The sequence below is a fragment of the Heptranchias perlo genome, chromosome 28 (assembly GCF_035084215.1).
Source record: "Heptranchias perlo isolate sHepPer1 chromosome 28, sHepPer1.hap1, whole genome shotgun sequence".
In the NCBI taxonomy this organism is placed as follows: Eukaryota; Metazoa; Chordata; class Chondrichthyes; order Hexanchiformes; family Hexanchidae; genus Heptranchias; species Heptranchias perlo.
In genome coordinates, this window is record NC_090352.1 from 39,772,466 (window position 1) to 39,913,775 (window position 141,310).

At 52.1% G+C, this 141,310-nt stretch overlaps 4 protein-coding genes and 1 long non-coding RNA gene across 7 annotated transcripts in view; 3 read left to right on the forward strand and 2 right to left on the reverse strand.

The window, feature by feature from the left end:
- Positions 1-1,405: 1,405 nt before the first annotated feature.
- wdr81 (WD repeat domain 81) lies at positions 1,406-27,271 on the reverse strand. The gene is made up of 11 exons (XM_068008574.1): positions 27,194-27,271; positions 19,889-23,470; positions 18,801-18,908; positions 16,192-16,379; positions 11,530-11,711; positions 10,788-10,953; positions 10,273-10,423; positions 9,313-10,008; positions 7,801-7,946; positions 5,684-5,863; positions 1,406-2,482 (listed from the first exon to the last, which is right to left on the reverse strand). The coding sequence occupies exons 2-11, from the start codon at positions 23,412-23,414 to the stop codon at positions 2,159-2,161; spliced, it is 5,667 nt and encodes a 1,888-aa protein (XP_067864675.1). The 5' UTR covers positions 23,415-23,470; positions 27,194-27,271; the 3' UTR covers positions 1,406-2,158.
- A 9,208-nt stretch (positions 27,272-36,479) lies between these two features.
- Positions 36,480-62,828, forward strand: si:ch211-167j9.5 (tyrosine kinase receptor Cad96Ca). Its single transcript, XM_067967959.1, has 12 exons — positions 36,480-36,624; positions 41,028-41,159; positions 41,920-42,025; positions 45,149-45,332; positions 47,361-47,499; positions 50,712-50,810; positions 51,207-51,367; positions 51,849-51,980; positions 53,246-53,360; positions 54,925-55,024; positions 60,028-60,127; positions 61,261-62,828. Exons 2-12 carry the CDS (start codon positions 41,069-41,071, stop codon positions 61,384-61,386), a joined length of 1,353 nt encoding a protein of 450 aa, XP_067824060.1. The 5' UTR covers positions 36,480-36,624; positions 41,028-41,068; the 3' UTR covers positions 61,387-62,828.
- A 6,064-nt stretch (positions 62,829-68,892) lies between these two features.
- On the forward strand, positions 68,893-91,963 carry tsr1 (TSR1 ribosome maturation factor). Its single transcript, XM_068008575.1, has 15 exons — positions 68,893-69,038; positions 73,638-73,741; positions 74,758-74,974; positions 75,762-75,896; positions 76,661-77,079; positions 78,172-78,319; positions 79,682-79,839; positions 80,951-81,156; positions 81,705-81,864; positions 83,160-83,270; positions 83,961-84,093; positions 86,104-86,220; positions 86,907-87,047; positions 88,280-88,354; positions 90,291-91,963. The coding sequence occupies exons 1-15, from the start codon at positions 68,918-68,920 to the stop codon at positions 90,467-90,469; spliced, it is 2,424 nt and encodes an 807-aa protein (XP_067864676.1). The 5' UTR covers positions 68,893-68,917; the 3' UTR covers positions 90,470-91,963.
- A 7,564-nt stretch (positions 91,964-99,527) lies between these two features.
- smg6 (SMG6 nonsense mediated mRNA decay factor) overlaps positions 99,528-141,310 on the forward strand; it is a 323,207-nt gene continuing 281,424 nt past the window's right edge. For both annotated transcript variants that reach the window (XM_068008576.1, XM_068008577.1), the window contains exons 1-8: positions 99,528-99,623; positions 101,345-103,235; positions 104,866-105,058; positions 112,938-113,048; positions 114,384-114,490; positions 117,419-117,497; positions 126,245-126,355; positions 135,332-135,553. In XM_068008576.1, the coding sequence (XP_067864677.1) occupies positions 99,536-99,623; positions 101,345-103,235; positions 104,866-105,058; positions 112,938-113,048; positions 114,384-114,490; positions 117,419-117,497; positions 126,245-126,355; positions 135,332-135,553 (2,802 nt within the window). In that variant the 5' untranslated portion in view covers positions 99,528-99,535. The remainder of the gene's footprint in view (positions 99,624-101,344; positions 103,236-104,865; positions 105,059-112,937; positions 113,049-114,383; positions 114,491-117,418; positions 117,498-126,244; positions 126,356-135,331; positions 135,554-141,310) is intronic.
- The window catches only part of LOC137345112 (uncharacterized), a 78,117-nt gene continuing 72,997 nt past the window's right edge, over positions 136,191-141,310 (reverse strand). For both annotated transcript variants that reach the window (XR_010968550.1, XR_010968551.1), the window contains 2 exons: positions 138,334-138,531; positions 136,191-136,274 (listed from right to left, as the gene is read on the reverse strand). This is a non-coding gene — a long non-coding RNA (uncharacterized lncRNA). The remainder of the gene's footprint in view (positions 136,275-138,333; positions 138,532-141,310) is intronic.

Here is a 141,310-nt window from a genome sequence, read left to right on the forward strand (position 1 = left end):
GAGTAACGGGACCAGAGGAGGAGTGTAGAGAGCACACCGGGAGTAACGGGACCAGAGGGAGGAGAGAGTGTAGAGAGCACACCGGGAGTAACGGGACCAGAGGGAGGAGTGTAGAGAGCACACCGGGAGTAACGGGACCAGAGGGAGGAGTGTAGAGAGCACACCGGGAGTAACGGGACCAGAGGGAGGAGAGAGTGTAGAGAGCACACCGGGAGTAACGGGACCAGAGGGAGGAGAGAGTGTAGAGAGCACACCGGGAGTAACGGGACCAGAGGGAGGAGTGTAGAGAGCACACCGGGAGTAACGGGACCAGAGGGAGGAGTGTAGAGAGCACACCGGGAGTAACGGGACCAGAGGGAGGAGAGAGTAACGACCCAGCCTGTTAATGTGTTGTGATTTGCCTCAGACTGGATCCCCAGGAGATTGGTTCTTCGCCCGGTGACCAGTTTGATATTTTTTTTTTTAAACAGTCGAGATGTTTCACCTTCCAGAAAAATTCAGATGGACCTGATTCAAACTACACAAAAAAGAAACTCTTGAGAAGGCAGCGTGATATGAAATGGAATATAATGCAATCGATTGTGTTAACAGGGTTAGTGAACCCAGGTGCATCATCGACTTACACAACAGAAGGGGCAGATCCATGGCTTCTGGGAAATACCCTCGGCCTCACTCACCTCGCCCCTCCCCGCCCTCAAAAATAACCACCACCTCCTTACGTCCCACGTAACAGTGGGTCGCGGCCTGAAGGTCAGAGGTCGTCCAGTCCATTACTGATATCCCGAACTTGACCGCCTCGCATCTTAAGATCTTCCTGAGATTGTCTGGTTCCCGTTTCTGCTGAGATTTCTCTCCCAGATATGGCGGCTTCTGTTGGTTTTGGTTTTGGCCGGACAGGCTGGCACAGGGCCCAGGGCACGTGATGCTTCTCCCACTCCCACCCCCTCCCCGGCACACCCAGCCGGTTCCTCCTTTGCATCGCCGGGTAGCCGGACTCAGCGGTGAGCTGGGTCCCCTCCTGCTCCGCCCGGTTAATCGCCACCCCTGGGGCTGGAACCCGGTGCTGCCGATTGGCAAACCTAAGACTCTGTTGCTGTTAATTTCCTTTTGCCTGCCCAGCAATGGAGCGAGTGGTGATGGGTACAACGCAGGACCCCATAACTGGCCTCCCCCCAACCAAGGAACCCCCCCAACTAAACAGGCCAGGTACTGTCCCCCCAACCATGAAACCCACAACCCTCACCCCTAAACTGGCCGGGTACTGCCCCCCTAACCTTAAACCCCACGACCCTCACTCCTAAACTGGCTGGGTAGTGTCCCCCTAACTGTGGACCCCCCCAAACTGACCTGGTACGGCCCCCCCCCCACCATGAACCCCACAGCCACTCCCCCCACCCCCCCATCCCCCAAAACCTCCTGGTTTTACTTCACCCGCACGAGCCTGCTCCCTGTGATCAGACGCCAATCAATATTCGAACTGCGGGGTACAGACAAGATAGATCCTGGTCGGGCAGTGAGTCTCAGGATCCTCTCGGCAAGACCAAGGCACCATGATACGCAATTCAATCCTTTACCCAACCAGCAGGCCACACCGGTGAACATAGGGACATCCGAGAGAGGGGAGCAAGACTCAGCAAAGAGCTGACACCAAGTCTCGGGGCTCAGGCCGCCTCCTCCCCTCGCTGGCCATTGGCCGACTGAGGATTCAAAGTCCCAAAAAAAAGGCAGCGTGGGTATAAACTTGTTTTTTTTTTGAAGTCCCAGAGCTGCTCAATGAATCTGTTAAAAAATACTGGGAACGGCTCCACTCGAATGGAACTGAACAAGGAATCGGATTTACAGATTCATTATACGGTATAAAAAGGAACAGTCTGAAAACGCCAAAGATTGGCTTCATCCATGGAGAGGGGAGACGCTGGGTGAGGGGGACGGGGGGAGGCTGCTTGGCCATGGGGGGCATTGCTCGAGTAAATCTGTGTGCATCACTGGGACCTGAGTGTGTTTGATCGAGGGGCTGAGCGTTCCCTATTGCTAATCATTGAGGGTGAGCTTATCGAGTGAACGTATATATATATATATATATATATATATATATATATATATATATAAAAAGTGCTTATTTTGGCCTTAGTTGTTCTTCTGATCCTGGGACGCTGGACTAGGCCAGAAGCCTAATGACCCCGTTGTCAGAGCCCAGCAGGAGCAGGCGTTTGGTGGACAGGACCCCCAGGCTGGTCAGTGTCCCGCGGAAGTTTTCCGAGCTCAGCTTGTTCATGGCGACGGGGACCGAGGTGTCCAGGAGCGAGTAGATTCCAATGCGATTGGCCACAGTGCCGGCCACAATCTCGTGGCCATGGAGGTCAAACGTGTGCACGGGGTCAGAGGGCGACCTGTAGTGGTGGAAAGGCTTCTGGTCTGACTCCTTCCAGATGGTGAGGGAGTGGTCGGTCGAGGAGCTGATGATGATGTTACTTTCCGCAGTCTGACGAAAGGGAAATGAAAACCGAGTGAGCAGCAGGAGAGCAACACCAGCCTGCATTTATATAGCGCCTTTAATGTAGGAAAATGACCCACGGCACTGCACGGGAACATAAATCAGACAAAAACTGACACCCAGCCAAAGGAGGAGTCGTTAGGACAGGTGACCAAAAGCTTGGTCAAAGAGGTAGGTTTTAAGGGGCATCTTCGAGGGAGAGGAGGAGGAGAGGTTTAGGGAAGGAATTCCAGAGCTTAGGGTCGAGGCAGCAGAAGGCACGGCCGCCAATGGTGGAGCGAAGGAAGCGGGGGATGGACAAGAGCTGGGAGAATGCAGAGATCTCGGAAGGTTGGAGGAGGTCAGAGAGAGAGGGAGGGGCGAGGGTCATGGAGGGACTTGAACAAGAGGATGAGAATTTTAAAATAAAGGCATTGCTGGACCGGGAGCCAATAAAGCCCTCCCACCCTATAGGCCCCCCCCCGGCCTGGTATAAAAATGGTTACGGTCACGGAAGGAGTGTTCACATCGCGGCCTGTCAGCCTGTCAATCAGCCTGTGAATCCTCCCACTACTTCACGCTATTCTCTGAGGGAAGAGCATTAAAGATACAAAACAGCAGGTTTATGTCTGTCAATGATCTATCAGCCACTGCTGATGTCCCAGGTATCCGGGAGGTTACACGATGCTGAGGGAAGTGAGTAGAGCTCCCTCACAGGAAGCTGATCCAAGCTGGCAGCTGGAGTGGGATAGGCTGGAGAGTGAGGGCAGTGGACCATGTACTCGGGGACAGTCACCGTCAGACTCCCACTGCAATGTTTACCATTCTGTGAAATTTTAGCCAAAAAACACACTGCTCACCCCTGCACAGAACTCAAACACAACTCACTTAACCCTGGTCAGCCCACAACCCTTCAAGCAATAATCCCACCCTGCATAAACCTCAGCTCATCCTAAACTCTGCTGCCCGTACCCTAACTCGCACCGAGTCCCGTTCACCCATCACCCCTGTGCTCGCTGATCTACATCGGCTCCCGGTCCAGCAACGCCTCGATTTTAAAATTCTCATCCTTGTTTTCAAATCCCTCCATGGCCTCGCCCCTCCCTCTCTGCCTCTCTCCTCCTTTAAAACCTACCTCTTTGACCGAGCTTTTGGTCACCTTATGTGGCTTGGTGTCAAATTTTGTTTGATAGTCGCTCCTGTGAAGCGCCTTGGGACGTTTTACTACGTTAAAGGCGCTATATAAATGCAAGTAGTTGTATCTATGTATGTATTGGGTACGGTGGCCCAGGGGTTCTGGTCCTGGATGAGCAATCCAGAAATTGGGAGCTCAAAGCCCACCATTGGAAGCTTGAAAACCGAATCCAATAAATCTGGTGATTCGGGTACTGGCATTGGATAAAATGACCATCAAAACTGCCGGATTGTTGTAAAAACCCAACTGGTTCACAAATGTCCTTCAGGGACGGGAACCTGCTGTCGTTACCCTGTCAGGACTACACGTGACTCCAGTCCCACACCAACATGGTTGACATTTAATGTCCTCAGGGCAACTTAGAATGGGTAATAAATGTGGCCTTGCCAGGGAGGCCCAGATCCCCAGAATGAATAAAATAAACTCCATTTCACTGAACTTTGTCCATTTTCCCTCTTCAGCCCCTGAGATAATCCTCAGTCTGTGCCTCTTGTTAGCGATTCACCCTCTCAAAGCCCGAGCTCATTTTGAAGACCTTATCAGCTCCTCAAGTATATTTTTTCCAATTCCCTTCCAGGCAGTGAATTCCAGCCCGGACTCGGAGCAAGGCTGACTGATTCACACCAGGACCAATCCGAGCTCAAGTCCATCAATTAAACCATTGCCCCCAGTTTAGTGGGAGTGAGTTTAATGGAAAGTTTTGGCCCGGCCCACTTGCTAACTGGAACCAACACTCCCTGGGGTTTGTTGTTTGTCACATCAGTGGAGTCTGGGAGTGGAGGGGGAGACTGCCAATCGGACAGTTAAGTCCCATCTCATGGGCCGAAGCCTCTCTCTCCCCCTGCCCCCTCCCCACAACCTGATCAGCAGGCAGGGGGGGGGGACACAGGTTTTTAAACCACAAGACTTCAGGCTCTTACTTCTCACAGGTTCTGGTCCAGATGAGTGAGGTCAGAGAGGTCAAGTTGGGTAAACTTTGTTTAACCCCACAGGTCAAGGACATGCCTGGTCCAGTAAATAGGAGGCCTCCCCACCCCCACCCCGTGTGTCTTTCCCCTCACTGACACACCAGCAATTTCTGTGTAACTCCCTGGGATGTGCTGCAGGTACAGAGCTCAGCACAGAACCCCCCCCAGGTGCATTGGGACTGATATGTGGCAGATCCTGGGCAGATCCTGGTGCCAGGCAGATACTGTGTCTCGGTCATCAGGTCAGTGCCACCCTGCGCTGAGGCTCGCTGACCACTGCGCTGGTCGGTCACGTTACTCCACGGTGCCAGGCACTCCTCTCACTGCAAACAGCCCAGAGCCTCCTGCCCAGGATCTGCCACACAATCAGTCTCAATGAACCATAAACCTCTCCTGCAACACCGAGGTGTGGCATGGAGTCCCATCACCCCCACATAGTCCAAACAGTGGAGACCAGTGAGCTAAAACCAAGCTCACCGCATACCCAACAAGCAGAAGCATTTAGGAGACCCTCTCCACCCCGCCCCCTCCCCGCCACACCCCCCTCCCACCGCCTCCGTCACACCCCACCACACCCTCTCCACCCCACCGCCTCCCTGTCACACCCCTCCCCCCTCCACCAGAATACAGCAAACGGCAGGTTAAGAGGTGGCAGTGGGTCTCGCTGTGAGCTGGCAGAGGCCAGGGTCTGAAACCCAGGAACGGCACCAGAATGGGAGGGGTTTCCAGTGAGAGAAGGGACTGGTGGGGGATGGGGGCTGTCGGGGGGGAAGAGGGTCAGGGGAAACAAGGGGTCGGTGAGTTTGAGGGCTGCCGTGGATAGGTGGAGCTTAATTTTTAAAAATGGCCTCATCCTCTTTTTAAAAATATTCTCCCTGTCCCATAATGAGCTAAAACCGCGGCAGTCGGAGCCCCCCCAGGCCCCCCGAGCCCCTCCCCACATCACGCTCTCACATACAGCCCTGCAGCATTAATCGCACTACTCCCCGGACCGAGTGTGCGTCTCCACCCGATCCCGTGATGCGGTGACGGAGCCCCGAGATGTACCTTGAGCTGCAGAATGTCACTCTCGTGTGCCTGCCACACTCTGATGATCAGCCCTGTCCTGGTGTCCAGCAGGTAAATGTAGCCAGAGGAGAAACCCACAGCAACTGACCGGCCGCTGGGGCTGACCGCCATGCAGCGGATTAATCCTGCCGTCGCACTCGTGTTCAGTTTGAACTCGTGCTGCAAAGTAAAGGAAGAGTATGGAGGAGTCAGCAGCTCCGAGACCTCAGCCCCTTTCAAACATCCCCTTTCCCCAAAAGGGAGGTGGGGAGCAGGGTTCACAGACACTGTCCCTCACTGAACCTCACCCACAGGGCGATCTCCACATCGTATATTAAGAAAGGGGCAAATCGCAGCCGAGCCCAATGCTGCCCCTCGCCCGAGACCCCCAGATACAGTGGGGGGGGGCGGGGAAATCGACCGGGCAGTGATCAGGAGCAGGAACCCTGGCTGATGTTCACACTGAGGACAATGACTGCTCAGGCCCGCGATCAGCCAACTCTGCACGGGAACTCGGGGCTCAGTTCCACCCTGGGCTGTGCCCCTGTCCACAGGTGGACCTGTGCAGCCCAGGACAGGGGAGGGGAAGCTGTCCTCAGTCGGGTCTCACTCTGCTCACTGTACCATTACACAGTGACACATGGCCGGGGCAGGAGGGGATGGACAGAAAGACAGACTTGCATTTCTATCGCACCTTTCATGACCTCAGGACGTCCCAAAACACTTTACAGCCAATTAAGTAATTTTGAAGTGTAGTCACTGTTGTAATGTAGGAAACGCGGCAGCCAATTTGCGCACAGCAAGATCCCACAAACAGCAATGTGATAATGACCAGATCATCTGTTTTTAGTAACGTTGGTTTAGGGATAAATATTGGCCCCAGGACACCAGGGAGAACTCCCCCTGCTCTTCTTCGAAATATTGGCCATGGGATCTTTTACATCCACCTGAGAGGGCAGATGGGCCTCGGTTTAACGTCTCATCCGACAGTGCAGCACTCCCTCAGTACTGCACTGGGAATGTCGGCCTGGATTTTGTGCTCAAGTCTCTGAAGTTGGGCTTGAACCCATGACCTTCTGACTCAGAGGAGAGTGCAACCCACTGAGCCACAGCTGACACTAGAGAGGGAGGGGAGGGTAGGGTGGGGGCTACGTTCACTGCCCTGTCGGAGGAGCCTGCTGTGTGGAGACCGGGCCGGAGACAGCACAGTGCACCGAGGGTCAGAGGCCTCGGGCTCTGCTGGACCCTCAAGACTCACCTGGGTTCCCGACACAATACCGTCCCCGTCACTGCGGTTGGTTCGTTCCCCTCCCCGCCCCCACCTCTGACCCAACAATTCTGCAGGCGGAGGGGCCCCAGGATTCGCCCACACTGCGCGGGGGTGTGGAGAGCGAATCACGATGCCGAGTGTGGGGAGCGCGACTGAGACGATGGGGCACCTCAGCACTGCACGTAGACCGAGGGGGAGGTCACGGGGCTGGGGCTGTATTCCCTCGAGTTTAGAAGATTAAGGGGTGATCTGATCGAGGTGTTCAAAATGAATAAAGGATTTGATTGGGTCGATGGAGAGAAACTATCTCCTCTGGTGGGAGAGAGTCCAGAACAAGGGGGCAGAACCTTAAAATTAGAGCCAGGCCGTTCAGGGGTGATGTCAGGAAGCACTTCTTCACACAAAGGGGAGTGGGAATCTGGAACTCTCTCCCCCAAAAGGCTGTTGATGCTGGGGGTCAATTGGAGCTTTCAAAACTGATGATTTTTGTTGGGTATCGAGATACGGAGCAAAGGAGGGTAAATGGAGTTGAGGTACAGATCAGCCATGATCTCATTGAATGGCGGAGCAGGCTCGAAGGGCTGAATGGCGGCCTCCTGTTCCCAGATGCTGCCCCATAATGCACCCCACTGGCAGGTGAACCTCGACCTTCGAACCGTAAAGTTTGGAGATCTGGTAATCCAGAACCTTCTCCCCAGAGTAGGGACGACCCCAGGGGATTGAACGGACCGCATTACTGAGCAGCAACACGGTCACCTCCAGAGGCCCAGGTCACCTCTTGCTGGTCAGGTCGAGTGGTGCTGGAAGGTCCCAGGCCCTGGTCTGGGGAGAGATCCCTAGGATTTACCTGCAGCCCTGGCTTCCTGGGATCGATGAAGCGAAGGATGGCGTCGGCAGTCCCGGTGATGATGCTGGAGTGAGGAGCTGGCATTGAGGTGACTGCGGTGATGGGATTCCGGGAGTCAAAAGCATCAAATATCCGGATAGGTTCACCTGGAAAAACAGAAACCGCGTCAACCGGCAACAGAAGCATCTGGGGGCAGGGCGCCGGCTGTGGGGGGCAGGGAGGGGGAGGAAGGGGGGGGGGGGGGGGGGGGGAGCGCACGTGCCGGCAAAGGTGGGGGGGGGGGCCACAGTGAGCAACGCATAGAAGGGGTTCAGGGTCACCAACCCTCTCAGATTGTCCGGGAGTCTCCAGGAATCATAGATTAATCTCCCTGACGCTGCTGCGAGCAACACCCAGGAGTAAAATCAGAGGCACCTTAAAAATATCAGCGATGGGAATAAAAGGCTGTTGGGCCGACAGTCAAGAATCATCCAATCAGGTAACCAATGGGGCTGCTCGTTTGCCGATTGGCTGGGAGGCGAGGATGGACGGGTCAGGCGTCCAATGGCGTAAGTGTGGGGGCGGGAGGTCATGTGATGAAACCTCCAGGAATACGTCCAGAGTTGGCAACCCCAGTTGGCAATGGGGGCAAAAATCCTGGAACAGTTCAACATGGGATGGGGAGGAAACCTGGTTTGAGGGGCTCAGATGGGCTAAATGGCCTTCCTCTGCCAATTTACCCTGAGTAAGAGACACTAAATGACCCATCCCTACCCCTCTCTCCTCGCTCATATCTCCCCTCCCTCCCTCCCTCTTCCTCCTCCCCCCCACCTCTCTCTCAATCCCCCCCCCACAGTGGAAGGCACACTGAGGGTCTCTAGTGGCGAGCCCCAGTCCAGCAACTGGCAGAGCCCAATGTGATTCCGTGTGATATTCAGGCAGACTGAAGCCCCTCAACCGAACCCCAGCCAACCTCGTCCATTCAGAAAATCAACGCACAGGCACCGGCCAAAGGGCCGACTGAACACGCAACACAAGGGACGGTGAGGTGTTGGAACTCTGACCCTCCCCACCCCCGAAACACCACCACGAGAAGACAAAGGTCACTGACCAGTGATAAACTGCCCCCGACTTGCAAACTACAGTCTGAAAAACATCCGTCAATTTAAAAACCACCCACCCCCCCCCCCAACTCTCCTGAAGACCCTGCCTCAGGCTGGGGTACGGGCTGCACAGAACTGTGGCACCGACCACTCTTACTGTGTGAACCCAGACACACGACTGTCAGCCGGCTGCTTGACTGTGCAGGGCGTCACAGTTCAACCTGAACCTGACCTCAACCACGAACGCACGCCCGCCGCCCGCGCGAATCACGAGCTGATTTTCCTCTCCATGCTCTGGGGCACGAGGGGGTAACTATAACTCCCGCTGCCGCCTCAGCTAATTGAGCACAGACCAGGGATGGAGCCGGGTCAGAGCGAGCGGCGTGTCTCAGCACTAAGCCTGTGAATTGCACGGCTCTCCTGCCCTCACCTGTGAACTGGTCCCAGACGTGAATGGTCCCGTCACAGCTGACCACCTGCTGCAGGGTCTCTGCCTGATGTACGTAGAACACAGACTTCCTGTGCTCAGCGTAGGTCAAACGTGCTTCCATCTCCCTGGTCCCATCGCCATAGTTGTAGAGCGGCCACAGACGCACGGTCTTGTCCCGACTGGCGCTCAGGAAGAAATCCTCGCCGCTCAGTGCGGAAAGGCACTTGACGGTGCCAGAGTGCCCGGTGAAAGTCTGCAGCTTGATCTGATGGAAGTAGAAGTGAGAGTCCTGCTGACTCAGGCCGATCTCATACTGCCAGTATGCCAGCCAGTTCCCACACAGCATCCGCGAGCTCCTGGGCAGATCCTGCTTCAGGGCCCCACCCTCCTGTGACCCCCCAAAGGTCAGGGCGCTCGGGCACTGCTTCACCTGGGCAGAGCGAGGACCCTCTGACGTGGCACCGGGCGGGATCTCTATACGATTCCCCACCATCACGCTCCCGAACGTCCCAGTCACTCCGTCATCTCCCGCCAGACGATCCAGCGGCGAGAATGCAAAGCCGTTCTCCCCATCAGCTTCCGGGGAGAGCAGCTGCGGCAAGTCAGGACCCTGCACACTGACCATCTCCTGGTACAGGGTCGTCAGTCTCCAGACATGCTCATGGTTTCCGAGAACCTTCTTGATGATTTTATCCCCTGGGAACAGGAAACAAGAAGGCGGGGGCTTTCATTAAGTGTTGTGGTAATTATTAGCACATTCTCCCTCCCAGAGAAAGAGCGCGATGGGGGAGAGCGAAAGAAAGAGACAAGCAAAGCAAATTGGAAGCACAACACCCAGGTGGTTATCGAGTCTTCACCCACCTGCTCTGAGGCCCATTTCCCACCCAGCAGGAAGACTCAGTCCAGCAGTCCTGAGCCACACGGAAGCATCTCCCCTCCCCTCCCCTGCGGGCTCCTCACCGATCAAGCAGTTGAAGGGGACGTAGGCAGAGTAGGCCATCTCCGGACTGAACACCTTCTCCAGCTCTTCGAGGGCAGCAAGATCCCAGCCCGGCTCGTTCCCATCAAACGGCACCGGACATCCAGCCATGGAATCGGCGGTCACTCCCATCTACAGAGAGCAACACAAATCACAGGGAGTGTTCGGATTCGGGGGGAGTGGGGAGGAAGGGGCCTGGGGGAGAGAGAGTTGGGGGGGGGAAAGAGAGAAAGAGAGAGTGAGCGCAGGGGGTGCTGCCAGGAGAGCAAGGGGGGTGGGGGGGTAGGGAAGGAGCCCGGGAAAGAGGTGGAATTGGGGGGGGGGGGGAAGGAAGAGGAGTCTGGGAGAGAGGGGCCAGGGGAAAGCCTGGGAGTGAGGAGGAGTCCAGGAGAGGAGGAGCCCGGGGGTGGGGGTGGGGGGGCGCTTTGAGACAAGAATGCAACCAAGTTAGCCCAGCTGCTTATTAGCGCCACACGGAGTGCACTAAACGGCCTACCTGCTCCTTCAGGCCAGGAAGGACAGAGAACCCCTCGAAGAACGAGCGGAGAGTTTCGCTCATGTGCTGAGTCACCATCTCCTGTCCGATTCTCAGGCACACCAGAGCAATGAGACTGAGTGTCTTCACACAAAGTACAGATCGAGCCTGCGCCCCACTGGGGAAACTGAGACAGAGACACTGGTTACAAACATAACCCACAATTCACAGAGGTACATTCGAGAAAAACAACCAGTAAGGATCCCTACACTGTCCCATCAAACACTCCCAGAGCAGGTACAGGGTTAGATACAGAGTAAAGCTCCCTCTACACTGTCCCATCAAACACTCCCAGGGCAGGTACAGGGTTAGATACAGAGTAAAGCTCCCTCTACACTGTCCCATTGTGCCTCTACCCGTTTACTTTTTTCCATTTCTCACTCCAGCCCATGGCTCCTTGGACGGAGGTTTCCAATTCCGTGCCAAACTGCTGAATTGGGGGAAGTTTGTGCTTTGGGTGCATGTTCACTGAAACTGCCCAGACTCATTCACATTGGGACTCTTACAGACGACAGACAGACGAGACTCATCCATCAGTCTGGGCTGGAGTTGAAAGGTCCCAGAATCTGAAGGCTGGTGTCTACCTCACTGCACCAACCCCGGCCCCTTTAGCTAAATCCTGTTGGTGGTCGATCAATTTTCCCTTGAATGAAAAGATCCCAGAGGTAGATTCCCGCGTGTGTCTCGGGGATGTTGGACGAACCTGGTGTTGGGAGAAGTGAGCACCTCCAGGACTGGCAGAAGCACCTCCTGGTTGATCTTGGGCAGGACGTCCATTAGCGTGGTGTCAGACATGTAAACGATGATCTTCTGCATCAAGACCACCCCCGACAGCAGGCCCGCCTCCCTCCGACTGTTCAACCGCCAGCTGTTGTTAGGGGCAACCTGCAGAGGAAAGAACGTTCATGGTCAGAGGTCAGGCTGACATTAACCCCCTCAGCAACACCAACTCCACAGCAGGTTCTGCTCCTTCTACCGTAATACGCAGCCACTGGCTGAATTACCTTTACCCAGTGTCGTCCAATACGTTGGCCACATGGTGTATTGGGAGTCCCGCTGGGGCTGATTGGCGATCCAGATTGTGATTCGTTACATTTTTGATTAGCAAATAAAAAAATGAGTGATAGAATCATAAAAAGTTAAGGCACAGAAGGAGGCCATTCGGCCAATCGTGTCTGTGCTGGCCAAAAAAGATCCCACTTTCCAGCACTTGGTCCGTAGCCCTGTAGGTTACAGCACTTCAAGTGCACATCCAAGTACTTTTTCAATGAGTTGAGGGTTTCTGCCTCTACCACCCTTTCAGGCAGTGAGTTCCAGACCCCCACCACCCTCTGGGTGAAAAAAAAATTTCCTCAACTCCCCTTTAATCCCTCTACCAATTACTTTAAATCTATGCCCCCTGGTTACTGACCTCTCTGCTAAGGGAAATAGGTCCTCCCTATCCACTCTATATGGGCCCCTCATAATTTTCCACACCTCAATTAAATCTCCCCTCAGCCTCCTCTGTTCCAAGGAAAACAACCCCAGCCTATCCAATCTTTCCTCATAGCTAAAATTCTCCAGCCCTGGCAACACCCTTGTAAATCTCCTCTGCACCCTCTCTAGTGCAATCACATCCTTCCTGTAATGTGGTGACTAGAACTGTACACAGTACTCAAGCTGCGGCCTAACCTCCCTGCTCTTATATTCTATGCCTCGGCTAATAAAGGAAAGTATCCCGTATGCTTTTTTAACCACCTTATCTACCTGTCCTGCTACCTTCAGGGATCTGTGGACATGCACTCCAAGGTCCCTCTGTTCCTCTACACCTCTCAGTATCCTCCCATTTATTGTGTACCCCCTTGCCTTGTTTGCCCTCCTCAAATGCATTACCTCACACTTCTCCGGATTGAATTCCATTTGCCACTTTTCTGCCCACCTGACCAGTCCATTGATATCTTCCTGCAGTCTACAGCTTTCCTCCTCACTATCAACCACACGGACAATTTTTGTATCATCTGCAAACTTCTTAATTGTGCCCCCTACATTTAGGTCTAAATCACTAATATATATCACAAAAAGCAAAATAGATCCAGTCATTTGATCTCAATGCTCATATTCATACGGTCTGTGCACATGAACTTTAACCTTTTTGTGTGTTTGTTAGTAAAATGGAGACACAAAGAGCGGAGTGTGAGAGAGTGATTTTGACCATTGACTGATTTACTTCCTTTGTTACTGAACGGTGAGGGATTTGTTTAAGTAAATCTCCAGGTGTGAGGGACATTTACCTGTCGAGTGCGTGAGGCGTTTTCTATTAAAATTAGTGCCTGATGCTAAGACAGTGTTGCTGTAGCCTCACCTATGGCTGGTCAGTGATTTCTACTGAACAACACTGGGTTAAACTCCGCATCCTGCTGATAAAACCAGGCCCAGGTTTCACCATTTGACGTCACAGTCCGTGTCATTCAGGATCACACTGAGCGCACTTACACCACGATTAAACCTGTCGGCCAAAATGCGTTCAGCTGATGTTTAATAGCCTGGAATAAATGCGACAGGCCAGCGTCTGACAGCACATGCTCAGTCAGCATTCTCTCACAAACTCCTCATGCATTCCAGGCCATTAAAAATGAAAGACTTCTATTTCTACAGAGCCTTTCACCACCTCAGGACGTCTCAAAACACTTTACAGCCAATTAAGTGCTTTTGAAGTGTAGTCACTGTTGTAATGTAGGAAGCCCGGCAGCCAATTTGCGCACAGCAAGATCCCACAAACAGCAATGTGATAATGACCAGATAATCTGTTTTAGTGATGTTGGATGAGAGATAAATATTGGCCCCAGGACACCGGGGAGAACTCCCCTGCTCTTCTTCAAAATAGTGGCCATGGGATCTTTTACATCCACCTGAGAGGGCAGACGGGGCCTCAGTTTAACGTCTCATCCAAAAGACGGCACCTCCGACAGTGCAGCGCTCCCTCAGTACTGCACTGGGAGTGTCAGCCTGGATTATGTGCTCAAGTCTCTGAAGTTGGGCTTGAACCCACGACCTTCTGACTCAGAGGCGAGAGTGCGGCCCACTGAGCCCCGGCTGCCACAAGCGAAGGAGCTGGAGTCTCCCGTCCTGTGACCCGAGGCCTTTGCTCTCAGGCCTCGACCAATACCTGGGATAACTTGCCTTCCCTGCATTGAAACAATTGGTCTCCATTCAACTCCCGTGTATCTAAAATGATTGATTCTGAACAAACTCTCGGCCTCTTCCAGCCAGGGCTAACGTGTCTACACCCAGTACAGAATTATCTCGTCACACCATGGCTTGAGGTCAGAGCACAGGATGTGATGACTCATTGCAGAAGCCTCCGAGGAACTGGAGAAACAGTCCTGAAAACCCACACAGCACAATCATACCAGCAGCAGCCTCGAGACTCCCTTCCTCAAGCATTGCACCTGGGACTGACTGCACAGGTCCGCCTGGTGCAGAGATATGTACGACGCACTCGGCTTTATAGGAACAGGAGGAGGCCATTCAGCCCCTCGACCCTGTTCCACCATTCAATGAGATCATGGCTGATCTGTACCTCAACTCCATTTACCCTCCTTTGCCCCATATCTCGATACCCAACAAAAATCATCAGTTTTGAAAGCTCCAATTGACCCCCAGCATCCACAGTCTTTTTGGGGGAGAGAGTTCCAGATTTCCACTCCCCTTGGTGTGAAGTGCTTCCTGACATCACCCCTGAACGGCCTGGCTCTAATTTTAAGGTTCTGCCCCCTTGTTCTGGACTCCCCCCACCAGAGGGAATAGTTTCTCTCTATCTACCCTATCAAATCCTTTAATCATCTTAAACACCTCAATTAGATCACCCCTTAATCTCCTAAATTCAAAAGAATACAAACCTAGTTTTTCACAACCTAGCCTCATAATTTAACCCTTTGAGCACATTTCAGAACGATTCACCCTCAGGTTTCTGATCGGACGAAATCCATTGGTCCATCCAGCCTGTCCCATATAATTGTGATGCCTTATGCATCACGATACAGACATCCCCCCTCCCCCACCCCCACCCCCCCAACCCCCCCCTCAACCTCCACCCCAACCCCCCCCCTCCCTCCCCCCTCCCCCTCCCTCCACCCCAACCCACCCTCCCCCCAACCCCACCCCCTCCCCAACCCCCCCCCCTCCCCAACCCCCCCTCCCCCTCCCCCCCCCTCCCCAACCCCCCCTCCCCCCTCCCCCTCCCCCCCCTCCCCAACCCCCCCTCCCCAACCCCCCCTCCCCAACCCCCCCTCCCCAACCCCCCCTCCCCAACCCCCCCTCCCCAACCCCCCCTCCCCAACCCCCCCCTCCCCAACCCCCCCTCCCCAACCCCAACCCCCCCCCCCCAGTGAGACAGGCTGCCCGATCCCCCAGACCCATCAGCATCGCCGTACAACAAGGGGAAACTGACCCTGGGTCCTGCCCACTCGCTGATACGGCCATGACAAGGAAAGAAGCACTTTTTCTAAGTTTGCTTATTTAATTCTTGCTGGTTACAGCACACCCAGGCTCGGTTACTGCCCGCTGGCTTTACAAGCTGCACAGAATATACATTCACAATCTGGCTGATATTCATACCTCAGGGTACAGCAGAGACCCGAGTCAGTCAGGAAAGATTTCAGCCCGCTGTTGTACCAGGAAATACTCGGCACAGATCAACCAATCAAGAGATCCCAAGCAAAGCCTGTGAATGACTGACCAATGCAGTTTGTAATATCCTTTGTTTCAGTGTCTCTTTCAAGGACTTTGAATGACAGAGGCTGACTTTCCCCCAGTCAGTCTGAAGCCAGGAGATACAGGGTTGGCTGGGCTCAGCGTTAACAACCCACCGAGGAGCAGTTTCACGCTGAGCATTAGTGCAGGAGTCGAGTGTTTTCTGTATTGACATTTCAAGATTAGTAGAGTTGGTAATTATTGTAAATATCTCTTTGTACTAAGTACTGTTCTTTCACCTGTTTTACGTTCAATAAATTTGTCAGTTGGTTTAAGCGCCTTGGGATGTTTTACTATGTTAAAGGCGCTATATAAATGCGAGTTGTTAGATCTATTCCAGTAAACCGAAGGTTCTCTGCTCATCCCGGAGAACTGGCAGGTAAAGGCACACTCTAGATCGTAAGGGACACGAGGGCTGCTTACAGGAGTGGCCTGTGGCGCCAAACACAAAGAAAATATCTCACGCAAAAACCCCAAAAGGGACAAACAGGTTAGAATGAGCACCAGTAACACTGTCTAAAGGCAAAGCACAACGTGCCCTCTCCCTAACTTAGAACTCCCACAAGAACACGTGCTTGTGAAAATCGGGTTTGCGACAAGACCAGAGTCTGAAGCCTGCCTGCGTTCAGCTTACCAGATACGCGATGTAGGTGAGGCACTGGTAGGTAAGGACAGGCTCCCCATACAGCTGTGCCACATACATCAGGCACTCCAGGACTGGCCTTGCCATCACATCTCCCACCACTGGCCGCCTCTCATAGATATTACCGACATGAGTCAGATCACACTCGCCCATCGACACAAACTGGTGCTTCTCTGAACCTGAAAGGGAGGCGGGGAAAGAGAATTCAAATTAATTCCATTCATTTAAGCTGGAAGAAAAGTTGAGAGTTAAACTTTACTAAGGAGTGCCCCAAAGGTTTCTGATTCAATATTTGCCCGCCTGCATTCAGTATTTAAGACAAAACACCTTAAATCACATTCATTATCACCACCTGAGATTTAACAATCTGGGTTCAAGTCCCCGTCCACTCATTGAGAATCAGTCATCACTTTACAAATGGAGCTGATTAACTCCAGTCAGGAGTGATGCAATACACCCCACTCACATGGACAGTGCAGTTGCAACAACACTCAAGAATCTCATCAGGACAGAGAAGTTCCCTCAATCAGTGCCCTGACATTGGACTCAGTACCCAACCCTCCCCCACCGTGGCCACGTGTGTTCTATCTGCAGGATGCACTGCAGCAACTCCCAACCCTGTGGCTCCCTCCACCTAGAAGGACAAGAGCAGCAGGCACATGGGAACAACACCACCTGCACGTTCCCCTCCAAGTCACACACCATCCAGACTTGGAAATATATCGCTGTTCCTTCATCGTCGCTGGGTCAAAATCCTGGAACTCCCTCCCTAACAGCACTGTGGGAGAACCTTCACCACACGGACTGCAGCGGTTCAAGGCGGCTCACCACCACCTTCTCAAGGGCAATTAGGGATGGGCAATAAATGCCGGCCTCACCAGCATCCACACATCCTGAGAACAAGTACAAAAAAGGAGCTGGTTGCGAAGGGATTGGAGGTTATAAGCAGATACACAGACCGAGAGGTACAATGGTTCGTGCGCTGCCGGGCCGGGGGAGAGTATCTGTTAGATCAGGTTAAATAGTGGAGATGTGAGGATGGATCAATATTCTGGAATCCCTTTGGGAATCAGTGAGTAATTATACCGAGCTTTCTCAGGATATTAAATAGCAGAATCATCATCAAACACTCCCAGGACAGGTACAGAACAGGTTAGATAGAGTAAAGCTCCCTCTACACTGTCCCATCAAACACTCCCAGGGCAGGTACAGGGTTAGATACAGAGTAAAGCTCCCTCTACACTGTCCCATCAAACACTCCCAGGGCAGGTACAGGGTTAGATACAGAGTAAAGCTCCCTCTACACTGTCCCATCAAACACTCCCTGGGCAGGTACAGCACAGGTTAGATACAGAGTAAAGCTCCCTCTACACTGTCCCATCAAACACTCCCAGGACAGGTACAGCATGGGTTAGATACAGAGTAAAGCTCCCTCTACACTGTCCCATCAAACACTCCCAGGCAGGTCCAGCACGGGTTAGATACAGAGTAAAGCTCCCTCTACACTGTCCCATCAAACACTCCCAGGACAGGTACAGCATGGGTTAGATACAGAGTAAAGCTCCCTCTACACTGTCCCATCAAACACTCCCAGGCAGGTCCAGCACGGGTTAGATACAGAGTAAAGCTCCCTCTACACTGTCCCATCAAACACTCCCAGGGCAGGTACAGGGTTAGATACAGAGTAAAGCTCCCTCTACACTGTCCCATCAAACACATGCACTCCATTTTGGGGTGGGTTTCTGTCACCGTTGCGGATTTGCTTGGGTTAAACGTGGTGATGAATTTCTGGGCCAGACCAAAAAATAAATTGAGGAAGTGGAAAAGAGGAAATAAAAACCAATGGAAATATTCAGATTTCACTGTCTAACGAGGCCCGGGGTTCGTCCAGAGGTTCCGTTGGAACAAAATTAGAATCGAGGTCTTCTGCCAAAAGTCTGGCACCGATACTCCAACAGGGGTAAACGCTGGGGAGTTACCTCCATCTGAACCCATCACAGCACAGCGAGTGAAAGAGCCATCGGAGGGGGTTATGATCAGAGCCCCTTAGACCCCTGGAAGGGACCCCCTCCCCTTGTGTCTGGGTGGGGCTGAACCTTCCTTGGGGACAGTCCCTTTGACCAGCAAAGTGAGTCCCACGTTCCTCCATTAGCGAGATCCCGTCAGCCTGTCCCACGATGGAACTATTACATTCTGGAGTTGTAATCTGCCATGACAAATTAACCCAACCGCTCCAGGTGTCTCTCCGCCCTCTCCCGCACCAGATCGCGATGCTGCAGCAACGTAAGGTGCAAAGAACCAGTCGGAGACACAATTCTGTCCTAATGATGACGGGACAGTGGGTCCCACAAACTTTAAAAGGGCCACCAACAGGATTACAGGGTTGTCTTTAAATAACCTCATGGCACAACCTATTCCCAGCTACCAAAAACATAATCTGCAATCACCATGGTTACTGCGGGAAATTCAAACACACCCGGGAACAATTGCGAGATTATAGGAAGACCATGTTTAAAGCAGGTGCTCCACTCATCACTGGTTTTAAACACCCAGCTCCATGGGACGTCTTCAGCACACAGGACGTGAAAGGGTTAAATTACCAAAGTAACAGGTGGTGAGCAGACGCAGGAGGTTCCGCACAACGTATCGCGAGCTGACAGTCGGGCCCAGTTTAGCCGCCAACCATTTCACCGTCTTACAGGCCGTGTCTGGAAGAGAAATCGAAGAAAAACAACTTCATGTGCAAGAGTGGGTAACAGGATCGGGCCAGTCAGGGGGCAGTGCAGGAACACTAACGCACACTCGCCGCGCCCCGCCCGCGCACACTCGCCGCGCGCTCAATCTCGCCGCGCCCCGCCCGCGCACACTCGCCGCACGCTCAATCTCGCCGCGCCCCGCCCGCGCACACTCGCCGCGCCCCGCCCGCCCGCACTCGCCGCGCGCTCAATCTCGCCGCGCCCCGCCCGCGCACACTCGCCGCACGCTCAATCTCGCCGCGCCCCGCCCGCGCACACTCGCCGCGCCCCGCCCGCCCGCACTCGCCGCGCGCTCAATCTCGCCGCGCCCCGCCCGTGCACACCCGCCCGCACACACTCGCCCCGCCCGTGCACACCCGCCCGCACACACTCGCCCCGCCCGTGCACACCCGCCTGCACACACTCGCCCCGCCCGTGCACACCCGCCCGCACACTCGCCCCGCCCGTGCACACCCGCCCGCACACACTCGCCCCGCCCGCGCACACTCGCCGCGCCCCGCCCGTGCACACTTGCCCGCACACTCTCGCCCCGCCCGTGCACACCCGCCCGCACACACTCGCCCCGCCCGTGCACACCTGCCCGCACACACTCGCCCCGCCCGTGCACACTTGCCCGCACACTCTCGCCCCGCCCGTGCACACCCGCCCGCACACACTCGCCCCGCCCGCACACACTCGCCGCGCCCCGCCCGCCCGCGCACACTCGTGCTGCACTCCCCGTACTGTGATCAGGTAGTATGTAGGGCAGCAGGTGTGACCCCCTTGCCCACAATGAGAGCCACAGCACTGTCCACACAAGCTCCCCCTATAACGTCCTCCCCACCTCTTCCTGCCCCCTAAACACGGAGCACAATTGCCAATCCTATCTGCGGTTGTGCACAGAATAACGTGCAGCTTTAGGAGGAAGCACAGTGTAATCCAGCCCAACTTACCGAGTAAGATCTTCCGCTCCCTCCCCTCGGAGTCCTCATTAATCTCCTCCTCCTCATCCTCCTCCAGACTTCCCCTCTCGTTGAATGTTTCGGCCTCCCTGGGATCGGAGGCTGTCGGAGTGCAGAAAGCCGACGATTCTGGAGCCTCCTCCTCCTCGTCTTCCTCCTCCTCCTCCTCCTCCGTCGCCTCTTCCTCGTCTCCCGGCTGCGGAGAGCCCTCAGCTAGTTTAAGGTCCTGATTGCTGTCGAGCGAGCGGAGGCTCAGCCTCTCCCTGGAGTCCGAGTCGCGATCTTCAATGGATGCCTCGCTGTTGCTGCTCTTGTCACTCAGCTTGCCCACGCTGACTGACTCCTGTTCCCGCTCACTCAGGTAGATCCCGCTCTGGAAGTCCTCGTTCTCAGTCAGCTCGGCCTGGTCACTGAAACTGATTCCCGAGAAGTCAATAAGGCTGGTCGAGCCGTGCTCCCCACCACTCTTTATCTCACTGCCGACATAGGAGCTAGAGGCCGGGCTGATGGAGGGACCCTCCTCGTCCTCCACTGCTCCCACCAACACTCTGCTCTCCTCCTCCGCCCCATCCACCCCGGTGAGAACCTGCAAGATGTGAGGCAGGAGGTAGCTGAGGAACGGCTGGAGGCCCAAACGCACAATCAACTGAACGATGAAGCAATCCGTGTACAGGTAGAAGCGGCCACAGAGGTACCCGGGCTTCTCGTAAACCCCGATCAGGGGTTTCAGCAGGTAGCGGTACGTATTGCGTGGTCCCAGGGCACGGGCTATGGGCTCAAAGAGGTACCAGGCCGCGTAGACGGCAGTCAATTCATTGGACATAAGGCCAAGGATGAACGGGAGCAAGATCTCCAGGCCTTCAGGCTGGATCTCCTCCAAGAGTTTGTCCAGCTGTTGCCAGAGGCAGAAGACAAAATCCCGGCCTTGGTCCTCGTCCTCTGCCAGATGTGACCGGTAGCTGCAGACAAATCGGTGAAGAGTGGTGAAGTAAGAAGGGAAGGGGATGATGGGGCAGCAGGGGCTGAGCAGTTGGGCTGCGCTGGGCGGAGGCAGGCCCTCGAAGACTGGCTCATACTCAAACAGGCTGACCTGATTGGGATCCACCCGGGTCTTCAGCAGCTGCTCGGGAGTCTGGTGAAGTTGCAGCAGGGTCGCCACAGCGTGTTGGAGCGGGGCTGCGATCTCCTTCAAGTGGTGAAGGCACAGTTTCCGCACAGCCAAGAAACGGTCAAGGAGAGGAGCGTCCTGACCCAAGGCCCTCAGTCGGTGAGCGAAGAAGATCTCAGCGACGAGGACTCCGAAAGCTTGCATGTCCCGTTGTTGGAGCTGGGAGAAGGAGAGGTGGCGGGTCCCATCTCCCTGGACGCTCTCCACCAGCTCGCTGTACAAGCCTCGTGTCAGGAAATTATTGAGTTTTTCCAGGTCTTCCAGTGCCTGCAAAGGGTTAAAACCTTCGGGGAGGAAAATCTTGGAATCGTCCAGCTGGTGAAGGTCGGCTGCCCCTCGGTTACGGCTCGCTCTGACCAGGGGAGCCCGAGGATCTACAGCCAAGAGGTTGCAGACTGGGGCAGGAGGCGACTGTTCCAAGAGTTTATCAGAGGCAGAGAGTGAATCCAGCGCCTCCGTGCCCTCCTCTAGATCCTCCTCCTCCTCCTCCTCCTCCTTAGACCGGTCCCCCGAGACCCGGTCCGCTGGCCATTCCCTCTCTGAGCCGGCTGTCTCCACGACCATCCCGTTAATCGGGCTTTGGAAGCGCTGCTCGACTGTGGCCGTGTCCCTGGGGCTCCGGGCGATGAAGGGGGCCTCGAGGGGAGCACAGCTACTGCCCACAAGCCGCTGAGGGTGAGGCTGGTCAAACAGCTGCACCACCCCGTAACTGGTCAGGTGGGTGTGACCATCCACCAGCTGTAAACAGACATTCTTGGCCTTGACCGCGTCCTTACCGGTCAGCTTGGAGCCAAAGGTCAGGTCTACCCAGTGATGGAGGTTGAGAGACACCTCCTTGGACTCCAGCAGCCTGCGGTGAACCTCGATGAACTCCTGGTAGGAGCTGCACCAGGCTGGGATATCCAGGTCGGGCATGTCAGCGTGGATGGATTGGAAGATGGTGGGATCAGTGTAGAACTCCGGGATGCATTCGTCCGGGGTCCAGGACTGCATGCGTTCCATACTGGCTGGGTACTCGTTGGGCTCCCACTGGGACCTCACGTGACTGCACAGCACCGCGCGTGGAGTCCTCCGAGCCTTGTAAACGTAGTAGGTGATGTCGGACAAAACGTCAGAGATGTGATGGGGGACGTGGAGCTGCTCCCCTGCCTGCCCTCCGGCCACAAAGGCCTCCTTGGTCATCTCGTAGGTGAAGTCCAGCTGCTTGTCCCCTTTGTTGAGGCGGAACTTGGACTTCCTGAGGTCTCGGAATTTGCCGTAAGGCAGCGTGAAGTCCACTACCCAGGGCAGGACTGGGTGATAGTTGGGATCTCCAGCCCTGCGGCCAGCCAACCTGTTCAGCCCCATCAGGTAGCTGAAGTTGCTTATCCGGCCGTGCACCCAGTCGGTCACCAGCCCAGGCAGCTCTGCCTGGTGCCCAGCGCAGTCCGTCCGATCGCGGCCCCGTTCCGCCGTCTCGCCCCTCGCTGGCTCAGAGTCCTCGGCCCTCTCATAGTCGGAGAGATTCACCCGCAGCTGGGCGCAGAGCCTCTCGTCCACCGCCAGGTGGCCCAGGGACAGGCTCCCACAGGCCAGGCCCTCTCGGTGACAGGCCCGCATGGCCTGCAAGACCTGGAAGAGGACAAAGAGCACCTTGGCGTGGCTGCTGGCCAGCTTGGCCGGACTGTAGGTCACGGCATCCCGCAGGGTGTAGCGGGAGAAGGGCTGGACTACGTAGAGCATGTGGGCCGATTCCAGCAAGGCCTCAGCTCTCAGGAGGTTGGGGTGAGTCTCCCCGTTCGCCAGGGCAGGTCCGGCCTCTTTGGGGAGCAAGTTGTCTCCACCGACCTGCACGAATCCACAGCCCAGCGCCCGGCTGAGTGACCTCTTCACGGCTTCTAGTCCGGAAGTGCCCGGTTTCTCCGCACTGCCCACGTGCGGGCGGACGTATTTCCCATGAGCCTTGCGCCACAGGTTCCTGTAATTCTGGTCAGCGACGTGTTGCATGAATCCGCAGAACGAGTCCAAATCTGGGGCCCCACCCCCTCTCCCTAGGTCGTCTGACCGGCCAGGGGGGGAAGCCCGTCTCCGAGACATGTGGTAGCATAGACGGCTCTTCCTCAGGGCCTGGATGGAGACTCTGGTCCAGCCAGCTGGCAGCTTGTGCACCGAGCGCTGGAGGAAGGTGGCGACTTCGGCCTCGCTGACGCCCTCAGGCCTTGGGCAGGAGCTGGGAATGGTTTTTCTCTCCTTCAGGCTGGTCAGCCACTTCACTGGGACGTACGCCGCCACCTGGCATCCTTCCCCCACCGCCAGCTGCTTCCGATCGATGCCCAAATCCCTCTCGATGCTGGCGATTAGCCATTCCATGGTCTCTCCCTAACTGCATCAGTCGGTCTGGAGCTGGGATGGTCTTTGGTCAGCACCTTAAAATATAATAACGGCACTAAATAAAACTTTGCAAAAGGTCAAAAAACAATCCCTTGCCCAGGACTGACACTGGGTATAACCGTAAAAAGAAAAGAATCCTGGGACAATCGGCACAGGCTGCTCCCGGGCACTAAATGGGGAGGAGCCAGACAACAGCAGACATCAGGGCCTAGCTGCAGGCTCTCAGCCTCCGTGACCAATGCACTGGAGTTGACCCAAGAAATGAAGAACTTGCATTTCTATAGCACCTTTCACATCCTCGGGATGTCCCAAAGCGCTTCACAGCCAATGAAATACTTTTTGAAGTGTAGTCACTGTTGTAATGTAGTAAATGCAGCAGCCAATCTGCGCACAGCAAGATCCCGCAAACAGCAATGTGATAATGACCAGATAATCTGATTTTAGTGACGTTTGTTGAGGGATAAATATTGGCCCCAGGACACCGGGGAGAACTCCCCTGCTCTTCTTCGAAATAGTGGCTGTGGGATCTTTTACATCCACTTGAGAGGGGCAGACAGGGCCTCAGTTTAATGTCTCATCCAAAAGATGGCACCTCTGACAGTACAGCACTCCCTCAGTACTGCACTGGGAGCGTCGGCCTGGATTATGGGGCGCAAGTCTCTGGAGTGGGGCTCGAACCCACGAACCTCTGACTCAGAGGTGAGAGCGCTGCCGACTGAGTCACATGATACTTGATTCTAAATATCGACTGCAGCTCAGGACGGAGCAAAGAATAAGATGCTTCAGGGCTCAGAACCGATCTTGTCTGGGTTACAACACACTGACTCCTTCTGCAAGGCAATGTCACCCCCACACTGCGTTAAATTCACACCATTTTAACCCCTCACCCATTTTCCCCCCTCCTCCTGGTGCTGTTGACAAACACCGGATACGGGCTCCGCAGACACCAGGTACGGGTCTGCCCAGTCACCAGGTACGGGTCTGCCCAGTCACCAGGTACGGGTCTGCCCAGTCACCAGGTACGGGTCTGCCCAGTCACCAGGTACGGGTCTGCCCAGTCACCAGGTACGGGTCTGCCCAGTCACCAGGTACGGGTCTGCCCAGTCACCAGGTACGGGTCTGCCCAGTCACCAGGTACGGGTCTGCCCAGTCACCAGGTACGGGTCTGCCCAGTCACCAGGTACGGGTCTGCCCAGTCACCAGGTACGGGTCTGCCCAGTCACCAGGTACGGGTCTGCCCAGTCACCAGGTACGGGTCTGCCCAGTCACCAGGTACGGGTCTGCCCAGTCACCAGGTACGGGTCTGCCCAGTCACCAGGTACGGGTCTGCCCAGTCACCAGGTACGGGTCTGCCCAGTCACCAGGTACGGGTCTGCCCAGTCACCAGGTACGGGTCTGCCCAGTCACCAGGTACGGGTCTGCCCAGTCACCAGGTACGGGTCTGCCCAGTCACCAGGTACGGGTCTGCCCAGTCACCAGGTACGGGTCTGCCCAGTCACCAGGTACGGGTCTGCCCAGTCACCAGGTACGGGTCTGCCCAGTCACCAGGTACGGGTCTGCCCAGTCACCAGGTACGGGTCTGCCCAGTCACCAGGTACGGGTCTGCCCAGTCACCAGGTACGGGTCTGCCCAGTCACCAGGTACGGGTCTGCCCAGTCACCAGGTACGGGTCTGCCCAGTCACCAGGTACGGGTCTGCCCAGTCACCAGGTACGGGTCTGCCCAGTCACCAGGTACGGGTCTGCCCAGTCACCAGGTACGGGTCTGCCCAGTCACCAGGTACGGGTCTGCCCAGTCACCAGGTACGGGTCTGCCCAGTCACCAGGTACGGGTCTGCCCAGTCACCAGGTACGGGTCTGCCCAGTCACCAGGTACGGGTCTGCCCAGTCACCATGCGTGAGCCCAGACAGAAAGTGCTGCCAGCGTATTCCACCGAGACAGCATCACACCTGAACCTGATCCACTCGAGTCCAGCCACACACTTTCCAGTGCGGGTTATTCGAGGGATCAGGAGCAGAAACCCAGGGTGAGCCCTAACCCAGGAGCGGAGAACCATTGTTAAGGCTCACTCCCTCATCAAAAATAGTCTAACCCAGCACAGAGCAATTTACAATCCATCTAACCCAGGTTAGATACAGAGTAAAGCTCCCTCTACACTGTCCCATCAAACACTCCCAGGGCAGGTACAGGGTTAGATACAGAGTAAAGCTCACTCTACACTGTCCCATCAAACACTCCCGGGGCAGGTACAGGGTTAGATACAGAGTAAAGCTCCCTCTACACTGTCCCATCAAACACTCCCAGGGCAGGTACAGGGTTAGATACAGAGTAAAGCTCCCTCTACACTGTCCCATCAAACACTCCCAGGGCAGGTACAGGGTTAGATACAGAGTAAAGCTCCCTCTACACTGTCCCATCAAACACTCCCGGGGCAGGTACAGGGTTAGATACAGAGTAAAGCTCCCTCTACACTGTCCCATCAAACACTCCCAGAGCAGGTACAGGGTTAGATACAGAGTAAAGCTCCCTCTACACTGTCCCATCAAACACTCCCAGAGCAGGTACAGGGTTAGATACAGAGTAAAGCTCCCTCTACACTGTCCCATCAAACACTCCCAGAGCAGGTACAGGGTTAGATACAGAGTAAAGCTCCCTCTACACTGTCCCATCAAACACTCCCAGGGGCAGGTACAGGGTTAGATACAGAGTAAAGCTCCCTCTACACTGTCCCATCAAACACTCCCAGAGCAGGTACAGGGTTAGATACAGAGTAAAGCTCCCTCTACACTGTCCCATCAAACACTCCCAGGGCAGGTACAGGGTTGGATACAGAGTAAAGCTCCCTCTACACTGTCCCATCAAACACTCCCGGGGCAGGTACAGGGTTAGATACAGAGTAAAGCTCCCTCTACACTGTCCCATCAAACACTCCCAGGGCAGGTACAGGGTTAGATACAGAGTAAAGCTCCCTCTACACTGTCCCATCAAACACTCCCAGGGCAGGTACAGGGTTAGATACAGAGTAAAGCTCCCTCTACACTGTCCCATCAAACACTCCCAGGGCAGGTACAGGGTTAGATACAGAGTAAAGCTCCCTCTACACTGTCCCTTCAAACACTCCCAGGGCAGGTACAGGGTTAGATACAGAGTAAAGCTCCCTCTACACTGTCCCATCAAACACTCCCAGGGCAGGTACAGGGTTAGATACAGAGTAAAGCTCCCTCTACACTGTCCCATCAAACACTCCCCGGGGCAGGTACAGGGTTAGATACAGAGTAAAGCTTCCTCTACACTGTCCCATCAAACACTCCCAGGACAGGTACAGGGTTAGATACAGAGTAAAGCTCCCTCTACACTGTCCCATCAAACACTCCCAGGACAGGTACAGGGTTAGATACAGAGTAAAGCTCCCTCTACACTGTCCCATCAAACACTCCCAGGACAGGTACAGGGTTAGATACAGAGTAAAGCTCCCTCTACACTGTCCCATCAAACACTCCCAGGGTCAGGTACAGGGTTAGATACAGAGTAAAGCTCCCTGTTCCTGTTACCAGTCCTGCCCTCTGCCCTCTCGAGCTGACCCCTAATGATGCCCCCGGTGCTGCCCTCTGCCCCTCTCCCGGTTTAAGGGGCGGGGGAGCTGCCGCCCGTGAGCCGGGACAGACCGCCCGCCGGCCGGCCCCGGGGCACAGCCTGAGAGAGGAGCCGGGCTAGGCCCCGGCCGCCGGGCCCTTCCTCTGCCGGGACCCCTGAACTCACCGTCCGGCGGCCGCCGCTCCTCCACCGGGTGAAGCCGCTACCGAGCGGCGGGTCAGCTGATCAGTCACATGATCCGCGCTTTGGATACACTGGGAGCACGTGACCCGGAACCCGGAAATAGGGAGAAAAAGAGGGAGAGAGACACAAAGGGACCCCACCCCCAGGACAGAGAACCCCACCCCCAGGACAGGTGGACCCTTACCCCCAGGACAGAGAACCCCACCCCCAGGACAGGGGGGCCCCAACCCCCAGGACAGAGAACCCCACCCCCCAGGACAGGTGGACCCTTACCCCCAGGACAGAGAACCCCACCCCCAGGACAGGGGGGCCCCAACCCCCAGGACAGAGAACCCCACCCCCCAGGACAGGTGGACCCTTACCCCCAGGACACAGAGAATCCCACCCCCAGAACAGAGATCCCACCCCCACGACACAGAGACCCCCGAGTCGAGATCCCCACCCCCAGGACAGATATTCCCCCCCTCCCCCCCGGATGGATAGAACCCAATGTAACTGAAAGATGACGATTCCACCCAGTTCTGACTGGACCCTCCTGTATCTGACCTGCTGCTACACAACGTCAGAGTCCACGTGTTCGCTGATGACACCCAGCATACCTCACTCTACCTCACAACCACCTCCCTTAACCCCCCCCCCCCCCCACTGTATCTCATCTGTCACATTGCTTGTCCCACATCCAATACTGGATGTGCAAAAATTTCCTTAAACTAAATATTAGGAAGACCGAAGCCATTGTCTTTGGTCCCTGCTGCAAACTCCGTTCCCTACCCACCAACTCCATCCCTCTCCCTGGCGGCTGAGGCTGAACCAGACCATTCACAACCTCGGTGTCCTATTTGACCCTGAGCTGAGCTTCCGTCCACATATCCGCTCCATCACCAAGACCGCTCGCTTCCACCTCTGTAACATCGCCCGCCTCCACCCCTGCCTCAGCTCATCTGCTGCTGAAACCCTCATCCATGCCTTTAGGTTTGACTATTCCAACGCTCTCCTGCCCGGCCTCCCACCTTCTACCCTCCATAAACTTGAGCTCACCCAATACTCTGCTGCCCGTATCCTAACTCGCACCAAGTCCCGTTCACCCATCACCCCCTGTGCTCGCTGACCTACATTGGCTCCCGGTCCGGGAACACCTCGATTTTAAAATTCTCATCCTTGTTTTCAAATCCCTCCATGGCCCTCGCCCCTCCCTATCTCTGTAACCTCCTCCAGCCCTACAACCCTCCGAGATCTCTGCGCTCCTCCAATTCTGGCCTCTTGCACATCCCCGATTTTAATCGCTTCACCATTGGCGGCCGTGCCTTCAGCTGCCTGGGCCCCGAGCTCTGGAATTCCCTCCCTAAACCTCTCCGCCTCTCTCTCTTAAAACTTCTTAAAAACTACCTCTTTGACCAAGCTTTTGGTCACCTGTCCTAATATCTCCTTATGTGGCTCAGTGTCAAATTTTATTTGATAATCGCTCCTGTGAAGCATTTTGGGACGTTTCACTACATTAAAGGAGCTCTATAAATGGGAGTTGTTGTTGTTGTTGATCCAGTCTCCCACAGCTGGCCTGTGTCTGATCCATGCCAGTGTCCCACAGCTGGCCTGTGTCTGATCCATGCCAGTGTCCCACAGCTGGCCTGTGTCTGATCCATGCCAGTGTCCCAGAGCTGGTCCGTGTCTGTCCCGTGCCAGTGCCCCAGAGCTGGTCCGTGTCTGTCCCGTGTCAGTGCCAGTGAACCAGAGCTGGTGCATGTCTGTCCCATGTCAGTGCCAGTGAACCAGAGCTGGTGCATGTCTGTCCCGTGTCAGTGCCAGTGAACCAGAGCTGGTGCATGTCTGTCCCGTGTCAGTGCCAGTGAACCAGAGCTGGTGCATGTCTGTCCCGTGTCAGTGCCCCAGAGCTGGTCTGTGCCTGTCCTGCGCCAGTGAACCAGAGCTGCCATGAACTTCACTAAACCAGTGTCAGTTAATTTGTAAATCCCGACTGAGCAGTGAGTGCGTGAAACGCGTCCCAATCACAGAGCAGTGAGTGTGCGTGAAACGCGTCCCAATCACAGAGCAGTGAGTGTGTGAAACACGTCCCAATCACAGAGCAGTGAGTGTGTGAAACACGTCCCAATCACAGAGCAGTGAGTGTGTGAAACACGTCCCAATCACAGAGCACTGAGTGTGTGAAACACGTCCCAATCACAGAGCAGTGAGTGTGTGAAACGCGTCCCAATCACAGAGCACTGAGTGTGTGAAACGCGTCCCAATCACAGAGCAGTGTGTGCGTGAAACGCGTCCCAATCACAGAGCAGTGAGTGTGTGAAACACGTCCCAATCACAGAGCAGTGAGTGTGTGAAACACGTCCCAATCACAGAGCAGTGAGTGTGTGAAACACGTCCCAATCACAGAGCACTGAGTGTGTGAAACACGTCCCAATCACAGAGCAGTGAGTGTGTGAAACGCGTCCCAATCACAGAGCAGTGAGTGTGTGAAACGCGTCCCAATCACAGAGCAGTGAGTGTGTGAAACACGTCCCAATCACAGAGCAGTGAGTGTGTGAAACACGTCCCAATCACAGAGCACTGAGTGTGTGAAACACGTCCCAATCACAGAGCAGTGAGTGTGTGAAACGCGTCCCAATCACAGAGCAGTGAGTGTGTGAAACGCGTCCCAATCACAGAGCAGTGTGTGAAACGCGTCCCAATCACAGAGCAGTGAGTGTGTGAAACACGTCCCAATCACAGAGCAGTGAGTGTGTGAAACACGTCCCAATCACAGAGCACTGAGTGTGTGAAACACGTCCCAATCACAGAGCAGTGAGTGTGTGAAACGCGTCCCAATCACAGAGCAGTGAGTGCGTGAAACGCGTCCCAATCACAGAGCACTGAGTGTGTGAAACGCGTCCCAATCACAGAGCAGTGTGTGTGTGTGTGAAACGCGTCCCAATCACAGAGCAGTGAGTGTGTGAAACGCGTCCCAATCACAGAGCAGTGTGTGTGAAACGCGTCCCAATCACAGAGCAGTGAGTGTGCGTGAAACACGTCCCAATCACAGAGCAGTGAGTGTGTGAAACGCGTCCCAATCACAGAGCAGTGAGTGTGTGAAACGCGTCCCAATCACAGAGCAGTGAGTGTGTGAAACACGTCCCAATCACAGAGCACTGAGTGTGTGAAACACGTCCCAATCACAGAGCAGTGAGTGTGTGAAACGCGTCCCAATCACAGAGCAGTGTGTGAAACGCGTCCCAATCACAGAGCAGTGAGTGTGTGAAACACGTCCCAATCACAGAGCAGTGAGTGTGCGTGAAACACGTCCCAATCACAGAGCAGTGAGTGTGTGAAACGCGTCCCAATCACAGAGCAGTGAGTGTGCGTGAAACGCGTCCCAATCACAGAGCACTGAGTGTGTGAAACGCGTCCCAATCACAGAGCACTGAGTGTGTGAAACGCGTCCCAATCACAGAGCAGTGTGTGTGTGTGTGAAACGCATCCCAATCACAGAGCAGTGTGTGTGTGAAACACATCCCAATCACAGAGCAGTGTGTGTGTGTGTGAAACGCGTCCCAATCACAGAGCAGTGTGTGTGTGTGTGAAACGCGTCCCAATCACAGAGCAGTGTGTGTGTGTGTGTGAAACGCGTCCCAATCACAGAGCAGTGCACAGCCTATGAGTAATATTTTAAATATAGGTCAGTTGTTCTCGTAAGCTCACTGAACCCACATCCTACACACACTGCTTGGGTCAGTGGCTATCTCACCGAGCATCAGCGCATCTCTCCACAGTGGTGCTCGAGATGGTGTTATTTGAACAGGGGGGAAGGGGGACACTTTTCTCGCTTGGACTCACTGCACGGAAGTTTGAAACCAGGCACCAGTAATCTGTTTAACTCTTTAATGGCCAAAGAACATTTTCACTTTCAAAACAGAATTTTTTTTTCCACTTTTCCTCCTCCCCTGAAGGTGCTGACTCTCCCTGGGGTACAGTCCCTGAAGGTGCTGACTCTCCCTGGGGTACAGTCCCTGAAGGTGCTGACTCTCCCTGGGGTACAGTCCCTGAAGGTGCTGACTCTCCCTGGGGTACAGTCCCTGAAGGTGCTGACTCTCCCTGGGGTACAGTCCCTGAAGGTGCTGACTCTCCCTGGGGTACAGTCCCTGAAGGTGCTGACTCTCCCTGGGGTACAGTCCCTGAAGGTGCTGACTCTCCCTGGGGTACAGTTCCTGAAGGTGCTGACTCTCCCTGGGGTACAGTTCCTGAAGGTGCTGACTCTCCCTGGGGTACAGTCCCTGAAGGTGCTGACTCTCCCTGGGCTACAGTCCCTGAAGGTGCTGACTCTCCCTGGGGTACAGTCCCTGAAGGTGCTGACTCTCCCTGGGGTACAGTCCCTGAAGGTGCTGACTCTCCCTGGGGTACAGTCCCTGAAGGTGCTGACTCTCCCTGAGGTACAGTCCCTGAAGGTGCTGACTCTCCCTGGGCTACAGTCCCTGAAGGTGCTGACTCTCCCTGGGCTACAGTCCCTGAAGGTGCTGACTCTCCCTGGGGTACAGTCCCTGAAGGTGCTGACTCTCCCTGGGGTATTTGCAACCATCTTCAGCCAGAAGTGCGGAGTGGATGATCCATCTCGGCCTCCTCCCGATATCCCCACCATCACGGAAGCCAGTCTTCGGCCAATTCGATTCACTCCACGTGATATCAAGAAACGGCTGAGTGCACTGGATACAGCAAAGGCTATGGGCCCCGACAACATCCCAGCTGTAGTGCTGAAGACTTGTGCTCCAGAACTAGCTGCGCCTCTAGCCAAGCTGTTCCAGTACAGCTACAACACTGGCATCTACCCGACAATGTGGAAAATGGCCCAGGTATGTCCTGTCCACAAAAAGCAGGACAAATCCAATCCGGCCAATTACCGCCCCATCAGTCTACTCTCAATCATCAGCAAAGTGATGGAAGGTGTCGTCGACAGTGCTATCAAGCGGCACTTACTCACCAATAACCTGCTCACCGATGCTCAGTTTGGGTTCCGCCAGGACCACTCGGCTCCAGACCTCATTACAGCCTTGGTCCAAACATGGACAAAAGAGCTGAATTCCAGAAGTGAGGTGAAAGTGACTGCCCTTGACATCAAGGCAGCATTTGACCGAGTGTGGCACTAAGGAGCCCTAGTAAAATTGAAGTCAATGGGAATCAGGGGGAAAACTCTCCAATGGCTGGAGTCATATCTAGCACAAAGTGGTTGTTGGAGGCCAATCATCTCAGCCCCAGGACATTGCTGCAGGAGTTCCTCAGGGCAGTGTCCTAGGCCCAACCATCTTCAGCTGCTTCATCAATGACCTTCCCTCCATCATAAGGTCAGAAATGGGGATGTTCGCTGATGACTGCACAGTGTTCAGTTCCATTCGCAACCCCTCAAATAATGAAGCAGTCCGAGCCTGCATGCAGCAAGACCTGGACAACATCCAGGCTTGGGCTGATAAGTGGCAAGTAACATTCGCGCCAGACAAGTGCCGGGCAATGACCATCTCCAACAAGAGAGAGTCTAACCACCTCCCCTTGACATTCAACGGCATTACCATCGCCGAATCCCCCACCATCAACATCCTGGGGGTCACCATTGACCAGAAACTTAACTGGACCAGCCATATAAATACTGTGGCTACGAGAGCAGGTCAGAGGCTGGGTATTCTGCGGCGAGTGACTCACCTCCTGACTCCCCAAAGCCTTTCCACCATCTACAAGGCACAAGTCAGGAGTGTGATGGAATACTCTCCACTTGCCTGGATGAGTGCAGCTCCATCAACACTCAAGAAGCTCGACACCATCCAAGATAAAGCAGCCCGCTTGATTGGCACCCCATCCACCACCCTAAACATTCACTCCCTTCACCACCGGCGCACAGTGGCTGCAGTGTGCACCATCCACAGAATGCACTGCAGCAACTCGCCAAGGCTTCTTCGACAGCACCTCCCAAACCCACGACCTCTACCACCTAGAAGGACAAGAGCAGCAGGTACATGGGAACAACACCACCTGCACGTTCCCCTCCAAGTCACACACCATCCCGACTTGGAAATATATCGCCGTTCCTTCATTGTCGCTGGGTCAAAATCCTGGAACTCCCTTCCTAACAGCACTGTGGGAGAACCTTCACCACACGGACTGCAGCGGTTCAAGAAGGTGGCTCATCACCACCTTCTCAAGGGCAATTAGGGATGGGCAATAAATGCTGGCCTTGCCAGCGACGCCCACATCCCGTGAACGAATAAAAAAAAAAGTTCCTGAAGGTGCTGACTCTCCCTGGGCTACAGTTCCTGAAGGTGCTGACTCTCCCTGGGGTACAGTTCCTGAAGGTGCTGACTCTCCCTGGGGTACAGTCCCTGAAGGTGCTGACTCTCCCTGGGGTACAGTTCCTGAAGGTGCTGACTCTCCCTGGGGTACAGTTCCTGAAGGCGCTGACTCTCCCTGGGGTACAGTCCCTGAAGGTGCTGACTCTCCCTGGGGTACAGTCCCTGAAGGTGCTGACTCTCCCTGGGGTACAGTTCCTGAAGGTGCTGACTCTCCCTGGGGTACAGTTCCTGAAGGTGCTGACTCTCCCTGGGGTACAGTCCCTGAAGGCGCTGACTCTCCCTGGGGTACAGTTCCTGAAGGTGCTGACTCTCCCTGGGGTACAGTCCCTGAAGGTGCTGACTCTCACTAAACAGAGACCGGAACTATGATACAATATTCCACCCTCTTGAATTGATATTATGTGAGGTGTTTTGAAGGTGTTTAATGGAATGTGAATGGGTTCATTGTGAGAGGTTACCATATTGGTGACTGCTGCCAGCTGTGCCCACTTCCAGCAGGCCTTGTGGTGCCACACTGAGGCTATTTGCCATTCAGTTTCTGTCACTGTTCAGGCCCAATCCAGGGCCGGGTTGACTGGTGTATCTCATCCCCTCCCACCCGAGATCCCTGAATATTCCCCCTCATGTCACCATTGTACCTCAACTGGGGTCTTGATCACAAGTTTTAATCAGAAAGAAAGAACTTGCCTTTATACAGCACCTTTCACAACCTCAGGACGTCCCAAAGAGCTTTACAGCCAATGAAATACTTTTGAAGATTAGTCACTGTTGTAATGTAGGAAACGCAGCAGCCAATTTGCGCACAGCAAGATCCCACAAACAGCAAAGTGATAATAAACAGATCATCTGTTTTAGTGATATTGGTCGAAGGCTAAATATTGGCCCAGGACACCGGGGAGAACTCCCCTGCTCTTCTTCAAATAGTGGCCGTGGGATCTTTTACATCCACCCAAGAGGGCAGACGGGGCCTCAGTTTAACGTCTCATCCAAAAGACAGTGCAGCGCTCCCTCAGTACTGCACCGGGCATATCAGCCTGGATTATGTGCTCAAGTCTCAAGAATGGGACCTGAACCCAGGACCTTCTGACTCAGGCGAGAGTGCTGAGAGGATATAATGAGAGGAAATGGTCAGGGAGCTGCTTGGAGGGGCTGCCTGACATCATATAGCTAGCCGAGAGAGAGAGTTACAGGGGGAGAGACGGACACAGAGAGGGAGACGGACAGGGACAGAGACAGGAGCAGAGACGGACACAGAGAGGGAGACAGGGACAGGGACAGGGAGAGAGGGACAGGGGGAGAGAGAGAGAGAGAGAGGAAGACAGGAACAGGGGGGAGAGATGGACACAGAGAGGGAGACAGGGACAGGGACAGAGAGAGAGAGGGAGACAGGGACAGGGGGAGAGATGGACACAGAGAGGGAGACAGGGACAGGGACAGGGGGAGAGATGGACACAGAGAGGGAGACAGGGACAGGGACAGGGGGAGAGACAGAGACAGGGAGAGGGAGAGAGAGAGAGGGAGACAGGGACACAGAGAGGGAGACAGGGACAGTGACAGGGGGAGAGATGGACACAGAGAGGGAGACAGGGACAGTGACAGGGGGAGAGACGGACACAGAGGGAGACAGGGACAGGGGTAGAGACAGAGAGAGAGAGGGACAGGGGGAGAGAGAGAGAGACTGGCACACAGACTACAGCTTGAGTTTGTCCTCACATCCTCAGGCCCCTCTTGAGCCACGCACTGGTCCCTGATTGAGACAACATTCAAGCAGCTTCTACTCTTCCATTTGGCCTGGCTGATAGGGAGGGTGTGCACCTCTCTGGCAGTGTCTCCCCCCTCCCTGGGGGGAACCACCCCTCCTCCCATTGGTTCGGCCGAGGGTGGGCACTCACTGGGCATTGGAATCACAAGGGACAAATATGTCAGGGTGCCCGCCATCCCCTCCAATCCCGTTCCAACACTTCCCCACTGTCCTGATCTTATGTTATTATTATTTCCAGTGTCACGCCAGCTCTATGAATGAGAGAATCTCTCATCATTATCGTGCTCTCAGTGAGCCCGGGCAGCGGTTGGAAACAAGGTGGAACAGATGAGACTTGCAGCCGTCCTGGGATCTCCTGACAGTCTGAAAATGAGAGAGCACTTCATAACACCAGTCAACAATCTGTCGTGTTAACGGAAAGCCACAGCCATCGCCTTGAACATCTTTGTGTTGGCTGGGTCGCTGTGGGAGGTGATAAGATGCATTATTTCTGATAACCACAGAACATATACTGAGAGGAAATGGTCTGAGAGCTGCTTGGAGGGGCTGCCTGACATCGTATAGCTAGCCGAGAGAGAGAGAGAGAGAGAGTCAGGTACAGGGGGAGAGACAGAGAGAGACAAGAGAGAGAGAGAGATAGGGACAGGGGGAGAGACAGAGAGGGACGAGAGAGAAAGAGAGTCAGGTACAGGGGGAGAGACAGAGAGGGACAAGAGAGAGAGAGAGAGACAAGAGAGAGAGAGAGAGGGACAGGGGAGAGAGAGAGAGAGGGACAGGGACGAGAGAGAGACAAGAGAGAGAGAGAGACAGGGACAGGGGGAGAGAGAGAGAGAGACAAGAGAGAGAGAGAGAGAGTCAGGTACAGGGGAAGAGACAGAGAGAGACAAGAGAGAGAGAGAGACAGGGACAGGGGGAGAGACAGAGAGGGACGAGAGAGAGAGAGAGAGATAGGGACAGGGGGAGAGAGAGAGAGAGACACACAAGAGAGAGAGAGGCAGGGACGGGGGAGAGAGAGAGAGAGAGAGACAGGGACAGGGGGAGAGAGAGAGAGAGGCAGGGACGGGGGAGAGAGAGAGAGACAGGGACAGGGGGAGAGAGAGAGGGAGAGAGGGACGGGGGAGAGACAGAGAGAGACAAGAGAGAGAGAGAGACAGGGACGGGGGAGAGAGAGAGAGGGAGAGGGGGACAGGGAGAGAGACAGAGACAGAGAAAGAGTGAGAAGACCGCTCGTTCATCAGCCAGAGTTTGATGTACAGAAGCTGCATTCGATTCAAGTCACATTTGAGAATTCAGCGATTGGAGTTGGAGCCAAGGAATATTTTTATAAAACTGGGGTAAAAAAGGATTGATTTTTAAATCTTTTCTCACTCTGTTTATGCTTTTATAGAAGTTCTTTCTAATTTCTCTTTCAATTTCCTCCTTTATTATTATTTATTAATGTATACAATGTTTAAATTAACCTTTGATTTGAAATCTATATTTTAATACAGTCCAGTTCATCCCTAAAATTGTAGAGTCGCCCAGAACCTCTCTGGGACAGAGCTCCCTCCCTGGGACAGGGCTCCCTCCCTGGGACAGTGCTCCCTCCCTGGGACAGGGCTCCCTCTCTGGGACAGTGCTCCCTCCCTGGGACAGGGCTCCCTCCCTGGGACAGTGCTCCCTCCCTGGGACAGGGCTCCCTCCCTGGGACAGTGCTCCCTCCCTGGGACAGGGCTCCCTCCCTGGGACAGGGCTCCCTCTCTGGGACAGGGTTCCCTCTCTGGGCAGAGCTCCCTCCCTGGGACAGAGCTCTCTCTCTGGGACACGACTCCCTCTCTGGGACAGGGTTCCCTCTCTGGGACACGACTCCCTCTCTGGGACAGGGTTCCCTCCCTGGGACAGAGCTCCCTCCCTGGGACAGGGCTCCCTCCCTGGGACTGGGCTCCCTCTCTGGGACAGGGTTCCCTCTCTGGGACAGAGCTCCCTCCCTGGGACAGAGCTCCCTCCCTGGGACAGCTGAGAGGAGCCTCACCAAGTCTCCGCTGGATTGAGCGAGCAGAGTTTTCACAACTCCCCTGAGAGCTCGATGGGTTGACCACAGTGCCCACCCTTAAAGGAAGGGTCCAGCTGCCATCATCAGTCTGTGGTGAGATAACCGATCTCAGCTCTGGGCATCAGTGAGGGTTAATATTCAGTGACTCCTTGTGTGTCGGTGTAATGTGTGTGTTTTGAGGATGGGATCAGGCTTGGCTGCTGAGGCCGCACCACAAACAAATACCCGACCAACACTCACCATCTCAGCTCACACATCAAGAATGGCCATTTGGTTGAGGTACTAGAGGGTGGTTGGGACCCGTACCCCAGTGAGAGTCAGTGTCTGTGGGACCCGTACCCCAGTGAGAGTCAGTGTGTGTGGGACCCGTACCCCAGTGAGAGTCAGTGTGTGTGGGACCCGTACCCCAGTGAGAGTCAGTGTCTGTGGGACCCGTACCCCAGTGAGAGTCAGTGTGTGTGGGACCCGTATCCCAGTGAGAGTCAGTGTGTGTGGGACCCGTACCCCAGTGAGAGTCGGTGTCTGTGGGACCCGTACCCCAGTGAGAGTCAGTGCCTGTGGGACCCGTACCCCAGTGAGAGTCAGTGTCTGTGGGACCTGTACCCTATTGAGAGTCAGTGTCTGTGGGACCCGTACCCCAGTGAGAGTCAGTGTCTGTGGGACCCGTACCCCAGTGAGAGTCAGTGTCTGTGGGACCCGTACCCCAGTGAGAGTCAGTGTCTGTGGGACCTGTACCCCAGTGAGAGTCAGTGTCTGTGGGACCCGTACCCCAGTGAGAGTCAGTGTCTGTGGGACCCGTACCCCAGTGAGAGTCAGTGTCTGTGTGTAATGAGTCTGAGTGACAGGTAGGCCTAGGGCAGGAAATCTGCATCTTAGAATGCACATCAGAACCGAGGAATCAGAAGTTTTAATCATCACATAATCTCACTGTAATGTACAAGAAAAAGAAAACAGAGTAAATGACTGTTGGATGAATCTGAGTCCACGTAACCATGGTGCCCATTACCATGAGTCCGGGTAACCATGGTGCCCATTACCATGAGTCCGGGTAACCATGGTGAACATTACCATGAGTCCGGGTAACCATGGTGACCATTACCATGAGTCCGGGTAACCATGGTGCCCATTACCATGAGTCCGGGTAACCATGGTGAACATTACCATGAGTCCGGGTAACCATGGTGACCATTACCATGAGTCCAGGTAACCATGGTGACCATTACCATGAGTCCAGGTAACCATGGTGACCATTACCATGAGTCCGGGTAACCATGGTGCCCATTACCATGAGTCCGGGTAACCATGGTGCCCATTACCATGAGTCCGGGTAACCATGGTGACCATTACCATGAGTCCAGGTAACCATGGTGACCATTACCATGAGTCCGTGTAACCATGGTGACCATTACCATGAGTCCGGGTAACCATGGTGACCATTACCATGAGTCCAGGTAACCATGGTGACCATTACCATGAGTCCAGGTAACCATGGTGACCATTACCACGAGTCCGGGTAACCATGGTGCCCAGGTAAGGAAAAATACTAATAAGATCAGAATGATAGTGTGTTCATTGAGAACTGTTTACAAACACACATACTTAGCAATGTGATTCCCATTACCCACTCATTGCTAACACACGTCATCAGCCCTTCTCAAACCGACGGTCACAGGTTGCTCCTTCCTCCCCCACCTCCACCCCAGGCACTGTTCCTTTATCAGCTTTCAATAAGGAAAAAATAATCGGAAAGAGCGCGAGTCTTGCTGTGACTAACACGTTCCACTCGAGAGGAAGTGGTCATTCGAGCTACTGCTGGGGTACAGGGCTGAGAGGGCAGGGATCGCCAGTCTCAGAGCAAAACCTGACATAGAGTGAAACCCCCTCTTTCCTGCTCAGTTTCTCTTATTCTATCTCTCTCCCTCTCTGTTTACCTCTCTTTCTCCCCTCCTCTCTCTCTGTCTCTGTTTCTCTTTGCTTCTCTCTCTCAGTCTGTCTCTCTTGCTGTCTGTCACTCTATCTCTCTCTATCTGTCTCTCTCCCTCTCTCAATTCATCTCTTTCTCCCCTCTCCTTCTCTCTGTCTGTTTCTCCCTCTCTGTTTCTCTCTCTGTGTGTCTCTCTCTCTCTGTCTCTGTTGGTCTATGTTTCTCTCTCTCTCTCTGTTTCTCTCTCTCTCTCTCTTTGTCTCTCTCTGTTTCTCTCTCTCTCTCTCTCTATCTCTCTGTTTCTCTCTCTCTGTTTCTCTCTCTGATTCTCTCTCTCTCTCTCTCTCTGTGTTTCTCTCTCTCTCTCTCTCTTTGTCTCTCTCTGTTTCTCTCTCTCTCTCTCTATCTCTCTGTTTCTCTCTCTCTGTTTCTCTCTCTGATTCTCTCTCTCTCTCTCTGTGTTTCTCTCTCTCTCTCTCTCTCTCTGTTTCTCTCTCTCTCTCTCTCTCTCTATCTCTCTGTTTCTCTCTCTCTGTTTCTCTCTCTGTCTCTCTCTCTCTCCCTGACCCTGTTTCTCTCTGTAATGTGATAAGAAATGTGATCATTAATTATACCCAAAGTCATGTCAATCAGAACTGTCAGTCACCAGAGTGAAAATATCATGAGAACTTTGTTTAAAAAAGTCATGTGTTTTTGGTTCACAGTTCTGGTTAAGGCTCCCAGAGACTGAGACATTTCCTTGACAATATTTTAATGACCCAACTCCCAGCCAGTTTGCTTCATGCCCGACGCTGGGCAGGCTGCTCAATGATTGGCTCTTAGTGCCCATGTTTTCTGAATGCTTCGAGGGGATGGTGAGGTTTAATGTTACGAGACAGTCAGAAAAAACTGACAAGAACACAGCACAAGCGTGAGATAGAGAGAGGAGTGTGGAGAGCACAGAGCCCACAACTTGACCCTTACTTTCTGACCCCCACACCCTGACCCCCACACCCTGACCCCCACACCCTGACCTTAACACTCTGACCTTAACACTCTGACCCCACATCCTGACCTCCACACTCTGACCCCCACACCTTGACCCCCACACCCTGACCCCCACACCCTGACCCCCACATCCTGACCTCCACACCCTGACCCCCACATCCTGACCCCCACACCCTGACCCCCACATCCTGACCCCCACACCCTGACCTTAACACTCTGACCTTAACACTCTGACCCCACATCCTGACCTCCACACTCTGACCCCCACACCTTGACCCCCACACCCTGACCCCCACACCCTGACCCCCACACCCTGACCCCCACATCCTGACCTCCACACCCTGACCCCCACATCCTGACCCCCACACCCTGACCCCCACATCCTGACCCCCACACCCTGACCCCTACACCCTGACCCCTACACCCTGACCCCCACATCCTGACCCCCAACACCCTGACCCCCACACTCTGACCCCCACACTCTGACCCCCACACTCTGACCCCCACATCCTGACCCCCACACTCTGACCCCCACACTCTGATCCCTGCTCCCTAAGCCCCACTTGCTGAGTGTACACAGGGCACACCTCACTGTGTGGTCCTGAATCTTACAAGGCAGAGGTCAAACCAGCGAGATACCCAGAGTTGTGGTATTGGGCGGGAGGGCAATCTGGGGAGTTGGGGGCTTCAATTCTCACACTCTGCAATACCCCAGCTGGCAGTGCCCGGCTGATCGGGCCTGGTGAACATGGGCCTTGGGCAGTAATGGCTCAGAGTGTGTGTCTGTGTTCCAGGTCTGACTGATGTCGGGGAGACTCCTTCCCCCATCGCCCAGATGTCCAACAGCACCAACAACACCACAAAATATTCAACAACCAAAATCCTGCCCACAGCTGGAATGCAGGCACCCATCAATTCAACCACAGGTAGGCCAGATGTGGCTTGTTGGGTGGGGGTAGGAGGGGGAGGGGGTGGTAACATCATTGGTGATCGGGGTGGGGGGTCTCATTAGGGCAGTGATACAGCCTGAACCCCTTCAGTTCATAAAGTCGGGGTGTTCCTGCCATTGAATATTCAGCTCCAGGAAGAGGAATCTCTCTCTCTCAGCCCCAGGGTTGGGTATCTCTGTCGCTCTGTGTATCGCTCTCTCTCTCTCGCTCCCTCTCTCTCTCTCTCAGCCCCAGGGTTGGGTATCTCTGTTGCTCTGTGTATTGCTCTCTCTCTCTCGCTCCCTCTCTCTCTCTCTCAGCCCCAGGGTTGGGTATCTCTGTTGCTCTGTGTATCGCTCTCTCTCTCTCGCTCCCTCTCTCTCTCTCTCTCTCTCTCAGCCCCAGGGTTGAGTATCTCTGTCGCTCTGTGTATCGCTCTCTCTCTCTCTCTCTCAGCCCCAGGGTTGGGTATCTCTGTTGCTCTGTGTATTGCTCTCTCTCTCTCGCTCCCTCTCTCTCTCTCTCTCTCTCTCAGCCCCAGGGTTGGGTATCTCTGTTGCTCTGTGTATTGCTCTCTCTCTCTCTCTCTCTCTCTCGCTCCCTCTCTCTCTCTCTCAGCCCCAGGGTTGAGTATCTCTGTTGCTCTGTGTATTGCTGTCTCTCTCTCTCTCTCTCTCTGTCGCTCTGTGTATCGCTCTCTCTCTCTCTCTCCCTCCTTTCATTGGGTGCTGACATTTGTTGCTCTTTTGTTTTGCAGTTGGACACGGAATCAATCCCCCAAACACCTTCCTCCACCTCTTGGTGATCCCAGCTCTGCTGATACTGATAGCAGCCTCAGTATCCCTCACTATGTGGTTTCAAAAGTGAGTGACACTGCGACAGACGCCGGCCCAGGACAGAGGGGCAGACAGCTCACCTAAACAAGATGATGAGCTCTCCTCTAAAGCAGATAAACCTCGACCCACACCCCCGATCACTGCACCATTACTCGCTGATAGTTGTAAACACTTTATTCACGGGGTGTGGGCGTCACTGGCAAGGCCGGCATTTATTGACGGTCCCTGGTTGCCTTGGTTTGGTACAACTAAGAGGCTTGCTGGGACTTCAGAGGGCAGTTAAAAGTCAAACACGTTAATGGGAAGGGCAGACGGGGTTAGTGGGACGGGCAGACGGGGTTGGTGGGACGGGCAGACGGGGTTGGTGGAAAGGGCAGATGGGGTTGGTGGGACGAGCAGACGGGTTGGTGGGACGGGCAGACGGGGTTGGTGGAAAGGGCAGATGGGGTTGGTGGGATGGGCAGACGGGGTTGGTGGGACGGGCAGACGGGTTGGTGGGACGGGCAGACGGGGTTGGTGGAAAGGGCAGATGGGGTTAGTGGGACGAGCAGACGGGTTGGTGGGATGGGCAGACGGGGTTGGTGGGACGGGCAGACAGGGTTGGTGGGACGGGCAGATGGGTTGGTGAAATGGGCAGACAGGTTGGTGGGACGGGCAGACGGGGTTGGTGGGACGGGCAGACAGGGTTAGTGGGACGGGCAAACAGGTTGGTGGGACGGGCAGACGGGGTTGGTGGAATGGGCAGACAGGTTGGTGGGACGGGCAGACGGGGTTGGTGGGATGGGCAGACGGGGGGGTAGATGTAGTTTAATGTACAGAAGTGATTGAGTTCAATGTAGTGTTTGAAAGGGAAAAAAGTGAATCAGCTGCTAAGATTCTAGACTTGGGCAAGGCCGACTTCAATGAGATGAGACAGAGACTGTCCACAGTAAACTGGGCAAATCTGTTAATGGGTAAAACGACTGATGATCAGTGGGAAATGTTTAAAGAAACATTTAATGTGATACAGAATCGGTTTATACCCCTGAGGGGCAAGAACTCTACTTGCCAAAAAAAACAGCCATGGACAACTAAAGAGGTAAGGGACAGTATAAGACATAAGGAAAGGGCATACAAAAAGGCAAAAAATGGCACAGATCCTGGCGAATGGGAAAGATACAAAGATCAACAAAGGGTCACAAAACAGATAGTAAGAGCTACAAAAAGAGAGTATGAAAAGAAACTTGCAAGGGATATCAAAACCAATACGAAGAACTTTTATAGTTATATTAGGAAAAAGAGGGTGGTCAGGAGCAGTGTTAGCCCCTTAAAAACTGAAAGTGGGGATATTGTCATTGACAATGGGGAAATGGCGGACATGTTGAACAATTACTTTGCGTCAGTATTTACAGTAGAAGAGGATAGCATGCCGGAAATCCCAAGAAAACTAATATTGAATCGGGGACAGAGACTCAATAAAATTAACATAAATAAAGCAACAGTAATGAAGAAAATAATAGCACTAAAGAGTGACAAATCCCCAGGACCAGATGGTTTCCATCCCAGGGTTTTAAAAGAAGTAGGTGAGCACATTGCGGATGCCCTAACTATAATCTTTCAAAGTTCTCTAGATTCAGGAACTGTCCCTCTCGATTGGAAAATTGTACATGTCACTCCGCTTTTTAAGAAAGGGGAGAAAGGGAAACCGGGGAATTATAGACCAGTTAGCCTAACATCTGTTGTGGGGAAAATGCTGGAGTCTATAATTAAGGATAGGGTGACTGAACACCTCGAGAATTTTCAGTTAATCAGAGAGAGCCAGCATGGATTTGTGAAAGGTAGGTCATGCCTGACAAACCTGATTGAATTTTTTGAAGAGGTGACTAAAGTAGTGGACAGGGGAATGTCAATGGATGTTATTTATATGGACTTCCAGAAGGCATTTGATAAAGTCCCACATAAGAGACTGTTAGCTAAGATAGAAGCCCATGGAATCGAGGGAAAAGTACGGACTAGGTTAGGAAGTTGGCTGAGCGAAAGGCGACAGAGAGTAGGGATAATGGGTAAGTATTCACATTGGCAGGATGTGACTAGTGGAGTCCCGCAGGGATCTGAATTGGGGCCTCAATTATTCACAATATTTATTAACGACTTAGATGAAGGCATAGAAAGTCTCATATCTAAGTTTGCCGATGACACAAAGATTGGTGGCATTGTAAGCAGTGTAGATGAAAACATAAAATTACAAAGCGATATTGATAGATTAGGTGAATGGGCAAAACTGTGGCAAATGGAATTCAATGTAGACAAATGTCATCCACTTTGGATCAAAAAAGGATAGAACAGGGTACTTTCTAAATGGTAAAAAGTCAAAAACAGTGGATGTCCAAAGGGACTTAGGGGTTCAGGTACATAGATCATTGAAGTGTCATGAACAGGTGCAGAAAATAATCAATAAGGCTAATGGAATGCTGGCCTTTATATCTAGAGGACTGGAGTACAAGGGGGCAGAAGTTATGCTGCAGCTATACAAAACCCTGGTTAGACCGCACCTGGAGTACTGTGAGCAGTTCTGGGCACTGCACCTTCGGGAGGACATATTGGCCTTGGAGGGAGTGCAGCGTAGGTTTACTAGAATGATACCCGGACTTCAAGGGTTAAGTTACGAGGAGCGATTACACAAATTGGGGTTGTATTCTCTAGAGTTTCGAAGGTTAAGGGGTGATCTGATCGAAGTCTATAAGATATTAAGGGGAACAGATAGGGTGGATAGAGAGAAACTATTTCCGCTGGTTGGGGATTCTAGGAGTAGGGGGCACAGTCTAAAAATTAGAGCCAGACCTTTCAGGAGCGAGATTAGAAAACATTTCTACACACAAAGGGTGATAGAAGTTTGGAACTCTCTTCCGCAAACGGCAATTGATACTAGCTCAATTGCTAAATTTAAATGTGAGATAGATAGCTTTTTGGCAACCAAAGGTATTAAGGGATATGGGCCAAAGGCAGGTATATGGAGCTAGATCACAGATCAGCCATGATCTTATCAAATGGCGGAGCAGGCACGAGGGGCTGAATGGCCTACTCCTGTTCCTATGTTCTTAAGTTACTCATTCTGGCACAGGCCTCAATCCACACATACCTTTATCTCCTTCCATGTGTTCTATGTTTCAGAAAAAAGATAAAACGAAAGAAACCTCAGGGGAGGAGGGAGATTCTGGGAGAAGACATCCCAAGGTCATGGGACAATGTGATGATGGTGAAGGACATCCCATCACCTCGACATCTGTCATCGACACATCTACACAGCAGTGAATTACGCACATCACGGATATCAGCAGGATCACAAAGTGTACAGGTACTGGGGTTGGGGTATACAGTACTGGGGTATATCAGTGAGAGGACAGTGTACACAGTAATAAGGTATATCAGTGAGAGGACAGTGTATACAGTACTGAGGTATATCAGTGAGAGGACAGTGTACACAGTACTGAGGTATATCAGTGAGAGGAGAGTGTACACAGTACTGGGGTATATCAGTGAGAGGACAGTGTACACAGTACTGGGGTATATCAGTGAGAGGACAGTGTGCACAGTACTGGGGTATATCAGTGAGAGGAGAGTGTATACAGTAATGAGGTATATCAGTGAGAGGAGAGTGTATACAGTACTGGGGTATATCAGTGAGAGGAGAGTGTACACAGTACTGGGGTATATCAGTGAGAGGACAGTGTATACAGTACTGAGGTATATCAGTGAGAGGAGAGTGTATACAGTACTGGGGTATATCAGTGAGAGGACAGTGTGCACAGTACTGGGGTATATCAGTGAGAGGACAGTGTATACAGTACTGAGGTATATCAGTGAGAGGAGAGTGTACACAGTACTGGGGTATATCAGTGAGAGGACAGTGTACACAGTACTGGGGTATATCAGTGAGAGGACAGTGTATACAGTAATGAGGTATATCAGTGAGAGGAGAGTGTACACAGTACTGGGGTATATCAGTGAGAGGACAGTGTACACAGTACTGGGGTATATCAGTGAGAGGACAGTGTATACAGTACTGAGGTATATCAGTGAGAGGAGAGTGTATACAGTACTGGGCTATATCAGTGAGAGGAGAGTGTATACAGTACTGAGGTATATCAGTGAGAGGAGAGTGTACACAGTACTGGGGTATATCAGTGAGAGGACAGTGTACACAGTACTGGGGTATATCAGTGAGAGGACAGTGTATACAGTACTGAGGTATATCAGTGAGAGGAGAGTGTACACAGTACTGGGGTATATCAGTGAGAGGACAGTGTATACAGTAATGAGGTATATCAGTGAGAGGAGAGTGTACACAGTACTGGGGTATATCAGTGAGAGGACAGTGTACACAGTACTGGGGTATATCAGTGAGAGGACAGTGTATACAGTAATGAGGTATATCAGTGAGAGGAGAGTGTACACAGTACTGGGGTATATCAGTGAGAGGAGAGTGTATACAGTACTGGGGTATATCAGTGAGAGGACAGTGTATACAGTAATGAGGTATATCAGTGAGAGGAGAGTGTATACAGTACTGGGGTATATCAGTGAGAGGAGAGTGTATACAGTACTGAGGTATATCAGTGAGAGGAGAGTGTACACAGTACTGGGGTATATCAGTGAGAGGACAGTGTACACAGTACTGGGGTATATCAGTGAGAGGACAGTGTATACAGTACTGAGGTATATCAGTGAGAGGACAGTGTATACAGTACTGAGGTATATCAGTGAGAGGACAGTGTATACAGTACTGAGGTATATCAGTGAGAGGACAGTGTATACAGTACTGGGGTATATCAGTGAGAGGAGAGTGGTCTTCGGTGCCTTCCTCGAATGGCCTCTCTGTGACCTTACACAGAGAGTGTCGGCAGATTATTTGATCGAGGAGACTTCTGAGCCAATCTCATTCCAGTCCTCCCACGACCCACACTCTCCAGCCAGCGTCCCTGGGCTGTGATCAGGAGCAGCGGCCCTGGGCTGTGATCAGGAGCAGGGGCCCTGGGCTGTGATCAGGAGCAGGGGCCCTGGGCTGTGATCAGGAGCAGGGGCCCTGGGCTGTGATCAGGAGCAGGGGCCCTGGGCTGTGATCAGGAGCAGGGGCCCTGGCTGATTTTTTTCCGCTCCCCAATGCAAGGGCATTGTGTCCAATTGTAGTTCCCCTGCTGCTGACCCGGCTGTGATGGGTTAACTCAGCACAGACTGGGGATTCGAGCCTGGGATCGTCCTGGTCTCTGTGGGTGTGTGCCACACCAGACAGGGCGTTTCTCCCACCCCTCCGTGGGACTCCGTTGGTTTCATGTTGTCTCCCCTCACCCTCCCTCGGCCTACTTCCTTTTCTCTGTTTTTGCAGCCTGTGCTTTTCACGGTCGAGGACCTGTCCTTGCTCGAGGTTTTGAAGGTTGGGAAACAGGGGAAATTCTACCGAGCGAAGATTACCCGAGGAAACTGCAAGGGGCATCGACTGGTCACCTGCAAACTCACCATGAGGAGTGAGTAAAAGGACTTGTGAATTCGGAACGGACACCATGAAAAAAAAGATAGAGAGAACTTGCATTTCTATCGTGCCTTTCACGGCCTCAGGACGTCCCAAAGCGCTTTACGGCCAATGAAATACTTTTGAAGTGTAGTCACTGTTGTAATGTAGGAAACACAGCAGCCAATTTGTGCACAGCAAGATCCCACAAACAGCAATCTGATAATGACCAGATCATTTGTTTTTAGGGGTTGGTTGAGGGGTAAATATCGGCCCAGGACACTGGGGAGAACTCCCCTGCTCTTCTTCGAAATAGTGGCCATGGGATCTTTTATATCCGCCTGAGAGGGCAGACAGGGCCTCAGTTTAACGTCCCATCCGAAAGACGGCACCTCCGACAGTGTAGCACTCCCTCAATACTGACCCTCCGACAGTGCAGCGCTCCCTCAGTACTGACCCTCCGACAGTGCAGCGCTCCCTCAGTACTGACCCTCCGACAGTGCAGCGCTCCCTCAGTACTGATCCTCCGACAGTGTGGCGCTCCCTCAGTACTGACCCTCCGACAGTGCAGCGCTCCCTCAGCACTGACCCTCCGACAGTGCAGCGCTCCCTCAGCACTGACCCTCCGACAGTGCAGCGCTCCCTCAGTACTGACCCTGGGGGTGTCGGCCTGGATTTTGTGCTCAGGTGTCTGGAATGGAACTTAATCACACGACCTGCTGATTCAACGAGGTCAGAGTGCGACCCACTGAGCCCCGTCTGACAGCCCATCAATCCTGGCAAACCCTGACCCTGCCTGGGTTACACTGCACTGTGGGACGTGCACTGTGACCCCTGGCCATGTGTTGGGGGGGATTGGCTTTACTCCCCCCTCTACCCCGAGAGTGCTGACTCTCACCGGATAACAGGCTGCACCGGAGCCCAGCACTCAGTGCCCCTCGTTTATCAACCCAGAGAATGAACGTTGGCAGAAGATTGAACCATGAGAGGATCAGCCCCCACCCCCTGTCCCCACACTCTGTCCCCACCTCTTGACCCACACTCTGTCCCCTCCTCCTGTCCCCACACTCTGTCCCCTCCTCCTGTCCCCACCTCCTGTCCCCACTCTCTGTCCCCTCCTCCTGTCCCCACACTCTGTCCCCTCCTCCTGTCTCCACCTCCTGTCCCCACACTCTGTCCCCTCCTCCTGTCCCCACCTCCTGTCCCCACACCCTGTCCCCTCCTCCTGTCCCCACCTCCTGTCCCCACACTCTGTCCCCTCCTCCTGACCCCACCTCCTGTCCCCACTCTCTGTCCCCTCCTCCTGTCCCCACACTCTGTCCCCACACTCTGTCCCCTCCTCCTGTCCCCACTCCCTGTCCCCACTCTCTGTCCCCTCCTCCTGTCCCCACACTCTGTCCCCACACTCTGTCCCCTCCTCCTGTCCCCTCCTCCTGTCCCCACTCTCTGTCCCCTCCTCCTGTCCCCACACTCTGTCCCCACACTCTGTCCCCTCCTCCTGTCCCCTCCTCCTGTCCCCACACTCTGTCCCCTCCTCCTGTCCCCACCTCCTGTCCCCACACTCTGTCCCCTCCTCCTGTCCCCACACTCTGTCCCCACACTCTGTCCCCTCCTCCTGTCCCCTCCTCCTGTCCCCACACTCTGTCCCCTCCTCCTGTTCCCTCCTCCTGTCCCCACACTCTGTCCCCTCCTCCTGTCCCCTCCTCCTGTCCCCTCCTCCTGTCCCCACACTCTGTCCCCTCCTCCTGTCCCCACTCTCTGTCCCCTCCTCCTGTCCCCACACTCTGTCCCCACACTCTGTCCCCTCCTCCTGTCCCCTCCTCCTGTCCCCACACTCTGTCCCCTCCTCCTGTCCCCACCTCCTGTCCCCACTCTCTGTCCCCTCCTCCTGTCCCCACACTCTGTCCCCTCCTCCTGTCCCCACCTCCTGTCCCCACTCTCTGTCCCCTCCTCCTGTCCCACACTCTGTCCCCTCCTCCTGTCCCCACCTCCTGTCCCCACACTCTGTCCCCTCCTCCTGTCCCCACACTCTGTCCCCTCCTCCTGTCCCCACCCCCTGTCCCCTCCCCCTGTCCCCACACTCTGTCCCCACCTCCTGTCCCCACACTCTGTCCCCTCCTCCTGTCCCCACACTCTGTCCCCTCCTCCTGTCCCCACCCCCTGTCCCCTCCCCCTGTCCCCACACTCTGTCCCCACCTCCTGTCCCCACACTCTGTCCCCTCCTCCTGTCCCCACCCCCTGTCCCCTCCCCCTGTCCCCACCCCCTGTCCCCTCCCCCTGTCCCCACCCCCTGTCCCCTCCCCCTGTCCCCACACTCTGTCCCCACCTCCTGTCCCCACACTCTGTCTCGCATGGGTGATTGGATTGTGATCTCTGACTGGTTTTGTTCCCCTGGGTCTGTGAGGCCACTGCTACATCTATCTTGTGACAGACTGTGAGGCACACTCTACTCCACTCTTACTCCACTCTTACTCCACTCTACTCCACTCTACTTCCCACTCGGGGTGCGGCCTCTCCTCAGTTATTGGTTCAGTCCCTTGTTGGAGTATAAATGGCTCCTTGTCGTGTTGCCCCTGTTTAGAGCACCAGAGTTCAATCTCAGCTTAAATCAGGGCTGGAGCTTCTTGTTAATTGTGGTGGTGGGGGGGAACTCGAAACTGAAGGATGCTGGGCTCTAACCCCGGGGTACTGAACCCTAACCCCAGGGGCATTGAACCCTAACCCCGGGGGCACTGAACCCTAACCCCGGGGTACTAAACCCTAACCCCAGGGGCATTGAACCCTAACCCCAGGGGCATTGAACCCGAACCCCAGGGGCATTGAACCCTAACCCCGGGGGCATTGAACCCTAACCCCGGGGGCATTGAACCCTAACCCCAGGGGCATTGAACCCTAACCCCGGGGGCATTGAACCCTAACCCCGGGGGCATTGAACCCTAACCCCAGGGGGCATTGAACCCTAACCCCGGGGGCACTGAACCCTAACCCTAGGGGCACTGAACCCTAACCCTAGGGGCACTGAACCCTAACCTGGAGGTGCTAATCTCTAACCTGAGAAATGCTGAACTCTAACCCCAGGGTTGCTGAACTTTAACCCGGAGATGTTGAACCCTGACCACAGCGGTGCTGAACTCTAACCCCAGGAGTGCTAAACTCTAACCCCGGGGGGGCTGAACTCTAACCCTGGGGGGAGCTGAACTCTAACCTGTCCCTTTGCCACCTTGGCAGGTGTCTCTCAGAAGAAGCTGCAGTCAGAAATCGCCATCATGAATAAACTCGGGTATCACAAGAACATCATCCAACTCCTGGAATGGAACATCTTACAAGGTAAAGGAGTGAGGCAGTAACAGGTGTGGGAGCAGCGAGATCACCAGCCCACGTGAGGGAGGGGAGGGGACCTGTGTCTGTGTCACCTTGTGACCCTGTACCTTTGTGACCCTGTACGTGTGAGACCGTGTGACCCTGTACATGTGAGACCGTGTGACCCTGTATGTGTGAGACCGTGTGACCCTGTACATGTGAGACCGTGTGACCCTGTACATGTGAGACCGTGTGACCCTGTACATGTGAGACCGTGTGACCCTGTACGTGTGAGACCGTGTGACCCTGTACGTGTGAGACCGTGTGACCCTGTACGTGTGAGACCGTGTGACCCTGTACGTGTGAGACCGTGTGACCCTGTACGTGTGAGACCGTGTGACCCTGTAGCCGTGTGCTTCACAGAGCCGTACATACTGATAATGGAACACGTGGGCAGCCGGAATCTGAAGAGCTTGTTACAGAACAACAGGACCCAGCTGTCCAGCAGCAAGGACCTGCAAACCCAACTCACCTCAGCCGCCTACTTCATTTCACTGGGGATGGAACACCTTGCATCAAAAAAGGTAAAGCTCCGCTCGGAACCGCACGACTCGATTCGGCACGGCACAGCCTGGCACAACACGGCACGGCTTGGCACGACACGGCACAGCCTGGCACGACACGGCTCGGCACAACACGGCACGGCTTGGCACGACACGGCACAGCCTGGCACGACACGGCTCGGCACAACACAGCACGGCTTGACACGGCTCGGCACAACATGGCTCGGTTCAGCACGGCACGACATGGCACATCACGGCTCGGCACAACACGGCTCAGCACAGCACAACATGGCTTGGCACAACACGACTTGACACGGCTCGACATGGCTCAGCACGGCAAGGCCATGGCCCAGCACAGCACAGCACAGCACGGCACGACTTTACACAGCTTGGCACAGCTCAGTGCCATGTCAGAGTCCCGAGCCTACCACTCAGACACTGTGTCTAACACTCACTGAGTTTAACCTCTGACACTGGGTCTAACACTGCTTTCTGTTGGCAGATTGTTCACCGGGACTTAGCTGCAAGAAACATTTTGGTTGGTCATTTTCCTCAGGAGTGTAAGATCGCAGAATTCAGCCTGGCAACCGATCTCTCGAGCACCGGAGCCACAAAGTGTAGGAAAGGACGGGATGTGAGTAAATTCAGTAACACCACACCCACCGGCTCACCGTGGGAGCGACACAATCAGCACCCACTTCCACAAAACCCTGGGGAGCAGAACAGACACTCCAAACCTGCTGGAATATCTGGGGGGTGGGCGGTGAGGAGAGGAGAGGAGAGGATGGAAAGGACTGACTCCTTTAACAAAATAGGCTGTTTTCAGAGCAATGCTCAGGACAGAACAGCCCAGAGATACCTCACAGGTTCAAAGGAATCCACAGTCACCAGGAAATCAGAGCATTCCCTCGATCACTCTGTCTCTTGGTCTGTGAGGGTCTTCTCGCCTCACTGCTTGTACAGGGCAGACCAGAGGGAAACCAGCCCGTTCTCAGTGAGGCATAGACAGCAACTCAGAGTGGGGGGCACGGCAATATTTACAGTGGGGAGCGTTCTTTCCCCCAGCTCAGCACTAACACTGGGTAAGGCAGCTCTAGTGTTGGGTTTATTCAGTGTGTCAATTCCTGCACACAACAGGAAGATCCCAGTAACCCAGGACATTATAATGATGGTAATACCTTCATTGTGTGAGGCTCTTCATCATCCCATCAGATTGAAGCCACTCGCAGTGACAGACCTGTACCCCCCAGTACTGTACCTGTGTTATACACTGACAGACCTGTACCCCCCAGTACTGTACCCCAGGGTTATACAGGGACAGACCTGTACCCCCCAGTACTGTACCCCAGTGTTATACAGGGACAGACCTGTACCCCCCAGTACTGTACCCCAGTGTTATACAGGGACAGACCTGTACCCCCCAGTACTGTACCCCAGTGTTATACAGGGACAGACCTGTACCCACCAGTACTGTACCCTAGTGTTAAACAGTGACAGACCTGTACCCCCCAGCACTGTACCCCAGGGTTATACAGGGACAGACCTGTACCCCCCAGTACTGTACCCCAGTGTTATACAGTGACAGACCTGTACCCACCAGTACTGTACCCCAGTGTTATACAGGGACAGACCTGTACCCACCAGTACTGTACCCCAGTGTTATACAGGGACAAGGTGTGCCTCAGGAGAAGGTGAGAGTTCCCTCTGCAGAGTTCGGGACAGCTGGGCAAAGGAAAGGCTGGAAAGTTATCCAGACGCACTGATAAAAGTTTAAAGTTTTACACAAAGTAATAGAAGGGCAGTGAGTGTGTTCCCCAAACGCTCGTATCCAGCACCAAATGCAGATACCCCGTGACCACAAGGGGACAGGCAGGCTGAACGTTTGATTTTTCTGTGCAGAACCCGGGCATCCCGTTCCGTTGGTACCCACCAGAGTACTTCACTGATGGAACTTACACTCTGCACGGAGATATCTGGTCCTTCGGGGTCCTGCTCTGGGAGATCGAGAGTTTGGGTAAGAACATGTCTGCACAATACACATTAGGCTGTGTATCCCCAACAACCCCTCCCCCACTCCCCGACCTCCTCCCCTCCCCCCTCCCCCCCCACAACCCTCCCCACATTCCCCACATACCCCCTCCCCTCCTCCCCGACCCCCATACATCCCCTCCCCACATTCCCCCCACACCCCCCTCCCCGACCCCCATTCATCCCCTCCCCACATTCCCCCCACACCCCCCTCCCCGACCCCCATACATCCCCTCCCCACATTCCCCACACACCCGCTCCCCTCCTCCCCGACCCCCAACCCCCCCACATTCCCCCCACACTCCCGACCCACAACCCCCCCTCACCCCCTCCCACATTCCCTCCTCCCGCGACCCTCAACCCCCCCCCCCACCATACTCACCCCAATTCCCCCCACACCCCAATCCCTCCTCCGGGATTCCCAACCCCCCACCTCCCCTCCCCAATCCTCAACCCCCATCATTCCCCCTCACCCCCCTCCCCACATTCCCTCCACCCCTAACCCTCAACCCCGCCACCTCCCCTCCCCAACCCCCAACCCCCCCACATTCCCTCCCTCTCCCCCAACTCCCCCACATTCCCTCCCTCTCCCCCAACCCCCCCACATTCCCTCCCCACCATCCTCTTCCCCTTCCCCAACTCCCAACACTCCCTCTACACCCCCACATTCCCTCTACACCCCCACACTCCCTCTACACCCCCACATTCCCTCTATGCCCCCACATTCCCTCTATGCCCCCACATTCCCCCTATGCCCCCACATTCCCTCTACACCCCCACATTCCCTCTACACCCCCACATTCCCCCTATGCCCCCACACTCCTCCCCACACTCCCCTCACACGAATGTGCCTGACCTCAGCAGAACAGAGCAGTCTGATTGCTGTTTGTGGGATCTTGCTTTGTACACAATGGTGTTCTGTGTCCCTGCAAAGCTGCAGTGACTGTCCTTTCCCCTGAGGTTTATTGTTTGTGAATCACTCTGAGCCGGGATGAAGAGCTGCAAAAATTGGCCTTTCCCTGTGTGGAGAGACTGGTCTTTGCACCTCCCCCAGTAATGAACGCAGTGGATGCACTGAGGCCTCTTCCTATAAACTGGCAGCTCACTGGACTGTGCGTTTGCTGATTTATTTACTGGTTATTTCTCTCTCTTCCTGTGCCAGTGAAAGTGTTGACGTATTGCAGGGCACCGTTACCCAGGTATCAGTCACCCTATAGCCCACACTAATCAACAACCAGGGATCAAACCTGAGACCTTTCCTGGTCTTTGAGGTTTAATCTTCTCGCTGATAAACTGGCTGAAACACGGATGGAATCCCAGAGCGGCCAGAGTTAACCTGGGTGAGTTGGTGTGAGTCAGTTCTCTGACATCTTGGCATTGCCCCATCAGGTGATTCTGTAGCTCAGTGTCTGTTTGCGAGCTGTGTAAATGGAAGGACAGCCTTGTGAAGCTGACACTTCAAGTCTTCCCTGAATTCTTTATTAAACCGTCTGCGGCCGGGAGGTGATACTGAGGGGCCTGTGGGCTCTGCTCTGCTTTGTCTCTTGCAGGTAGCTCCCCTTACCCAGAGTTCGAGACTGCGGAGGAGGTCGTGCTGAACATTTGCTCTGGATACAAAATGAAGAAGCCCCGTCACAGTCGGGAGGAGATGTACGTGGACACGGGGCTCACTTTCATTTCTGCTCCTTTTCCTTTTATTCCAACCCCCCCTCTGTCCCCACCAACCTCTTCACCTCTCGTGGTCCCCTTGGGGAGGGGCTGCTAAGTCTCGTCACTCCAGGCTGCTCAGGGTGCTGCCTCCGATGGGGGGGGGGTGGAGGGGGTTTGGCCGTCTTATCTCTCAGAGCCACACTGTACCAGACGGGACCACCCGGAGCAGACGGACTGCACTGCCTGTTGTCCCAACGTAACACACTGATGCTGCTCTGACTGTCAGCCTTGAATCAGTGGGTAACACTCTCGTCTCTGAGTCAGAAAGTCAGGGGGTGCAAGTCCCCACTCCAGAGACTTGAGCACAAAATCCAGGCCGACACTCCCAGTGCAGTACTGAGGGAGTGCTGCACTGTCGGAGGTGCCGTCTTTTGGATGAGACGTTAAACTGAGGTCCCGTCTGCCCTCTCAGGTGGATATAAAAGATCCCATGGCAGTATTGGAAGAAGAGCAGGGGAGTTCTCCCCGGTGTCCTGGGCCAATATTTATTCCTCAACCAGCATCACTAAATCAGATTATTTGATCATTTATCTCATGGCTGTTTTTGGGATCTTGCTGTGCGCAAATTGGCTGCTGCATTTACAACATTACAACAGCGACTAATCTTCAAAAGTATTTCATTGGCTGTGAAGCGCTTTGGGACGTCCCGAGGATGTGAAAGGTGCTATAGAAATGCAAGTTCTTCATTTCCTGGGTCAACTCCAGTGCATTGGTCACGGAGGCTGAGAGCCTGCAGCTAGGCCCTGGTGTCTGCTGTTGCCTGGCTCCTCCCCATTTAGTGCCCGGGAGCAGCCTGTGCCGATTTTAGAATCGTAGAATCATAGAAAGGTTACAGCACGGAAGGAGGCCATTCAGCCCATCGAGTCCGTGCCGGCTCTTTGCAAGAGCAATTCAGCCAGTCCCACTCCCCCGCCCTATCCCCGTAGCCCTGCAATTTTTTTCCTTTCAAGTACTTATCCAGTTCCCTTTTGAAGGCCATGATTGAATCTGCCTCCATCACCCCCTCGGGCAGTGCATTCTGGATCCTAACCACTCGCTGTGTAAAAAAGTTTTTCCTCATGTCACCTTTGGTTCTTTTGCCAATCACCTTAAATCTATGTCCTCTGGTTCTTGACCCTTCTGCCAATGGGAACAGTTTCTCTCTATCTACTCTGTCTAGACTCTTCATGATTTTGAATACCTCGATCAAATCTCCTCTCAACCTTCTCTGTTCCAAGAAGAACAACCCCAGTTTCTCCAGTCCATCCACGTAACTAAAGTCCCTCATCCCTGGAATCATTCTAGTAAATCTCTTCTGCACCCTCTCTAAGGCCTTCACGTCTTTCCTAAAGTGCGGTACCCAGAATTGGACACAATACTCCAGTTGTGGTCGAACCAGTGTTTTATAAAGGTTTATCATGACTTCCTTACTTTTGTACTCTATGGGCAGTATTTTAGCACCCGCTATCAGGTGCGTTCCTGGCGGGGGGCCCCGAAAATCGTGAAATCCTGGAGCGGGACCGGAGCCCGCCTCGAACCCGCCCACTTCCGGGTTCTCGCTTGTATTATCAACCTGACATCTGTCATACGCCCCCCTTTTGCTGCTTCATCTTATTCTCTATCTCTTTCATCATCCAGAGCTCTGGCTTTAGTTGCCCTTTCCCCCTCATGGGAATGTACCTAGACTGTGCCCAAACCATCTCCTCCTTAAAGGCTGCCCATTGTTCGATTGTAGTTTTGCCTGCCAATCTTTGATTCCAATTTACCCGGGCCAGATCAGTTCTCAACCCACTGAAATTGGCCCTCCTCCAATTAAGAATTTTTACTCTAGATTGTTCCTTATCCTTTTACATAGCTATTCTAAACCTTTTGATCGCTGTTCCCTAAATGCTCCCCCACTGACACTTGCTCCACTTGGCCCACCTCATTCCCTAGAATCAAGTCCAGCAATGCCTCCTTCCTCGTTGGGCCAGAAAAGTGCTGGTTAAGAAAGTTATCCTGAACACATTTCAAAAATTCCTCCCCCTCTTTGCCCCTTATTATTATTGTTATCCCAATCTATATTAGGATAGTTGAAGTCCCCCATTATCACTACTCTATGGCTTTTGCACCTCTCTGTAATTTCCCTGCAAATCCTTTGTCTCCAGTACTGCAATATTCTCCTTAATCAATACTGCCACCACCCCCCTCCTTTCTTTCCTTCCCTACCTTTTCTGAACACCTTGTATCCAGGAATATTTAGTACCCAATCCTGCCCTTTTTTGAGCCAGGTCTCTGTTATCGCCACGACATCATATTCCCATGTGGCTATTTGCGCCTGCAGCTCACCAACCTCCCAGGATTCTCCAAACTCCCCACAGGGAGGAGATGGATTCCATTCATCAATGGCACAGCCAAGATCAGGAACTGGGCACCGGGTGAAGCATGTCTGTGAAACCCACTCCTCCCCACCGGAGTACAACACCTCCCGGGGAGCAGGATTTATAGCACCAGGGTTAGGCACTGACCTTTCACCTCTGGGCCTAGTTTCTAATCCAGCACAGGCTCCTCTTTCTGCCCACTCCACATTTCATAAAGTGAAATGAGTTTGGGATTCTGAGCCCAGTTCAGTGTAGAGGGAGCTTTACTCTGTATCTAACCCTGTACCTGCCCTGGGAGTGTTTGATGGGACAGTGTAGAGGGAGCTTTACTCTGTATCTAACCCTGTACCTGCCCTGGGAGTGTTTGATGGGACAGTGTAGAGGGAGCTTTACTCTGTATCTAACCCGTGCTGTACCTGCCCTGGGAGTGTTTGATGGGACAGTGTAGAGGGAGCTTTACTCTGTATCTAACCCTGTACCTGCCCTGGGAGTGTTTGATGGGACAGTGTAGAGGGAGCTTTACTCTGTATCTAACCCGTGCTGTACCTGCCCTGGGAGTGTTTGATGGGACAGTGTAGAGGGAGCTTTACTCTGTATCTAACCCGTGCTGTACCTGCCCTGGGAGTGTTTGATGGGACAGTGTAGAGGGAGCTTTACTCTGTATCTAACCCTGTACCTGCCCTGGGAGTGTTTGATGGGACAGTGTAGAGGGAGCTTTACTCTGTATCTAACCCTGTACCTGCCCTGGGAGTGTTTGATGGGACAGTGTAGAGGGAGCTTTACTCTGTATCTAACCCTGTACCTGCCCTGGGAGTGTTTGATGGGACAGTGTAGAGGGAGCTTTACTCTGTATCTAACCCTGTACCTGCTCTGGGAGTGTTTGATGGGACAGTGTAGAGGGAGCTTTACTCTGTATCTAACCCTGTACCTGCTCTGGGAGTGTTTGTTGGGACAGTGTAGAGGGAGCTTTACTCTGTATCTAACCCTGTACCTGCTCTGGGAGTGTTTGATGGGACAGTGCAGAGGGAGCTTTACTCTGTATCTAACCCTGTACCTGCTCTGGGAGTGTTTGATGGGACAGTGTCGAGGGAGCTTTACTCTGTATCTAACCCTGTACCTGCTCTGGGAGTGTTTGATGGGACAGTGTCGAGGGAGCTTTACTCTGTATCTAACCCTGTACCTGCTCTGGGAGTGTTTGATGGGACAGTGTGGAGGGAGCTTTACTCTGTATCTAACCCTGTACCTGTCCTGGGAGTGTTTGATGGGACAGTGTAGAGGGAGCTTTACTCTGTATCTAACCCTGTACCTGTCCTGGGAGTGTTTGATGGGACAGTGTAGAGGGAGCTTTACTCTGTATCTAACCCTGTACCTGCCCTGGGAGTGTTTGATGGGACAGTGTAGAGGGAGCTTTACTCTGTATCTAACCCTGTACCTGCCCCTGGGAGTGTTTGATGGGACAGTGTAGAGGGAGCTTTACTCTGTATCTAACCCGTGCTGTACCTGCCCTGGGAGTGTTTGATGGGACAGTGTAGAGGGAGCTTTACTCTGTATCTAACCCTGTACCTGCCCTGGGAGTGTTTGATGGGACAGTGTAGAGGGAGCTTTACTCTGTATCTAACCCTGTACCTGCTCTGGGAGTGTTTGATGGGACAGTGTAGAGGGAGCTTTACTCTGTATCTAACCCTGTACCTGCTCTGGGAGTGTTTGTTGGGACAGTGTAGAGGGAGCTTTACTCTGTATCTAACCCTGTACCTGCTCTGGGAGTGTTTGATGGGACAGTGCAGAGGGAGCTTTACTCTGTATCTAACCCTGTACCTGCTCTGGGAGTGTTTGATGGGACAGTGTCGAGGGAGCTTTACTCTGTATCTAACCCTGTACCTGCTCTGGGAGTGTTTGATGGGACAGTGTCGAGGGAGCTTTACTCTGTATCTAACCCTGTACCTGCTCTGGGAGTGTTTGATGGGACAGTGTGGAGGGAGCTTTACTCTGTATCTAACCCTGTACCTGTCCTGGGAGTGTTTGATGGGACAGTGTAGAGGGAGCTTTACTCTGTATCTAACCCTGTACCTGTCCTGGGAGTGTTTGATGGGACAGTGTAGAGGGAGCTTTACTCTGTATCTAACCCTGTACCTGCCCTGGGAGTGTTTGATGGGACAGTGTAGAGGGAGCTTTACTCTGTATCTAACCCTGTACCTGCCCCTGGGAGTGTTTGATGGGACAGTGTAGAGGGAGCTTTACTCTGTATCTAACCCTGTACCTGCCCCGGGAGTGTTTGATGGGACAGTGTAGAGGGAGCTTTACTCTGTATCTAACCCTGTACCTGCCCCTGGGAGTGTTTGATGGGACAGTGTAGAGGGAGCTTTACTCTGTATCTAACCCTGTACCTGCCCTGGGAGTGTTTGATGGGACAGTGTAGAGGGAGCTTTACTCTGTATCTAACCCTGTACCTGCCCTGGGAGTGTTTGATGGGACAGTGTAGAGGGAGCTTTACTCTGTATCTAAACCTGTACCTGCCCTGGGAGTGTTTGATGGTGATTGATGTGTGGGGGTGTTGGAGCAGGCTGGTAGTGTGGGTGTCTCTAAGAGCTGCCTCTGTTTGTCCAGCTGTGAGGTGATGGATTACTGCTGGACGGAGAAACACGAGGAGAGACCGACCTTCAGTGACATCAGCAAGTACCTGGAGGATCTGGTGGAGAACGACGCGGTGAGTGAGGAATTGTGGGCGGAGTGAAGCTGGTGTGGGCGATGCCTCGGGCCGTGTGCGGAGCCACACGGAGCAGGAGGTCCTGGCTCCCCGCCCTCGGGCCTGCCGAGTTAGCGGATCTCAGCGGGGGACCAGTGGTAGGAGCATGTCCCCGGGGCTGGAGTGGGTGCCGGGGGTCAGCAGTTTGGGTTCCTGATCCTCAACTGCACCCAGTGACCTCCCCCCATGTAAAGTGTGGGCAGCAGGTGAGCACAGGGTCAGGCATGAGTGTGATGCCCACTCAGCTCGAATAGCTTGTTGACATTAGGTTCAACTATGAAGAACGACCACTTTAGGGAGATAACTGTCCCTGTGGAACTGTACCCCAGTGAGAGTCAGCACCTTCAGGAACTGTACCCCAGGGAGAGTCAGCACCTTCAGGAACTGTACCCCAGGGAGAGTCAGCACCTTCAGGGACTGTACCCCAGGGAGAGTCAGCACCTTCAGGAACTGTACCCCAGGGAGAGTCAGCACCTTCAGGGACTGTACCCCAGGGAGAGTCAGCACCTTCAGGAACTGTACCCCAGGGAGAGTCAGCACCTTCAGGGACTGTACCCCAGGGAGAGTCAGCACCTTCAGGGACTGTACCCCAGGGAGAGTCAGCACCTTCAGGGACTGTACCCCAGTGAGAGTCAGCACCTTCAGGGACTGTACCCCAGGGAGAGTCAGCACCCTCAGGGACTGTACCCCAGGGAGAGTCAGCACCTTCAGGAACTGTACCCCAGGAAGAGTCAGCACCTTCAGGGACTGTACCCCAGGGAGAGTCAGCACCTTCAGGGACTGTACCCCAGGGAGAGTCAGCACCTTCAGGAACTGTACCCCAGGGAGAGTCAGCACCTTCAGGAACTGTACCCCAGGGAGAGTCAGCACCTTCAGGGACTGTACCCCAGGAAGAGTTTTTACTTTGATGGGAGGGGAAATCTGGGCAAAAATTGATCTTCTCTGAAATGCTTTTTCAAAATTTCTCGGATAGACTGATGATTAATATTGAAATGATAACCTGCGTCGATGGGTGCAGAGGGAGTTGTTTACGATGTGGTCTATGGCCCTGAGTGCTGATCCTGACTAATGTTCCAATCCCTCTCTCTCTCCAGGATTATATTCAGGTGGAGGAGTGCACTGAGGAACATCAGCAGTTGAGCACCTCCCCTCCCTGGGCCCTGCCTCACCCCACCAGTGTCCAGAACACCTACGTCAGGGGCTGGCTGGATTCGGTGTGAAGAGTATCACAGCGCTCGATGTGGGGTGGGGGGGGGGAGGGTAAAGGATCGCGACCCCCGGTGAACCCCTGAACCCTCCCACTGCGCTGCTCAGGAAACATAACCTTACAGAAAGAAGATAATGGAGTATTTCTGCGGCAGGGATAAACAGAAGGACTGTGTCCAGCCACTGCTGGGTGTCCAGACTGGGCCCACAGGGAACTAGACACAGGCCTCTTCAACCTGTGCAACGAACCTTGGGATTGTTATTATTGATAAACCAGCTGTGTATATGTACCTGTACAGCATATGCGTAGGAACACTGTATATTTTTTCTTTATTCATTCTCGGGATGTGGGCATCGCTGGCAAGGCCGGCATTCATTGCCCATCCCCAGTTGCTCTGAGAAGGTGGTGGTGGGCCGCCTTCTTGAACCGCTGGTAGCGGGTTTGGTACAACTGAGTGGCTTGCTAGGCCACTGCAGAGGGCAGTCAACCACGTTGGTGTAGGGATTGGAGTCACATACAGGCCCAGAGCGGGTCAGGACGGCAGGTTTCCTTCCCTAAAGGACATTAGTGAACCAGTTGGGTTTTTGTGATAATCCGACTGCTTCACGGTCACTGTTACTGAGACCGGATTTTTATTCCCAGATTTTTTTTTAAACAGACTTCAAATTCTCAAACTGTCATGGTGGTATTTAAACTCACGCTCCCTGGATTATTAGCCCAGGAACACACCCATTACGCCCCCCATCCCTGCTCTCCGTCTCCCACCTCCTAACCAATTACCAACCTATGTCATAAGGTTTCCTCCAATTCAGTGCGCTCCCATTGTTGCCAATAATCTCTTGTGCGGAACCTTGAGAGACAGATGGCAGAACAGGCTCGAGGGGCTGAATGGCAGAACAGGCTCGAGGGGCTGAATGGCAGAACAGGCTCGAGGGGCTGAATGGCAGAACAGGCTCGAGGGGCTGAATGGCAGAACAGGCTCGAGGGGCTGAATGGCAGAACAGGCTCGAGGGGCTGAATGGCAGAACAGGCTCGAGGGGCTGAATGGCAGAACAGGCTCGAGGGGCTGAATGGCAGAACAGGCTCGAGGGGCTGAATGGCAGAACAGGCTCGAGGGGCTGAATGGCAGAACAGGCTCGAGGGGCTGAATGGCAGAACAGGCTCGAGGGGCTGAATGGCAGAACAGGCTCGAGGGGCTGAATGGCAGAACAGGCTCGAGGGGCTGAATGGCAGAACAGGCTCGAGGGGCTGAATGGCAGAACAGGCTCGAGGGGCTGAATGGCAGAACAGGCTCGAGGGGCTGAATGGCAGAACAGGCTCGAGGGGCTGAATGGCAGAACAGGCTCGAGGGGCTGAATGGCAGAACAGGCTCGAGGGGCTGAATGGCAGAACAGGCTGACTCCTGTTCCTCTGTTCCTAATAATGGAATAAAACTGTGTGAATAATTGAATAAAAATGTGGGAATCTGTCTGATTTTATTCTCCAACTTGTGCTATAGATGGTGCTGATGTTAAGACTACAGTAACAACCTGCATTTATATAGCGCCTTTAATGTAGTAAAACGTCCCAAGGCGCTTCACAGGAGCGATTATTTGACACCGAGCCACATAAGGAGATATTAGGACAGGTGACCAAAAGCTTGGTCGAAGAGGTGGGTTTTAAGGAGAATCTAAAAAGGAGGAGAGAGAGGGGGAGAGGTTTAGGGAGGGAATTCCAGAGCCTAGGGCCCGGGCAGCTGAAGGCACGGCCGCCAATGGTGGAACGATTAAAATTGCAGGGGCGCAGAGATCTCGGAGGGCTGGAGGAGGTTACAGAGATAGGGAGGGGCGAGGCCACTATTTTAAAACTCACACTGCCCACATCCTGTTAAAGAAATGAATCCCTACAGATCGGGTCGAACCAGAGCAATTCAGCTCACTTCTGCTAACTATAGTGTGTGTCTCCCCGGCGGGGGGGGGGGGGGGGGGGTGGGGGGTGCCTTAATCCCCTAAAGGTGAGGCCAATTTAAAAAAATATATAATTGTATCTGCTCCCTTGGCCCTGGCTTCGAGCCCCTTTCCCCCATTCCCCCCCCCTCACAGGCTGGCGGGTGCTGGAGTCTCTGGCGCTGTGGGGAGGGGGCGGGGGCAGGGACCCCAGATAGACCCTCAGTGGCACAAACTCTGGTGGGGTCAGTGCTGACAGGCATGGGTCATGGGTCACTGGTCGTGGACCCCCAGTTAATGTTGCCATTTTATTATTGGTGCTTTCCTGCCCTCTGGTGGCCTTTGCTGTTGGAGGAAGTTAGGAATTGCTGCACGAAAAAAGACCGAGGTCCCTCTAGTTCGCCTTTGCCATCCTGGTACTCGCAGGATACAACGATAATGGAGTTGTTGACTAATCCTGGTGATCGATCTCCATCACTGAGTCTCCAACAGACCCAGACATGAGGTGAGGAAAACCCCCAGTGATGGAGAGATTTGGGAACCACAGGTCCAAAGTCACCTGTTCCCCCCCGAGCCTGTTACACTCACCACACGTCCTGGCTCAAATTACTCATAAACTGGATCCCAAAATATTATTTTCTGAAAGAAATCCATCTAATTTACTTATTTAGGCTCAGTTCACCCAGCTTTACCGTTCCAATGCCAGGTGCAGGTCTTTACTCCAACATATTCCCTTGTTCCTTGTCCAGTTCTGACTGGCTCCTGATCATTTGCAACCCCACCTCAGTGAGTGCATTTCTCCGGTACTCAGATGGAGTGTGTGATGATGGGATGCTCCTTCCAGGAAGAGATAAAGAATCATAGAATCATAGAAGTTACAACATGGAAACAGGCCCTTCGGCCCAACATGTCCATGTCGCCCAGTTTATACCACTAAGCTAGTCCCAATTGCCTGCACTTGGCCCATATCCCTCGATACCCATCTTCCCCATGTAACTGTCCAAATGCTTTTTAAAAGACAAAATTGTACCCGCCTCTACTACTGCCTCTGGCAGCTCGTTCCAGACACTCACCACCCTTTGAGTGAAAAAATTGCCCCTCTGGATCCTTTTGTATCTCTCCCCTCTCACCTTAAATCTGTGCCCCCTCGTTATAGACTCCCCTACCTTTGGGAAAAGATTTTGACTATCGACCTTATCTATGCCCCTCATTATTTTATAGACTTCTATAAGATCACCCCTTAACCTCCTACTCTCCAGGGAATAAAGTCCCAGTCTGTCTAACCTCTCCCTGTAAGTCAAACCATCAAGTCCCGGTAGCATCCTAGTAAATCTTTTCTGCACTCTTTCTAGTTTAATAATATCCTTTCTATAATAGGGTGACCAGAACTGTACACAGTACTCCAAGTGTGGCCTCACCAATGCCCTGTACAACTTCAACAAGACATCCCAACTCCTGCATTCAATGTTCTGACCAATGAAACCAAGCATGCTGAATGCCTTCTTCACCACCCTATCCACCTGTGACTCCACTTTCAAGGAGCTATGAATCTGTACTCCTAGATCTCTTTGTTCTATAACTCTCCCCAACGCCCTACCATTAATGGAGTAGGTCCTGGCCCGATTCGATCTACCAAAATGCATCACCTCACATTTATCTAAATTAAACTCCATCTGCCATTCATCGGCCCACTGGCCCAATTTATCAAGATCCCGTTGCAATCCTAGATAACCTTCTTCACTGTCCACAATGCCACCAATCTTGGTGTCATCTGCAAACTTACTAACCATGCCTCCTAAATTCTCATCCAAATCATTAATATAAATAACAAATAACAGCGGACCCAGCACCGATCCCTGAGGCACACCGCTGGACACAGGCATCCAGTTTGAAAAACAACCCTCGACAACCACCCTCTGTCTTCTGTCGTCAAGCCAATTTTGTATCCAATTGGCTACCTCACCTTGGATCCCATGAGATTTAACCTTATGTAACAATCTACCATGCGGTACCTTGTCAAATGCTTTGCTGAAGTCCATGTAGACCACGTCTACTGCACAGCCCTCATCTATCTTCTTGGTTACCCCTTCAAAAAACTCAATCAAATTCGTGAGACATGATTTTCCTCTCACAAAACCATGCTGACTGTTCCTAATTAGTCCCTGCCTCTCCAAATGCCTAAAGAATTGAAGACCCTCTCCCCAGTGAGGCTGGTGACCCCTCAGCTGGTGCCTCCTCGGCTGGTTTCCCTCGGCTGACACCCCCCTCGGCTGGTGCCCCCTCGGCTGGTTCCCCTCGGCTGGTTCCCCTCAGCTGGCTCCCCCTCGTCTGGTACCCCCTCGGCTGGTTCCCCTCGGTTGGCGTCCCTCAGCTGGCTCCCCCTCGGCTGGCTCCCCCTCGGCTGGTGCCCCCTCGGCTGGTGCCCCCTCGGCTGGTTCCCCTCGGCTGGTGCCCCCTCGGCTGGTGCCCCCTCGGCTGGTTCCCCTCGGCTGGTGCCCCCTCGGCTGGCGTCCCCTCGGCTGGTTCCCCTCGGCTGGTGCCCCCTCGGCTGGTTCCCCTCGGCTGGTTCCCCTCGGCTGGTTCCCCCTCGGCTGGTGCCCCCTCGGCTGGTGTCCCCTCGGCTAGTGCCCCCTCGGCTGGCGTCCCTCGGCTGGTGTCCCCTCGGCTGGTTCCCCTCGGCTGGCGTCCCCTCGGCTGGCGTCCCCTCGGCTGGTTCCCCTCGGCTGGCGTCCCCTCGGCTGGTGTCCCCTCGGCTGGTTCCGTCCAGCCGATAGTGAACATCAGGGTAATAAAGGGAGTCAGATTCACCATCTGAAGTGCCACTGACTGTAAACTCATTTAAATGTGTGAAACCTTGTTTAGTGAACTGACTCGCACACCTGGGATGAGAAACTATAGTTGTGGGGAGAGTCTTAAAACACTGGGACTATTTCCACTGAAGCAGAGAAGGCAAGAGGAGACGGTCTTAATGGAGGGTTTTAAAATTATGGAGAGTTTGATAGTGTGACTGGAGGAAAACTATTTATTCTGCTTGGGGGAATCAGTGACAAGTGGTCGTTAAATTTGTCAGCAAGAGAGTGAGGAGAGAGTTTGGGAAAAATGTCTTTACACAGAGAGTTATTGGAGTAAAGAATGATTTGCCACAGGGAGAGTTTGAGGCAGAGACCATTGCATCTTTAAGGGAAACTTGGATAAACATTTGAAGCAGAGGAAGATACAGGACTATGGGGAGAGAGCGGGGCAATGGGATTAGTTTGGGATTGATACAGGACTATGGGGAGAGAGCAGGGCAATGGGAATAGTTTGGGATTGATACAGGACTATGGGGAGAGAGCGGGGCAGTGGGATTAGTTTGGGATTGATACAGGACTATGGGGAGAGAGCGGGGCAGTGGGATTAGTTTGGGATTGATACAGGGCTATGGGGAGAGAGTGGGGCAGTGGGATTAGTTTGGGATTGATACAGGACTATGGGGAGAGAGCGGGGCAGTGGGATTAGTTTGGGATTGATACAGGGCTATGGGGAGAGAGTGGGGCAGTGGGATTAGTTTGGGATTGATACAGGACTATGGGGAGAGAGCGGGGCAGTGGGATTAGTTTGGGATTGATACAGGGCTATGGGGAGAGAGCGGGGCAGTGGGATTAGTTTGGGATTGATGCAGGACTATGGGGAGAGAGCAGGGCAGTGGGACTAGTTTGGGATTGATACAGGACTATGGGGAGAGAGCAGGGCAGTGGGATTCGTTTGGGATTGATGCAGGACTATGGGGAGAGAGCAGGGCAGTGGGACTAGTTTGGGATTGATACAGGACTATGGGGAGAGAGCGGGGCAGTGGGATTAGTTTGGGATTGATACAGGACTATGGGGAGAGAGCGGGGCAGTGGGATTAGTTTGGGATTGATACAGGGCTATGGGGAGAGAGCGGGGCAGTGGGATTATTCTGGGATTGATACAGGGCTAAAGGGAAAGAGCGGGGCAGTGGGATTAGTTTGGGACTGATACAGGACTACGGGGAGAGAGCGGGGCAGTGGGATTAGTTTGGGACTGATACAGGACTACGGGGAGAGAGCGGGACAGTGGGATTAGTTTGGGATTGATACAGGGCTATGGGGAGAGAGTGGGGCAGTGGGATTAGTTTGGGATTGATACAGGACTATGGGGAGAGAGCGGGGCAGTGGGATTAGTTTGGGATTGATACAGGGCTATGGGGAGAGAGCGGGGCAGTGGGATTAGTTTGGGATTGATGCAGGACTATGGGGAGAGAGCAGGGCAGTGGGACTAGTTTGGGATTGATACAGGACTATGGGGAGAGAGCAGGGCAGTGGGATTCGTTTGGGATTGATGCAGGACTATGGGGAGAGAGCAGGGCAGTGGGACTAGTTTGGGATTGATACAGGACTATGGGGAGAGAGCGGGGCAGTGGGATTAGTTTGGGATTGATACAGGACTATGGGGAGAGAGCGGGGCAGTGGGATTAGTTTGGGATTGATACAGGGCTATGGGGAGAGAGCGGGGCAGTGGGATTATTCTGGGATTGATACAGGGCTAAAGGGAAAGAGCGGGGCAGTGGGATTAGTTTGGGACTGATACAGGACTACGGGGAGAGAGCGGGGCAGTGGGATTAGTTTGGGACTGATACAGGACTACGGGGAGAGAGCGGGACAGTGGGATTAGTTTGGGACTGATACAGGACTACGGGGAGAGAGCGGGGCAGTGGGATTAGTTTGGGATTGATACAGGACTACGGGGAGAGAGCGGGGCAGTGGGATTATCCTGGGATTGATACAGGACTATAGGGAGAGAGCGGGGCAGTGGGATTATCCTGGGATTGATACAGGACTATAGGGAGAGAGCGGGACAGTGGGATTAGTTTGGGATTGATACAGGACTACGGGGAGAGAGCGGGGCAGTGGGATTAGTTTGGGATTGCTTTAGGAAAGTGGAGCTGAATGGTTCATTAGAGATCACACAACCTCAGGGCGTTCCAAAGCACCTTACAACCAATGAGGCACTTTTGAAGTGTAGTCACTGTTGTAATGTAGGAAACACAGCAACCAATTTTCGCACAGCAAGATCCCACAAACCGCAATGTGATAATGACCAGATCATCTGCTTTTAGTGATGTTCGTTGAATGATAATTATTGGCCAGGACATTGGGGAGAACTCCCCTTCTCTTCTTCCAATAGTGGCCATGGGATCTTTTACGCCCACCCAAGAGAGCAGACGGGGCCTCGGTTTAACGTCTCATCCGAAAGACGGCACCTCTGACAGTGCAGCACTCCCTCAGTACCGGCACTGGGAGTGTCAGCCTAGATTTTGTGCTCAAATATGTGCATCAACAGGGCCTTTTTACAGACACATACATCAAGATAATTTATATTTTGAGCCCAAAAAAGTGACTCCAAGGGAGCAGTAAAGAATGGAGAAAAAACAATTTGAATCTCCCCCATCATTTCTCCCTTTTGTTTTCAGAAACCAAGTAATGAACTTCACTTAAGATTGAAGTTAACGCGCCCGCCCGCACCGTTGTTTGTCCGGGTCCTCCAAGGACCCAGAATGCAGCGGGGACAGTGAGCTGTGTGTTCCCTCCTGCGACCCCCAGCGAGCTCTTTGGTAAGATGGCGGGTGGAGGAGAGGTGAAGCAGGAGCCGCACCGACCGGGCTCCTTCAAACAGTCCAACAAGACGCACAAAACGGGCCGGCACCGCAGCAAGGGCGGGCTGGAGCGGGACAGCAAAGGTACCGGGGCGGGGGGAGCGGCCGCCATGGAGACAGGAGCAGGCGGGGAATGGGCCGCGCCACGTGACTCGGGGGGGTGAATCATAGAATCATAGAAGTTTACAACATGGAAACAGGCCCTTCGGCCCAACATGTCCCTGTCGCCCAGTTTATACCACTAAGCTAGTCCCAATTGCCTGCACTTGGCCCATATCCCTCTATACCCATCTTACCCATGTAACTGTCCAAATGCTTTTTAAAAGACAAAATTGTACCCGCCTCTACTACTGCCTCTGGCAGCTCGTTCCAGACACTCACCACCCTTTGAGTGAAAAAATTGCCCCTCTGGACCCTTTTGTATCTCTCCCCTCTCACCTTAAATCTATGCCCCCTCGTTATAGACTCCCCTACCTTTGGGAAAAGATTTTGACTATCTACCTTATCGATGCCCCTCATTATTTTATAGACTTCTATAAGATCACCCCTTAACCTCCTACTCTCCAGGGAAAAAAGTCCCAGTCTGTCCAACCTCCCCCTATAAGTCAAACCATCAAGTCCCGGTAGCATCCTAGTAAATCTTTTCTGCACTCTTTCTAGTTTAATAATATCCTTTCTATAATAGGGTGACCAGAACTGTACACAGTATTCCAAGTGTGGCCTCACCAATGCCCTGTACAACTTCAACAAGACATCCCAACTCCTGTATTCAATGTTCTGACCAATGAAACCAAGCATGCTGAATGCCTTCTTCACCATCCTATCCACCTGTGACTCCACTTTCAAGGAGCTATGAACCTGTACTCCTAGATCTCTTTGTTCTATAACTCTCCCCAACGCCCTACCATTAACGGAGTAGGTCCTGGCCCGATTCGATCTACCAAAATGCATCACCTCACATTTATCTAAATTAAACTCCATCTGCCATTCATCGGCCCACTGGCCCAATTTATCAAGATCCCGTTGCAATCCTAGATAACCTGCTTCACTGTCCACAATGCCACCAATCTTGGTGTCATCTGCAAACTTACTAACCATGCCTCCTAAATTCTCATCCAAATCATTAATATAAATAACAAATAACAGCGGACCCAGCACCGATCCCTGAGGCACACCGCTGGACACAGGCCTCCAGTTTGAAAAACAACCCTCGACAACCACCCTCTGTCTTCTGTCATCAATCCAATTTTGTATCCAATTGGCTACCTCACCTTGGATCCCGTGAGATTTAACCTTATGCAACAACCTACCATGCGGTACCTTGTCAAAGGCTTTGCTGAAGTCCATGTAGACCACGTCTACTGCACAGCCCTCATCTATCTTCTTGGTTACCCCTTCAAAAAACTCAATCAAATTCGTGAGACATGATTTTCCTCTCACAAAACCATGCTGACTGTTCCTAATCAGTCCCTGCCTCTCCAAATGCCTGTAGATCCTGTCCCTCAGAATACCCTCTAACAACTTACCCACTACAGATGTCAGGCTCACTGGTCTGTAGTTCCCAGGCTTTTTCCTGTCGCCCTTCTTAAACAAAGGCACAACATTTGCTACCCTCCAATCTTCAGGCACCTCACCTGTAGTTGTCGATGATTCAAATATCTCTGCTAGGGGACCCACAATTTCCTCCCTAACCTCCCATAACGTCCTGGAGATTTATCTACCTTGATGCGCGTTAAGACTTCCAGCACCTCCCTCTCTGTAATATGTACACTCCTCAAGACAACACTATTTATTTCCCCAAGTTCCCTAACATCCATGCCTTTCTCAACCGTAAATACCGATGTGAAATATTCATTCAGGATCTCACCCATCTCTTGTGGTTCCGCACATAGATGACCTTGTTGATCCTTAAGAGGCCCTACTCTCTCCCTAGTTACTCTTTTGCCCTTTATGTATTTGTAGAAGCTCTTTGGATTCGCCTTTGCCTTATCTGCCAAAGCAATCTCATGTCCCCTTTTTGCCCTCCTGATTTCTCTCTTAACTCTACTCCGGCAATCTCTATACTCTTCAAGGGATCCACTTGATCCCAGCTGCCTATGCATGTCATATGCCTCCTTCTTCTTTTTGACTAGTGCCTCAATCTCCCGAGTCATCCAAGATTCCCTACTTCTACCAGCCTTGCCCTTCACTTTATAAGGAATGTGCTTACCCTGAACCCTGGTTAACACACTTTTGAAAGCCTCCCACTTACCAGTCGTCCCTTTGCCTGCCAACAGACTCTCCCAATCAACTTCTGAAAGTCCCTGTCTAATACCATCAAAATTGGCCTTTCCCCAATTTAGAATTTTAACTTTTGGGCCAGACCTATCATTCTCCATAGCTATCTTAAAACTAATGGAATTATGATCACTGGTCCCAAAGTGATCCCTCACTAACACTTCTGTCACCTGCCCTTCCTTATTTCCCAAGAGGAGGTCAAGTTTTGCCCCCTCTCCAGTCGGGCCATCCACATACTGAATGAGAAATTCCTCCTGAATACACACAACAAATTTCTCTCCATCCAAGCCCCAAATGCTATGGCTGTCCCAGTCAATGTTGGGAAAGTTAAAGTCCTCTACTATTACCACCCTATTTTTCTTGCAGCTGTCTGTAATCTCCTTACTTATTTGCTCCTCAATTTCCCGTTGACTATTTGGGGGTCTGTAGTACAATCCTATCAAAGTGATCTCTCCCTTCTTATTTTTCAGTTCTACCCATATAGACTCAGTAGGCGCACCCTCGGATATATCCCCTCTCACTAATGCCGTGATGTTCTCCCTAATCAAGAATGCAACTCCCCCTCCTCTCTTACCTCCTGCTCTATCTTTCCTATAGCATCTGTACCCTGGTACATTGAGCTGCCAGTCCTGCCCCTCCCTTAGCCATGTTTCAGTAATAGCCATAACATCCCAGTCCCATGTACCCATCCATGCCCTGAGTTCATCTGCCTTGCCCATCAGACTTCTTGCATTGAAATAAATGCAGTTTAATCTAGACTTCCCTTGGTCTTTGCCCTGCTTTCTCAGACCATCTGTCCGGTCATGTTCTGTGCACTCTCCCTTACTGCCTTTTGTTTCTGTCACCACTTTACTTCCCACTGACTTCCTGCATCGGTTCCCATCCCCCTGCCACATTAGTTTAAACCCTCCCCAACATCACTAGCAAACACTCCCCCTAGGACATTGGTTCCAGTCCTGCCCAGATGCAGACCGTCCAATTTGTACTGGTCCCACCTCCCCCAGAACCGGTTCCAATGGCCCAGGAATTTGAATCCCTCCCTCTTGCACCATCTCTCAAGCCACGTATTCATCCTAGCTATCCTGTCATTGCTGCTCTGACTAGCCCGTGGCACTGGTAGCAATCCTGAGATTACTACCTTTGAGGTCCTACTCTTTAGTTTAACTCCTAACTCCCTAAATTCAGCTTGTCGAACCTCATCCCGTTTTTTACCTATATCGTTGGTACCTATATGCACCACGACAACTGGCTGTTCACCCTCCCCCTCCAGAATGTCCTGCAGCCGCTCCAAGACATCCCTGACCCTTGCACCAGGGAGGCAACATACCGTCCTGGAGTCTCGGTTGCGTCCGCAGAAACGCCTGTCTATTCCCCTTATAATCGAGTCCCCTATCACTATAGCTCTGCCACTCTTTTTCCTGCCCTCCTGTGCAGCAGAGCCAGCCACGGTGCCATGAACCTGGCTGCTGTCACCTTCCCCTGGTGAGCCATCTCCCCCAACAGTATCCAAAACGGTATACCTGTTTTGGAGGGAGATGACCGCAGGGGACCCCTGCACTGCCTTCCTGCTCTTCCTCTGTCTGTTGGTCACCCATTCACTATCTCCCTCAGTAATTTTTATCTGTGGTGTGACCAACTCACTGAACGTGCTATCCACGACTTCCTCAGCATCGCGGATGCCCCAAAGTGAGTCCATCCGCAGCTCCAGAGCCGTCAAGCGGTCAAACAATAGCTGCAGCTGGACACACTTCCCGCAGGTGAAGGAATCAGGGATACAGGAAGGATCCCTGAATTCCCACATCCCACAAGAGGAACATGACACGGCCCTGGGATCTCCTGCCATGACTTAACCCTTAAGTTAGCTTAACAACAACTACAATGTCAAGAGGAGAAAAAGAAAAACTACTGACCAGTCACCAGCCAATCACTTACCTGTTGGCTGTGACTTCGTGCCTCCAGCAGCTGCAGGAGCTCGATCCTCCTCCGAGTCAACTTGCCTGCCCTCCTCACAGTGCCTCCTTTTTTTTTGGTTCGAGGAGGTGGGAGGGAGGGAAACACAAGTGTAGTGTTTCGGGTTTAACTGCTCCTCGACACCAGTTCTTCTGCTGCCCACTGTTCAGTGGAGGTGACTGAGCCGACTTCTCCCAGAATACCCCTCTGACTCCTCTGTTTGCCGGTGGGGGGGGGCGGTCGGCCGCCTGTTTGCCGGGGGTGGTGGGGGGGGGGCGGCCCCTTGTTTGCCGGGTTGGGGGGGGTCGGCCCCCTGTTTGGCGGGGGGGCGGCCCCCTGTTTGCCGGGGGTGGCGGGGGGGCAGTCCCCTGTTTGCCGGGGGTGGGGGGGCAGCCCATGCTTAATTGAACGTGGAGCCTGGTTTATTGACCACACTGTGTTAATCTGTGTTCGCAGGAAGGGTCTCTGTTAAAGTGATTAGTAAGAAGCTGAAGAAAGACTTGAAGAAACATGACCGGAGACACAAAGCAAATCAGATCCGACATCAGAAGAGGGAGGCGGTGAGTGATTCCCCCCCTTCACCCCGACCCATTTGAAGAGATCTGTCCTGAAAGGAGAGGCAAGGACAGTCCTCAGTCGCAGCACTGATGCCTGTGCTGTTTCCACGATGATGGCAGCCCGGCTGTGGTTTGCTGTTGGCTCCCTTTTCTATTTATCTCTCTGTCCAATAAGGCGCTTTAGAGAGAATGTATTTGTATGTAGTGGTGATGCAGCCCAGCAGAGATCAGTGCACCACGGTGGATGGGAGGTGAGACCCGCTCCTCGAGCCCCCAGTACCTGCTTCTAATCCTGAGTGGCAGCAAGTTTCTTCCACATAGGAAATGAAAATTAGAGGAAGAGCCACTTGGAACTGTTTCCAAATGACGGGGAGGGAATGGCAGAGCCCTGGGAACAGGAGGAGGCCGTTCAGCTCCTTGAGCCTGTTCCGCCATTCCGTTAAATCGTGGCTGATCTCTATCTCAATTCCATTTACCCGCCTTTCCTTTGGATCCCTTGATACCCATACCCAACAAAAATCTGCCAATCTCAGTCTTGAAATTTTCAATTGACCCCCCAGCATCCTCAGCCTTTTGGGGAGATTTCCACTCCCCTGTGTGTAAAAAGTGCTTCCCGATTTTACTCCTGAACAGCCTAACTCTAATTTTAAGATTGTGCCCCCTTGTTCTAGATTCCCCCACCAGAGGAAATAGTTTCTCTCTACCATATCAAATCGCTTAATCATTTTAAATATCTCGGCCATTTTAAATATCCTCAACCATCTAAACTCAAGGGAATACAAGCTAAGCTTCTTCATTGTTTCTGCCCTCATAATTTAAACCTTTTAAACCCTAGTATAATTTTTGTGAATCTGCACCATGCATCTGCCAAACCCAATCTATCCTTCCTGAGATGCGGTGCCCAGAACTGAATGCAGTACGCCAGGTGGGGTCTGACCAAGGGTCTGTACAACTGAAGCAGGTTAAACTTATGAATTGTGAACACCAAGTGAATCGTTGGACGCTTGTTCCCTTTGCAGGTGCTCGCGGAGAAGAGGAGTCTGGGCAGTAAAGATGGCCCCCCTCACCTGGTGGCAGTAATCCTGCTGCACGCTGGCATCACAGCCCAGAACACCCTGAGGCTGATTCAGAGTGATGAGACCGCAAGTGTGTACGAGAGCAATGACGGTGCCGAGCGCTTTGGGTTAGTCTTCCCCAGGTTCAAACAGAGGTTCTACTTCGTCCGAGCGAATTCAGGTGAGTGACTGAGACCTCCAGCGCACAACGCCATCTCGAACGGTCCTGCATACCCAGCGGCAGATGCAACCCCAAAGGAAATGAGATGTGCAAAGGGATTTGGGTGTCCATGTACACAAATCACTAAAAGCTAGTGCACAGGTACAAAAAAAAGTGATCAAAAAGGCAAATAGGATGCTGGAATAAAAGGGGAGGAAGTGATGCTTCAGTTGTACAGAGTCTTCATCAGACACCATCTGGAGTCACTGGGTTCAGTTCTGGGCACCACACCCCAGGAAAGATATATTGGCCTTGGATGGGGTGCAGCTCAGATTCACCAGAATGATATCGGGGCTAAAAAGGTTAAATTAAAGGACAGGTTGCATAGACTAGGCTTGTATTCCCTTGAGTTTAGATAGCTGAGAGGTGATCTAATTGACCTCTTTAAAATGATAAAGGGGTTTAATAGGGTAGATAGAGAGAAACTTTCCTCTGGTGGGGGGAGTCCAGAACAAGGGGGCATAACCTTAAAATTAGAGCTGGGCTGTTCAGGGGTGATGTCAGGAAACACTTCTGCACACAAAGGGGAGTGGAAATCTGGAACTCTCTCCCCTAAAAGGCTGTGGATGCTGGGGGTCAATTGGAGCTTTCAAAACTGAGATCGGTAGATTTTTGTTGGGTATTAAGGGTTACGGAAGCAAGAGTTAAGATATCGATCAGCCGTGATCTAATTGAATGGCTGAACAGGCTCGAGGGGCTGAATGGCCTCCTGTTCCTATATTCACACTTAATTCTATTTCCTTTTTAGGTGATATCCATGCAATTCTTGATCTCGCCAAAGTAGCAGACACGCTGATGTTTGTGCTGGACCCGTATGAGGGATGGGACAGTTATGGGGACTTTTGCCTCTCCTGCCTGTTTGCACAGGGACTCCCCAGCCATGGTATGTGGATTTTGTGTGCATGCGCTGTCTGGGGTTTGCTGATGGGATACGGTCGTGTAGTAGTTATGTTACTGGACTAATAATCCAGAGAATGAGTTCAAATCCCATTTGAAAATTTAAATTTAGATTTAAAAAAAAACTTATCAGTAAACCATGAAGCTGTCGGATTGTCGTAAAAACCCAACTGGTTCACTAATGTCCTTTGGGGACGGAAACTTGCCGTCCTTACCCGGTCTGGGCCTGTATGTGACTCCAGTCCCACACCAACGTGGTTGACTCTTAATTGCCCCCTGAAGTGGCCTAGCAAGCCACCTTCAAGAAGAAGGCCCACCACCACTTTCTCAGGGCAATAAATGCCAGCTTTGCTGACGACACCCTCATCCTGAGAATAAATATTTTAAAAGGTGAACAAAATTAATAAAATTCTAATTTTAATAGAAAAAATGATTGACCAAAGTCATTGTATAATTTAAGCTACCTGGGAACATCAAGGCCATGTTTTGCTGCAGCGCGTTGGTGCCCCACTGCCCAGGGGAATACGGTGGGTGGGTGGGTGGGGCCGAGGGACTCTGTGGATGGGGTTCAAATCCATCAAAAGGAGATGGGCTTGTTGGGTCTAATGGCCTTTTCCTGCTGCTAAAAATTCCCCTGATCGGTCGTAACGTACCCTGCCAGCTGCTGTTGGTGCTTGGCGTGGGGTGACAGGGAGTTGAGAGAGTCTGGTCCTACAGGTGCTGCATTTATAACCGGCTCTCATCCCACAGTGTTCGTGGTTCAAGGAATTAATGACCTTCCCGTCAAGAAGCGAATGGATGCCAAGAAGCACCTGAGCAAGATGTTGGAGAAACGTTTCCTTGATGCCAAACCCTTTTACCTGGATACGGAGCAGGAGGCCGTGCTGGTTATCAGACACATCGCCATGCAGAAACAGCGACGCATGGCTTTCCGGGACCGGCGGTCCTATTTACTGGCTCAGCGGGTGGACTTTGAGGCCAGCGACATAGTGGGACTTGTGGGAACACTGAAGGTGTCCGGTTATGTGCGGGGTCAGGCGCTGAATGTGAACAAGCTGGTTCACATTGTAGGACACGGAGATTTCCAGATGAGTCAGATCGATGGTCCACCTGACCCCATGCCCCTCAACACCAAGACTACTAAGAAAAGAGAGGATACGGAGATGAGAGTGAGTAAAAAGATAGCTGGCTGATGCATCTACAATGCTTATAGAATCATACAGTACAGAAGGAGGCCATTCGATCCATCGTGCCTGTGCCGGCTCTTTGAAAGAGCTATCCAATTAATTCCACTCCTGCTCTTTCCCAACAACCCTGCAAATTTTTGCTTTTCAAGTATTTATCCAATTCCATTTTGAAAGTTACTATTGAATCTGCTTCCACCACCCTTTCAGGCAGCGCATTCCAGAACTCGCTGTGTTTAAAAAAAAATTCTCCTTATCTCCCCTCTGGTTCTTTTGCCAATTATCTTAATTCTGTGTCCTCTGGTTACTTTCCCTCCTGCCAGTGGAAACAGTTTCTCCTTATTTACTTTATCAAAACCCCTCATAATTTTGAACACCGCTATTAAATCTCCCGTTAACCGTCTCTATTCTAAGGAGAACAACCCCAGCTTCTCCAGTCTCTCCACATAACTGAAGTCCCTCATCCCTGGAACCATTCTAACAAATATGTGAAATATTCAACATCAGTACTGGCCCTTCTCGCACAGGGAGAGTCGCGACCAAGTATAGTCCTCAGTTGAAGTGGGTTTAGAGGCCAGGGGATAGTTGGACCAGGGTGTGTACATTTAATTCAGTTGTTATTTTGAAGGCATACATTCTTTTCATATTTCCATTACAATTGCCTCTGGCCACATTTATAATGGAAACTGCCTATGTAAACTTGTCACACTGTAATTACACCGTCCACCAGTGTTGATGCAGCGCCTCTATTGGTGGGAGGGAGTAATTAAAGCGTGACAAGTTTACATAGGCAGTTTCCATTATAAATATAGAAATAAATATTTATAATGGAAACAGTTGATGGGCAGTGTGAGCTGACACAAGTTTTTTAATATATTGTGTACAGATTTTATACTTAGATAGATGTTGCACTTGGTTTTTCTGGGAGTTCCTATTTTTTTTGGAAGAAGAGACTCCGTAGATGATAAACTATGTGGTTCTTGGGGCAAACGTCAAAAAGACGGGGCAGTCAGAATGAGCTCAATGTTCTCTTCCCTCTTTCCGATCTCCGTTGATAGATTCCTCTTCCTTTGTTAGGATCCCACTGTGGATATGGAAGAGGACCTGAAAGTTCTGATGAAAGCAGATCCCAGCAAACAGGCCGCGCTAGAGTCGGAGGTGGTTCCCGATCCAATGGAGGGGGAGCAGACCTGGCCAACTGATGAAGAACTGCGAGAAGCCGAGGGTGAGTACTCAGCAAGACTGATCGGTGCTGATAAATTCCTTGTACACACTGACCCCTAAAGCATGAACAGAGCTTGTTTTGCTGAACACCTTCACCAAACGGACTGTGGCGGTTCAAGGAGAAGGCTCACTATCACTATCTCGTGGGCAACTAGAATGGGTAATAAATGTTGGTCTTGACAGTGACCCACAGATCCTGAAAATGAATAATTTTTAAAAACTTGTAACTTCCTGCATTCTAACCTTCTGATTCTGGTGAAAGCCTGCCATAGCAACTTTCTGTTTGGAAACCTGAGTGTTGGGGTGTGTTTTTGCCCCCATTTTATCTCCGTGTTCACAACCAAAGGGGCAGGCCAAATGACCCCTGTCAATCACTCACAACCAGACACTTCCCAACACAGTGGGTGTGAGGTGCTAACTGACTACTGAACAGGCTAATGAATGGCTTGTCTTCCGTCATTGGGAAACCGTCTCAATGACTAGTTCATTAGCATTTTAACTACCTTTCATTGTGGTGCTTTCTTAAAAAAAACTTGTGTGAATACACTTTGCTTTTACCCCCTTGCATTTAAATTTAATCTTTACCCAAATCCTTTCTGTGAAAAAGTGATCCAAGTCCCAAAATGTGACAGTCCCAAAGCGATGGCGAGGCAGATGCCAAGCACTAGTGGAAGAGTTGGGAGAGATGGTGAGGAGTGAGGCAGCGAGGTTTAGGGAGAGAACTCCAGAGAGCAGGAGGCTCTAACCCCAGTGATGGTGAGGAAGGAGGGCGCATTAGAGGCTGAATCCTACATTCCCAAACTCTGGTAAAGCTGATAGAATTGTGTATAATCGCTAAGCCAGTGGGCCTGATGATCAGTACATTGTGGAGCTAGATTGTTAGAACTATGCAGTAGGTTTTTATCAAACGGTAGGAGCCTCTACATGCCACTCCGATTTGCCGTATTAGCTCATTTTTAAACTGAAGTTCATCAAAACCATCAATCAGGATATCAGTGGCACTGAGTTTTATTTGGACAAAATAGTACTCTCTTTTTGTCTCTCTGTCTGTCATTGTGCTTCTCTCTCTGCCTCCTTCTTCCCTCCCTCACTCAACTAAGAGAGCTGGCAGATGGCCTTTCACAGACCCGTACCAACTCGATCCATTCACTGCGCGGTACGTTACAGCGCTTGTGGTTACCCGCTTGTTGCTGTGAGCCTCTCCCCTTGACACAGCCAAGGTTTGAATTGCGTGGGATGGGGATTGGTGTATGGAGATCCCGTGAGCTGCCTCTCCTTGGCACAGCACGTTACAGAGCAGCACAGTGCCCTGGTATCTCCACTGTCACTCACTGCTCTGCCCTTCACACTGTTTTTGTTTTAGAGGCAATAAAGGAAACCAGGAAGATTGTTCGGAGAGTCCCGAAAGGCACGTCCGATTACCAGGCTGCGTGGATTCTGGATGACGAGGAAGAGGTGGATGAGGAAGGAAGTGATGGAGATATGGAGGAGGAAGACCTGATGGGGGAGGCAGTGTCACAGGTAAACAACCTACAGATATTTGAATCCCGTTGGCTGTACTTGCATGTCGGTCAGTGTGCAGACTGTCAAAGAAGAATCACTTGTGTTTTTTTTTGTGGAATTGCACCCCGGGTTTTCCCCCTGGTGCCAAGAAACAATACTGTTTAATTCCAACTAGATACTGTCATTGTCCTGATTGAGAGCTCTTAATATTAACCTCCTTGTAAGTGAAACTGACACTATTTTCTCCATGCCCGAGGCTCCCCTGTTCACTGGTTTTATTTAAATTTTGTTTTTGGGTGCGGGGAGAACAGGACTGGGTGGTATAGTGGATTAGTAAGATGTCTTTTTACCCCCTGGGAGTTGGGTCTAACCCACCCCAGGCAGAATGGAAGTCTGCTCTAAGGTGGCTGTAAGACCCTTTCTGAAATGGGTTTTGGGAAGGTGTACTCAGTTCCTAGTGAGTGGGACAATGACCATCAGTCTCATTCAGGCTGCAAGGGATGGAAAACCAAAATGTTCCCTGGGTGTCGGCTGTGTCCCAGCACTCTCGCCTCAGAGTCAGAAGGTTGTGGGTTCAAGCCCCACTTTGGAGACTTGAGCACAGAATCTAGACTGACATTCCCAGTGCAGTACTGAGGGAGCGCTGCACTGTCGGAGGTGCCGTCTTTTGGATGACACGTTAAACCGAGGCCCCGTCTGCCCTCTCAGGTGGTTGTAAAAGATTCCACGGCACCATTGGAAGAAGAGCAGGGGAGTTCTCCCCGGTGTCCTGGCCAATATTTATCTCGCAACTAACATCACTAAAAACAGATTATCTGGTCATTGTCACATTGCTGTTTGTGGGATCTTGCTGTGCGCAAATTGGCTGTAAAGCGTTTTGGGACGTCCTGAGTTTGTGAAAGGCACTATAGAAATGCAAGCCTTTCTTTTGGGTGCAGTAGGGACTCAAGTGATAAAGTCCTAAATAAATGCAGGCACACCTTTGGGGCAGTATAGAAGGGGGCTTTATGCTGAATGTAACCCTTGTTGGAACTGACCTGGGGACGCCTAATGCTGCCACTGGTTACATAATTGGGAAAGGGGTCTGTCACCCCAGTGCCTGATATGTCCTGGTGTTCTGTACCTGTAGGCCAGCGACGAAAGTGAAGGTGAGGAAGAGGCTGGTGAGGAATGTGAAACCATGACTGTTCCAGAAAGCGTCCGCGACGATCATTATGATGAAAAGATTGACGAGGAGGAGGAGAGGGAGATGCTGGAGAAGTACAAGCAGGAGCGCATGGATGAAATGTTCCCTGATGAGGTGGACACTCCAAAGGATGTGCTGGCTAGAGTCAGGTACATGGCGGTTGGGTAATGCTTCTCCCAGTGGTGGGGGCTCGACAGTCAGTCTCGCAACTCTGGTGTCCACTGATACTCCTGGGTGGGTGGGTGGGCACCGCGGGCGCTGCACACACATTGGGTGAGAACAGGACCCAATTTTGTATGCAATGTGAGTTCCACATTCTAGCCCCTCTCTGAGGAGGAAACAAACTAGACTCAATCCAGAAAATACTTCTTAACAATTAAAACCAGTTTTGTTTTTGATGATTTGAATTGTTGCACTGCTGGAAGATGTTAAATTCTAGCCTTCTCTTCCTTTCATAAATTGCTTCAGGGGAAAGCCTTATGATGTACTCTGATATATTACTGGGGAGTATCCCTCTGTTGAACCAGTATTGCACATAGTTCAGTGGTAAATATGACCTCTGATTCCTAAAAGTGCTACTTGTGGGATGTGGGGGCAGGATGATTGGACAGAAGTGTAAACACTTGGTTAGCCCCCACCTGTGTAGGGGTTTGGTTATTCTGCTCACATTTTGATGACTCTCCTGTAAACACCGCAGGTTTCAGAAGTACAGAGGTCTGAAGAGTTTCCGGGTGTCTCCCTGGGACCCCAAGGAGAACTTGCCACGGGATTACGCCAGAATATTCCAGTTCCAGAACTTTACCAGAACGAGAAAAAGAATCTTCAGTGAGATTAAAGAGGAGGAGGAAGGCGCAATGGTAATTTTGTTTTTGTATAGTGCCCTTTCAACGCACGGTGAGGGCATCCTACACGGCTTACCGCTTTGTAGTTTATAGGTTCATCTTCATCCTGGGCTGCACTAAAAAATGTACCTAATAGCTCAAAACCCATTGGGAATTAGATATTTCATGGCTTGTGCAGTGATTGAGGGCGTTGTCTGTATTAGTGATGGTGGTCAGGGGTCCTCCGACTGTTGTACTTGTTTTCTGCCAGTGGCGGTCCTGAGTGAGCTTATTGTAACGCTGCCTCTTGTACTAAATGAATTTCAGTTTCGCACACGGGCCCCTCTGATTTTATAACAACTTGTATTTATACAGCGCCATTAATGTAGTCAAACATCCCATGGTGCTTTACAGGAGCGTAATCAGACAAAAAGCTGTTACTGAACCAAAGGAGACATTAGGACAGGTAACCAAAAGCTTGGTCAAAGAGTTCAGTTTTAAGGATCGTCTTAAAGGAGGAGAGAGAGGAAGACATAAGAACATGAGAAATAGGAGCAGGAGTAGGCCACATGGCCCCTCGAGCCTGCTCCGCCATTCAATCAGATCATGGCTGATCTTTGACCTCAACTCCACTTTCCCGCCCAATCCCCATATCCCTTGATTCCCCTCGAGTCCAAATATCCATTGATCTCAGTCTTGAATATTCTCAACAGGTTTAGGGAGGGAATTCCAGAGCTTGGGGCCTAAGACGGCTGCAGGCACGGCCGCCAATGGCGGGGTGAAGGAAGTGGAGGATGGACAATAGGCCAGAGTTGGAGGAATGCAGAGATCTCGGAGGGTTGTAGGAGGTTACAGAGATAGGGATCCAAAAATAAAAGCAGATGATATAGGTGCGCTGAGGATTGCATGTTACATCTGTGATGTGTTCTACATTTTCCATCATAGTTTGCCCCCCCCCCCCCCCCCTCCAATGAAAGTGCTGACTCTAGCCGGGGTACCGTTCCACTGTGCTCAGCAGCCCTCCAATACCTCACCAATGCTGAGACAGTGAGTGTGCTGGCGTGCTATTCTACCTTGGGGGGTATCACCCAGGTCTGCCCATGCTCCAGCAAGCGGCGATCACTTGCAGGAACCCTGCCTAGTTTTTCTCTTCCCCGCTATCTGCTACACCAGCTTAGATTGGGAATGAAACCTGGGACTATCCTAGTCGGTCTGGCTCAGTACCGTAACGGTTGCTGTCGGTGGGTGCTGATGTTTCTGCTTCTTGCTATATCTTCAATCTTGAGCTCCTCAGAGCTGACTCATTGTATTTTTTATTTCCACGCATGCAGCCCGGCTGGTACGTGACGGTCCATATCTGCAATGTGCCGGTGTCCGTGATGGAGAGTTTCAAACCTGAGGTCCCCCTGGTCCTCTTCACCCTGCTGCCCCACGAACAGAAGGTACAGCCAGGCAAGGGCGGGGCGGGGTCAAGGGTCAGGGCCGGGTCGATTTCTTTGGTTAACTGATCTTAATTGACTGTGATTGCAATTATTGAATCAATGGGATTGTAGATACTTGTTCTACATTGGATTGCTGGTATTGTGATGAGATGTGTATTTTTGACCTTTTTATTACTATAAAAGTCAGTGGGTGTTTAACATTTCTGGGCTACGACTTAAAACCTAACCAGACGTGTATGCTGCAATGATGCCAGGGATACAGAATGAAGAATCCAATTGAGTCAGTACTCTGCAATGTTCCGTGATACACGACTGATCCATCCCCTCACATTGCTGCCATCGTCCCCCACCCTCAGTAACAGACCTGTCGCCACCAGTACTGTGTCTTCTGTGAGAGCATGGGGAACATGGATGGAGGGAAGGGCGGGGGCTCGGGAGGGCGGGGCCCAGGGGAGGGGAGGGCGGGGCCCAGGGGAGGGCGGGGCCCGGGGTGGGGCTCAGGTGGGTGTGGCCTGGGGGAAGGGAGGGTGGGGTCTGGGGAGGGTATTCTCCGATAGCTCACCCACCTGCTCCCCGTTTATCTGTGCCCTTTAATGCCCAGTCTAATTGTGGCGAATGTTTGGTGAGGGAAAGTGATCGGCCTCGAGTACCGAGCTCTGCGTCTGAGATTTCTCTCTCTCTCTTTTCTAGATGTCAGTTGTCCATTTCCTGCTCAGGAGACACGCGAGCAACACTGAGCCCATCAAGTCCAAAGAGGAGATGGTTTTTCACTGTGGCTGCAGGCGTTACCGGGCTCCTCCTCTGTATTCGCAGCACACGTTAGGTCAGTGAGCTAGGCGTTTTCTTGCTTCACTCACTGAGTAACGATCATAGGAACAGGAGTCGGCCATTCAGCCCCTCGAGCCTGCTCCGCCATTTGATAAGATCATGGCTGATCTGTGATCTAACTCCATATACCTGCCTTTGGCCCATATCCCTTAATACCTTTGGTTGCCAAAAAGCTATCTATCTCACATTTAAATTTAGCAATTGAGCTAGTATCAATTGCCGTTTGCGGAAGAGAGTTCCAAACTTCTACCACCCTTTGTGTGTGGAAATGTTTTCTAATCTCACTCCTGAAAGGTCTGGCTCTAATTTTTAGACTGTGCCCCCTACTCTTAGAATCCCCAACCAGTGGAAATAGTTTCTCTCTATCTACCCTATCTGTTCCACTTAATATCTTATAAACTTCGATCAGATCATCCCTTAACCTTCTAAACTCTAGAGAATACAACCCCAATTTGTGTAATCTCTCCTCGTAACTTAACCCTTGAAGTCCAGGTATCATTCTAGTAAACCTACGCTGCACTCCCTCCAAGGCCAATATGTCCTTCCGAAGGTGCGGTGCCCAGAACTGCTCACAGTACTCCAGGTGCGGTCTAACCAGGGTTTTGTACAGCTGCAGCATAACTTCTGCCCCCTTGTACTCCAGTCCTCTAGATATAAAGGCCAACATTCCATTTGCCTTCTTGATTATTTTCTGCACCTGTTCATGACACTTCAATGATCTATGTACCTGAACCCCTAAGTCCCTTTGGACATCCACTGTTTTTAACTTTTTACCATTTAGAAAGTACCCTGTTCTATCCTTTTTTGGTCCAAAGTGGATGACATTTGTCTACATTGAATTCCATTTGCCACAGTTTTGCCCATTCACCTAATCTATCAATATCGCTTTGTAATTTTATGTTTTCATCTACACTGCTTACAATGCCACCAATCTTTGTGTCATCGGCAAACTTAGATATGAGACTTTCTATGCCTTCATCTAAGTCATTAATAACTGATTTTTCACTCCCACCCCTTCAAGGGCGTTGATTGAAATTGTTGCCCTGTAAGATTTTTTATTCTTTTAACTCTTTAGGGTAATCCATCGAGACGTTAACCGTTTCTATTTAATGGTTTTATTAACATTAAAATTGTGTAGGTTTACAGATAGAAATGCATACAACCTTTAAATTGGGAAGTACAATTCGAAACCTAGAATGGCCAATTCTGCTCCTTTAGCGGGTAATTTTTAAAAATTCGTTCATGGGATGTGGGCGTCGCTGGCGAGGCCGGCATTTATTGCCCATCCCTAATTGCCCTTGAGAAGGTGGTGGTGAGCTGCCGCCTTGAACCACTGCAGTCCGTGTGGTGAAGGTTCTCCCAGGTGAAGTCCAAAAAAATCCTTCACCCCATATGACACCAGCAGACTGTGAACCTTAACTTTGCTGGTGTGTGTGTGACTTAGCCACTAATAAACTTACAAGGGTCCTAACTCTGTTCACAAATATTGATCTCCTGTTCCTATTTGTTCAAGCTGAGTTGTGGTGTCAGCCGTGGCTCAGTGGGTAGCACGTCAGCCTCTGAGTCAGGAGGTCGTGGGCACAAGCACCGTTCCAGAGACTTGAGCACAAAATCTAGGCTGACACTCCAGTGCTGTACTGAGGGAGTGTTGGGCTGGTGGAGGTGCCGTCTGCTCAGATGAGAGGATAAACCGAGGCCCTGTCTGCTCTCTAAGGTGGATGTAAAAGATCTCAGGGCACTATTCATAGATAAGGAGGGGAGTTCTCCCAGGTATCCTGGCCAATATTCCTCCTTTAACCAGCACCATCAAAAGCATATTAAATGGTCATTTATCGCATTGTTATTTATAGGACCTTACAGTACATCAATTGCCTGCCTTGTTTACCAGATAACGGTGACCACACTTCAAAATAACTCAGTGGCTGTCAAGTGCTTTGGGAAATCCTGAGGATGCAAATAAAGCCTGTTTGTCCTTGCTTTGACCCTCTCCTCTTTCCTCCCATAGCCAACAAGTTCAAATACGAGCGTTTTTTGCGTTCGGACGCCACTGTGGTGGGGACTGTCTACGGCCCAATAACCTTCCCCTCAGCCTCCGTCCTGATGTTCAAACAAAGAGCCAATGGTATGTAGTGCTGATTCAAGTCAGGCCTGCAGTGCGATGGTGGGTAGGTGAAGTTGGTGTGTTGGTATGTGTAAGTGTGGGTGTGAACACGTGTGCATGGGGAGGAGGTCTGTGTGTCTAAGGTGTGTCGGCAGTTGGTGTATCTAACTATAACCGCGGTTGGCTATCACTATATACACACTGCGCTGCATGTGATGAAGTCCTGGGTCCCTCGGATTCTGTTTGATCTGGGGCTTCCCTCAATGGCCTGTTTGGTATAGACAGTCGCCACAAGGCCCTAGGCTTGGCTCCTCATCTCTACTGTGAGCTGATGTCAGCTGGGGTTCCAAAGAGATACTGTGCCCTCAATTGGCCTCAGTGCCCCTGAGCTAGTGAGAGAAAATTGTCCGACTGCTCTCCAGCGAGCCCTGATGACGTGTTTGGACGTTGGTTGTCGATTGACTGACTGTGATGCCCATGTGGTGGAATAGCCTGCCAGTACGCTCCATCCGCGCTCGCATGAACTGTGACCATTTGGATACGAGGAACTGGGGTGGGGGGGGGCATCGAGTGCCAATGGAATCGTAACTCGGCATGAGTCACCTGCTTCAAAGGGGGCAGGGTACTGTGTTTAATGGTGGTTCTTACCTCATCAGTCACCAGTCTATCACTCTTTGTATTCTTGTTGATTGCTGGTTGGATCCCAGGCATGCAAGACCTGATAGCGACGGGCTCTGTGCTAAATGTCAACCCTGACAGAGTCGTTGTGAAGAGAATTACCCTGAGTGGCCATCCCTTCAAGATCATGACGAGGACATCGGTGGTCCGGTACATGTTCTTCAACCGAGGTGAGGAGGGGAGAGATCTACAGAATACTACTCACTGGAGCGTGACGTAAACACCCAGAATTTCCTCACAGCCGCTCCCGCTCTGCAGCTGTGACCTTGCCGATTGAGTCATTGCGCGTCCGGTTAAAGTTAGGGAGCGGCTGGGAGGAGATTCCCTGGCTGATGATGAAATGTATTTTGTCAGTAACGTGATTTAAAGGTGCTGCTTGAGTCTGGTTTGTAACCAGTCACGTCCCATTGCAATCGAATCGCAGCGTCAAGGAGCAGTTAAGATCATATTGATGAACTAAGCTCAGACAGTGAGTGCCAGCGGGAGATTTCGCTAATCGGGACATCAGCACACTGAGCCCAGCTTAGGGGCGCCATGTCCAAACCTCCTGTTCCTACCACTGCCTCATCTGAGGTCCACACTAGTGATCAAACCTGGTTCCATCCCCCTCTGTTTGTCTCAGCAGCACAATTGGGGAGGGTGTGGGATATGAAAAAATGCTTCAGTAATACAGCAGGGGCAGGGTTTGATATTGAGGCCCACTGGTATGGTGTTAAAGGGAGCTTTACTCTGTATCTAACCCGTGCTGTACCTGCCCTGGGAGTGTTTGATGGGACAGTGTAGAGGGAGCTTTACTCTGTATCTAACCCCCTGTACCTGCCCTGGGAGTGTTTGATGGGACAGTGTAGAGGGAGCTTTACTCTGTATCTAACCCGTGCTGTACCTGCTCTGGGAGTGTTTGATGGGACAGTGTAGAGGGAGCTTTACTCTGTATCTAACCTGTGCTGTACCTGCCCTGGGAGTGTTTGATGGGACAGTGTAGAGGGAGCTTTACTCTGTATCTAACCCTGTACCTGCCCTGGGAGTGTTTGATGGGACAGTGTAGAGGGAGCTTTACTCTGTATCTAACCCTGTACCTGCCCTGGGAGTGTTTGATGGGACAGTGTAGAGGGAGCTTTACTCTGTATCTAACCTGTGCTGTACCTGCCCTGGGAGTGTTTGGTACGGACATGTATTGGAAAGTGTTCCATTCCCCAGTTCTAATGTCCCTCATCTTGAGAAGCATGAGATAAACACTGATGCTGAATTGCCAGTTAGGAAGTGTTGAAAGTTTATGTCCTTGAGAGCAGTTTCCAGGCAAAGTGCTGGAATGTAACTGAACTCTTTGCTCCTGCACTAAACAACAGTATCTTCTGACGAACACGGTTCACGTCGACACTAAAGGGACGTTTTATTTTTACAGAGGACGTGCTGTGGTTCAAGCCAGTGGAACTTCGAACAAAGTGGGGTCGCAGAGGTCATATCAAGGAGCCTTTAGGTAAGGAGACCCTCAAACGCGATTACAGGTGTTATACATTGAGCTTGTGCTGAGGGGATGTATTGAGTTTATGAGCAGGCTGAGAAAGTCTCTGGGCTCTGTAAATACTTCATTGTAGACACAGCGGTGGGTTTGTCGTTTAAAGAAAGAAAGAAAGATCTTGCATTTATATAGCGCCTTTCACGACCTCAGGACATCCCAAAATGCTTTACAGACAATGAAGTCATTTTGAAGTGTAGTCACTGTTATAATGTAGGAAACACGGCAGGCAATTTGTGCACAGCAAGATCCCACAAACAGCAATGTGATAATGACCAGATAATCCGTTTTTAATAATGTTGGTTGAAGGATAAATGTTGGTCAGGATCGGGGGAGAACTCCCCTGCTGTTCAAAATAGTGCCATGGGATCTTTTATGTCCACCTGAGAGGGCAGACGGGGCCTCGGTTTCATGTCTCGTCTGAAAGGTAGCATCTCTGACAGTGCAGCACTCCCTCAGTACTGCACTGAGTGTCAGCCTGGATTATGTGCTCAAGTCTCTAGAGTGGGACTTGAACTCATGACCTTCTGACTCAGAGGCGAGAGTGCCACCCACTGAGCCACGCTGACATCCTATTTAGATAGTTACAGTGCAAAGATGGAGCCCTCTGATTGATTGTGTTAAATACCGTCTGGGTACCAGGTTCCATTGAGTGCCTGACTCCGTCCAGACCTGGGCTCGGCTGCTGACTGTCCTGCTGGCTCTCGGACTTGGTGTTGCTCCTGCCTGGTGCTCTACACCACACGCTGCTGTATTACAGGGATGTTACACCTGGTTCCTGCCCTCACAGGCAGGCTGGGATGTTACACCTGGAATCGCTGCTTACTTCAGTGGCTGTGCTGTTTAAACAAATGCCTGTGGCTGTTGTGCAACGAATGTGCGAGCTGACCGATCCAGACTGTGCATTGTCGCAGGTGGAAGATGTTAATTGAACGTTACAGAACAGAAGGAGGCTATTCGGCCCACTGTGCCTGTGCCAGCTCCCTGAAACAGCTATCCCTCTAATCCCACTCCCCTTCATGTTCTCCATACCAGTTTAAATCTTTCCACTTCCTTTTTTAAAAACTATTATGGATTCTGCCCGTGACTGTATCTGGTCGGGTGTTCCACATCCTGCCAACCGTCTATTTAGATGTGATGCGCTCTTATTGAATAGTGGGGACAGAGTTTGGCTGCTGCCTCTGTTATCTCGACCCCAACTACACTTTGAAAGTATTTTGTTGAATTTTTTTTTATTCATTCATGGGATGTGGGCGTCGCTGGCGAGTCCGGCATTTATTGCCCATCCCTAATTGCCCTTGAGAAGGTGGTGGTGAGCCGCCTTCTTGAACCGCTGCAGTCCGTGTGGTGAAGGTTCTCCCACAGTGCTGTTAGGTAGGGAGATCCAGGATTTTGACCCAGCGACGATGAAGGAACAGCGATATATTTACAAGTCAGGATGGTGAGACTTGGAGGGGAACGTGCAGGTGGTGTTGTTCCCATGAACCTGCTGCTCTTGTCCTTCTAGGTGGTAGAGGTCGTGGGTTTGGGAGGTGCTGTCGAAGAAGCCTTGGCGAGTTGCTGCAGTGCATCCTGTGGATGGTACACACTGCAACCACGGTGCGCCGGTGGTGAAGGGAGTGAGTGTTTAGGGTGGTGGATGGAGTGCCAATCAAGTGCTTTGTAACATTCTGAGGTTGTGGAAGGTGCTATATAAATGTAAGTTTGTTCCATCTTCCCCCTCCCCATGCTGTGTACCATTCTCCATGGCAGATTGTTCCCAGAGGGGAATCTCAGTGTAAACCCTGGGACAGACTGTTCCCAGAGGGGAAATGCACTGTGTAAACCCTGGCCGTGTGTATTCTATACTCTTACTCTAACTTAACGCATCAATCTCACTGGCCTGTGTTGTTTGCAGGGACTCACGGACACATGAAATGTTTGTTTGATGGCCAGCTCAAATCCCAGGACACCGTACTGATGAACTTATACAAACGAGTTTTCCCGAAGTGGGCATATGATCCGTATCTTCCGAACCCAGTGCCGTGGGAGAAGGCTGAACCCAGCGTTAATGTACAGGAGATAGAGATGGACTAGAGCGTGCGGCCAGATTTCAGAATCAGTGCCTTTTATTTTAAAAAAAATTAAGACCAATTTTACAATTCAGTATCACTGGGATCTCAATGTTGGAACACAAACTCTCCGATCTCTGTGTTTGGAGAGTTGGATTTCCCGAGACTTGTCTTTAAATGTGGAGAGCATTGCTGCACTGCCACAAGGAGTCACTACTGCGCTGTTATCAAGACCATCAGCGCCATCTGATGGTGCTGGAAGGTGCTGTCTCCTACATAGTTAATAACTTCAGCAGTTCTACTATTTCCTCCATTTCCCCCTCCAAAATCTCCTTACCTTCCTCAGACAGACAGACAGCCTGTTCTTTAGCCTTACATAGAATTACAGAGAACGTACGGCACAGAAACAGGCCATTCGGCTCACCAGGTCTATGCCGGTGTTTATGCGCCACACGAGCCTCCTCCCTCCCTACTTCATCTCACCCTATTGTCTAATACCGCTCTGAACCAGAGAGTAGGAAGTGGGTGCAAGTGCTCTGGGTGACTCACCCACCAGGTTTGACTCCCTTCTTGCGGAGAATCACCTGATCGCTCCCTAGCTTATTCCTCTCTGGCCTCTCCAGCCTCCGATGACCTGGGTGAGATCACATTGCATTCAGGATCAGGCTCAGACAAGCGGCTAAATATTGTCAGTGGAGTTGGCTGTAATACCAAACGGAGATACGAGCCTCAGAGGGGTGAGATTTGGCAGTGTGGAGAATTAGGATCATAGGAACAGGGAGAGGCCATTCAGCCCCTCCAGCCTGTTCTGCCATTCAATTAAATCATGGCTGATCTGTATCTTAACTCCATTTACCCGCCTGGATTCTGTAATCTTTAATATCCTTGCCTAACAAAAATCTATCAATCTCAGTTTTGAAATTTTCAATTGACCCCCAGCCTCAACAGCTTTCTGGGAGAGAGAGTTCCAGATTTCCACTCCCCTTTGTGTGAAGAAGTGCTTCCTGACATCACCCCTGAACGGCCTGGCTCTAATTTTAAGGTTATGCCCCCTTCTGGACTCCCCCACCAGAGGAATTAGTTTCTCTATCGACCCTATCAAATCCTTTAATCATCTTAAACCCCTCGATTAGATCACCCCTTAATCTTCTATACTCAGGGAATACAGGCCGAGTCTGTGCAACCTGTCCTCATAATTTATCCCTTTTAGCCCCGGTATCATTCTGGTGAATCTGCACTGCACTCCCTCCAAGGCCAATATATCCTTCCTGAGGTGCGGTGCCCAGAACTGAACCCAGTCTCCAGATGGGGTCTGACCAGAGCTTTATATAAACTGTAATATAACTTCCACTCCGTTGTATTCCAATGAACTCACAACAGAAGGGCAGGAAGGTTTCTTGCATTTTCAGTGTCGGCGAATCCTCCGATTGAGCAGGAACCAGGCTGAATGTATAGGGAGTTTTTTACAAAAAATCCTCCACCCTCAACAAAAAATAAATTATTTTCCAGGACCTCAGAACTATGAAACTCCTCAACAGTCCTGTGTTCCATGCCTCCTACATTCTGTACGGTTTTTAAACCCATGTTTTCTGTTATCTAAACGCTAATTTCTGTCCTGTATAACAGGAGCCCGGGGGTACCAGGCACCGGTCTGTCCTGTATAACAGGAGCCCGGGTGTACCAGGCACCGGTCTGTCCTGTATAACAGGAGCCCGGGTGTACCAGGCACCGGTCTGTCCTGTATAACAGGAGCCTGGGTGTACCGAGCAACTGAAGAAGGGAAAGGTTATGGATCAAACACGGGGAAGAGAAATGGAAATACAAGAAGAGATGCAGGTACAGAGGCCAAGAGGTGGGAAATCGGAAATAAAAGTAGAGAATGTTGGGTGAGTCAAGAAAGAAGAAAAAACCCATCCTGCTTCAGTCAGGTCTTTCGTTGGAATTGATGAAGAAAATACAAATGTGAAAAAGGACAGGGAATGATCAGGTGGTCCAGCCAGCTTGACCCAGCCAGACACACTGCACCACGCACCCAGGCTGAGATGGAACAAAGTCATGGTTGAAGAGAAGGGTTTTAGGCTTTAGAAACCAGAAGGAAGGGCGGGGGAGGTCTATAGGGCAAGAATGTTGTGACAGAGAATGTAATATTTACTGTAAAGTAAATATGTAATTATTGGACATTTTTGTGTGTTTAATGTCCATTGGAGGTAAGTTCAGACCTGCCTAAAGTTATTCCATTTAGAACCCTAGCAGACAGCAGCGAGAAGAGACTGGTCTCATCACGCTGTGCTGGCTTTAACCCTCGGTCTTAAAGCCGTTCGGTCAGTGTGGTACAAACCCTCTAATGTAAGGAAGATTTTGCCCGTTACCGTGCTCTTGCACTGAATTAGTAAAACATTGCACTGCTCGAAATCATTGTACAGGCCCTCGAGTGGCCTCCCCTCAGGGCCAGTCTACACCTGAAACTGCTGTCCGCAGACTCAACCGTTGAGAATATATAACATCAGCTGCCAGTAGAGTTTCGAGAGAGGCAGCTGGTTGTGGGGAATGGGGGCTGTTCCAAATGGAATAGGTTTGAATTGTTTGAGGGTCTGCAGTCTTGTACCAAGTGTAGCATTGTTTGAAACAGGATTTGCTGCTAAAACCATTTGCCTGGAATAGTTCTACACACTGGCATAAGTTTAATAGCTTTGAAAATAATTGTAATTTGATCTCTCTGAGAAATGCAATGAAGCCAGATGCCTCCTGTTGGATGCAAACCATCACATTAGTGATCCTCCAGTCCAGGGTAATCAACCCATCATTTTACTTCTATCTGCCAGATGGGGTGCTGTTAAAGATCCCACAGAAGTATTTGAAGAGCAGGGAGTTCTCCCAGTGTCCTAGCCGACATTCATCCCTCAACCAACATCACCAAAACACAGATTAACCGGCTGTTCATCTTGTTATTCTTTGTGAGATCTTGGGGTTTGCACAAGGCTGCTGTGTCTGCCTACAATACAGTGACTGCGTTTCAAAGTAACTCATTGTTTTTGAGGCATGTTGACAGATTTCTGAGAGATATGATGAGGTCCCATACAGATGGAAGTCCTATTTTATGTTTGGGAATGAAGTTTGACACCTTCCATGTGGCTTTCATCCCCAGCAATCACCTTGAGAGATTTCACCGTCGCCAAGGAATCTCACACTGCAATGTGCATACTCTGCGGACGGTTAAAAGCTGAATTAGCTGGTGAAAGAAAATAGCGAATTAGCTCCCTTGGTCTAAGCTGGGACCAGCCATGTGGAGATTCACTGAGCCCATGGTAGCCTTGCTTTATCACCGTGGAGGAGTGGCACAGTGACCGGGGGCGGGGCCGAGTGACCAGGAGGATGCGGTCTCCAGCTCTGGAGACGAGTCCAGCGATGATCTATTTGTAAGATAAGTATTAGCTTCTCAGGTCACCAATATAACAGATTGTGCGCTGCCATCCCTGAGCTTCAATTTCAGCACAATCATACTCAGGTCAGTCCTTTAAAACTATAGCTTTCAATGACAGTCATTAGCCCCCTCAGCAAAGCACAGATATTCAGCCATGAAAATAAATGCAATAACATTCACAGACTGCATTGAAAGTCATATGACCAGATATCATGTGACCGAGCCTCTGGGAATAGGTCCAACCAGAGTTGGCAACCCTCTATGGAGTTGATTAATTTTACTGAATGAGGGCAATCTATCTCAGCCGCTGTCCTCATTCATAGTTTTATGGCCTCTGTAGTCGTCATTAAAGAAGGAACATCTGGCAGACATACTTTCAGTATAAAGTACTGCCCCACTGTTATAAACCCTGACTTTGTTAATCATTTGCTCCTTTATACAGACCCCTGTTTTGGATCTTCACTCCCACCCAGGCCACTGTAATCGTGTATATGAGTTGGGCCAAGAAAAGCCCGTGCTGGCTGGGCACTGTTACCACTGAGAGTCTCTGCCACATCAGCTGATTGGTCTCAACAGTGCAATTTCTGATTAAAATGTTTTGCCAGAAATCTGCCATTTGGTCCAGATGGTGTTAAAAGGCCGCTGGTGAATTAAAGTCTGAACGGCAATACAGCGATCTGTCAGAGACCCTGTGCAAAAGCAAGTGTAGAATTCTCCCAATTACCCAACTCTACTTCAACTTTCCAGTTTAATTTCTCCACGGGGTTTCCTTCAAGTCCATTGCAGCCAAACAAATGCGACCAGCAGATGTTTCCTGAACTGAGAGATTATGTATCAGATGTACATTGGTCTCTGAGTGTCTTTGGAAAATCTACTTCTCTATAGCCCATTGAAACATTAGCATTACAGTCAAAGGATTTTACTGCGGACTGGAGAGGATTATTAATTGTGTAGGTATCTCGTGGGGAAGAAGCAACAGATCCACTAGGATTGCTTGGGATGCACTGTCTCAGGTCCTTCAGCAGATAGTTTTGTACCTTCCTGAAACATCTTATTCCTTTGGCTGGCTGGAAGGATTCCAGTTTAGAGGCACATTCCTCTGCTCCATGGAGAGTCTGGGAACAAGTTTACTTGATTCAAGTCTCTGTTCTACATCAGACAGAGCTTCAGTGAATTGGTCGCAATCCAACATCTCTTCTGTATTTGCAGTAGGGCTGGAATTTGCCAAACACACAAGTCACTCAATGTAAGAAATCGGAGCAGGAGTAGGCCACATGGCCCCTCAAGCCTGCTCTGTCATTCAATAAGATCATGGCTGATCTTTGACCTCAACTCCACTTTCCTGCCTGATCCCCATAACCCTTGATTAACTTGGAGTCCAAAAATCTATCGATCTCAGTTTTGAATATACTCAACAACTGAGCATCCACAGTCCTCTGGGGTAGAGAATTCGAAATATACACGACCCTCTGAGTGAAGAAATTCATCTCAGTCCTAAATGTCCAACCCCTAGTTCTAGACTCTCCAGCCAGGGGAAACATCCTCTCAGCATCTACCCTGTTAAGCACTCTTAGAATCTTATACGTTTCAATGAGATCACCTCTCATTCTTCTAAACTCCAGAGAATCATAGAATCATAGAAGTTACAACATGGAATATAGGTCCATTTTACTCACTTTCCTCATAGGACAACCCTCTCATCCCAAGAATCAATCTAGTGAACCATTGTTGCACCGCCTCTAAGGCAAGTATATCCTTCCTTAGAGAAGGAGACCAAAACTGTACACGGTACTCAAGGTGTGGTCTCACCAAAGCCCATACAAATGTAGTAAGACTTCCTTACTCTTGTACTCCAACCCCCTTGCAATAAAGGCCAACATACCTTCCTAATTGCTTGCTGTACCTGCATGTTAACTTTTTGTGTTTCTTGTACCAGGACACCCAAGTCTCTCTGAACACCAACATTTAATAGTTTCTCACCATTTAAAAAAACATTCTACTGTTCCTACCAAAATGAATAACCTCACATTTCCCCACATTATACTCCATCTGCCACCTTTTTGCCCACTCACTTAACCTGTCTATATCCCTTTGCAGACTCTTTGTGTCCTTCTCACAGCTTACTTTCCCACCTAGCTTTGTATCGTCAGCAAACTTGGATACATTACACTGTAACCTTATGGCCCGGCATATTCCCCACTCTACTATTACCAACAAGCGGGGGGATCAACCCTGGTTCAATGAGGAGTGTAGAAGAGCATGCCAGGAGCAGCACCAGGCATACCGAAAAATGAAGTACCAACCTGGTGAAGCTACAACTCAGGACTACATGCATGCTAAACAGCGGAAGCAACATGCTACAGACAGCTAAGCGATTCCACAACCAACAAATCAGATCAAAGCTCTGCAGTCCTGCCACATCCAGTCGTGAATGGTGGTGGACAATTAAACAACTAACGGGAGGAGGAGGCTCTGTAAACATCCCCATCCTCAATGATGGTCGAGTCCAGCATGTGAGTGCAAAAGACAAGGCTGAAGCGTTTGCAACCACTTTCAACCAGAAGTGCCAAGTGGATGATCCATCTCGGCCTCCTCCCAATATCCCCCCCATCACAGAAGCCAGTCTTCAGCCAATTTGAAACGGCTGAGTGCACTGGATACAGCAAAGGCTATGGGCCCCGACAACATCCCGGCTGCAGTGCTGAAGGCTTGTGCTCCAGAACTAGCTGCGCCTCTAGCCAAACTGTTCCAGTACAGCTACAACACTTGCATCTACCCGACAATATGGAAAATTGCCCAGGTATGTCCTATCCACAAAATGCAGGACAAATCCAATCTGGCCAATAACCACCCCATCAGTTCACTCTCAATCATCAGCAAAGTGATGGAAGGTGTCGTTGACAGTGCCATCAAGCGACACTTACCAGTAACCTGCTCACGGATGCTCAGTTTGGGTTCCGCCAGGACCACTCAGCTCCTGACCTCATTACAACCTTGGTCCAAACGTGGACAAAAGAGCTGAATTCTAGAGGTGAGGTGAGAGTGACTGCCCTTGGCATCAAGGCAGCATTTGACCAAGTGTGGCACCAAGGAGCCCTAATAAAATTGAAGTCAATGGGAATCGGGGAGAAAACTCTCCAGTGGCTGGAGTCGTACTTAGCACAAAGGAAAATGGCAGTGGTTGTTGGAGGCCAATCATCTCAGCCCCAGGACATTGCTGCAGGAGTCCCTCAGGGCAGTGTCCTAGGCCCAACCATATTCAGCTGCTTCATCAATGACTTTCCCTCCATCATAAGGTCAGAAATGGGGATGTTTGCTGATGATTGCACAGTGTTCAGTTCCATTCGCAACCCCTCAAATAATGAAGCAGTCCATGCCCGCATGCAGCAAGATCTGGACAACATCCAGGCTTGGGCTCATAAGTGGCAAGTAACATTTGCGCCAGACAAGCGCCAGGCAATAACCATCTCCAACAAGAGAGAGACTAACCACCTCCCCATGACATTCAACGGCATTACTATTGCTGAATCCCCTACCATCAATATCCTGGGGGTCACCGTTGACCAGAAAATACTGTGGCTACAAGAGCCGGTCAGAGGCTGGGTATTCTGCGGCGAGTGACTCCCCAAAGCCTTTCCACCATCTACAAGGCACAAGTCAGGAGTGTGATGGAATACTCTCCACTTGCCTGGATGAGTGCAGATCCAACAACACTCAAGAAGCTCAACACCATCTAGGACAAAGCAGCCCGCTTGATTGGCACCCCATCCACCACCGGCGCATCGTGGCTGCAGTGTGTACCATCTACAGGATGCACTGCAGCAACTCGCCAAGGCTTCTTCGACAGCACCTCCCAAACCTGCGACCTCTACCACCGAGAAGGACAAGGGCAGCAGGCACATGGGAACAACACCACCTGTACATTCCCCTCCAAGTAACACACCATCCCGACTTGGAAATATATCGTCGTTCCTTCATCGTCGCTGGGTCAAAATCCTGGAACTCCCTACCTATCAGTACTGTGGGAGAACCTTCACCACACGGACTGCAGCGGTTCAAGAAGCCGGCTTCTCGAGCAATTAGGGATGGGCAATAAATGCTGGCCTTGCCAGTGATGCTCACATCCCATAAACGAACAAAAAAAAACTCTGTCTCTTCATCTAAGTCATTGATATAGATTGTAAATAGTTGAGGCCCAAGCACCGATCCTTGCGGCACCCCACTAGTTGTAGCTAAACACGCCACCAGTTACAGCCAAACACTCCACTAGTTACAACCTCCATTTAGCTCTGCAACAACTCACAGCTAGCAATTCCATTCTTGAGTTCTACCCAAGCCAACGCCATTGGATGAGCAGCCATAAAGTGAGCGATGAATTGCAGCGGTAATGTGGAGTAACCTGCTGATAAAAACCCCCTCAACAGCAAGAACCTGAAGATTCCTTCATTGGTTGAATTTGACTTGCTATTTCAAAGTGTGATCCCTCGGATAACTTGCTTTATGGACTGCTGGTCTTTGAACAGAATGGCTTAGATGAGGAGTTGATTGTTGCTCAAATAGGCATATATTGAGAGTGGGAAGTGAGACTGAGTGTTGAATAGTGTAGACAGTCACATGCAGGTTGAGCTAGAACTTATAATACACATTCATGTTCCCTTAGTCTGGTCAAACCTGAGGACATTCTACTTTTTTTGTCCTTTAATGCCCCACCTGCCTCAGTAAATCTGCTCCATATTCTCTGGATTTGCATTAAATGCCCATGGACATCCTGCCACTTGTGCTGCTGGATAGCTCTGGTCTGTTTCATCTCAATCTTCATGCAATGATGTTTTGGCCCTTCTCCTTGAGGCTCTTTCTGCCTCACTTGGTACATTATCCCCAGCATTCTTGGTTGATTCTGTGCCTATGGATGCATTTATCAATGTTTTGCCTCACTCATTATGATCACAGTGACTAAAGTGTACCAATAATGGGAAGTGTTGTCAACATTTTTGTACAATATGATGTCACTTAGGTGTCAGTCTTGGCTCTGATGTAGCACTCTCCCCTCTGAGTCAGAGGGTCGTGGGTTCAAGTCCCACGCCAGAGACTTGAACACATAATCTAGGCCGGCACTCAGTGTAGCACTGAGCGGGGGGGTTCCATCTTTTGGATCAGGCATTAAACCGAGGCCTCGCCTGCCGTCTCAGCTCAATGTGAAAGATCCCATGGCCCTATTTCGAAGAGCAGGGAAGTTCCCGCCAACGTTTATCCCTCAATCAACATCACTAAAACAGATTATCTGTTCATTATCTGACTGCTGTTTGTGGGATCTTGCTGTGCGCAAATTGGCTGCCGCGTTTCCTACATTACAACAGTGACTGCACTGCAAAAAGTACCTCATTGGCTGTAAAGAGCTTTGGGATGTCCTGAGGTGGTGAAAGGCGCTATAGAAATGCAAATCTTTCCTTCTTTCCTGTTCCTGAAACAGGAAATTAGTTGTTGTGGGTTGGGTGGTTTGCTGCCCTGTGGGTTCGAACCCTGAATGCAGAGAGTGGGACCAGCCTGAGAGTCTCTCTGGGGTTTTGACAGACAGGGGGCGGGGCCGAGGCGCGCGGTTTGTCCCCCGGCGGCGGCCGTAGGTCCCGGGCTCGGTGCATTGTGGGAGGTGTAGTCCGCCTCCAGGAGAAGATGGCGGACTGTCTGGAGCGGGTCCGAGTGTCGGAGGCTGAGCTGAGGGAACTGGCCCGGAGCCTGAGCACCGCCGGGGCCCGCGTCGGTAAGGGACACCCCGGGGGGAGCGCTCCGGACCGTGGCTGCCGGCGGAAACCCGTCACTGTGCTTTAATGGGTTCGGTAACCCAAGCGCGGGCCTACAGGGCCGGGGAGGCCGGGCCGCTGGGAGTAGGAGAGAGCGCGGGCTCCGAGTGGGACAATAACGGCCGGGGCTCGGGCCGCACTGGCTGCCTCTTGTATTGTTTTGAACCGTCTGCGCGTCACAGTCATCGACCGGGTCCCGCCCGAGAGGATCCGTCAGAGCCCGTCCCCTGTCATCGCCCCCCAACGCTCTCACCCCCTCCCCTCCCCCACTCTCACCCCCTCCCCCTCCCCCACTCTCACCCCCTCCCCCTCCCCCACTCTCACCCCTCCCCCTCCCCCACTCTCACCCCTCCCCTCCCCCACTCTCACCCCTCCCCTCCCCCACTCTCACCCCTCCCCTCCCCCACTCTCACCCCTCCCCTCCCCCACTCTCACCCCTCCCCTCCCCCACTCTCACCCCCTCCCCACTCTCACTCTCACCCCCTCCCCCTCCCCACTCTCACCACCTCCCCCTCCCCCTCCCCCACTCTCACCCCCTCCCCCTCCCCCTCCCCCACTCTCACCCCCTCCCCCTCCCCCACTCTCACCCCCTCCCCCTCCCCCACTCTCACCCCCTCCCCCTCCCCCACTCTCACCCCCTCCCCCACTCTCACCCCCTCCCCCACTCTCACCCCCTCCCCCACTCTCACCCCCTCCCCCACTCTCACCCCCTCCCCCACTCTCACCCCCTCCCCCACTCTCACCCCCTCCCCCACTCTCACCCCCACTCTCACCCCTCCCCTCCCCCACTCTCACCCCTCCCCCTCCCCCACTCTCACCCCTCCCCCTCCCCCACTCTCACCCCTCCCCCTCCCCCACTCTCACCCCTCCCCCTCCCCCACTCTCACCCCCTCCCCCTCCCCCACTCTCACCCCCTCCCCCACTCTCACCCCCTCCCCCACTCTCACCCCCTCCCCCACTCTCACCCCCTCCCCCACTCTCACCCCCTCCCCCACTCTCACCCCCTCCCCCACTCTCACCCCCCCCCCCGCTCCCAGACCCATCTAACCCCACCACACTCGCTCTCCTCCCCCTCCCACATATCCCCTCCCCTACCACCCACTACAACCCCCCCATCCTCCTCCAGCCCACACCCCCACCACACATCCCCTCCCCCCACACCTACCGCAACCCCCTCCCCCCACACCTACCGCAACCCCCTCCCCCCACACCTACCGCAACCCCCTCCCCCCACACCTACCGCAACCCCCTCCCCCCACACCTACCGCAACCGCCTCCCCCCACACCTACCGCAACCCCCTCCCCCCACACCTACCGCAATTCCCTCCCCCCACACCTACCGCAACCCCCTCCCCCCACACCTACCGCAACCCCCTCCCCCCACACCTACCGCAACCCCCTCCCCCCACACCTACCGCAACCCCCTCCCCCCACACCTACCGCAACCCCCTCCCCCCACACCTACCGCAACCCCCTCCCCCCACACCTACCGCAACCCCCGCTCCTTCCCGCCCTCCCCCTCCTCCTACCCCCGCCTGAAACTCCCCCCTCCCTCAGTACCATTCCCCCTCACAGTATTATAATAGAAAGATCCCAGTCCTGCTTTATACACAGGCTCGAGCTCTACCAGTGTCTCGGTTTTTGGGGTCGCTTGTAACCGTGCACTCTACCTCCTTTCCAGATGTTCCCAAGGAAATCAAAGAGCAGAGACCACGGAAGGACAACCGACGCCCAGACATTCAAATATACCAGCCTGGCGTTTCCAGACTGAGAAACAACAAACAGAAATCCCCACAGCTAGAAACCCCAGGAAGGGAGGAGACTGATGTGAAGGATCTTGGTGTGAATAAGGAAGTTCCATGTAAGACTGTGCAGAAAAGGAGCTCTCCCTTGTCTGGTGAGGGCCACAGTAATGGTGGCAGTAACCAGGGAAGTTCCAACAGGAAAAATGGACAGATAGACAGAAATGTGGAGGAAGATCTTAAATGGGCTGATGAGCAAATTGTGACGAGTTCTAACTCCAATGCTGTTGGGAAGCAGTCGAAGAGGATCAAGAAACCAGATCGTCAGATCTACCAGCCAGGCAGACGAGTGCAGGTGCTTAGCAAGGAAACTCACATCGGCTTAGCCGATGAAGAGCTGGTGAAGAAAGTTGAAGAGCTGAGGCTGGCAGATGACAGCAAGACCGCCTGTGCCGAGGAGGAGAATGCAGAGACTGGTGAAGAGAAAGGGAATCAGGAAGACCGAGAGAAGATTCAACCAATTGTAGAGGCAAAACTTGTCAAAAGGGAGAAGGGGAGGAGAGGAGGAAGGAAAGATGGTGCAGGTCGCGGGAATAACTTTGCAGAAGAAGCTGAAGACGGTCGAATCCATCGATCCCAGGCAAGATCAGAGAAACCTGGAGGGCCCTCGAAGCGCTATTCAAGGTCTGACAAACGCAGAGGTCGTAACAGGACCTGCAGCACCAGCTCTGCAGGGAGCAATAACAGCTTGGACGGTCCTCCATACCAGCATGGACCTGCTGATGGGGAAAGAAAGAAAGTGGCGATGAAGGAAAGGAAAACTGCTGGCGATCGGAAAGAAAGGTTGAGACCCTCCAAGCAGGTTTCAATATCTTCCACTGATTCTTTGGAAGATGACTGTGCTGAGGAGAATAGAAATCACATGCCAATAAAAAGTCCTGAAAAGCGGAAAGGGTTTGAGAAAGAACGGGCGCTTGGCAGAAACACCGAGGGCTCTGACCACAAAAACAGAGAGAGTAAGTCCTCCCTCAAGGTTATGTTTGACAGTGAGACAATCAGCAGGGTGGCCAAGCAAAACGCTGAGGAAAAGAACAGAGGGAGAGGCAAAGCAGGCAGGGCCGAGGCTAAACCCAACCTGTCGGCAAATAAGTTCAGTCAGAATACAGAGAAAAGGGATAAAGTCGAGGAGCCCAGAGGGAAGGGCCGGGGTATCTTGGTCCTGCCTGCCAATACCGACCTCTCTTCTACAGCACCCGGCTCTCCCGATTCTCCGCAGATGGGGACAAGACTTCTGTTCGGTCGAAGTTCTCGGAGTCGAGGCCGTGGCGGGACCTCCCGTAGACTGTGGGATCCCAATAACCCTGACCAGAAACCTGCGCTGAGGAGCCAGGCCTCCCAGCTCCACTTCCTGGACACCGATGACGAGTGTAGTTCGTCCTCCCAAGGAGAGACCTACTCGTCCTATTCGCATCCAACCCCGACAGCGTACTACAAATTCCAGAACTCGGACAATCCGTACGGTTACTCCAGGGGTGCTGTGACTGGCCCCCAGTATCCCTATGGCCCTTATGCTATGCAGTACCAGATGAGTGGCAATAGCAGCATCTATCCGACGACGTATTATCCGGGCTATCCGACTCCCCAGTTCATGGCTTCATATCAGGCAGGGCAGCTGAACCCAGAAGATGTGGAGCAGCATGTGCGGACCATGCAGCAGCAGGAACTGGGGAAGCTTTTGCGAATGGCAGACAACCAGGAGCTGCAGCTCAGTAACCTGCTGTCCAGGGACAACGTCAGTGAAGACGGGCTGGAGAGGATGGCTCAGCTCAGGTGAGGCCCCCCCCCTCTGTTTGTTTATTTCCCATCCCTTTCCATCCAAGTTTCCTCCTTCCTTTCTGAAGGCACTTGCTCTCACTTGGGGCACAGTTCCCAGGGTGCCAGCCGGTGCCCTCCTCCCTTACTTTGCCCAAGTGGCCATGTTTGAGCCTAGACAGCCAATGTCGGCAGGTTTTGGGGGCATCATACCTCACCTCACCCGATCACAGGTGGACTGGCCAGGAGCCCCAAGATCCCTTTTTAAATGGTGCTAAGCAAACCAGAGGGGCTCAATCCAACACAACTAGAGGGGACTTTAACCAGGTGGTTTTTTTGGTTCAAAACTAGATTAATTTCCTATTTCCATACACAGTCAAATGTAATTAGGAAGTTTTAATAAAAAGTCCTCATTGTTCATCTCAATTCTGCAACATATGAAAACTGAGTTAAGCAGTTTAATTTAAACATTGCTTCAAATTAAACTGTGATAGTGGGGGCAAAGCAAATTTGTACTGTGGTCAGGAGGTCTTTCACACACCGGGTGACCAGCGTGTGGAATGGACTCTGGGTAGGGGAGTGAAGTGGTTTAAGAAGCAGTTGGATGTGGGATGGTGGGACTGTGGGGTGGGATGAATGGCCGCCCTCATTTGTGTCTCTTTTGTGATTGGGCTCGTAGAAGACAGCATCTGAACATAAAATAATGTCTGGGGTGAAAGAAGGCCCTTTGGTGCTGCTCCATCCAGAGTCCAGATCTGATTATTGCTTCCCCCACACCCCCATCTGTTAATTCCCCCCACTGTTCCTTCCCATACCTCCCCTGAAAGTAGTGTACCATGTTTACACCAAGAACTTGCATTTATGTAATGCCTTTAACATAGTAAAACATCCCAAGGCGCTTCACAGGAGTGATTATCATTAAAATTGACACCTAGCAAAAGGAGCCATTAGGACAGGTGACCAAAAGCTTGTTTAAAGAGGTAGGTTTTAAGGAGGAGAGTGAGATGGAGAGGTTTAGGGAAGGAATTCTAGAGCTTGGGGCCTAGACGGCTGAAAATAGTGCAGTGAAATAAGTGGGCGATGCGTGTGAGGCCAGAGTTGGAGCAATACAGGGTTCTCGGACAGATGTAGGGCTGAAGGAAGTTACAGAGATAGGGAGGGGATGGAATCGATGGCTGGGGAAGAGTTTGTAGTAGGGGCCGAGGACAACGGCAAGCAGTCTGACAACACAGAGGCAGTGGAGGGGTTGAGAGGTAGAGCTGGGTGTCGTCAGTGTACATGTGGAACCTGACGTTGTGTTTTTGGATGGTGTCACCGGGATGTAAGTGAGAGGACCGTGCGTATGCTGGGGAGGTGTGAGTGAGGATTGAGAAATGTGCTCCTGGTTACCAATAAGGAAAACCCCCTCTGCTTCGACTTGATGCTTGTCCTGCTTGAACAGGTGCCGATTTACATTTTGTGATTTATTGTAGAAAACTGAAAAAAACACAAACACAACGAAAATAAGACGGGTGGGTGTTGTGTAGAAACTGTGATACTGGGATTGTCTGCAAGAACCTACCAATGTTAAGGCAGCTGGACATTGTTCTGGAGGATGTTTTATTAAAGTTTTTCCTCCCTCTCTCTTTCCCCACCCCCCCTCACACAGGGCAGAGATTCTGCTGCTATATGAGCGTTGCATTCTCACTGATATAGAATATTCGGATAACCAGAATGTGGAACAGACAATGTGGAAGAATGCCTTCTATCAGGTCATTGAGAAGTTCCGGCAGGTGCTGAAGGAACCTTCCGGAGAGCATGGGGAGGAAGTCCGAGGAAAGCTTCTGAATTTGTTGGATGAGGTGAGCAGAGGTTTGAGACTGACTCAGTATCACCGTGCATTGTGGATGTCCGCCCGACCCACCCCGCCTCTCTCTCGCTCTCTCTCCGTCCAAACCCCCCCCTCGCGCGCTCTCTCTCCGTCCGAACCCCCCCTCGCGCGCTCTCTCTCCGTCCGAACCCCCCCTCGCGCGCTCTCTCTCCGTCCGAACCCCCCCTCGCGCGCTCTCTCTCCGTCCGAACCCCCCCTCGCGCGCTCTCTCTCCGTCCGAACCCCCCCTCGCGCGCTCTCTCTCCGTCCGAACCCCCCCCTCGCGCGCTCTCTCTCCGTCCGAACCCCCCCTCGCGCGCTCTCTCTCCGTCCGAACCCCCCCTCGCGCGCTCTCTCTCCGTCCGAACCCCCCCTCGCGCGCTCTCTCTCCGTCCGAACCCCCCCTCGCGCGCTCTCTCTCCGTCCGAACCCCCCCTCGCGCGCTCTCTCTCCGTCCGAACCCCCCCTCGCGCGCTCTCTCTCCGTCCGAACCCCCCCTCGCGCGCTCTCTCTCCGTCCGAACCCCCCCTCGCGCGCTCTCTCTCCGTCCGAACCCCCCCTCGCGCGCTCTCTCTCCGTCCGAACCCCCCCTCGCGCGCTCTCTCTCCGTCCGAACCCCCCCTCGCGCGCTCTCTCTCCGTCCGAAGCCCCCCTCGCGCGCTCTCTCTCCGTCCGAACCCCCCCTCGCGCGCTCTCTCTCCGTCCGAACCCCCCCTCGCGCGCTCTCTCTCCGTCCGAACCCCCCCTCGCGCGCTCTCTCTCCGTCCGAACCCCCCCTCGCGCGCTCTCTCTCCGTCCGAACCCCCCCTCGCGCGCGCTCTCTCCGTCCGAACCCCCCCTCGCGCGCTCTCTCTCCGTCCGAACCCCCCCTCGCGCGCTCTCTCTCCGTCCGAACCCCCCCTCGCGCGCTCTCTGTCCGTCCGAACCCCCCCTCGCGCGCTCTCTGTCCGTCCGAACCCCCCCTCGCGCGCTCTCTGTCCGTCCGAACCCCCCCTCGCGCGCTCTCTGTCCGTCCGAACCCCCCCTCGCGCGCTCTCTGTCCGTCCGAACCCCCCCTCGCGCGCTCTCTGTCCGTCCGAACCCCCCCTCGCGCGCTCTCTCTCCGTCCGAACCCCCCCTCGCGCGCTCTCTCTCCGTCCGAACCCCCCCTCGCGCGCTCTCTCTCCGTCCGAACCCCCCCTCGCGCGCTCTCTCTCCGTCCGAACCCCCCCTCGCGCGCTCTCTCTCCGTCCGAACCCCCCCTCGCGCGCTCTCTCTCCGTCCGAACCCCCCCTCGCGCGCTCTCTCTCCGTCCGAACCCCCCCTCGCGCGCTCTCTCTCCGTCCGAACCCCCCCTCGCGCGCGCTCTCTCCGTCCGAACCCCCCCTCGCGCGCGCTCTCTCCGTCCGAACCCCCCCTCGCGCGCGCTCTCTCCGTCCGAACCCCCCCTCGCGCGCGCTCTCTCCGTCCGAACCCCCCCTCGCGCGCTCTCTGTCCGTCCGAACCCCCCCTCGCGCGCTCTCTCTCCGTCCGAACCCCCCCTCGCGCGCTCTCTGTCCGTCCGAACCCCCCCTCGCGCGCTCTCTGTCCGTCCGAACCCCCCCTCGCGCGCTCTCTGTCCGTCCGAACCCCCCCTCGCGCGCTCTCTGTCCGTCCGAACCCCCCCTCGCGCGCTCTCTGTCCGTCCGAACCCCCCCTCGCGCGCTCTCTCTCCGTCCGAACCCCCCCTCGCGCGCTCTCTCTCCGTCCGAACCCCCCCTCGCGCGCTCTCTCTCCGTCCGAACCCCCCCTCGCGCGCTCTCTCTCCGTCCGAACCCCCCCTCGCGCGCTCTCTCTCCGTCCGAACCCCCCCTCGCGCGCTCTCTCTCCGTCCGAACCCCCCCTCGCGCGCTCTCTCTCCGTCCGAACCCCCCCTCGCGCGCTCTCTCTCCGTCCGAACCCCCCCTCGCGCGCTCTCTGTCCGTCCGAACCCCCCCTCGCGCGCTCTCTGTCCGTCCGAACCCCCCCTCGCGCGCTCTCTGTCCGTCCGAACCCCCCCTCGCGCGCTCTCTGTCCGTCCGAACCCCCCCTCGCGCGCTCTCTGTCCGTCCGAACCCCCCCTCGCGCGCTCTCTGTCCGTCCGAACCCCCCCTCGCGCGCTCTCTGTCCGTCCGAACCCCCCCTCGCGCGCTCTCTGTCCGTCCGAACCCCCCCTCGCGCGCTCTCTGTCCGTCCGAACCCCCCCTCGCGCGCTCTCTGTCCGTCCGAACCCCCCCTCGCGCGCTCTCTGTCCGTCCGAACCCCCCCTCGCGCGCTCTCTGTCCGTCCGAACCCCCCCTCGCGCGCTCTCTGTCCGTCCGAACCCCCCCTCGCGCGCTCTCTCTCCGTCCGAACCCCCCCTCGCGCGCTCTCTCTCCGTCCGAACCCCCCCTCGCGCGCTCTCTCTCCGTCCGAACCCCCCCTCGCGCGCTCTCTCTCCGTCCGAACCCCCCCTCGCGCGCTCTCTCTCCGTCCGAACCCCCCCTCGCGCGCTCTCTCTCCGTCCGAACCCCCCCTCGCGCGCTCTCTCTCCGTCCGAACCCCCCCTCGCGCGCTCTCTCTCCGTCCGAACCCCCCCTCGCGCGCTCTCTCTCCGTCCGAACCCCCCCTCGCGCGCTCTCTCTCCGTCCGAACCCCCCCTCGCGCGCTCTCTCTCCGTCCGAACCCCCCCTCGCGCGCTCTCTCTCCGTCCGAACCCCCCCTCGCGCGCTCTCTGTCCGTCCGAACCCCCCCTCGCGCGCTCTCTGTCCGTCCGAACCCCCCCTCGCGCGCTCTCTGTCCGTCCGAACCCCCCCTCGCGCGCTCTCTGTCCGTCCGAACCCCCCCTCGCGCGCTCTCTGTCCGTCCGAACCCCCCCTCGCGCGCTCTCTGTCCGTCCGAACCCCCCCTCGCGCGCTCTCTGTCCGTCCGAACCCCCCCTCGCGCGCTCTCTCTCCGTCCGAACCCCCCCTCGCGCGCTCTCTCCGTCCGAACCCCCCCTCGCGCGCTCTCTCTCCGTCCGAACCCCCCCTCGCGCGCTCTCTCTCCGTCCGAACCCCCCCTCGCGCGCTCTCTCTCCGTCCGAACCCCCCCTCGCGCGCTCTCTCTCCGTCCGAACCCCCCCTCGCGCGCTCTCTCTCCGTCCGAACCCCCCCTCGCGCGCTCTCTCTCCGTCCGAACCCCCCCTCGCGCGCTCTCTGTCCGTCCGAACCCCCCCTCGCGCGCTCTCTCTCCGTCCGAACCCCCCCTCGCGCGCTCTCTCTCCGTCCGAACCCCCCCTCGCGCGCTCTCCCTCCGTCCGAACCCCCCCTCGCGCGCTCTCCCTCCGTCCGAACCCCCCCTCGCGCGCTCTCTCCTCCGTCCGAACCCCCCCTCGCGCGCTCTCCCTCCGTCCGAACCCCCCCTCGCGCGCTCTCTCTCTCCGTCCGAACCCCCCCTCGCGCGCTCTCTGTCCGTCCGAACCCCCCCTCGCGCGCTCTCTGTCCGTCCGAACCCCCCCTCGCGCGCTCTCTGTCCGTCCGAACCCCCCCTCGCGCGCTCTCTCTCCGTCCGAACCCCCCCTCGCGCGCTCTCTGTCCGTCCGAACCCCCCCTCGCGCGCTCTCTGTCCGTCCGAACCCCCCCTCGCGCGCTCTCTGTCCGTCCGAACCCCCCCTCGCGCGCTCTCTGTCCGTCCGAACCCCCCCTCGCGCGCTCTCTGTCCGTCCGAACCCCCCCTCGCGCGCTCTCTGTCCGTCCGAACCCCCCCTCGCGCGCTCTCTGTCCGTCCGAACCCCCCCTCGCGCGCTCTCTGTCCGTCCGAACCCCCCCTCGCGCGCTCTCTGTCCGTCCGAACCCCCCCTCGCGCGCTCTCTGTCCGTCCGAACCCCCCCTCGCGCGCTCTCTGTCCGTCCGAACCCCCCCTCGCGCGCTCTCTGTCCGTCCGAACCCCCCCTCGCGCGCTCTCTGTCCGTCCGAACCCCCCCTCGCGCGCTCTCTGTCCGTCCGAACCCCCCCTCGCGCGCTCTCTGTCCGTCCGAACCCCCCCTCGCGCGCTCTCTGTCCGTCCGAACCCCCCCTCGCGCGCTCTCTGTCCGTCCGAACCCCCCCTCGCGCGCTCTCTGTCCGTCCGAACCCCCCCTCGCGCGCTCTCTGTCCGTCCGAACCCCCCCTCGCGCGCTCTCTGTCCGTCCGAACCCCCCCTCGCGCGCTCTCTGTCCGTCCGAACCCCCCCTCGCGCGCTCTCTGTCCGTCCGAACCCCCCCTCGCGCGCTCTCTGTCCGTCCGAACCCCCCCTCGCGCGCTCTCTGTCCGTCCGAACCCCCCCTCGCGCGCTCTCTGTCCGTCCGAACCCCCCCTCGCGCGCTCTCTGTCCGTCCGAACCCCCCCTCGCGCGCTCTCTGTCCGTCCGAACCCCCCCTCGCGCGCTCTCTGTCCGTCCGAACCCCCCCTCGCGCGCTCTCTGTCCGTCCGAACCCCCCCTCGCGCGCTCTCTGTCCGTCCGAACCCCCCCTCGCGCGCTCTCTGTCCGTCCGAACCCCCCCTCGCGCGCTCTCTGTCCGTCCGAACCCCCCCTCGCGCGCTCTCTGTCCGTCCGAACCCCCCCTCGCGCGCTCTCTGTCCGTCCGAACCCCCCCTCGCGCGCTCTCTGTCCGTCCGAACCCCCCCTCGCGCGCTCTCTGTCCGTCCGAACCCCCCCTCGCGCGCTCTCTGTCCGTCCGAACCCCCCCTCGCGCGCTCTCTGTCCGTCCGAACCCCCCCTCGCGCGCTCTCTGTCCGTCCGAACCCCCCCTCGCGCGCTCTCTGTCCGTCCGAACCCCCCCTCGCGCGCTCTCTGTCCGTCCGAACCCCCCCTCGCGCGCTCTCTGTCCGTCCGAACCCCCCCTCGCGCGCTCTCTCTCCGTCCGAACCCCCCCTCGCGCGCTCTCTCTCCGTCCGAACCCCCCCTCGCGCGCTCTCTGTCCGTCCGAACCCCCCCTCGCGCGCTCTCTCTCCGTCCGAACCCCCCCTCGCGCGCTCTCTCTCCGTCCGAACCCCCCCTCGCGCGCTCTCTCTCCGTCCGAACCCCCCCTCGCGCGCTCTCTCTCCGTCCGAACCCCCCCTCGCGCGCTCTCTCTCCGTCCGAACCCCCCCTCGCGCGCTCTCTCTCCGTCCGAACCCCCCCTCGCGCGCTCTCTCTCCGTCCGAACCCCCCCTCGCGCGCTCTCTCTCCGTCCGAACCCACCCTCGCGCGCTCTCTCTCCGTCCGAACCCCCCCTCGCGCGCTCTCTCTCCGTCCGAACCCCCCCTCGCGCGCGCTCTCTCTCCGTCCGAACCCCCCCTCGCGCGCTCTCTCTCCGTCCGAACCCCCCCTCGCGCGCTCTCTGTCCGTCCGAACCCCCCCTCGCGCGCTCTCTCTCCGTCCGAACCCCCCCTCGCGCGCTCTCTCTCCGTCCGAACCCCCCCTCGCGCGCTCTCTCTCCGTCCGAACCCCCCCTCGCGCGCTCTCTGTCCGTCCGAACCCCCCCTCGCGCGCTCTCTGTCCGTCCGAACCCCCCCTCGCGCGCTCTCTGTCCGTCCGAACCCCCCCTCGCGCGCTCTCTGTCCGTCCGAACCCCCCCTCGCGCGCTCTCTGTCCGTCCGAACCCCCCCTCGCGCGCTCTCTGTCCGTCCGAACCCCCCCTCGCGCGCTCTCTCTCCGTCCGAACCCCCCCTCGCGCGCTCTCTGTCCGTCCGAACCCCCCCTCGCGCGCTCTCTGTCCGTCCGAACCCCCCCTCGCGCGCTCTCTGTCCGTCCGAACCCCCCCTCGCGCGCTCTCTGTCCGTCCGAACCCCCCCTCGCGCGCTCTCTCTCCGTCCGAACCCCCCCTCGCGCGCTCTCTGTCCGTCCGAACCCCCCCTCGCGCGCTCTCTCTCCGTCCGAACCCCCCCTCGCGCGCTCTCTCTCCGTCCGAACCCCCCCTCGCGCGCTCTCTGTCCGTCCGAACCCCCCCTCGCGCGCTCTCTGTCCGTCCGAACCCCCCCTCGCGCGCTCTCTCTCCGTCCGAACCCCCCCTCGCGCGCTCTCTCTCCGTCCGAACCCCCCCTCGCGCGCTCTCTCTCCGTCCGAACCCCCCCTCGCGCGCTCTCTCTCCGTCCGAACCCCCCCTCGCGCGCTCTCTCTCCGTCCGAACCCCCCCTCGCGCGCTCTCTCTCCGTCCGAACCCCCCCTCGCGCGCTCTCTCTCCGTCCGAACCCCCCCTCGCGCGCTCTCTCTCCGTCCGAACCCCCCCTCGCGCGCTCTCTCTCCGTCCGAACCCCCCCTCGCGCGCTCTCTCTCCGTCCGAACCCCCCCTCGCGCGCTCTCTGTCCGTCCGAACCCCCCCTCGCGCGCTCTCTCTCCGTCCGAACCCCCCCTCGCGCGCTCTCTCTCCGTCCGAACCCCCCCTCGCGCGCTCTCTCTCCGTCCGAACCCCCCCTCGCGCGCTCTCTGTCCGTCCGAACCCCCCCTCGCGCGCTCTCTGTCCGTCCGAACCCCCCCTCGCGCGCTCTCTGTCCGTCCGAACCCCCCCTCGCGCGCTCTCTGTCCGTCCGAACCCCCCCTCGCGCGCTCTCTGTCCGTCCGAACCCCCCCTCGCGCGCTCTCTCTCCGTCCGAACCCCCCCTCGCGCGCTCTCTCTCCGTCCGAACCCCCCCTCGCGCGCTCTCTGTCCGTCCGAACCCCCCCTCGCGCGCTCTCTGTCCGTCCGAACCCCCCCTCGCGCGCTCTCTCTCCGTCCGAACCCCCCCTCGCGCGCTCTCTGTCCGTCCGAACCCCCCCTCGCGCGCTCTCTGTCCGTCCGAACCCCCCCTCGCGCGCTCTCTGTCCGTCCGAACCCCCCCTCGCGCGCTCTCTGTCCGTCCGAACCCCCCCTCGCGCGCTCTCTGTCCGTCCGAACCCCCCCTCGCGCGCTCTCTCTCCGTCCGAACCCCCCCTCGCGCGCTCTCTGTCCGTCCGAACCCCCCCTCGCGCGCTCTCTCTCCGTCCGAACCCCCCCTCGCGCGCTCTCTCTCCGTCCGAACCCCCCCTCGCGCGCTCTCTGTCCGTCCGAACCCCCCCTCGCGCGCTCTCTGTCCGTCCGAACCCCCCCTCGCGCGCTCTCTGTCCGTCCGAACCCCCCCTCGCGCGCTCTCTGTCCGTCCGAACCCCCCCTCGCGCGCTCTCTGTCCGTCCGAACCCCCCCTCGCGCGCTCTCTGTCCGTCCGAACCCCCCCTCGCGCGCTCTCTGTCCGTCCGAACCCCCCCTCGCGCGCTCTCTCTCCGTCCGAACCCCCCCTCGCGCGCTCTCTGTCCGTCCGAACCCCCCCTCGCGCGCTCTCTGTCCGTCCGAACCCCCCCTCGCGCGCTCTCTGTCCGTCCGAACCCCCCCTCGCGCGCTCTCTGTCCGTCCGAACCCCCCCTCGCGCGCTCTCTGTCCGTCCGAACCCCCCCTCGCGCGCTCTCTGTCCGTCCGAACCCCCCCTCGCGCTCCCCCCCCCCCCCCCCGTCGCGCTCCCCCCCCCCCCCCCGCCCGACCCCCCCCCCCCTCGCTCGCTCTCTCTCGCTCTCCGCCCGACCCCCCCCCTCGCTCGCTCTCTCTCGCTCTCCGCCCGACCCCCCCCCTCGCTCGCTCTCTCTCGCTCTCCGCCCGACCCCCCCCCTCGCTCGCTCTCTCTCGCTCTCCGCCCGACCCCCCCCCTCGCTCGCTCTCTCTCGCTCTCCGCCCGACCCCCCCCCCTCGCTCGCGCTCTCTCGCTCTCCGCCCGACCCCCCCCCCCCTCGCTCGCGCTCTCTCGCTCTCCGCCCGACCCCCCCCCCCCTCGCTCGCTCTCTCTCGCTCTCCGCCCGACCCCCCCCCCCCCCCCCTCGCTCGCTCTCTCTCGCTCTCCGCCCGACCCCAGGCCAGGCTGTGGATAATCCCGGGGTTCTTTCTGTTGCAGGGGACCAGCTTCTTTGACAGCCTTCTGCACAAGCTGCAGGTTACGTACCAGTTTAAACTGGAGGATTATATGGATGGGATGGCCATTCGCAGCAAACCGCTTCGCAAAGTGGTGAGTAACAGGTAGCGACGAGCACTTCAAACTCTCCGAGCACAGCTCCATTTAAACCTGCTTTTTGTTGATAGTGGGTGTGGTGGAATCAGATTGTACGCTTTAGGTGGCAACCATTATATTTTCTAAAGATCAACAGGCTCTCTTTTAACTGGGAGAAATGATTCGGTGAAGCAGTTTTGTCTAACAGGTCCTGAAAGCAGTGGAATATTCCTAGTGATGAATCACTTGCCCTGATTATTATCTGTGCAAGTCCTTGGGTCTGAGTGTGTTTCTGGTCTGATTGTCGCTCAACTGGACTAGGGTATTATTAGGCTTTTAAACAGGATAGGCTGCAGGAGGCTGCAATATGTAGTAGGGCACGAGCTGGTTGTTGAGACAGTAAGGAACCTCGTACACCTCTCCCCTCTCAAGCTGTCACTTGTTTCCAATCCTGGACAGATTATTATTATTCGCCTCCTGCTCCAATCCAGTGGTATAGTTTGTCTGATTTCCCTCTATCTAAATTTACTTTTTTAAACATAAAGAACTGTTTTGAAAACAATTGAGGTAGAGTGGAAGATATAGTCCCGTCTTTCCTACTCCACTTGAGTGTGTTTTTTGAAGATGGTTTGAGATTCCTCTTCAGGCCACGCTGAGGCGTGTAACTACAGCGACCGAGGGAGGTGTGCTGCCCAATAGCAGCTGATGCCATTGCTGCTGCCTGGCCAGTCACTTAGAGACTGGTGATGACAATCTCTTTTGTGCTTTCTTCCCCTCCCTCTTTAACTCGCCCTCCCCACCTCCCAATTGGCCCCACCACCACCCCCCAGTCCCCCCAAAAAAACTGCAGACAGGATGCAAAGCCAATGTGCCTTGTTCTGCAGAGCTGTGCATCGATGCCCCAGTTTACTGCACCATCCCACTGCTGACCTTCAGTAATGACAGCCGCTGGAGTGAGGGGGTTCATGGTGTTTCTACCTCCAGTCACCTCCCTCTTTTTTGTAATTCTTGACAGTAGGAAAGGTCAGCAATCATTGAAGGGAGAAATCTCCTCAGCCACCCTATTCAGGAGCTCAATCAATGCTTCAGAAAGATTAGTGATGGATACTCAGTGCTTCAACACCCACCATACTGTACTGTCCCATCGCGGCACCTTATCCCCTTATGCACGCATCGCCTCACTGCACGCACACCACATCAATGCAGTGTCCTGTACTCTGCTACTGTCTTGCTACACATTCAGTGACTGCAGGCGCATAGCCATCATGAAATGTACCTTCCTGTTCAGCAAGCCCCTGCAGATTAGGTACCGACACAGTAATGATGTTATTGTTGGTTATTTTTGAACTTTAGGTGAAGTACGCTCTGATCAGTGCTCAGCGATGTATGATCTGTCAGGGAGACATCGCCCGCTACAGAGAACAAGCCAACGACACCACAAACTATGGCAAGGCTCGCAGGTGCGGTATTATTGCCCAGTTTACAAAAAAAACAGATGTTGAACAAAACTGCCTTTTCACATTCTGTTTATTGATGCTTTATTTTCCCTCCTGCTTTGGGTCTCTGTCTGTTTGGACCAGACACCAGCAGAGAGGATTTGCTAAATAAATATTATTTGTTAAATAAATAAATGATGTCCTTCACAGCCAACCTTGAGGTTCATAGGAACAGGAGGAGGCCATTCAGCCCCTCCAGCCTGTTCCACCATTCAATTAGATCATGGCTGATCTGTGTCTTAACTCCATTTACCTGCCTTTGCTTCATATCCCTCAATACCCTTACCTAACAAAAATCCATCAATCTCTGTCTTGAAATTTTCAATTGACCCCCAGCCTCAACAGCTTTTTGGGGGAGAGAGTTCCAGATTTCCACTCCCCTTTGTGTGAAGAAGTGCTTCCTGACATCACCCCTGAACGGCCTGGCTCTAATTTTAAGATTATGTCCTCTTCAGGACTCCCCCCACCAGAGGAAATAGTTTCTCTCTATCTATCCTATCAACTCCTTTAATCATCTTAAACACCTCAATTAGATCACCCCTTAATCTTCTAAACTCAAGGGAATACGAGCCTAGTCTATTAGGTTAAGGTTTCTCATCAGATATTTCCTTCCAGTGCAGCCAAATTTATTTTCTTGATTCAGCCAATTTCTGATCTACTTCAGAAGCCCCCAGCACCCCCCCAACCCCTTATTCTGTGGTTTTCAATCTCGTGGGCCAATCTCCTGTGTAGTGCTGTTTGAAAAGTTTTCTTTTCTTTGAAGAAAATATAAACCAGATGTCATAGGAGCAGGATCAGGCTGTTCGGCCCTTTGAGCCCATTCCGCATTTCAATCGGATCACGGCTGATCTGTACCTCAAATCTATTTTTACCCGCCTTTGATCTATATCCCTTGATACTCTTACCAAACAAAAATCTGTCGATCTCGGTCTTGAACATTTCAGTTGACCCAGCATGAGATTAGTTGATTGAACCCATCAGTACAGTGTGCAATAGCAACGATAATAACTTGCATTTATATAGCGCCTTTAATGTAGAAAAATCTCCCAGGATGGTTCACAGGATCATAATTAGAAAAAAATGAACACAAGCCAAAGAAAGAGACATTAGGAGGGGTGGCCAAAAACTTGGTCAGAGGCGGGTTTTAAGGGGGGCTTTAAAGGAGGAGAGGGAGTTGGAGAGGCAGTGAGATTTAGGAAGGGAATTCCGGAGAGTTGGGCCTCAGCAGCTGAAGGCACAGCTGCCAATGGTGGGGCAAAGTGAGGAGAGATGCACAAGAGGCCACAGTCAGAGGAATGGATAATTCGTGGGGTGGGGTCGTAGGACTGGATGAGGTCAGAGATAGGGAGGGGAGAGGCCATGGAGGGATTTAAACACGAGGATGAGATTTTTAAATTGGAGGTGTTAGGGGACCTGGAGCCAGTGTAAGTCAGCAAGGATGAGGGTGATGGGTGAGCGGGACTTGGTGAGGGATAGTATGCAGGCAGTAGAGTTTTAGATGTGCTGAAGTTTATGGAGAGTGGAGAAAGGGAGGCCGGCCAGGGAAACATAGAAATAATTTAGTCTTTAGGTGACAAAGGCATGGATAAGGTGTTTCAGTGGCAGATGAGCTGAGGTAGGGGGCGATGTTATGGTGGTGGAAATAGTTGGTCTTTGTGATGTGGGATCAGAATAGGAGCCTGAAGTTGTGAACAGTCTGGTTCAGCCTGTGACAGTGGCTGGGGAGGGATACAGAGTTTGTGCTGGGACTTAGGACGATGGCTTTGGTTTTCCCAATATTTTGCTGGAGAAATTGCAGCTCGTCCAAGACTGGATGTCGGACAAGCAGCGAGACAACGCAGGCAGAGGGGCGGTGCAGAGGTAGAGCTGGGTGTCATCAGCGTACGTGTGTAAGATGACTCCATGGCTGTGGGTGATGTCACTGAGGGGCAACATGTAGACCACGAGGAGGCCAATGATCGATCTTTGGGGGACTCCAAAGCAGTAAGAAAACAAACAAGATCTTGGGGTCCTAATTGGAGGGATAGAGCAGAAGACTTGGAGTGATAATGAGTTTGTAGAAAGCTCTGGCTTAGGTTTGTAGAAAGCGTAGTCCCACTTGAAGTCCGATACTACAGTTCGAAGTCCGATACTACAGTTCGAAGTCCGATACTACAGTTCGAAGTCCGATACTACAGTTCGAAGTCCGATACTACAGTTCGAAGTCCGATACTACAGTTCGAAGTCCGATACTACAGTTCGAAGTCCGATACTACAGTTCGAAGTCCGATACTACAGTTCGGGCCAAAAGAGCTGCTAGACTGATAGCTTGGGTTAGACACCTGATCTATGAGGAGAGGCTATGCCAGCTGGGAATGTTTACACAGAAGGGAAGACGGCTCGGGGCAAGACTGGGCTGAGGTTTACAAGATTCTCATGAACGTCATTACTGAGCCCTAATAAATTGCTCAACATAACCACAAACTCTGCAGTTGAGAGCATGGGCTTGAACTCAGAAAATGGAAGGTGAATTGATAGTTACTTCACATGCAGGGCGGTGAATGCATGGAACAGGCTGCCCAGGGAGACAGCAGAGATGGTTAATGTTGGGGAATTCAGGAGGGGACTGGATAAATCTTTGGCAGGGCAAGGGATTGAGGGGTATGAGAGAGAGAGAGTACAGTATGGTATTATTTGAACTCAGAGACTGGCCAGATTAACCGCAGTGGTCCTTTCCGGTTCTGTGAATTCCTTTGTTCCTGTTCAACTGTGAGAAAACTCTTCAGATGTAAAAATCTGAAGTGGCAGAAACCATATGAGCAATGTGTGTTGAGCAGGAGGATGTATGTTCACAGCACTGTCAGAGGCTGCAATGTCACCTTTATTTTAACACCTACTCTCTCTTCTCCACAGTTGGTACTTGAAAGCCCAACAGATCGCACCAAAGAATGGACGCCCTTACAACCAGCTTGCTATTCTAGCCATCTACACGGTGAGATCCTCAGCAGTCCATACTGTGGGCTCTTGTGCTCTGAGCCTCTCCAGCACTGAACCTTTTGCCCAATAGTACAGATTATGTACTTTGTTACTTGAATTGTTAAACCCATTCATTGAATCATATCCCCAAAATGTATACGGTGTATATTTACAGAGCGCCTTATTATGTCTCTCAAACATCTCCAAGCGCCTCATGTACAATGATTCATTTTAAAGCGGAGACTGCTGTTGTGTAGGGAAACGCGGCAGCCGTTTTTGACCCAGCAAAATGCCGACAATATCTAGATGATGAATGACCGGTTAATCTGTGTTGGTGGAGGGGTGAATGTTGGTCAGGGCACCGGGAGAACGATCCACTCTTCAGATAGAGTCATGGGACCTTGAACATCCACTTGAACAGGCAGATAGGACCAGGGTTTAATGTCTCATCCTAAGACAATGCAACACTCCTTCAGTACTGTACTGAAGTTCCAGCTTGGACCGTGAGCCTAAGTACCAGAATGGTGCTGGAGCCCACAGCTTTCTGCCTCGTGCAAAAGTGCTACCAACTGAACATCTTGCAGCCTTTTCACAATTGATATCCTGTATCTCTCCTGCCCTACCTTTAGTTTTACTGTTCTGCAAGAAATAGAAGAACTATTTGGATACTAGTCTCAGTGGAAATGGGGCCTGTGGAAGGTTCTGTGCTGCAGTAACCAGCAGGTGGCGACATGGCTCCATTACTGAGGCTTGAGTGGCCCATTGTATTGAAGAGCTGTTCTGGTTTTGAATTGTACCGTTTTGAAACCTGTATGTTGAGTTCAGCATCGATTGGCTTGATATTTATAACTTTGGGGAAAAGTTTGAATCTGTTTCCAAAGGTGTCCCATTTGACTCTGAGTTGTCTGTGTACAATTGCTCCCCATCTCTCCTGAAGGTGCTGACCCTTGCTAAGGTACAATTCCATGGGTGTTGGTAGCCTACGGTGCCCTGTCCAAGTGACCAGTTGCATTGGTGAGCATAGACAGTGAGTGTTGGCATGCTGTTTGACCATGGGGGACTTCACAGCTGTGCAAAGATGGTGAATAGAGTAAATATCTCACAGGGCTTCACGGAGGAGAAATGGACATAGAGCAGTAATAAGAGTTAGGGTTGTATAAACACAACATCTGGTTATGGAGAAAGGTTAAACACTAGAATGCTAAACAGCAGCACAGAGCTCTCGAGCTGAGCCACAGTGCTGCTGATTGACAGCTGGCCACCTGTTAGGCTGTAATTAGGACAGGCAGTTTTAATTGGGGAGTGCCTGAACATTTGGACTTTGTGGGCTATGTAGGTGGGGCCTCGAGGGCCAGGTGTAAAGCTTTACTCCATGTTCCCTTTAACTTGCACGAAATTAAGTTGCTAATACTAACTGATCTCCGTGCTCTGATTTAGCCCTTTCCAAACCTCAAAAGCCAGTCAGTAGTCTGGGCTTATTTAGACGGATCACCTCATCTTTGAATTCCAGCTCCCTTGAGATAAAGGTCAACATTCCATTAGCCTTTTTGATTACTTTTTGTACTAGTGTGCTAGCTTTTAGTGATTTCTATACATGGACACCAAAATCCCTTTGCGCCTCCACAGCTCCCAGTCTCTCATCATTTAGAAAATATTCTGAATGATCGTTCTCTGATCCAAAGTGGATGACCTCACACCCACATTGAACTCCATCTGCCATAGTTTTGCCTACTCACTTAATCTTCCCTTTGTAACTTCCTGCTCCCATCTGCGCTACTTACTTTGCCTCTTAACCTAATGTCATCAGCAAACTTGGATATGTGGCTCTCTATTCCTTCGTCTAAGCTTTCGATAAATATATTTAAGAAGGAGCTAGATAGATTTCTAGACACAAAAGGCATCAAGGAGTATGGGGAGAGAGCGGGAATATGGTATTGAGATGGAGGATCAGCCATGATCATATTGAGTGGCGGAGCAGGCTCGAAGGGCCGAATGGCCTACTCCTGCCCCTATTTTCTATGTTTCTATATATTGAAAAGCTGAGGGCCCAGTACAGGTCCCTGCGGAGCATCTCATGTCACATCCCGCCAATCATAGAACAAAACCTTTGTCCCTACTCCTCGTCTCTTACCTCTGAAACAATTACCACATCACAAGGTTTGGTAGGAAGAATAGAAAAACAGAATATTTTTCAAATGGTGAGAAACTATTAAATGTTGGTGTCCAGAGAGACTTGGGTGTTCTTGTACAAGAAACACAAAAAGTTGACATACAGGTACAGTAAGCAATTGGGAAGGCAAATGATATGTTGGCCTTTATTGCAAGGGTGTTGGAGTACAAGAGTAAGGAAATCTTACTACAATTGTACAGGGCTTTGGTGAAACTTCACCTGGAGTACTGTGTACAGTTTTGGTCTCCTTATCTAAGGAAGGATATATCTGCCTTAGGGGTGCAACGAAGGTTCACTAGACTGATTCCTGGGATGAGAGGGTTGTCCTATGAGGAGAGGTCGAGTGGAATGGGCCTATTCTCGCTGGAGTTCAGAAGAATGAGAGATGATCTCATTGAAACATATAAGATTCTGAGGGGTTGTTTCCCCTGGCTGGAGAGTTGAGAACTAGGGGGCATATTCTCAGGATAAGGGGTCGGCCATTTAAGACTGAGATGAAGAGAAATTTCTTCACTCAGAGGGTTGTGAATCTTTGGAATTCTCTACCCCAGAGGGCTGTGGATGCTCAGTCGTTGAGTATATTCAAGGCTGAGATTGATAGATTTTTGGACTTGTTAAAAGAAAGCCTATGATAGACACCAGGAACTCAATACTACAGAAAGCTTAGAGGAGTATACAAAGTGCAGGGGTGAAGTTAAAAAGGAAATTAGGAAAGCAAAGAGAGGGCATGAAAAAATATTAGCAGGTAAAATCAAAGAAAACCCAAAGATGTTTTATAAATACATTAAGAGCAAGAGGATAACTAAAGAAAGAGTAGGGCCTATTAGAGACCAAAAAGGTAAACTATGTGTGGAGGCGGAAGATGTGGGTGTGGTTCTTAATGAATCCTTTGCATCTGTCTTCACAGAGGAGAGGGACGATGCAGAGATTGAAGTTAAGGAGGAGATGTGTGAAATATTGGATGGGATAAACATAGTGAGAGAGGAAGTATTAAGGGGATTAGCATCTTTGAAAGTGGATAAATCACCAGGGCCAGATGAAATGTGTATCAGGCTATTAAAAGAAGCCAGGGAGGAAATAGAGGAGGCTTTAACAATCATTTTCCAAACTTCACTGGATCCAGGCATGGTGCTGGAGGATTGGAGGACTGCTAACATTGTACCATTGTTTAAAAAGGGAGCAAAGCATAGACCGAGTAATTACAGGCCAATCAGCCTAACCTCGGTGGTGGGCAAATTATCGGAATCAATTTTGAGGGACAGGATAAACCGTCACTTAGAAAGGCACGGACTAATCAAGGACATGGACTTGTCAAGGGGAGATTGTGTCCGACTAACTTGATTGAATTTTTCGAGGAGCGCAATTAATGTGGTCTACATGGATTTTAGCAAGGCTTTTGACATGGCAGATTGGTCAAAAAAGTAAAGGCCCATGGGATCCAAGGGAATGTGGCAAATTGGATCCAAAATTGGCTCAGTGGCAGGAAGCAGAGGGTAATGGTCGGGTGTTTTGAGACTGGAAGGCTGTTTCCAGTGGAGTGCCGCAGGGCTTGCTACTAGGTCCTTTGCTTTTTGTGGTATATATTAATGATTTGGACTTAAACGTAGGGGGCATGATTAAGAAATTTGCGGATGATACGAAGATAGGCCATGCGGTTGATGGTGAGGAGGAAAGCTGTAGACTGCAGGAAGACATCAGTGGGCTGGTCAGATGGGCAGAAAAGTGGCAAATAGAGTTCAATCCGGAGAAGTGTGAGGTAATGCATTTGGGGAGGGCAAACAAGGCAAGGGAATACACAATAAATGGGAGGATACTGAGAGATGTGGAGGAAGTGAGGGACCTTGGAGTGCATGTCCGCAGATCCCTGAAGGTAGCAGGACAGTTAGGTAAGGTGATTAAGAAGGCATATGGAATGCTTTCTTTTATTAGCCGAGGCATAGAATATAAAAGCAGGGATGTTATGCTGGAACTGTATAAAACACTGGTTAGGCCACAGCTTGAGTACTGCGTACAGTTCTGGTCACCACATTACAGGAAAGATGTAATTGCACTAGAGAGGGTGCAGAGGAGATTTACGAGGATGTTGCCAGGACTGGAGAATTTTAGCTATGAGGAAAGATTGGATAGGCTGGGGTTGTTTTCCTTGGAACAGAGGAGGCTGAGGGGAGATTTAATTGAGGTGTACAAAATTATGAGGGGCCTAGATAGAGTGGATAGGGAGGACCTATTTCCCTTAGCGGAGTGGTCAGTAACCAGGGGGCATAGATTTAAAGTGATTGGTAGAAGGATTAGAGTGGAAATGAGGAAAGAATTTTTCACCCAGAGGGTGGTGAGGGTCTAGAACTCACTGCCTGAGAGGGTGGCAGAGGCAGAAACCCTCAACTCATTAAAAAAAAAATCCCTGGATGTGCACCTGAAGATCCGTGACCTGCAGGGCTACGGACCAAATGCGGGAAAGTGGGATTAGGCTGGGTGGCTCATTTCTCAGCCAGCACGGACACGATGGGCCGAATGGCCTCCTTCTGTGCCGTAAATTTTCTATGATTCTATGATATGCGAATCTAGCTGGAAAGTAGAGTTGAGATCAAAGATCAGCCATGATCTGATTGAATGGCAGAACAGGCTCGAGGGGCCGAGTGGCCTACTCCTACTCCTATTGCTTATGTTCTTACCTCCAATTACGTGCACTTTTATTTTTGCTACTAATCTCTTGTGTGGAACTGTATCAAATGCCTTCTGGAGGAGCATATAGATAACATCCATAGACACTCCCACCGGACCCACCCATGCTCACCCTGCCCGTTAGACAGTGCCACACTGCCCACCACCCTCACTAACTGTTAGTGATGCCAACTCCTGGGGAAGGGGAATTAAAAACTGCTTCAGTAGATGTTGGCACCTGGGAGCCTTGAAGTGAAAGGCAGCTTGTCCTGCATTTATTTTAAGAAGAAAAAATCATTAAACAAAGTAAAAGTAAAGTTTAAATTAAAAACAAGAGGGAGGCCAGGCAGAAATGTTATATTTTGTATTTATAAATCTCACGTTTGCTGCACAGGGTTATTACTGTAATACAGTTCTGGGTAAGTATTTTACTGTAATAGTGTTAGGGTTTGTATGTGGGCTGCAGAAATGTGGCTGGCCCAGGGGCACTGGAATTTCTCTGGACTTGTCAGCAATCTGAGGGTTAATGGTCCAGAGTATTTGAAGTGCACCCAGGAGAGTGGGTTGGTATGCAGATATCTCATTGTTACCAAGTGTTGTCATCTATGCAGCCACCGTGGGAGAGTTCAAAGCAGCAAAATTCATGCTGTGGAACTACAGCTATGGGCCAGAGTTTAATTTTTTCATATAGCCACATTTACAATGAATTTTGCCAGTTCATGGCTGAGTGGTGAAACAGGGCACTTGACAGCAGTGAGATAACTTTTCCATCTCCTCTTCTTTCTGTTCCCCTCCTCCCCCGGGGGTACAGTGCATGCTTTTTGTCAAATGAGCACAGAGCAGTTTTAGTGCTGAAGTGTGGAGGAATCTGTTTTTTTGCTTGCTTGCCCTCCCAGCGGAAGGAGGCAGCGCGGAGACTGTGAGCTCCTTAAAGGGACGGGGGAGATGTAATTGTTGCCTAATTACCGATTCAGGTGGTCTCTTCGTGTCCCCTGTTCTGGATCGAAGCTGATGTGTTAGCCAGTTACTGTGTGTTTAACCCAAGTTTGGTTGTTTGGATGATAGGAAAGGGGGGTGAAATTCTCAGTGGAATGTTACTTGTGGAGAGGCACCAATAATCCAATCCCTATTTTATGGTGTGCATCCAGTTATCCCTGTACCAGGACCAAGTTTGAACCCATGGGCCAGAGGTGATAGGACAGAGCTTGAACACACTGCAGCTGCCAGCTCTCCTGAAGCTCGGCCTTTCCCCTGCACCGAGTGCAGATGTGATCGGGAGCTGGTTCTCGTCCAGACGTTTGGCTGTTTTTTTTTCCCTCTCCCTTCTCCACAAGAGAGAGAACTGACCCTGACTCTTCATCTCTCTTTGTGGGGACGCACTGTCCCATGAGCTGAGTCCTGGATCGTTGTTTAATAATCTTAGCCCTGTATATTTGCCCTCACAGCTGCACTTGCAAGGAAGCTACCCTCGACCTTGGAACGATCTGTAATTGCACTGGGAGGCGAAGAGGCCCGATAAATAGCACCAGGGTTGAGAAGATCCCGGCAGGATGTACCTCGCAGCCTATCAATAATGTTATCTAGTTATCGGATACTGGCACTTTCACGCACTCAATAGTTTAGGTGACTGTAATCGACTCATTGTTGACTAAGTTGGGCTGTTCATTCCTGACTGACTGTCACTTGGGCTGTTCACTGCTTACTAGTAGCTGCTTCTCTCTGTCAGGGTGTGTCTATTTTGTCTGTATTTGTCTTTTTTTTTTGTCTGTCTCCCCTGCCTCCCCACCCTGGGCCATTTCTCTCTGCCTCTGGATCTGGCTTGGGCTGCAGGCTAGGATTGAGGAGGAGGAAATAAAGCAGAGGCAAGGCGAGACTGTCGATGTTATGGAACAGTTTGGTACATTATTCCTTTTTGGGGTTTGATCTGTTCCGAGCGGATGAGAAGGAAGTAGCCTGGATTGGTATTGTCCCTGATCTGCAGAAGTCTTTAGATTTGAATCTACCAGTACTGTGCACAGTTAAAGAAGGAGCCTTGTGTCAGGATGCAGAGTAAAGCTGCTTTAACATGGTTGCAGTTGTTAATTTGGATTGTGGGAGATGGAGATCCGTGAGTAGCTCCTGGTGCGGCTAAATCTGGCTTCCCTCATCCCAGTGGCAGAATTGATCCCCAAAAAAATAGGATCTGAGAGTCTGTGGCTGGGATAAAGAGAGTTCCCACGGGTGCTGGCCTTCTGGAATCCAAATGAAAATGGTGCCGATATAAAAGCAGCTTAAACCTTCCTTTGCATTGCTCCAGAAACCCAACTTAAGGAGAATGCTCCTCCCCCACAGCACCAGCGTGACATTTCTCCATTCCCCACATGACCCATCTGAGTGAGGTTACCAGGATTAGTGTCTTTGTGTTGTAGACTCGTGCCCAGTGGAGCTGGATGGAGGCTGCTCCATGTTTACTTCCTTCATGTTCTGGTAAAGGACAGCTGTAAACATGCTCCATCACCTGCTCCCTGAGGACTCGTTTTAAGCCTCAGAGAATTGTGAATGACGTCTGTTTCTGTGAACTGTTCAATTTTTTTTAAAAACTGAGTGATCGTGACATCATTGGGAGAATGGCTGAGAAGTGCTGTTGTACCCAACAGTGCGAGGGAGTAGAATTACCGTCCCTCTGAATCATCCCAAGTTAATGACCCTGTCGACTGGTATGAATCCAACCCTCTCACACCACCAAGCCTGGTGACTGTGCCAAGTCTGTCCTCCTGATTTGTGTTATTGAATTTCTTATTTAGGCAATAACATCTGTCTGTTCCTGTTAAAAGATCTTGTGAAGAAGAGCAGGGAGTTTTCCTGGTGTCCTGGCCAACATTCCTCCCTCAGCTGACATTGCCAGAAGCAGATTAACTGGTCTTTCATCTCACTGCTGTTAGTGGGATCTTGCTGTGTAGAAAATGGCAACATTGTTTCTTGACATAAGTCACTGCACTTTAAATTAATTCATTGGCTGTGAAGTACGCTAAGACATTACTGAAAGATATGCTAAGCCTGTAACAATGGTGAATCTTCAAGTTAATCAGAATTCTAAGTTGACACTTTTGTCTCTGGGCCCTTACTGTGAGCCTCAGTTTAACATATGTCAAGTTTTTGGACCAATGCTGAAATTGATGCGGACTCTTTGTGCCGCTAGATGTCACTGGTTCACATAAGAAATGTACTGTAGGAAGTAATTGAAGTGTTGATGAGGAGTGATTGTACTCCCAAAGGTATTGCTGACTGATATGATTTCACATTTAAAACAGGGTAAGGAATTCGATCTCGTGGCGCTGAAAGCTGTATGCGTGGGTTCACTGTTGAACTGATGCCAACTGACATTGCGAGAAATGGAAGCAATTTTGTGCATTAATATTTTTTTTGTAAGATTTGTAATCTCTTTGGAATTGGGCTCTGATGCCATCACCTCACGCGAGGTGTATGGAGCTCCATATCGTGGATATTTTTCAGGTTAATGTGGACTCTTCCTGTGATCCAAAGTGTGTGAAATCTTAGCTTGGTTTTGTACTTGCAGTTAACTAACACTTCTCTCCTCGTTAAACAGCAGTTGTCAATATTGTTTTCCGTGCACTCGTGCTGACGAGAGCATTCTAACGCTGTGCGCTTGCACACCTCACCAAGCAGCCAGGGGCCGTGTCAGGGGTGTGGGAGGGCTGCTTTATTATATTTGTGTTGGGTCTGATAAATCTGAGCTCTGGTCCTCAGAGGGGTAAGCCAGCGGGGGAAAATCGTCCAGCAGTTTTATGAAACTCAGATAATTTATGACTAATAGATTTCAGTGAAAATGAAACAATTGTGGGAATGCTCAGTAATTGGGTTCAGCTGAGCTGTGTCTGTGTTTTAAACTGGTTTCATCTTTGCTCCTTTTTTTTTTGTTTTTCTTTTAACAGAGACGGAAGCTGGATGCTGTATACTATTACATGCGGAGTCTGGCTGCCAGTAATCCAATTCTTACAGCTAGGGAGAGCTTGATGAGCCTCTTCGAAGAAACCAAGAGGAAGGTCAGTCTGTCGCTCAGTGCAGGGAGCAAGCTGGCAGAGTTTTATTTGTATGCGTGCGTGGGAGGTAGGAGGGAGAGAGCAAGTGAACGAGTTTGGCTTTTGCTAGTGTTTACTTAGTCATAAACAGACCTTGGTGGCAGTGCTGGAAGGCTCTGTGAGATCTCTGTGACTTGTCGAGAACAGAAAAACAAGTCGGATGGGCCGTGTGAAAATGACCATTCATGCCTTCTGCACTATTGTGATGGCAAGCTTGGCAAATGAACAAACTGGGATCAAAGCCTCACTCCTCTCTCGGAAAATAAACAGAATAAACTGTACTTAAACGCGTTGGAGAGGTTTAAAAGGCTGCACTCACTGCAGGTCAGATCGCAGGATTACACAGGGATATTTTTTACATTTTTTAAAAATGTAGTTTGATGACAACTTCTTAAAACTTAACCATGTTAAAAGGATGAAATCCAGATCTGCACCCCTCTGAATGCACTGCTGAATATTAGATTCCTGGTGAAATCTTTAACCCTTTCAGTGTTGACCATCCTCTGCAACTTTCACACTGCATACATGCAGTCCTTCTTATGTATAATATTTACCAAATTTCATTGTAGAAACACTGAACAAGAATGTTTTATGGAACAGAAAAAGGCAACAAGGCTCACCCCTTTCTCATAAATGAACCCCCACAAACCCACCTTCATGAAACACTCCCATGGCAGGTACAGTATGGGTTTGATACAGACTAAAGCTCCCTCTACACTGTCCCATCAAACACTCCCAGGGCAGGTACAGCACGGGTTAGATACAGAGTAAAGCTCCCTCTACACTGTCCCATCAAACACTCCCAGGGCAGGTACAGCACGGGTTAGATACAGAGTAAAGCTTCCTCTACACTGTCCCATCAAACACTCCCAGGGCAGGTACAGCACGGGTTAGATACAGAGTAAAGCTCCCTCTACACTGTCCCATCAAACACTCCCAGGGCAGGTACAGGGTTAGATACAGAGTAAAGCTCCCTCTACACTGTCCCATCAAACACTCCCAGGGCAGGTACAGGGTTAGATACAGAGTAAAGCTCCCTCTACACTGTCCCATCAAACACTCCCAGGGCAGGTACAGGGTTAGATACAGAGTAAAGCTCCCTCTACACTGTCCCGTCAAACACTCCCAGGGCAGGTACAGGGTTAGATACAGAGTAAAGCTCCCTCTACACTGTCCCGTCAAACACTCCCAGGGCAGGTACAGGGTTAGATACAGAGTAAAGTTCCCTCTACACTGTCCCATCAAACACTCCCAGGGCAGGTACAGCGTGGGTTAGATGTACAGTAAAGCTCCCTCTACACTGTCCCATCAATGCCTCTGCCCCAAGGTCAAAACAGCATACTCTTCTGCTAAGACTGCGAATTAGTCTCGGAGAATTTTGGACCTGAATTGAGCTTGCCCTAAACTTATTTTGTGTCGGATCCTTACAGCCAACAGACACAGGAGCGTTTTATCCCTTCAGTTTGGGTTGAACGTGTACCAGGTTCCAGAGGTGAAAGTTCAATGTTGAACCCATTGCACCATTTAGTCTACAGTGGCTACTTTGTAAGTTGCTGTTCACTAAGTTTGGGTTGGAATGACTTTTTATCATTTTTACATGGAGTCGAGCTGGAAATTAAGTGTGTATTTGCCTGTGTGCAAGTACTGAGTTACCAGTTCAACAACTTGTATAAGCTTAAATTTGTACCATTCTTTGCTGGTGATGGATTTAAAACCCCAATTTTAGACCCTACCCCTGACTCCACGGTCATTAGATCGTGGTTCCTGACAAAACACGTGGTCCCTGGCCCTGCTGTATGGAAACTTTTGGCTAACTGCAGTTCTCCGTGACTTTCCCTTGCTCCTCTCCATTTAATGTACATCCGGCTTAAGGTGTGGGAACACGACTTTGAGAATTTGAGGTTTTCAGATGGACTGATTTTAAAATGAGCAAAGCCGCAGTCCTTTCGAAGAGGAAAGGTCTCTCCCACTTTAGGCCTGAACCACACGGCAGCTGCTGACTGGAGCTCAGGTCAGTAACCACTTAAACTCGCTGATGCCTCTACTCTGACGTTTGTGTTTCACACTGAGGATCTTCAAATATTCACATTAACAAAACCCATCCGTCAATTCCTTCAAAAAAGCCCCTGGCTCTCTGGACAGATATTTCCTGAGATTAACATAATCCACTCTGAGATTTCCTGGTGCATCTGAGTGCCATAAACACCAGTGTGTGTATATATACTAACTGCAAAAAATAGCAATTTAACTATTGGTTCAAACTGATTCAACAATCCTTCTCACGCATACACACACTTGCGTTCCCATGCAGCAGCCCTTGCTCCCTGGCTTGGTGGTGGCTTTGGATAATTGAGCTGTTTTGGTCGTCTTAGGGAGTTAATTGAGCCCAGTAAAGTCTGTGTTGGAATCCTTCATCTTCCTTTCTCTCTTTCCCTCTCCACAATCTCAGTGTCTGTGTGTGATTTAGTGGCTGGAGCGTGCTACGTTCCTGCTGTCTGGACACATTTAAGCAGGCAGAGCACACTATGCACCCGCTGTCTGTGCCGCGATCACGCCTCGTGGCCCGCTGTCTGTGCCGCGATCACGCCTCGTGGCCCGCTGTCTGTGCCGCGATCACGCCTCGTGGCCCGCTGTCTGTGCCGCGATCACGCCTCGTGGCCCGCTGTCTGTGCCGCGATCACGCCTCGTGGCCCGCTGTCTGTGCCGCGATCACGCCTCGTGGCCCGCTGTCTGTGCCGCGATCACGCCTCGTGGCCCGCTGTCTGTGCCGCGATCACGCCTCGTGGCCCGCTGTCTGTGCCGCGATCACGCCTCGTGGCCCGCTGTCTGTGCCGCGATCACGCCTCGTGGCCCGCTGTCTGTGCCGCGATCACGCCTCGTGGCCCGCTGTCTGTGCCGCGATCACGCCTCGTGGCCCGCTGTCTGTGCCGCGATCACGCCTCGTGGCCCGCTGTCTGTGCCGCGATCACGCCTCGTGGCCCGCTGTCTGTGCCGCGATCACGCCTCGTGGCCCGCTGTCTGTGCCGCGATCACGCCTCGTGGCCCGCTGTCTGTGCCGCGATCACGCCTCGTGGCCCGCTGTCTGTGCCGCGATCACGCCTCGTGGCCCGCTGTCTGTGCCGCGATCACGCCTCGTGGCCCGCTGTCTGTGCCGCGATCACGCCTCGTGGCCCGCTGTCTGTGCCGCGATCACGCCTCGTGGCCCGCTGTCTGTGCCGCGATCACGCCTCGTGGCCCGCTGTCTGTGCCGCGATCACGCCTCGTGGCCCGCTGTCTGTGCCGCGATCACGCCTCGTGGCCCGCTGTCTGTGCCGCGATCTGGATTGGAACTCCCACTGTGCTTCTGCTGTGCTGCTTCGTGGTTGGTGGATAGGGAGCACCATCACTGATCTTTGTGTTCAATGTTCGCATAGTAGTGCCACATGCTCTGCATCCGGCCGCACCGAGTTCAGTGGATGGGCAGTACTGCCACTCCCAGTGTGTCTGGCTGTGTTGAAGCTGTGAGACATTTAGTGAGGGGGACACTTGACTGGAAGAGGTGATGCTGGTGGAGCTGAGGGACATTGAGTGCCAGTAGTAATTTAGCCAGACTTCGGTCTGTGCCAGAAGGTGGAATTCTGTTATGTGTAACACTCTAAAATATAAATAGTGTTATAATTATATTTCCCATCACTGCAGTAGAGGAGTGAGTGTTTGAATGGTTGAACTAATGGTCCTTGGTGAAGCACTGGGTCTTTAAAGCTTACAGGTTGTGACAGTGTTTTGGATGCATTCCTATTACCCTTCTCAACAGGAGACTTCAAATGAACAAGGGACCAAAACCCAAAACCCAAACCCCTCTGTTATGAAACATCCTTGGGATGAAATCTTAAGTCAGCACTCAAAGTTTAAATGTCCCGTTCCATAGAATATGATACTGCACGTCTACACTTTGTCATATTTAGGGATTACCCCTCTCCTCACTTTCTAGCTTGGATAATAAATAGGCCAGGCCTCTGCTTCAATTCTCAGAGAGAGGGAGTGAAAGTAATTGAAATTCCTTCCCCTTCGTACTCACCTCGTCGATGCAGCGTCTGGTAGCGGTCAACTCTGTGCTTAATCATATTTCTCCTGTTCCGTGCCTCTGGTGCTCCGTTTGGAGGAGCCCCTCCCCCACCTGTGTCCCAAGGCGGTGGGTTGTAGTTGGGGGGGGGGGGGGGGGGGGGTGGGGGGGGGTCGGCAGCAGCAATCTCAGTTTTGATGGGCTGGAGGAATGATCCAGTCCCTAACTCATCAAACAGTCTGCCTCACGTGGGACCAAGCAAGCTCTATGGAAAATGGAATGTCAGAGGCGACGAACATCAGGATGGAATCGTGCCGGCGCAGTGTCTAGCCAGGACCCGACACGTGGAGGCAGTCCAGGTCTTGAATCCTTGTTGCCGAGGACTGGGAGATGAGTAAAGCCAGTGCTGCAGGAACAGTTCTTAATTTGATCTCCAGGGTTCAACAAAACTATTTTGGAATGCCTTCCTCTTTTATGTATTGGCATGGGGTACCCCAGTGGAGAGTGGTGGGCTGGCAATGGGTGATCATGCAGATGGCATCTTGTTAATACTTGGTTATTAAGACATGTTAAAACTGCAAGGTTTCACTTTTACTCCTTTGAGTGGGTTTCTCAATGCAGGAACATCCTGCTGACGAGCATCTTTTCCACGATGTACAATCTGGTTGTCGTGTAGGCCATGGGTGGAAGGGTGCTGGTGGAAAGCTGCTTGAAGATACAGCATCCTATGTAGTTCTCGATGAGGGCGTGCAGTGGGAAGCAGTGACGTTATCAGAGCTAATGCTGATGTGATAGGTATTAGGCATCAGCTGCAAATTTGTTTTGTTTATGGAGGTGACCAAAGTAGATGGAGTGGGAAATGGAGATATTCCGCAGGTGTGTGCCAAGGCCAACTGTATGTTGGCATTGGACCACTGTTAATGAGCACTGGTCAGTGGAAGGGCAGCTAAAATTAGGTATGAGTGCTGACAAGGTGTCAGCCATAGTTCTGAGGTAGCATTCTAACCTCAATATAGATAAATGTGAAGTGGTGCATTTTGGTAGAACTTGGGGGCATAGTGGCAGGATAAGGGGTCGGCCATTTAAGACTGAGATGAGACATTTCTTCCCTCAGAGGGTTGTGAATCTTTGGAATTCTCTATCCCAGAGGGCTGTGGATGCTGAGTCATTGAATATATTCAAGGCTGAGATCGATAGATTTCTGGACTCTAGGGGAATCAAGGGATATGGGGATCAGGCGGGATAGTGGAGTTGAGGTCGAAGATCAGCCATGAATAAGGAGGCCACATACTGCTTGGATAATAAGAGTCTAAATGGGATAGAGGAGCAAAGGGATTGCGGAATAGAGATACACAAATCACTAAGAGTAGTGACTCTGGTTAATAAGGCCATAAAAAAGGCAAATCAAGCACTAGGGTTCATTACTAGAGGGATGGAATTGAAAAACAAAGAAGTTATGTTAAACATGTATAGAAGCTTGATTTAGACCACATTCTGAGTACTGTGCACAGTTCTGGTCTCCATATTATGGAAAGGATATAGATGCATTGGAGAGTGTACAAAAAAGATTCACAAGGATGATACAAGAACTGAGAGGATATACTTATCTGGATATAGAGGTGCAAGAACCATAGAGTAGTGATAATGGGGGACTTCAACTATTCTTATATGGACTGGGATAGCAATGGCGTAAAGGGCAAGGAGGGGAAGGAATTTCTGAAGTGCGTTCAGGAGAACTTTCTTGATTAGTATGTTTCTGGCCCAACGAGGAAGGGGGCATTGCTGGATCTGGTTCTGGGGAATGAGGTGGAGCGAGTGTCAGTGGGGTAACATATAGGAAACAGTGATCACAGTATCATAAGGTTTAGAATAGCTGTGGAAAAGGACAAGGAGCAATCTAGACTAAAAATACCTAATTGGAGGAGGGCCAATTTCAGTGGGATGAGAACGGATCTGGCCCGGGTAAATTGGAATCAAGGATTGGCAGGCAACATTAAACGAACAGTGGTCGGTCTTTAAAGAGGAGATGCTTCAGGTACAGTCTAGGTACATTCCCACGAGGGGGAAAGGTAGGGCAACTAAAGCCAGAGCTCCCTGGATGACGAAAGAGAGAGTGAGTAAGATGAAGAAGAAAAAGGGGGCCCATGACAGATGTCACGTTGATAACACAAGTGAGAACCAGGCAGAATATAGAAAGTACAGAGCGGAAGTGAAAAAGGAAATAAGAGGGGCAAAGAGAGAGTATGAGAATAGACTGGTGACCAACGTAAAAGGGAATCCAAAAGTCTTCTATAGGCATATAAATAGTAAACGGGTAGTAAGAGGAGGGGTGGGGCCGATTAGGGACCAAAAAGGAGATCTGCTATTGGAGGCAGAGGGCATGGCTGAGGTACTAAATGAGTACTTTGCATCTGTCTTTACCAAGGAAGATGATCCTGCCAGAGTCACAGTTAAAGAAGAGGTATTTGAGATACTGGATGGGCTAAAAATTGATAGAGAAGGTACTAGAAAGGCTAGCTGTACTTAAAGTAGATATGTAACCCAGTCCAGATGGGAGGCATCCTAAGTTGCTGAGGGGAGTAAGGGTGGAAATTGCAGAGGTGCTAGCTACAGGGTGGTGGATTGGGGGGACACACGGCAGATGAAATTTAACGCAGAGAAATGCGAAGTGATACATTTTGGCAGGAAGAATGAGGAGAGGCAATATAAACTAAATGGTACAATTCTAAAGGGGGTGGAGGAACAGAGAGACCTGGGGGTATATCGCACAAATCTTTGAAGGTGGCAGGGCAGGTTGAGAAAGCGGTTAAAAAAGCATACGGGATCCTGGACTTTATAAATCGAGGCATAGAGTACAAAAGCAAGGAAGTTATGTTGAACCTTTATAAAACACTGGTTCGGCCACAACTGGAGTATTGTGTCCAATCCTGGGCACCGCACTTTGGGAAGGATGTAAAAGCCATAGGAAGGGCGCAGAAGAGATTTACTAGAATGGTTCCAGGGACGAGGGACTCTAGTCACGTGGATAGACTGGAGAAGCTGGGATTGCTCTCCTTAGAGCAGAGAAGGTTGAGAGGAGATTTGAAAGAAGTGTTCAAAATCATGAAGGGTTTAGACAAAGTAAATAAAGAGAAACTGTTCCCATTGGCGGAAGAGTCGCGAACCAGAGGATACAAATTTAAGGTGATTGGCAAAAGAACCAAAGGCGACATGAGGAAAAACTTTTTTACGCAGTGAGTTATTGTGATCTGGAATGTACTGCCTGAAAGGGTGGTGGAAGAAGATTCAATTGTGGCTTTCAAGAGGGAATTAGACAAATACTTAAAGGGAAAAAATTTGCAGGGCTACGGGGAAAGAGTGGAGGAATGTGACAAACTGGATTGCTCGATGGGCTGAGTGGCGGCCTCCTAGGCTGTGACCATTCCAGGATTCTAAAGGCTGAACAGAGAAGAGAAGGCTGAGGGGTGACATGATAGAGGTCTTTAAGATAATGAAAGGATCTGATAGGATAGATGTAGAGAAAATGTTTCCACTTGTGGGGGAGACCAATACTAGAAGTCCTAAATATAAAATAGATGTCAATAAATCCAATAGGGAATTCAGGAGAAACTTCTTTACCCAGAGAGTGGTTAGAATGTGGAATTCACGATCACAAGGAGTAGTTGAGGCAAATAGCGTAAATGCATTTAAGGGGAAGTTAGATAAACACATGAGGGAGAAAGGTATAGGAAAGAAAGAAAGACTTGCATTTCTATAGCTCCTTTCACGACCTCAGGACATCCCAAAGCGCTTTGCAGCCAATGAAGTACTTTTTGAAGTGTAGTCACTGTTGAATGTAGGAAACGTGGCAGCCAATTTGCGCACAGCAAGATCCCGCAAACAGCAATGTGATAATGACCAGATAATCTGTGATGTTGGTTGAGGGATAAATATTAGCCAGGACACCGGGGAGAGATCTCCTGCTCTTCTTTGAAATAATGGCGGTGGGAACTTTTGCGTCCCACCGAGGGGGCAGCCTCAGTTTAATGTCTCATCCGAAAGACGGCACCTCCGACAGTGCAGCACTCCCTCAGTACTGCACTGGAGTTTCAGCCTGGATTATGTGCTCCGGTCTCTGGAGTGGGACTTGAACCTATGACCTCTGACTCAGAGGTGAGAGTGCTACCCACTGAGCCACGGCTGATGCTGATAGTGTTAGATGAAGTAATTGTAAACAATTTTACAACACCAAGTTATAGTCCAGCAATTTTATTTTAAATTCACAAGCTTTCGGAGGCTACCTCCTTCCTCAGGTGAACGATGTGGAAAAAAAAGATGAAGTAGGGAGGGAGGAGGTATAAACGCCGGTACAGACCAGTTAGGCTGAATGGCCTGTGCTGTAGTTTTGATGTAACTCGCTGTAATCTCTGAGTCAGAAGGTTGTAGGTTCATTCCAGAGACTTGAGCGCAAAATCTAGGCTGGCACTCCAGTGCAGTACTGAGGGAGTGCTGCACTGTTGGCGGTGCTGCCTTTCGGATGAGATGTTAAACTGAGGCCCTGTCTGCCCTCTCAGGTGGATGTAAAAGATCTCTCAGAACTATTTGAAGAGGAGCAGGGGAATTCTCTCGGTGTCCTGGCCAACATTTATCCCTCAACCAACATGATCTGGTCATATATTTAATTGTTGGACCTTACTCTGTGCAAATTGGATGCTGCTTCTCCTACATTACAACAGTGCATTCACTTCAAAAGTACTTCATTGACTGTGAAGCACTTTGGGACATCTCGAGGATGTGAAAGGTGCTATATAAATGCTTGCTCTCTCAAGTTTGCTGCCAAGTTTGTTTGTCACCTTAATGACCACGCATCTTGTGCAAGAAACCCCTCGCTTCATGGAGTATTTGTGTTTCTTTTTCAGGCTGAGCAGGCTGAGTTCAAGAGGCAGCAAGAATCTGACCTCAGCCCTGGCCCCAGAGGCAAGGGCAGGAAACAGACTTTTAGGCAGGTCGGAGAAGACACCAGCAGGGTGGAGGTTTGGATCCATGCCAGCCACCCTCACTCCTCCCAGGGTAGTGAATCAGGCAGGGAAGATGGAGCTTCAGAGCAGGATGAGGATCTTGGAAATCTCTCTCCTAGTGACGTAAGTACATTGATGGAGTCATCTCTGTATAATGGATATCATGGTGGGGTTCAATGGGAAATAACCAGTTGGCTACCAAGCCAAAATGAATGGTAGTCCCAGTAACCACATTTTGTAATTATTGTTGCTACTTGTTTATAAGACTGACATTGGCCATCTGACCACTGGATTTTATGTCAGAATAATGCGTTTTGTGGCTCTTGCTATATTTCCCATTCTAAATTTTGGAGCTTGTACCCATTCTTGTTTTGCTTTGTTTTCTTTCCACTCTCTTCCTTGGTTAATGGGAGTTCCTTGAGTGTCATTACCTCACCTAATTAGCCTGGGCAGCAAATGTCGGCAGGTTATTCGACTGGGAGTAGCATAGCAGCTGATCTTGATCTGTCCTCACATGGTGTCTTCAACAGCAAACAACATTTGAATTAGAGGCATTATTTTCTGAGTGTTTTGGGAAGTTGGTTAGTGTACAAGTGTTTTCTTCAGAAACGAACAGTGCACCCTAAATACAACTGGTTTACAAAATCTAAAATTTGCCTTTACTGCAAAATAGACAATGCCTGCAGTTATCTTGCATGCAGAGACTGTGACTGTAATGCAATGTAACAATTGCACCTCATTGATAAAAATGATCATTTATTCTGATTGCGTCATGTACATAACAGCAAAGTCACTCGATGCCATTTGTTTCCCCTCTGCTGAAGGATTTCCACCTTTCCCACGCCTGTAAGAGGAAAGAAAAGCAAACTTCAAACAAGCCAAATATTAAAACCAAATCCCAATAAAAGCAGAGTCCATGTCTGGCATCAATAGACGACTACATGTTGAAGTGTTTTGTACACGTAAATTTCTATTTTATTTCCTCCACTTGTGGGGTTGACATGCTCGCCTCACTCTAAGAATAAAAAACATATGAGACATTTTAATTTCACGTCTGCTCTGCAGAATGTCTGCACTTCTTTGCCCCTTCACCTTCAATCATTCAATTATTCATTAAGTAGTTAAAAGGTTTGGTTTATGTACTGTACAAGTTAGTGCCACTAAAAGATGCTATTTAAATGCTATATTCTGTTTAGTGCTGCAATAATTGAGCAGCACAAATATCACACTGCCACTCGAGCGAGACCTGAGATTAAACCGGGGTTGGGGGCTGTGGAAGAGAGTAAGAAGGCTGGCACTTGTACAAGTCCATTCTCCACACCCCAGAGATTTGGTTTAAATTTTGATCGTGCTGGCATTAACGCTACACTTATAAACTTTCAGATTGCTTCACAAACTTTATTTTTCTAACTCTGCTTTCCCTCCCACTATTCTCAGACTAAAGAGGCAGGTGACCAGCTCTCGTGGAACTGGGCAGCAGTGCTGCAGCCCAGGTGTTTGTCTAAAGAGGACCAGTCTCCACTGATTCACTTTCCTCTCCTTTTTGTGTATTAATTTTCCCCTCCCTGTCTGTCAGGTGCTGTGCTGTGTGGGGAGTTGTAGTTTACCTGGATACAAGCATGCTGCGCCACTGGGCTGTATGTTTGTACTAAAAAAAAAAGCTTAAAATGGACAATCGGTGATGCTGTGTGCCCTTCAGGTACCAGTTAGACACCTCAGATATAGGTGTACTGCCAGTGATGCAAAAATGGCAGTGTAACTACTGATTTGCATTCCAGATTTGCGTGTTGAGACCCCCTGGAGGAGACAGTCTCTTGGAATTGACACCACACTCCAGTTGGATTCAAGCCTATTTTGAAATGTGTTTGGTGTATCACCTCCGCACTCTATTAATTTATAGATAGCGATGTATCTTGAGAGTCCAGGCCCTCCAGCCTGAGCCCTCAAAAGGTATGACAATTGATGACTGGGAGTGCAGCTGTGCCCCATGTAAATATACTTGGGCAGAGCTGCATAGTGTGAAGAAGGTACTGCCAGGCAGAATCACTGCGTAGACTCCGACTTTTAGTTACGGTGTAAGGGCTGCCTTTATTAACACAAAAAGGCACTTTCACCAACTCCCTTAGAGCGCTCGTGTCCTGGAGAGCACCTCAACCGTTAGCAATTCTGCCACACTGAATTTTGTTCTTTTTGGTTTGTAACTCTTTGCTGTTACGGGACATGAGAGAAGATGCCTGAGGTGAGAATGACCGCCTACATCTTGTTTGTTTTTGGATATCTCAACTCTATGTTCTTAGAACAAGCTGGCCACGTTACGTTTATTTTTGGTGAGGAAATGTTGTTGCAGTCCTCGGAACGATTGAGAAGATGCCGCTTGCTAATGACCAGCAACTGGTGTCTTGCGTAGCAACTAACAAAGACTTTCTATTTCTGGACATTGCACATCGCTGCAGACACACTGCGGCGTGTGACCGATTGCTGTCTTAATTGTGCAGGCATGCTGCGGTGTGTAACCGCTTGCTTGCTCACACTGCAGACACACTGCGGTGTGTAACCGCTCGCTCATACTACTGACGCACTGCGGTGTGTAACCGCTCGCCCGCTCATACTACTGACACACTGCGGTGTGTAACCGCCTGCTCATACTACTGACACACTGCGGTGTGTAACCGCTCGCTCGTACTACTGACACACTGCGGTGTGTAACCGCTCGCTCGCTCATACTGCAGACACACTGCGGTGTGCCGCTGACTGAACGTAAGCTCTCGTGCGTCTCTGGACGGATATGAGCACCTAGCCTGCAGAGGATTCTTCCACTCGCACCCTGCAGCTGGTTTGCAAATTGCTGTTAGATGTTCAGAAAACATTTACAATTGAACCCTTTCTGACATTAAATGCTTTACCTCTGATAATGTGCATACTTAGAGCCTAGGGTTGGTGTGGTCCTGTGGCATGTTATTGTACCCACAGTGGCGTAGCGGGCATGCAATGCTTGCTCCACACATGGAGTTTCTGTTCTCCTCTTGGGCTGACAGTGATTGTATTAGCAGGTTATATCTAGACCACTTTCACGTGCCTTTCACTAGAGGAGGCCTGGGAGCCTATTGTGGAGAGGAAAAAGGAAAGAAGAGATTGAAGAAATAATATATTAGAAATACTATTTGAACAGTTAGCACTGAGGTGAACAATCCTTAGCTATGAACCTTTTAAAGGGTTCATTTTATTTAGCTCATTTCACTGTATAAATAGAAGATATACATTGGCTGCTGTCTCTAGCAACCCTGGTTACCCTGTTTTCTTTTTGAGCTGCAGGTTAGAATTATGTGGTTTGGGTGGTTTATATGTAGAATAACAAATATCCAGGAGTGATTTAGAGGCTGGAATCTAATCGAGGGGCTCGGGGGGTTTATATGTAGAATGACATACCTGGGAGTGAATTACAGGCTGGAATCTAATTGAGGGATTTGGGTGGTTTATATATAGAATAACAGATACCCAGGAGTGAGGTAAATGCTGGCATCTAATTGAGAGCAGCATCTGATAGTTATCTGATCAATGACCGTTTTCTGAACTCTGGTTAGAAATGGGCTCCAGCTTTTGGTTTTAATATATGGCATACTGTTTATGTTTTATGTGGAGATTGCAATCAGTTTTTGGCTCCATTTCCTTGGCAGCAGGAGTGGTCAGGGCGTCTGTCGACTGTCTTGGGGAGGTCCATGTTTTTGTGTGACGTTCACTCGGCAGCTTAAACCTGTTGTAAAGACCCCACCTCACTTGGCCCTGTCCTGTGAATGCCATCTGACTTAGCATTGTGATCCACCATGGCTATGGAAGATTAAAGCTGAATCTAAGTAACTCCGGCTGTGGTAACCCTCTGGCTCCTCGCCTGAGTGGCCATTCGTAGTGCGAACCAGGATAGCTAATGTCAGTAAGTTGTTGGGACATGGGAGGAATCAAAGCTGAGCCTGATTGTGTCCTCACCTGATGTCCACTCGCACTGTCCAGCAGGTGACCAGGAGCTGGAACACTGGCTCGTTTTCTGCTCCTTAACCTAGTGGCGCTGAAACCAACTGTAGCCCTTACTGGGAGAAGTTAGAACAGAGAATGAATCAGGGTCCATTCTGGTCTGAGTGGCTCAGTTTCGCAGGTGACTTTACGAACTGGAATCGGGGGAATTGTAACAGATTGTAAAACAGCATCATTGCATGGGCGAACACTGAGGGGTTAAAAACACTGAATCCACATCGCAGGGCTTCTGACAGCACCAGTGCCTAAACAAAAATGTTATTTATTTAGAGGCTATGAAGAAATGCTCCAAGGTTTCATGTTTTTCTTAATCAGTTAACCCTTAGAGCAGCGAAGGTTAAGGGGAGATTTAATAGAGGTGTTCAAAGTCATGAGAGGTTTTGATAGAACAAGTAGGGAGAAACTGTTTCCATTGGCAGGAGGGTTGGTAACTGGAGGACACAAATTTAAGGTAATCGGCAAAAGAACAGAGGGGAGATGAGACATTATTTACACAGTGAGTTGTTATGATCTGGAATGTGCTGCCTGAAAGGGCGGTGGAAGCAGATTCAGTCGTGGCTTTCAAAAGGGAAATGGATAAATTCTTGAAGGGGAAACATTTGCAAGGCTATGGGGAAAGAGCAGAGGAGTGGGACTAATTGGAGAGCTCTTTCAAAGAGCCGGCACAGACATGATGGGCCGAAAGGCCTCCTCCTGTGCTGTCAATCTATGAACCATGACATATGTTTCTTTTAAAAGTATAATTGGAGCTGCAGTACTCACTATGGGCAACAGATGGTGGTATGCCTACTGATGTTGTATTGGGGGACTCGGGGCTTGCAGTGAGAGGGAGAGCTATAGTTTGTTAAATATTTTCAGAAGTAATGAAGGTTAAGGGAGGTTGCTGTGTTCTGAAAGGAAACAGTCGCCTGTGTTTAAGCAGCAGTAGATTTTTCATGTAATGAACTGGAAGCAGCTACACACTAACATCCACTACAGCATATTTAATAGTTGCAGCAATACAAACATCACCAAGGGTAGTGATTGTTTTAATTCATAAATGATTAGATATAGATGCTGTATTTTGTTTCCCATGTATAATTGGATAAATATCTGTCCAAGTGAGAGTGACCAGACAATTTCTAGATGCCTACTTCCACCTCCGTAACATTGCCCGTCTCCGCCCTGCCTCAGCTCATCTGCTGAAACCCTTATTCTTGCTTTTGTTACCTCTAGTCTTGACTATTCTAATGCTGTCCTGACCAGCCTCCCATCTTCCACCCTCCATAAACTTAAGCTCATCCAAAACTCTGCTGCCCGTAATCTAACCCACACCAAGTCTCATTCACTCATCACCCCTGTGTTCAGGGGATGACCACCAGGATGTAGCATTAGAAAGGAGAAACAAGGTGCACAAAGGATTGGGAGAGACGGTTAGCACTAGAGAGAGACATATTACAGTATTAGGTAGGATCAGACTGAGAGAATGCGAGAAGGTCTAAGATAGGTTTAGACTGCATGTGTGTAAACGCATGAAGTGTGGTGAATAAGGTTGGTGAGCTGAAGGTGCAAATAACCACATAGGAATATGATGTAGTGATGATAATGGAGACCTGGCTCAAAAAAGGGCAAGATTGGGTACTAAATATTCCTAGATGCAAGGTGTTTAGGAAAGATAGGGAAGGAAAGAAAGGAGTGGGGGGTGTTGGGGGTGGGTGGCAGTATTGATTAAGGAGAATATTGCGGTGCTGTTGAGAGAGGATGCCCCGGAGGGGTCAAGGACAGAATCTATTTGGTTAGAGTTAAGAAACAATAGAGTTGCCATTACACTACTGGGTGTATTCTATAGGCCACCAACTAGTGGGAAGGATATAG

Excerpts from the sequence above, each read along its gene's own strand:
- si:ch211-167j9.5 (XM_067967959.1), top strand. The coding sequence starts at position 41,069 with ATGTCCAACAGCACCAACAACACCACAAAATATTCAACAACCAAAATC. Across the intron at positions 42,026-45,148 it reads CTCACTATGTGGTTTCAAAA|AAAAAAGATAAAACGAAAGA; the intron begins GTGAGTGACACT and ends TCTATGTTTCAG. Across the intron at positions 60,128-61,260 it reads ATCTGGTGGAGAACGACGCG|GATTATATTCAGGTGGAGGA; the intron begins GTGAGTGAGGAA and ends CTCTCTCTCCAG.
- wdr81 (XM_068008574.1), bottom strand. The coding sequence starts at position 23,414 with ATGGAATGGCTAATCGCCAGCATCGAGAGGGATTTGGGCATCGATCGG. Across the intron at positions 10,009-10,272 it reads CCCCTTCAACTGCTTGATCG|GGGATAAAATCATCAAGAAG; the intron begins GTGAGGAGCCCG and ends TCCTGTTCCCAG. Across the intron at positions 2,483-5,683 it reads GTGACATTCTGCAGCTCAAG|ACTGCGGAAAGTAACATCAT; the intron begins GTACATCTCGGG and ends CCCTTTCGTCAG.
- tsr1 (XM_068008575.1), top strand. The coding sequence starts at position 68,918 with ATGGCGGGTGGAGGAGAGGTGAAGCAGGAGCCGCACCGACCGGGCTCC. Across the intron at positions 78,320-79,681 it reads AGAACTGCGAGAAGCCGAGG|AGGCAATAAAGGAAACCAGG; the intron begins GTGAGTACTCAG and ends TTTTTGTTTTAG. Across the intron at positions 84,094-86,103 it reads GTATTCGCAGCACACGTTAG|CCAACAAGTTCAAATACGAG; the intron begins GTCAGTGAGCTA and ends TTCCTCCCATAG.